The sequence below is a fragment of the Oryctolagus cuniculus genome, chromosome 7, assembly GCF_964237555.1.
Source record: "Oryctolagus cuniculus chromosome 7, mOryCun1.1, whole genome shotgun sequence".
Classification (NCBI taxonomy): Eukaryota; Metazoa; Chordata; class Mammalia; order Lagomorpha; family Leporidae; genus Oryctolagus; species Oryctolagus cuniculus.
The window spans coordinates 136,834,310-136,939,330 of record NC_091438.1 but is presented as its reverse complement, the minus strand read 5'-3'; the positions used below and the strand labels follow the sequence as shown (position 1 = coordinate 136,939,330).

The 105,021-nt window shown below is 47.7% G+C and overlaps 2 protein-coding genes across 3 annotated transcripts; both read right to left on the bottom strand.

Annotated features, from left to right (window-relative positions):
• Nucleotides 1–19,507: 19,507 nt before the first annotated feature.
• Nucleotides 19,508–25,043, bottom strand: C7H1orf216 (chromosome 7 C1orf216 homolog). Of its 2 annotated transcripts, XR_011390785.1 has the most exons (3): nt 24,793–24,924; nt 20,062–22,181; nt 19,508–19,942 (listed from the first exon to the last, which is right to left on the bottom strand). XR_011390785.1 is itself a non-coding variant. In XM_002720692.5 (2 exons), the coding sequence occupies exon 2, from the start codon at nt 22,174–22,176 to the stop codon at nt 21,502–21,504; it is 675 nt and encodes a 224-aa protein (XP_002720738.1). In that variant the 5' UTR covers nt 22,177–22,181; nt 24,793–25,043; the 3' UTR covers nt 19,508–21,501. The 2 variants fall into 2 exon arrangements, 1 of the variants encoding a protein (XP_002720738.1); XM_002720692.5 differs by having other exon boundaries at nt 19,508–22,181; nt 24,793–25,043.
• A 14,638-nt stretch (nt 25,044–39,681) lies between these two features.
• On the bottom strand, nt 39,682–77,103 carry CLSPN (claspin). Its single transcript, XM_002720690.5, has 25 exons — nt 76,945–77,103; nt 71,949–72,054; nt 71,004–71,446; nt 69,591–69,752; nt 68,865–68,942; nt 68,496–68,568; nt 66,278–66,386; nt 65,530–66,101; nt 60,297–60,488; nt 58,149–58,438; nt 56,372–56,550; nt 56,206–56,270; nt 54,516–54,712; nt 54,026–54,180; nt 53,199–53,425; nt 52,535–52,646; nt 50,533–50,611; nt 50,224–50,327; nt 45,431–45,595; nt 45,203–45,324; nt 44,828–44,955; nt 44,410–44,515; nt 42,726–42,808; nt 42,317–42,475; nt 39,682–42,014 (listed from the first exon to the last, which is right to left on the bottom strand). The coding sequence occupies exons 1-25, from the start codon at nt 76,966–76,968 to the stop codon at nt 41,904–41,906; spliced, it is 4,041 nt and encodes a 1,346-aa protein (XP_002720736.3). The 5' UTR covers nt 76,969–77,103; the 3' UTR covers nt 39,682–41,903.
• Between the last annotated feature and the right edge of the window lie 27,918 nt (nt 77,104–105,021).

Here is a 105,021-nt window from a genome sequence, read left to right as displayed (position 1 = left end):
TGGCTACCTGGGAAGGTGGTGTGACCTCGGGCCAGGTGGCTCTCTTCAGCTGAGGGCAAATGCAGGGAGGGACACAGCTAAGAGCCCTCAGCCACTAACCCTCCCAGGCACAGGGTGATGAGAGCCGCGGCCCTGAGAGGGAATCTGCTGAGGCACCCCAGCTTCTGCTACGTCATCCACCTGCTGAGCATCTCCACTCAGAAGTCCTCGGGCGTCTTAAACTTGTCCTGCCCCAGCCTGGACCAGACCCACTCCCTTCTGGGTTCTGCCACAGGACGACCAAGCTCCTAGGCTTGGCAACCCTGAGTCCGTTTTCCTTTACCACACATCCAAATAATATAGGTCATGACATAGGGTCCTCGCCTCTCTCTACACTGTCTTGAATTCACCCCCACCGTCACTGACCTGGGTCAGATCCTCAGCAGCTTGCCATGGCATTGAACTTCAATCACTTTCCAACAGGGTTAGTGGGAAGAGCTACTTAGTACAGAATGAGAGCTACATGAAAAGCTTATTGGGATACTGCTTAAAAAGTGAGAGATGCTCAGCATTAGCAGGGATTAGGAAGAAAGAAGGAAATTAAAATTGTTGGGGTGGGAGTTTAGCCTAGTGGTTAAGGCACCAGTGAAGATGCCCACATCTGAGTACCTGGAGTCAGCACCCAGCTCTGGCTCCTGATTCCAGCTTCCTGCTAACACAGACTCTGGGAAGCAGCAGTGATAGTTCAAGTTCTTGGGTCCCTGCCATCTGTGTGGGAGGCCTGGATTGAGTCCTGGCTCTTGGTTTTGGCCCCAGTTCAGCCCCAGCTGTTGCAGGCATTTAAGGAATTAAATAGTAGAGGGGAGCTCTCTGTCATCTCTCCTTCTCTGTCTCTCAAAAAATTTTTAAAATTTTTTTCTTTTAATTTTTAATTAGTTTTTAACAGATTTAATGTGATGTGCAGATAGAGTTCTATGAACATAATATTTCCTTCCTCCCACCCTCCCTCCTTCCCCCTCTCCTCCTCCCACTTCCTTCCTTCTCCCTTTCTTTCTCTTTTTTTTAGTTTTTGAGATAACATATTTACTTTTCTTTAAAGATTTATTTATTTACTTAAGAGGCATAGCTACAGACAGAGAGGGAGAGACATAGTGAGAGGTGTTCCATTCGCTGGTTCACTTCCCGAATGGCAGCAACAGCTGGAGCTGGGCCAATCCGAACCCAGGAGCCAGGAGCTTCCTCTGGGTCTCCCATGTGGGTGCAGGGGCCCAAGGACTTGGCCCATCTTCTACTGCCTTCCCAGGCCATAGCAGAGAGCTGGTTCGGAAGTGGAGCAGCCAGGACTCGAACCGGCACCCATGAGACACCAGCTCTACAGGTAGATGCTTAGCCTGGTATGCCACAGTGCCGACCCCAACATATTTAATTTTTAAAAATATTCTAGTGGCCAAAAAGTCTAAATAACAGCATGGGAAATTATTGCAATTCTAATTTTAAAGAGTAAGATTAATCAGGGCTGGTGCTGTGGTGTAACAGGTTAAGTTGCCACCTGTAGTGCTGGCAAACCATATAGGCACTGGTTCAAGTCTCAGCTGCTCCATCTCCAATCTAGTTCTCTGCTAACCTGCCTAGGAAAGCAGCGGAGAATGGTCCAAGGGCTTGGGCCCCTGCACCCACATGGGAGACCTGGAAGAAGCTCCTGGCTCCTGGCTTTGGCCTGGCTCAGCTCCAGCCATTGCAGCCACTTGGGAGTGAACCAGTGGATGGAAGACCTCTCTCTCTAACTCTGTCATTCAAATAAATAAATAAATATTTTATATATATAATATTATAGTGCTCATGCATTGTAATAGCAACTATGTAAAAAGCATGGGCAGGGAAAACAATTTGAATGAAAATACAAGCATGCTAAGAGTCATGTTAAAAAAAGAAAAGTCATCCTTGGAATCTGTAACCCCTCTCTGCCCATGGTAATTTCCGTCTTTATACCTTTATTCTCTAATATTAGCAATGTTTTCTTAGTATGTAAAGCGTGATGGGAATGTGGTTTCAAGATCCACTGCCTTTCATCCAATTACTAACCTAAGCCCTTCTTATAGGATAGTTATGGGGTCACTTCCAGCTATCAATAACTCCATAACTCCATTTATCAACTTGTAGTTGATAATCTTATTATAACATAACATGTAATTATAATACAATAACTAAAAATGCATCAGTACTTCATTCGTTTTTATGGCTAATATTCCATGGTACGGACAGACCACTTTTTGTTTATTCACTCATGGCCTGAAGCGCACGTGGGATGTTTCCACTTTGGGCAATTATAAATAATGCTGCTATGATATTTGCATGTAAGTTTTTGTGTAAACATGTGCTTTCAATTCTTTTTGGCTATATACAAAGACACTTCAAAAAATTCATGTAAAATGGAATTAAAAGATGAATTTGGAGCAGGCATTTGGCTTAGTGGATAAGACACTCATGTCCCATACAGAAGTGCCTGACTCCAGTTTCCTGTTAATGCAGCCCCTAGGAGGCAGTGTGATGGTCCAAGTAGTTAGGTTCCAGGGCTAGCATCCTTGCACAGTAGGTTAAGCTCCTGACTGCATCACATATGAGCACCAGTTCAAGTCCCAACTGCTCCACTTCCCATCCAGCTCCCTGCTAATGTTGCTGGGGCCCCTGTACACACACTGGAGACCCAGATGAAGCTCCAGGCTCCTGGCTTTGGCCTGGTCAGCACTGGCTGTTTGGGCCACTGGGAAGTGAACCAGTGGACAGAAGATTTCTCTCTGTCTCCCTCTCTCTCTCTAACTCTGACTTCAAATAAAATATATATTTATTTATTTATTTTAATTTTTAGTTTTTAAGAGATTCAATGTGATTTGTAAATACATTTCTAAGAACACAATGATATTCCCTTCCTCCTTCCACTAAAATAAATAAATATTTAAAAAAGAAGAAGGAAATAGTGGCTCAAGTGCTTGGGCCCCTGCCACCCACATGGGAGATCTGGATGGAGTTTCAGGCTCTTGGCTTCAGCCTAGCCCAGCCTTGGTTGTTATGGCCATTTGCAGAGTGAACCAGTAGGTAAAAGATATCTCTCTTTCTCTCTCTTTCTCCCTCTCTTTCCTTCTCTGCCTTTAACTCTGCCTTCAAAATAAGTAAATAACTATTTTAAGAAGTTATTTATATACATTAATAGAAGAGGGTTTTAAAATATTTATATCATGAAAAAAATTGTACATGAATTTCAATTTTTGTACCAAAACAAATTTGTATTTAGTTCCATTTTCCACTAGTATTTTTTTAAAGATGTATTTATTTATTTACTTGAAGTCAGAGTTATACAGAGAAAGAAGGAGAGGCAGAGAGAGAGAGAGAGAGAGAGAGAGAGAGAGATCATCCATTCACTGGTTCATTCTTACTGGCCGCGACAGCCAGAGCTGTGCCAATCCGAAGCCAGGAGCCAGGAGCTTCTTCCAGGTCACCCATGAGGGTGCAGGGTCATCTTCTACTGCCTTCCCAGGCCATAGCAGAGAGCTGGATCAGAAGTGGAGCAGCCAGGACCCGAACCGGCACCCATATGGGATGCCAGCACTGCAAGCAGCAGCTTTACCCACTATGCCACAGTGCCGGCCCCTCCACTAGTATTTTATTAATATTTACTTTATTTATTTATTTTTGACAGGCAGAGTGGACAGTGAGAGAGAGAGACAGAGAGAAAGGTCTTCCTTTGCCGTTGGTTCACCCTCCAATGGCCGCCGCGGCTGGCGCGCCGCGGCTGGCGCGCTGCGGCCGGCGCACCACGCTGATCCGATGGCAGGAGCCAGGAGCCAGGTGCTTTTCCTGGTCTCCCAAGGGGTGCAGGGTCCAAGCACTTGGGCCATCCTCCACTGCACTCCCTGGCCACAGCAGAGGGCTGGCCTGGAAGAGGGGCAACCGGGACAGAATCCGGCGCCCCGACCGGGACTAGAACCCGGTGTGCCGGCGCCGCTAGGCGGAGGATTAGCCTAGTGAGCCGCAGCGCCGGCCAATATTTACTTTATTTATTTGAAAGGTAGAATTACAGACGAGAGAAAAAGAGATTTTCCATCCACTAGTTCACTCCCCAGATGACCTTAACAACCAGGGCTTGGCCAGGCCAAAGCCAGGAACCTGGAACTCCATCCAGATCTCCGATGGGAGTGGCAGAGACTAAGCACTTGAGCCATCATCCGCTGCTTTTCTAGGTACATTAACAGGGAGCAGAATCGAAAATGGAGCAGCTGGGACTTGAACCGGGCTCATGTGGAATGCCCACATCACAGGCAGCTTAACCTGCTGAGCGATGATGCTGACCTCGCGAAGTTTTTGAAGTGTTCTCATACCTACTTAGGGGGGAAATTTTTGAAAAATTATTATTATTTTAAACCACACCCATATGGTGCCATCTAGAGGTAACCACTGTAAACATAGCAGTGTATTTCCTTGGGATGTTTTGTTTTATTCCTATGCTTTCTAAATATGGTTGAGGTCACAACATTTGCAATTTTGCTTCTGTCTTTTTCACCTAATGTGATAAAATGGGGATTCTGCCCCCTCTTTTCCTAAACATGGCTGGATGTAACATTTCCTGAGCTTTTTCCCCACCGCTGGATGGCTACTTCAAACTGTATTTAACACTGTAAATAATGCAAAACAACAATGCTTTAATATCACTCTCTTTTTAAAAATCTATGTTCCGTGTGTCCAGTAAGGCTCAGGTCTTTGGGGACAGAGACCCCATCTCTGCAGCACCTGTGGTGGTGCAGCAGGTTAAGCAGCTGCTTGGAATGGCCACGTCTCATACTGGAGTGCCAGTCAAGTCCCTGCGATTCCACCTCTGTTCTGGCTTCCTGCTAATGAAGAGCTTGGGTCCCTGCCACCCACATGGGAGACGAGGAGAGAGTTCCTGGCTCCCGGCTTTGGCCTGGCCCTACCCTGACTTGTTGTGGCATTTGGGGAGTGAAGCAACAAATAGATACCTCTCTCTCTACCTCCCACTCTGCCTTTCAAATAAATAAATCTTTTTTTTTAAAGGACCTTGTCTTCTGCTCCATAAATATGTTCAATTATTATGTGTCAATTTTTTTAAATAAAGGATATTATTAAGAACAACAAAGAATCTGTCTTCTCTCCCCTTGGCATGCCTCTTCACCTTTGCATCCTTCCAGACAGTGCTCCATATGGAGTGGATTTATTCAGCTATTATATGGGGTCAGCCGTTGTCCTAAATACTAGACACACAGCAATTAATGCTCACAATTTTGCTGGGAGGCCAGGATTATTGTCATCCCTTAAAATAGGCGAGCAAGCTGAGGTGAAGAAATTTGTTACAGATCACTAGTTAGTAAAAGGCAGGGGCAGGATTTTTTAAAATATTTATTTTATTTATTTGACAGGCAGAGTTGGGGGAGGGGAGAGAAATCTCCCATCCTCTGGTTCACTCCTCAAAAGGCTGAAACAGCTGGGCTGTACCAGGCCGAAGCCAGGAGCTCCTTCCACGTCTCCCATGTGGGTGCAGGGGCCCAAGCAGTTGGGCCATCCTCTGCTGCTTTCCCAGGAGCATCAGCATGGAGCTGGATTGGAAGTGGAGCAGCCAGGACTCGAACTGGCACCCACATGGGATGCCAGCACTGCAGGTAGTGGCTTAACCTGCTGTGCCACAGCACTGGCCCCAGCAGAATTTGAATATAAGTCTCCTTGCTCCAGAGCCTGAACCCACCAACTACCAACAACTCTGCTTCCCTCTCTTGACAGCTGGTGGCAAAGGGAATTAAAGATGAGAAGCAGTCATCAGGGCTTTGTGGTTGGGCCAGTCCCCTGTTTGAAACCTGGCATTAAACATCAATCTTTATTGAGAGTGGATCTGTGAGATGGGAGGGGAGAGTTAGGGAAGTGATTCTGATCTGGCTCACAGAATGGGAGTATCTAACTGTCCCCAGCCCACATGCTCCCCTATGCCTACAGCGCCCTAGAGTCTTCATTCAGATGCAGGCCTGGTCAGGAGACTTTGATCCTTAAACCTCTCTGTTGACTGGCCAGTTAACTCTAACTCCAATCCAACAGTTAAGATGCCATGACCTGGGAGCTGTGGCGCAGTGGGTAAAGCCACCACCTGCAGTGCCAGCATCCCATATGAGCACATGTTCAAGTCCCGGCTGCTCCACTTCCAATCCAGCTCTCTGTTGTGGCCTGGGAAAGCTGTAGAAGATGGCTTAGGTCCTTGGGCCTCTGCGCCCATGTGGGAGACCTGAAAGAAGCTCCTGGATCCTGCCTTCAGATTGGTGCAGCTCTGGTCGTTGTGGCCAATTGAGTAGTGAACCAGTGGATGGAAGACCTCTCTCTCTCTCTCTCTCTCCCCCTGCCTGTCCTTCTCTCTCTGTGTAACTCTTTCAAATAAATAAATAAATCTTTTAAAAAAATTTAAAAAGAAGGAAGAATTTTTCTGTTATGGAAAAATTCAGATGTATGAAAAAAAGAGGCTGGCGCCTGCGGCACCAGTACCCCGGGTTCTAGTCCCGGTTGGGGCACCGGATTCTGTCCCGGTTGCTCCTCTTCCAGTCCAGTTCTCTGCTATGGCCCGGGAGTGCAGTGGAGGATGGCCCAAGTCCTTGGGCCCTGCACCCCATGGGATACCAGAAGGAAGCACCTGGCTCCTGGCTTCAGATCGGCGTAGCGCCCTGGCTGTAGCAGCCATTTTGGGGGTGAACCAATGGAAAAGGAAGACCTTTCTCTCTGTCTCTCTCTCTCACTGTCTAACTCTGCCTGTCCAAAAAAAAAAAAAAAAAAGAATGTTTTAGTCACTGAACTTCAACAATTACTAACCCACAATCAATCTGATCTCACCTAACTCCCCAATTACTTCTCTCCTCCTGTATTTTTAAACAGTACAGGTTTTTTAAAATTATATATGCAGAGTTGCTGGTTTTTTTTAAAGAAGTATTTTATTTATTTGAAAGACAGAGCTATAGAGAGAGAGGAAGAGATAGAGAGAAAGGTCTTTCATCTGCTGGTTCACTCCCCAAATGGCCACAATGGGCAGATCTGAAGCCAGTAGCCTGGAGCTTCCTCCGGACCTTCCCATGCAGATGCAGGGGCCCAAGGAGTTGAACCATCTTGCACTGCTTTCCCAGGCCATCAGCAGGGAGCTAGCTCTGAAGTGGAGCAGCCAAGACTTGAATTTCTGAGCCACAGCACTGGCCCCCAAATGATTTCCAAACTATCATCATACAACGCATCTAGTTGTCCGCCTTACCGGGGAACAGTTAATTCTTTACTGAAATTGGTAATTCTGGAGAGCACCTGCCAGCCGTTTTGCTGCTTCCTCTGAGTGCCCTCAGAGTTCTACATTCCTGGGGCTCTGCAGTCTTGGCTGGAAGGGCAGCTGGGTGCTGGTGTGGTCCTCAGGCATTCACACGGGAAGGCAGATGTCCCTGTGTCGCATTATGATGGTATTGATTTTGACAGCTCAATCACGGTGTCCTAGAGTGGCTTTTTTAATTCTTGATGATCTAGGGCTTTTTCCTGCCCAACTGTGAGCTTGATGAGGGCAGGAGCCTGATGCTTCCACCATCTCTGAGTCCCCCAAAGACAGCAGAGTTAGACCTAGCACCCGGCACCAGCTGAGCCTTCCCCTCTGGTCAGAAAAGCCCTGGGCAGGACTGAGACCTCAGACGGGGAAATGAGGCTCAGAAAGGGGCAGGCTCCACAACAATGCGATTGCCCCAAATGTTTCTGCCTGAGCTGTTCCCTCCCTTCTAAGACTCTCCCCCAGGATGGCACTGGGAAAAGCCTCCTCCAAGTGCACAGCACCCCCGCCCCATAATGGTTTCAATAGAAACAGAGAAATTCCCAGAAAGGAGGAAAGCAAAGCGCTTTAGCTTGTCCAGAGCCTAAGGCCTAGGGGAGAGGGGTGGGAGGCCCTATTTGCATTTTTTCCATTAACAAGCTGGAGTTGAGCTAGCTTGCCTGGGGAGATCATTTGAGAGGGAAATCTTTGCATATTTTATTTATAAGCATGCTGCATTAGGCGTGGGTAAAAATGCAGACTGTGGCGATTAGGTGAGGCCTGCAGGGGGCGGGGGTGGGGTCCTTTCCCTTTTCCTTCCAACAGCTCACCCTCCTCCCCCAATCCTGGAAACCCGCCTCCTTAAAGGAACAACACCCGTGGGCTTCAGAGGCAGGTTGAGGCTCCAGGCTCAGTAACTCCTGACGCTCACTGGGAGGCAGCCCAACACAGAGGAGAAGTCCCAGAACTGCGGGACTGGAAGAAGGCTGGAAGGAGGTGGAACAGCAGAAAAGGGACCGGAGTCCAAAACAGACTCTAGCCTGGGGCTCTAAGTGTGTGCTGGGGGAGAGGAGGAGATACTACCCCTATAAATTAATTTGGTCGTCTCAATCATTGGGTAGGCAGTGCTATCACTGGGGTTTCATGTTTAGGGGACAGAGATGCTAACTGGGACCCTACACTGCGTAGGACAGTCCCACCCAACATATTACCCAAATGCCGAGGTCCCTCCCATTGAGCTAACTCTTGCTGCACATGGGCAGGCATGTGCACCTGCACCAGTCAGACCCTTCCTCTCAGTCTGGCCACACTGCTGCCATGACTCAACAGAGACCTGGTGGCTCAGGAGCTGAATCAGCAGGGTCCTGGTTCCGGCACAAGCTGTTGGGTTCCTGTGAGTCACTTAACCTCTCTGAGTCCCTATCTTCTCATCTATTAGATGAGCATATTGATGACTGCCTCTCAAAATGGTTGTGAGAAAGATAAGGGATAATACAAAGTCAGGGTTTCATAAACTGTAAAATTAGGAGCATCAGGGCCAGTGCTGCGGCGCAATGGGTTAAGCTGCTGTCTGCAGTGCCAGCATCCCCCAAGGGCACTGGTTTGGATCCCTGTTAATGCACCTGGGAAAGCAGCAGAAGATGGGCCAAGTACCTGGGCCCTCTCACTCATGTTGGAGATCAGGATGAAGCTACTGGCTCCTGGCTCCCAGCTCCTGCCTGACCCAGCCCCAGCTGTTGTGGCATTTTGGGGAGTGAACCAGCAGATGGAAAATCTCTCTCTCTCTCTCTCTCTCTGCCTCTCCCCTTCTCTCTATAACTCTTTCAAATGAATAAATAAATATTTTTGTTTGTTTTATTTGAAAGGCAGAGTTATGGGAGTGGGGCAGAGACACACGTAGAGAGAGCTTCCATCTGCAGGTTCATTCCCCAAATGGCCACAACAACCAGGGTTGGGCCAGTTAGAAGACAGCAGCCAGGAGCTTCCTCAGGTGTCTATGCACTTGAGCCATCTTCCACTGCCTTCCCGGGCCACAGCAGAGAGCTGGACTGGAAGAGGAACAACTGGGACAGAATCCGGTGCCCCGCCTAGGACTAGAACCCCGGGGTGCCGGTGCCACAGGTGGAGGATTAGCCAAGTGAGCCACGGCGCCGACCTTTTTTTTTTTTTTTTTAAAGATTTATTTTATTTATTTGACAGGCAGAGTTACAGAGAGAGGTAGAGACAGAGAGAGAGAGGTCTTCCATCCGCTGGTTTACTCCCCAGATGGCTGCAATGGCCGGAGCTGCGCTGATCCAAAGCCAGGAGCCAGAAGCTTCTTCTGGGTCTCCCACAGGGGTGCAGGGGCCAAAGGACTTGGGCCATCTTCTACTGCTTTCCCAGACTATATTAGAGAGCTGGATCAGAAGTGGAACAGCTGGGACTCGAACTGGCGCCCATATGGGATGCCAGTGCTGCAGGCATTGGCTTTACCTGCTATGCCACAGTGCCGGCCCCAGCATACCGAATCTAAAGCCAGTTTTCTAAGAGGGACAGTAAGAGGAAGGAAATACACTTTTGGGAATAGGGATGGGCAAGATTCAAAGTCAGATGGGAAGGTGGTGACGAATGGGGGTTAAACTGAGCATGGGCTAAGTGGGTGGGAGCAGCCAGCTCAGGACAGGATGGTCCTGGGACTGAGGTCAGGGTGGGGATCTGGGCATGAGGAAATGGAGACACCTGTAAAGCTGGTAGGAGGTGGAAGTGGGCCAGTGTGGATGTCAAGATGGGGAAACAGCCGGCGCCGCGGCTCACTAGGCTAATCCTCCGCCTTGCAGTGCCGGCACACTGGGTTCTAGTTCCAGTCGGGGCGCCGGATTCTGTCCCGGTTGCCCCTCTTCCAGGCCAGCTCTCTGCTGTGGCCAGGGAGTGCAGTGGAGGATGGCCCAAGTGCTTGGGCCCTGCACCCCATGGGAGACCAGGATAAGTACCTGGCTCCTGCCATCGGATCAGCGCGGTGCGCCGGCCACGGCGGCCATTGGAGGGTGAACCAACAGCAAAAGGAAGACCTTTCTCTCTGTCTCTCTCTCTCACTGTCCACTCTGCCTGTCAAAAAAAAAAAAAAAAAAAGGATATAATCATAAGCCCAGCTCACACACAATTGTTTCAGCTGTGCTGATAACATCCCTGTCCACGCTGCAGTTATTGGTTCATAAAGAATCCTTCAGGGCTGGTGCTAGCTGGTGTTATGGGCTGCCGGCAGTGCCAGCATCCCATTTGGGTGCTGGTTCAAGTCCTGGCTGCTCCACTTCTGATTCAGCTCCCTGCTAATGCACTGGGAAAGCAGCACTAGATGGCCCAAGTGCTTGGGCCCTTGCGCCCATGTGGGAGACCCAGATGAGGCTCCTGGCTCCTGGCTTCAGATTGGGCCAGCTCCAGCCATTGCAGCCATTTGGGGAGTGAAACAGTGGATGGAAGATCTCTCTGTGTCTCTCCCTTCCTCCCCGCCTCTCTCTGTAACTCTGTGTTTAAAGTAAACAAATAAATCTTCTTTTTTTTTTTAATACAGGCAGAGTGGACAGTGAGAGAGACAGGTCTTCCTTTTGCCGTTGGTTCACCCGCCAATGGCCGCTGCAGCCGGCACACCGCGCTGATCCGAAGGCAGGAGCCAGGTACTTATCCTGGTCTCCCATGGGGTACAGGGCCCAAGCACTTGGGCCACCCTCCATTGCACTCCCGGGCCACAGCAGAGAGCTGGTCTGGAAGAGGGGCAACTGGGACAGAATTGGCGCCCCGACCAGGACTAGAACCCGGTGTGCCGGTGCCGCAAGGCAGAGGATTAGCCTATTGAGCCACGGCGCCAGCTACAAATAAATCTTTAGGTAAGAAAAATACTCTGTCATTGAGACAGTCGCTGCTTCTGCAGCCTAGAGCCACACCTCCTCCCTGCCAGGCCCAATTCCTTCACTTCCCCCAGGCTGCTCCGGCCCTGGCCTGCTTGAACTCCTCCAGATCCATACCAGCTCCTCTGCAAACTCATTCCCACCTCCCTTATCTCTTCCCCCATTCCAAACACAATCAATCCCTCCTTGCTCTGGGTCCTCTCAGCACTGTGGTCCCCAAATATGATCCCCAAAACACTGAATCTGTGAGGACAGCCAAGGAAAGGGGGTTCCGTGCTGAAACAAGTTTGAGAAACGCTCTGCAGACACTCCCCCAGCACCCCCTTGGCACTCACAGCATCTCTGGGCAAGGGAAAGGCCACAGGCAGGATGCCCAGTCAGCATCGCTTAGCCCAGGGTTTCCCAAGCCTCTTTCCTCCTAGAAATCTTCAACAGCTCTAGGAACAGGCTTCAGAAAGTGCATCCAGCGCCCCGTGCACGGGCCTCTGTTCACAGGATCGCACTGATCTCATTATCCATGTCTAGGTCTCAGTCCCTCGCTAGACTGTGATACCCTGTGGGCTGGGACCATGTGAATCATGGGAGTTGGAGAGGGCTGGCACTCGAGGGACAGTAGCAAATACCGGGAGACGTGCAGAGCAGTGCCAACCATGATGGCAACAGTGACACAGACCGGCTTGCCGAATGCGGGGCTCTCCCCGTTCTGGGGAGGAGGTCCATCCCCCCCCCCCCAGAGTCTGGGGGAGAGACCAGGGGCCCAGCACCCCGAGGGATCCCTTGGGGCTGGAGTGAGGACTTCTTGGATCTGGGGTGGCCTCAGGGAGCCTAAGGAAGAGATGAGGAGCCCCACGACCTGTGGGACACCAGACCCTGAGGAAAAGGCCCCCTGGCAGAAATTGGCCACAAAAGTTAAAAAGGAGCAACTGCACAGCCTGGGTGTGTAACAGGGCCACAGCACTCAGATGCCCAGGGGCGGCAGGGGCCTGAAGACAGGGGCGGGGGATGCAGAGGCTTGGGGGTGGTCCGCAGGACCGGTGGCCCGGGCCTGGCCCTAGGAGCGCGCCCGGAGGCCCTAGGCTCACCGCGCCCCAGGTGGCGGAGCGGCCTGAGCTGGACTCTTCTGGTCTGGGAAGTGAGGAGCTTGCTGTGGGTCGCCTGGGCGGAGCCGGCCAGCGGGGATGCAGGTGCGGCTGGAGGCCGAGCTTTGGGGTTCCGAGGATCGCTGAGAACCGCAGCGCCATAGCGGAGATCCCGGGGAGCCGGACGTGGAGAAGCGAACCCCAGGGCGCCTCGAGGGGCGTTCCTCGCCCCAGGGCTGTCCCGCTACCGAACGTGGGGTCCCCTCCAGCCAACGATCTCGCCCCCCTCGCCCGCTCACGCCCGAGACCCCAGGGCCCGTCACCGTTCCGCCTTGCAGGCCACACCCCTCCCCCGGCGAAGGGCGCCGGGGTTAATCCCCCTCCCCCAGCTTAAGGCGCCGCGCCCCCTTTGTGAGCCCGGACGCTGGAGGCGAGAGCCCAGCAAACGGTTCGCGGCCTTGCGGGCAGCTGAAGCGAGGAGGGAGGAGGGGGCTGCGCCGCAGCTGTCCCGCCAGGCCCCGGGGACAAAGGGCCTGCTGGCGGCCGGCCCGAGCCATTTTCATGCTTGTTGGGATTAGGCTAGGACGCAGCGTTCGCCGTCGCGTGGATCAGCGGCCGGGCACGGGGCGGGCTCCGGGGAGGCCACCTTTTGTCTGCGCCTTTCGGGGGGCGGACCCCGCCCGGGCACCGCGGAAGGACGCCAGCTGACCGAGGCCTGGCGCTGCCCCTCGTGCCCCCTCCCCTGGGACTGCTGGAGTGCCACAGCCCGAGCTCGCTTTTTGTATGGGATGTGGGGGCCCCTGCCCAACCCCAATTTTCTCGCCCCTCACTCATGTGCCCAAATGAGGAAGGAGCCGTCAGGAGACTGAGGGGTTCTGGGCCAGGGGGCTTGGGAGGAGAACAGGATGGAGGAGGGGGAGAGGCAGTGGCCAGATCTGGGCCCGGATGAGGTTTGAATGGGGGCACCCACAGGCCTGGGGTGCAGAAGTCTGGTGTGATGGCCTGCAGCGTCCGGGGGACTGTAGGTGCACTCTTGTGTCAGAGCCGGGCCCAGGAGTGCCCATCCGTGGGTGTGTGTGGTGTGTCCAGTGGGGGGGGGCTGCTTGGGTGCCCGGTGGGTGCGGGCACCTATACCAGTGTGGGTTTGGACTCGGGTTCAGATCTCAGAACACCTCCATCTCGAGTTCTTCTCCTCTCACCGCCAGCGTCCCTGAACCCCCTGGTATTCAAGTCCCTTAGCCAGGCTTACAGCACAGCTGCCAGAGGCATCTCCTACCTCAGGCCTTCCAGCCTCTCCCCATCAGAAAGCAGCAGCTAAGTTCCTGTGTGCCAGGCTCAGTTCTGAGTCCTTTACCTGTGCCAACTCATCGAACTCTCCCCAGCCCTGTGAAAGAAGTATAAGACGCTTGCTCCCATTTTACAGTTGTTGAGAGAAGCGAGGCACAGCCAGTAGGTGGAGGATCCAAGCTACCCGGATCCTGCCAGCCCCAGAAATCACTATCCTCTGTTGCCTCAGCTTCTACTGGTTCTGCAGGCTCCTCTTCCTCCAGGAAGATCTTCACAGACCTCAGCCTTCTCCTGTCCCTGTCACCTGTTGGTGCTGAGGGGGACAGGTGGTCACAGGCTGCCACCAGGGGGCACCCATCTCTTCAGGGATAGCCACCCTCAGAGCCCTGCAAAGCCAGACCCTGGGCTGGGATATCTCTCAGAGAGAGATTTTCCATCTGCTGGAGCTGGGCCAGGAATTCCACCTGGTTCTCCTACATGGAGGACAGCGGCCCATGTACTGGGGCCATCCCCCGCTGCCTTCCCAGGCACATTAGCAGGAGCTGGATTGGGAGCAGAGCAGCCAGAACTCAAACCCTGGCTCCACAATGGCATGGCGGTGTCACAGGCAGTGACTTAACCTGCTTCGCCACGATGTCAGCCCCGACCCTGAGCTCTTGGCACCCTCCCTGAGCTCCCAGTTCTTTTCCTGCCTCCCTGCAGTCTGGGCTTTAACCCCATCCCCTCTGACCATACTTGATGGGGCTGAGCAAGTTGGGGTTCCTGGAGGGAAAGCTCTCTTCAACCAGGCCCTCCCTCGTTCCCCAACAGACCTCGCCTTGTCCACCTCCCTGTGGATCCTTCCATGCTTCAGGCCTGTGTTTGCCGCCTGTTTGGACATCTGCTGTGCGCAGAGGCCTGGAGTGGTTTGTGCATTAGACTTTCAGATATGAGTCTCATCTACTTGTGCAGAGCTGCCCCTTTGCCATTGGTTCACCCTCCAATGGCCGCCGCAGCCAGCGCGCTGCGGCCGGCGCACCGCGCTGATCCGAAACCAGGAGCCAGGTGCTTCTCCTGGTCTCCCATGTGGGTGCAGGGCCCAAGCAATTGGGCCATCCTCCACTGCACTCCCTGGCCACAGCAGAGAGCTGGCCTGGAAGAGGGGCAACCGGGACAGAATCGGCGCCCCAACCAGGACTAGAACCCGGTGTGCCGGCGCTGCAAGGTGGAGGATTAGCCTAGTGAGCTGCGGCGCCGGCCACCCCTTGGGATCTTATGCACTGGATCTTCTCAATGCCTGCGGGGCACCGGAAGATTGCAGGGTGAGGAAGGTGGAGTGTAGACCAGGTCTGCCTCATGCAAGAGGCCTAGCAGTAGCCGCAGCACATCCCACAATCGGGAACCAGCAGAACTGACGGGAACCGCAATGCTAGATGGCGTTGCCTCAGCCACCGGGGTCCTGCCTCAGTTGCCCTACCCCAAATCCTGATGTCCTGGCTGAGGCTCTGACTCTCTGCCCATGCCAGTCTCCTTCCAATCCCCTATCCCAGGGGCTGGGCTTAGCCTTGGACCCTCAGAGGCTAGCAGGGGTCCTGTGGACATCCAATGCAGCACACTGTTCCCTGGGTCGGCCTGCCTGCCTTCAGCTCAGTTCAGAGAGCTCTTTTATGGAAAGGAAAAATCAGGCAGCTTTATCTTTTTAAAGGTTCTTAAATTTTTGTTTGTTTACTTTCATTTTATTTGAAAGGCAAAGACACAGATCTTCCATCCACTAGTCTATTCTCCAAATGTCTACAACAGCCAGGTCTGGGTTGGGTGAAAGTCAGGAGCCAGAAATTCAATCCAGGTCTCTCACATCATTGAAAGGGACCCAAGTGCTCGATCTGTCACCTGCTACCTCCTGGGGTCTGCAGTATCAGGAAGCTGGAAGTGGACAGAGAGCCAGGACTCGAACCCACACTCTGATGTCAGAAGTGGGGCTCTCAGGCAGGGTCTTCATTGCCACACTAAATGCCTGCCCCAAAACTCTTTTTTTTAGATGCTTTTCAAATTTTAGATTCAGACTCCTTAACGAAAAATTAGATGAATTTTCTATGAAATAGTTAAATGTGCATCACAAAAGCACTGTAACAATAATAATCAGAAGTCTCATCATTATAGCTTACTCTGTCAGCACAGTTCTAAATATTTTACACATTATATATTCATTTAATCTTTGCAACAACCCTATGAGATGATAACTACCATCCCCATTTTTAAAAAGATTTCTTTTATTTATTTGAAAGATTTCTTTATTTATTCTACAGAGAGAGGAAGAAACAGAGAGAGATGTCTTCCATCCACTGGTTCACTCCCCAGATGGCCACAATGGCCAAAGATAAGTTGATCCAAAGCCAGGAGCCAGGAGCTTCTTCTTGGTCTCCCATGTAGGTGCAAAGGCCCAAGGACTTGGCCCATCCTTTGTTGCTTTCCCGGGCAAGTTAGCAAGGATTTAGATCGGGAGCGGAGCAGCCGGGACTTGAATTGGCACCCATATGGGATGCCGGCACTGCAGCTGGGGCTTTAAACCATTGCACCACGGCACCAGCCCCGACCATCACCATTTTAAGATGAGAAAATTGAAGCATAGAGAAGCTAACTGACTTGCCCAAGGTCACAGAAACAAGAAACGATGGAGCCAAGACTCTAATCGGGGTGGTTTGGCTGCAGTCTGTGCCGTAAGCAGCCGTCGTGCTCAGAAGAGCCCTCACAGTTTAGGAAAGGGGCTCCTTCAGAAGCGTTGCTTTCTCATGTTCTGAGAGCTTGGTGTTCCTTCATTGTTAGGAATCTCCGGGGGCCAGCGCTATGGGTTAAAGCCCCAGGTGCAGTGCCAGCATCCCATATGGGTGCCGGTTCAAGTCCGGGCTGCTGCACTTCCGAGCCAGCTCCCTACTAATGCACCTGGGAAATCAGTGGAGGATGGCCTGAGTCCTTGGGTCCCTGCATCAGTGTGGGAGTCTCAGAAGAAGCTCCTGGCTCCTGGCTTCCGATCAGCTCAGCTCCAGCACTTACAGCCATCTGGCAAGTGAAACCAGCAGGTGGAAGACCTCTCTCTCTGTGTAACTTTCTTTCAAATAAATAAATTAAAAAAAAAAATCTTCATAGGTAACTTAGCCACAGCCCTTTGCCAGAACATCCCGTAGTAAGTGATTCTAGTAAGTATCACATATGTTCTGGGTCACTGTTTCAGATTTCGTGAGGCTTAGAATAAATATGCCTGGGGCAGGCATTTGACCTAGCATTAGGACACCTGCATCCCATATCAGAGCGCTGGGGTTCGAGTCCCAGCACCAGGTTCTGATTCCAGCTTTCTGCTAATGGGGACCCTGAGAGGCAGCAGTGATGACTCAAGTAGTTGGGTTCCTGCTACTCATGTGAGAGACATGGATTGAATTCTGGCTCCTGGCTTTGGACCCCCAGCCATTGTGGGCATTTAGGAAGTGAGCTAGTGGATAAGATCTGCCTCTCAAACTAATTAATTACTTAAAAAAAAAAAAAAAGGAGCTTTACCTGCTAGTGCACCTGGGAAGACAGATGATGGCCAACTACTTAGGTCCCTTCCACCCAAGTGGGAGACCCAGATGGAGTTCTGGACTCCTGGCTTCAGCCTGGCCCAGCCCCAGCCATTGTAGCTATTTGAAGAGTGAACCAGCAGATGGATCTCTGTGTCTCCCTCTCTCTCTCTAATGCTGCCTTTCAAATACATATACATATACATATAATTATTTTTTTAAAGGGACTCAGGGCAGGTATTATAGCACAACAGGTTAAGCTGGCTCTTGGGACACCCGCATTTCATATCAGAGTGCAGATTTGAGTCCTGGCTGCTTTGCTTCTGATCCAACTTCTTGCTAATGCATCCTGGGAGGTGGCAGATGATGGCTCAAGTGCTCATGCTCCTGCCACCCATGTGGGAGACCCAGATGGAGTGTAGGCTCTGAGCTTAAACTTAGCCCAGGCTTGCATGTTATATGGCATTTGGGGGAGTGAACCAGTGGATAGGAAATCTCTCTTTCTGTTTGTCTCTCTCTGCCTTTCAAGTAGATGGAAGTAAATAAACTTTAAAAAAAAATACAAAGAAGCCCGTGTAAGAATTTTTAAAATTGGGTTGGCGCTGTGGCTCAGAGGGTTAAGCCACCACCTGCAATGCTGGCATCCCATGTGGGTGTGCCTGGGAAAAACAGAAGACGATCCAAGTGCTTGGGCCCCTGCTACCCACATGGTACATGCAGATGGAGTTCCAGGCTCCTGGCTTCAGCCTGGCCCAGTCCCAGCCATTGCAGTCATTTAGGGAGTGAACCAGCAGATGGAAGATTTCTCTGTTTCTCCTTCTGTAATTTTGCTTTTGAAATAAATAAATAAATCTTTTTTTTTTCTTTTTTTTTTTTTTTTTTGTTTTTTTGACAGGCAGAGTGGACAGTGAGAGAGAGAGACAGAGAGAAAGGTCTTCCTTTGCCGTTGGTTCACCCTCCAATGGCCGCCGCGGCCAGCGCGCTGCGGCCGGCGCACCGCGCTGATCCGATGGCAGGAGCCAGGAGCCAGGTGCTTTTCCTGGTCTCCCATGGGATGCAGGGCCCAAGCACCTGGGCCATCCTCCACTGCACTCCCTGGCCACAGCAGAGGGCTGGCCTGGAAGAGGGGCAACTGGGACAGAATCCGGCACCCCGACTGGGACTAGAACCCGGTGTGCCGGCGCCGCTAGGCGGAGGATTAGCCTAGTGAGCCGCGGCGCCGGCCAATAAATCTTTTTTAAAAAAGGAGTTTTTAAAATATACAATAAATACACTTTATTGGAAGGCTAAAAGAGAACTTAGATTGCTCTGAAATGTTTAAATTCTTATAAGTAGAATATAATCATTTGTAAGACAGTTAACCAGTAAAATGTACCTTTACTTAACCAACATGTGCCTTCAGTGGTGGGTAGCCCCTGCCTCCTGGTACCCATAGCCTTGCATAAGAGCCTCAAGGGACGGGCTGCTAGCCGTGGGACCCTGAGGGGTGGCACTTCTGTGACGAGGCTGCAGAACACTGGGACTTCTGTCCTACTAGCTGTCACTTGGCCCTTTCACGTGCTTTCAGGAAGCAAGGGGATATGCTGGAAGGGCCCACGCGGCCAGGCACTGCAGCACACGGCTGAGGGCGAACAACGGAGACCTTAGGCTGACACCTAGCCAGCAGCCCTGGGATAGACCGCGACCCTGCAGACCCAACAGCTGTGCTCCGGCGCCCAGCACATGTCACATGTGTGTGTGACATCACACATGTGGACTGTTTTAAGTGCTCCCTAAGTTTGAGGGTAAGTTGTTATGCAGCCGTAGATAATATACTTTCTTTATCAAAATAATGATTTTTTTTTTTTTTGAGAAGAGGCCAGACCAGCTATGGTGAAAGCTGGCTGGCCTCGGGGTCTGGGGGCTCCAAGCAAGGCTGGGGCCAGCAATGGCCTTGGACCTGGAAGATCTCAGACTTGGGAGCTGAGAGTTCTGCAAGCATGGGGGAAAATTAGAAATTATTAAACCATATGCACTAGCATAAAATAGGAGCGTAAAATAGGAGATACACTCTCTGGTTCCTACCTCAGTCTCCCCCAGTCCAGGACCCTTCAGGGCAGTGGGGACTCCAGGCTATGATTGAATAGCAGTGTTGTGTATGTGATGGTGGGAGGCCGGGTGGGCAGAGTCACACACCTTACAATCTATTCGGCCCCAAGGCGACTTAGGACAAGGACAACCTCATGCAGAGCTCTCTCAGGCAGGGCCAAGGCACCCTCATCAGACTGGGAAGCTGCTGAGACACCGCCATCAGATCGCCAGGCCCAGGAGGCTGAACTCCTCCCCAGTGTCTCTCCTGACCACCGCCCCCTACCTCCCAGCACAGGCCCCTGCCCAAAGGGAGGTCGGTGAAGAAGAGGACACCAGACAACAGAACAGAGAAACACACTTGTGAAGTTCCACTCTTGGCCCCAGTTTATTCATCCTGGGTTAGGCCAGGCAGCAGGTTCACACTCAGCATGCGGGAGCTACAGACACCAAGAGCCCAGGGTCCACATTTCACGCCCTCTCCCTGTACCTTTCCCCCACCCACTCCTCGGGATGGAACTCTTTTGAGATGGACAGCAAGATCCTCTATGCACGGCAGACATGGAGACTGAGGGCCAGTGGTGCCACGGCTGGTCCAACGGTGTAGCCTCACCCACAGCAACCTCAGATTCTCTCGGCTCCCAGGAGCAGAGCCGAGAGTTCAGCTACCTCAGTCGTTGGTCCTGCCCAAGACATGACCACTCAACAGCTCTCGGAGCCTCTGCTGGAGCCTGTCCCTGTTGAAAGGCCATCCAAGAGCTGCCCGAGGCTGGGCTGATGCTGCCTCCTGCCCACAGTCTCGCCCTGCAGAAAGGGACCAACCCAATTAACAGGCAAAACTGCGAAAGCCAGAGACGCACAGCAAGGCACAGGCACAGAGGGGGCAGGGAGAGGTTTTTCCCCGACTGCCTTGGAACACCCACCTATTTCTTGCAAGCTTGTGAGCGCACGTTCCTTCTCGGCAGAAACTTAAGTCAATGCTTCGGTCGGTTAGGGACCTGCTATGTTAGAATTTCCACTCTCCTGTTCCTCAAAGGGCTCTGCCACTGTCATTTCCCTATCACCATGTCCAGTGTGTCCAATGGCAGAGCCCAAGAGGAATAGTCCCCAACCTTCCCTGGCACCTCCTGCCATGAGCTGCACCTTCCCGCTCCCAATTTCCTTCCCTCAAGCCAATTCTCCACCAACTGCTCTGAAAAACTGTAGATAACATGCTATGGCAGGGGGCTGGTGTTGTGGCGTGGCGGGTCAAGCTGTTGCCTGCAATGCTAGCATCCCATACGGGCGCCGGTTCAAGTCCCAACTGCTCCACTTCTGATCCAGCTCCCTGCAAATGCACCTGGGAAAGCATCAGAAAAACGGCGCAAGTCCCTGGGGCCCTGCAGCCACATGGGAGACCCAGAAGAAGCTCCTGGCTCCAGACAGGTGACTTAGGACAAGGACAATCTCATGCAGGGCTCTCTCAGGCAGGGCCAAGACACCCTCATCAGACTGGGAAGCTGCTGAGAGACCACCATCAGATCGCCAGGCCCAGGAGGCTGAACTTGCCTTATGGCCATTTGGTGAATGATTCAGTGCACGGGAGACCTCTCTCTCTTTCTGTAACACTGCCTTTCAAATAAATAAATAAATATTGTTACAAAATGCTGTGGTAGGCCAGAACAGCCTCTAAACCCCTCACAGCAAAGCCAGCATCAAGGACAGTGAGCGAGAAGAGCAAGGTATAGGATAAGTGAGGGGAAGAGATGAAGAGAAATGGTCTGGAAAATTCTAGGAGAATGGATCAGCCACAGATAGATGACAGCAGGGTACATCCTTCAACTGACAGCAGGCCAGCCATTTTTCATTGGGGGACAGTGAGACCCAGAGGAAAACAAAGGCTGGTGTAGGCCACGGGTAACACAGGATGTGTGCAGATGAAATCAGTAGGCACCTGCTCACCAGTCTGTCTGCAAATACATATGCACCCCGACATATAGGCCTGCACACACAGGGGTTCACTCACACACACCTAGCACATGCCTACACATTCACACACACACACACACATCTTGTGCATAAACATCCTCACTTATGCACATACACACGCTGTTGGGTACCTGTCCACACTTGCATATACAAATTCACTCCATTACATACATGCTACATACATGTTCATTCTTACATACTCACATGTAACAGCACACTCAAGCTCATTCACACATACCTGCACACACCCGTTTTTATGTTAGCACATACACACTCATTCATTATGCTTACCCGCACTCAAGCTAGCAAATAATCATATACTTATTTGTGCACAGCCACACACATGCCTGCAAACATACACATATATACCCTCGCACACTTGTGGGGGCACAGCCTTAGCCCTGGTCCTGGGGCCTAGATGGTGCTGCCTTCTGCTGGAAACGCCGGATAAGCTCCTTGCGATTGTCTAAGATGGTATCGAAGCTGTCCTGCAGCCGGGCCTGCTGGTCAACCAGCTGGTGCTGCAGGCCCCGGATCCACTGGAGCAGTGCCAGGCGCCGGTACATCACCAGGTGCACATGGTGCTTCTCCTTCTCCCGCTCTTTATAGCGCTCCTGAGCCTGCAGCTGTTGCACAGCCTGGGCCACGGAGGGCAGAAGAGGATCCGGGGGGCCCAGGCCTCGAGGGGTCCCACAGGCAGACTCAGGACTGCTGCTGCGGCTGTCGATACTCAGGGAGCTGCTGGTATAGCCGTTGTCCTCCAGAGGGGAGCAGAGTGTGCTGGTGCCCCCCATCTTCTCAGGCTCAACCCCGGGAATCTCTGCTCCCTCCGGGGGGCTGCGGACGCCCTCCTCGGGGGCTCTGGGAGCCTGGTTGTTGGAGGGCTGCTCGGGGGAGCTCCTCCTCAGGACGGGCTCCACGGTGCCTGGCATCCCGTGCCAGTTCTCATTGGCGTCCCTGGGATTTGCCATGAAGTTGGAGTTGCTGTCTGGTTGGGGCTGGCATACTCCGGGGGGCGGGCCCCCCAGGAACGGGCCCCCCTCAGCTAGCCCTGGCTCCATGGCGAACATCTGGTCTGCAAAGGGGAAGCAGAAGAGTCACACAGGACAGAGCCACAGCAGCCTGGCCACAGGGCAGCAGGCACACGCCTGGCAGCTCCTTGTCATCCCCTCCCCTTGGCTGGGCTCGCACTGCCCCTGCTGGTCCCCACCTCCCTCACTGCTCCTTTGCAGTAGCCTGCACAGCGTGTTTTTCAGCGCTCCGAGGCAGGCTGCCTTTTCGTTCTACACGCTTCTCCCCAGATGACCCGGCTGTGGGCTGCAGCTTTGGGAATCATCATATGCTGGTAACTCTCCAATCTGTCTCCAGCCCAGATCCAACTGTTACCCAGCCCTGCAGCCACCCACAGGCCCCTGGAAATCTCCCAGTCCCAGCCAGCTCCCATCTTCGTGTCCTCAGCAAGACGGCTCTGCTCCCTGTTCAGCCACCCCAGCCAGAGCCCGGAAGCATCCTGGAATAAGCATTTTCCTTCCGTCCCTCATCTCTTATCAATCACCAAATTCAGACAATTCTTCCTCTTCAATTTCGTTTGGCTCAGGCCATTTTTTACCTGGACTAGTGCCACAGCCTTTTCACTAATCTCTCTTCCTGTGGCTAAACATGTAAATTTGGGGGCTCAACGTGGTTGCACAGCAGGTGAAGCTGTTGTGGCAATGCTGGCATCCCATATCAGAAAGCTGGTTCAAGTCCCAGCTGCTCTACTTCCAATCCAGTTTCCTGTTAATGCATCTGGGAAGGCCGTGGAAGATGGCCCAAGTACTTGGGCCCCTACCACTCACATAGGGACCAGGATGGAGTTCCTGGCTCCAGGCTTCAGCTTGGCCCAGCCCTGGCTGTTGCAGCCATTTGGAGAGTGAACTAGTAGACAGAAGATTGGTATTTCTCTCTTCTCTCTGTCACTGACTTTTTTTTTTTTTTTTTTTTTTGGACAGGCAGAGTGGACAGTGAGAGAGAGAGACAGAGAGAAAGGTCTTCCTTTTGCCGTTGGTTCACCCTCCAATGGCCGCCACGGCCGGCGCACCGCACTGATCTGATGGCAGGAGCCAGGTGCTTCTCCTGGTCTTCCATGGGGTGCAGGGCCCAAGCACCTGGGCCATCCTCCACTGCACTCCCTGGCCACAGCAGAGAGCTGGCCTGGAAGAGGGGCAACCGGGACAGAATCCGGCGCCCCGACCGGGACTAGAACCCGGTGTGCCGGCACCGCAGGCAGAGGATTAGCCTAGTGAGCCGCGGCGCCGGCCATGTCACTGCCTTTCAAATAAATAAATGAATTTTTTAAAAAAGATTTATTTAATTATTTGAAAGGCAGAGTTAGAGAGAGAGAGAGAGAGAGACACCTTCCATCCGCTGGTTCACTCCCCAGATGGCTGCAATGGCCGGAGCTGTGGCAATCTGAAGCCAGGAGCCAGGAGCTTCTTCCAGGTCACCCATGAGGGTGCAGGGGCCCAAGGCCTTGGGCCATCTTCCACTGCTTTCCCAGGCCACAGCAGAGAGCTGGATTGGAAGTGGAGCAGCCGGGTCTCAAACCAGCGCCCATATGGGATGCTGGCACTGCAGGCGGTGGCTTTACCCGCTATGCCACAATGCCAGCCCCATAAATAAATGAATTTTAAAATGCAAATTTAAAAATTGAGTGAGTACTGTTCCTGAACTCCTCTTAAAGATCTACATGGCCTAATGGCCCTGAGCACCCGCACCCTGCCTCCCATCACATCCGACTGCTCCAGGAGCTCAAGATCCACTATTGTTGCGCTCCACTATGGCTCTGGCCTGCAGTGCCTGCCTCTCCCTTCCCCTCTAAGCTCCTCCCTCTCCACCCGGCAAATGCTCTGAGGCCTGCCTGAGAATCCCCCCTCCATCTGCCCCGCCCTTAATAAATGTAAACACAGTTCCTCATGCCTTCCTCCAGCTCCCCCCATCACGCTCCTGGAGCAAGCACTGAGGTGCCACGCCCGATGCGCCATCCCTCTTCCCCCACCACCTGCATCCTGGCCCTAGTTTGCCCCATCCGGAGTTCCAGGAGGGAGTGCAAAGGGCATCCCTCTTCCTAGCAGGGCTTCCACCAAAATCCCGGTCTGAACTGAGAAGAGGTTTCTCCCGACCACGACCACACACTTACTCCCAGGACAGGGAAACCGGAGGGTCACTAAGGGGTACAAGGTAAGGGCAGCAGGCCCCAGGGGGACCCCTAAGGTGGCACAGGCTCTTCCCACAGTTGGGAGAGGGCAGAAGGCCTGGAAGGATCCAGTGGGAACGATTCCCGCGGTGACCTGCGGACCCCCAGGCCTCCCACCAAAGTGTGCACTTAGGTGCCTGGAGCCTCCCCCGAGTCTTTTTCCTAAGCAGGCTGGAATGGGCTGGTGGTGGCGCTGAGGATCCTGGGTTCTCAGCGATAGTAAAATGGGGATCAGACCCCGGCCCCACCCCCAGTTAATCCGCAATTTGCCAGGGCCGGGAGCAGCGGCGGCCGCCCTTCCTTCCTGGCGCTGCCGGAGACGTCCCCCGGGGAATAGGGCAGAGGCCGTCCCCGCAGAGCTCCGCGGAGGGGCCGCTGGGCGCGGGCTGCAGCCCCCAGCCCCCGGCCCCCGCGGCGGGGCCCCCAGTCCTCCCCCTCGGCCCGGACTCACGGCCTGGAGGCGCCCGCTCCGGCGCAGCTGGCTCTGGTTCCGGCGCGCCCCGCTCGGCCTGGGGGTGTCTCGCCCGGGCTTTCCCGCGGCCCGGGCCCGGACTGCGGCTGCTGGCGGCGTCTGCGCGGCGGGGCGGGGTTGGGGCGGCCCACGTGGGCCGGTTCGGTTCTGCGTGGGAGCCTTGCGCGGGGCCCCTGCGCCGCAGCCGCCTCCCCCGCGCCGGCTGCTCAAGGCCAGGCCTTCCAGGTCTGGCTGTCGCCTAACGGCGCTCGCTGGGCCCCTCCTTCCTCGAGGCTGTGGCACGCACCGCAGCCTCTGCCTGAAATGTTGTCTCCTGGCTAGGCTTCCCCACATTTCAGATCTGAGAAACCTTCTGTGATCCCCGAGACAAGACTGGTCCCCCGCTTTGTATCATCTCAGAGCACTTATGTTCCTTTGATCAAAATCTGGAATTTTATATTAATTGTGTGCACATCTGATTCATCATTAATGAAAGCTACTTTAAAAAATTATTTAGGGGCCTCAGCGGCCATTTGGGGAGTGAACCAACGGAAGGAAGACCTTTCTGTCTCTCACTATCATTCTGTCAAATAAATTAAAAAAAAATTTAAAAAGTGCACGCCCCATATAAAAAATTATTTATGTATTTGAAAGGCAGAGTTCCAGAGAGGGAGAGAAGAGATCCAGCCCCCAAATGGCCGTGGCCACAATGGTGGAGCCAGGAGCCTGAAACTCTATTTGGGTCTGCCACTTGAGTGGCAGGGGTCCAAGCCCTTGGGACGTCCTTTGCTGCTTTCCCAGGTACATTAGCAGGGAGCCTGATTTGAAGTGGAGCAGCAGGGACTCCGCCAGCCTTCCTATGGATCTTGGCATTGCAGGCCTGGGCTTACCCCACTGCGCCACAAAGCCAGACTGAAGGCTACTTTTTTTTTTTTTTTTTTTTTTTTTTTTTAATATGCTGTGGCGTATTGGGTAAAGCCACCGCCTGCAATGCCGGCATCCCATATAGGTGTTGGTTCGAGTCTCCGCTGCTCCACTTCTGATCTAGCTCTCTGCTATGACCTGGGAAAGCAGTAGAAGATAGCCCAAGTCCTGGGCCCCTGTACCCACGTGGGAGACCCGGAGGAAGCTCCTGGCTCCTGGCTTCAGATCTGTGCAGCTCTGGCCATTGCAGCAACTTGGGGAATGAAGCAGGAATGAAAGACACACACACACTCTCTCTCTCTCTCTGCCTCTCCTTCTCTCTCTGTGTAACTCTAACTTTCAAATAAATAAATAAATCTTTAAAAAAAAAATAGAAAGAGTCCCCTGGGACAGAGCTCAGGTTGCAGAGAATTCCTGCTAGGCACAGACGCCCTCCGTGGCGCCTGCACAGTGGGTTCCTGTGCAGTTGCCCATGTGCACAGATGTAACTGGATAAGAAAGTCCTCGGTCCCAAGCTGGAGTAGCTTGTCAGAGTTCCACTCACTGACCCTGATCCCTGTCACTCCCTTCCTCCTTGTAGTACGTGTGTAGAGAGCTCAGTTTGCAATTAGAGAACAGAGTCATTTCTGACCCTATGAAGCATCCTCTTCCGGTTCCCACGTGATTCTGACTCACCATTCTACAACCTGGAGACCCGATGGCACATCGCACCACACCAACAAACCTACATGCAAAAGCAGGGGAACTGGAGAGAAAAAATTATGATCACAACAACTGCGATTTTAAAACAGAATAGGGGATAGAAGGCAAAAGTCAAAGTTTGGGTAACAGCTAAGAGAATATAGGTGGTGACTTCAGCCCCATTCATACCCAGGCCCTAAGGCCATGTCTCCTCCCCTTTCCCTCCCCTTTCCCCTTCCCCTCCCTTTCCCCTTTCCCTCTCCTACTGCAAGATCCCCTTGCCGGGCTGGCACTATAGTGTAGTCGGTAAAGCCACTTCTGGTGCCAGCTTCCCATATGGGTGCCGGCTCGAGTCCCAGCTGCTCCACTTCCAATCCTGCTCTGTGCTATGGCCTGGGAAAGCAGTAGAAGATGGCATAGGTCCTTGGGTCCCTGCACCTGCGCGGGAGACCCGGAAGAAGCTCCTGGCTCCTGGCTTCGGATCCGCCCAGCTTGCACTGATTCAGCCATTTAGGGAATGAGCCAGCAGATGGAAGACCTTTTTCTCCCTCTCTTTCTCTGCCACTCCTTCTCTCTGTGTGTAACTCTTTCAAATAAATAAATAGAAGATCCCCTTGCCATCAGCCATCAGTTTTCTTCCTTATGAAGTGACCCAGACCCAAACTCCTCAAGGCTCTGAGCTCTTGGTCATGAAGTCATCCGATTGTTTGGTCTGCGCAGAATAGCCTCTCCCCACCTCTCCTTGGGCTCTGACCCCCCAGCTCTAACCACGTGAGTTAAACAAGAGCTTCATAAGTTCAAGAAGAAGCACGCAACAATGCTGGCCCCGTAAAATAAATAAATAAATCTTTTTTTTTTTTTTTTTAAAGAGTCCTCTCGGGATGCTGTCTGGTTTCAGCCCCGACTCCTACACTTCCAATCCAGTTTCTTGCCCTGGGAGGCAGCAGTTGATAGCTCAAGTACTTGGGTCCCTGCCACTCCCAAGAGAGACCCCAGTGGAATTCCTGGCTCTTGGCTTTTGCCTGGCCCAGCCCTGGCTGTTGTGGGCACTTGAGGAGTGAACCAGCAGATAGAAGACATCTCTCAGTCACTCTGAATTTCAAATAAAAAATACATATTCTTTTCTAAAAAGACAAATAATTATATGTTGATCATTGTCTTAAAGCCTGCAGGGGGGTGGGTATTTGGTCTGGTGGGCTGGGCTGCCTGAGATCACATTGGAATGCCTGGGTTTGGTACTGGTTCCAGCTTCTGACTCAAGTTTCCTGCTGATGTGTGCTGGGAGGCAGTGGTGATGGCTCTAGTAGTTGGGTCCCTGTCACTCACATGGGAGAACTGAATTTGGTTCCTGGCTCTTAGCTTTGGCCTGACCCAGCCTTGAGCCATTGTGAGCATTTGGGCAAGTGAACTGGCAGATGGGAGATCTCTCTCTCTCTCTCTCTCAAATTAAAAAAAAAAAAAAAATAGTTTAAAGCCTAGGCAAGCAGTATTCCAACCTGACATAGCTGAGTCATCAATTCCATTGTGTTCTGTAAATCTAGTTGCATCTAAATAACATAATACCTGATAAGTGAATTCCAAGATCTCCAGACTGTAACCTCTCTTTTCTAAATCAAGGACAGCGTTATGTGGGATACTCTACCACTGCATAATGAACACAGCCAACGCATGGGCAGTGGTCCTGGGCCACTCCATAATTTTCAGAAAGCAGGGAGCCTGGAGAAGAAAAGGCCCAGCAAGGTAGGGCTGTCTGCCTGAAGACAGAGAAGTAGATGCAGAGATGTCTGTTACTCATTCACCAGCCAGGACACCAGGGAACCAGTTTCCCCAAGTGAAGGGGTAACTATGGCTATACCACATATGCCAGAGACTTAACTGGAAGGGACACAGACATCACCAAGGATGGCCAAGCAGGACCAGCCTGCATCGGGCTCTGCACAGGCCAGGCCTCAAGAAGATCCAGCCATAGGCAGTAAACAAGAATCTGGCAGACAGGGGCCAGAGCCAAAAGAGGCTAGCAGTGAGGCCCAGAGCCAGGCCCAGGGTCTGGGGTGTCAGGCAAGGACTCACGAAAAAGGAAAAGAATTTCTACTCCAGGAAATCGGACAGGCAGGAGTTCCTCCTGGGTGGATGATTATGCTAACTCTCACAGGAAGAAAGGATGGGAGGATCGGCCGGCACCACGGCTCACTGGGCTAATCCTCTGCCTAGCGGTGCCGGCACACCGGGTTCTAGTCCCGGTCGGGGCGCCGGATTCTGTCCCGGTTGCCCCTCTTCCAGGCCAGCTCTCTGCTGTGGCCCAGGAGTGTAGTGGAGGATGGCCCAGGTGCTTGGGCCCTGCACCCCATGGGAGACCAGGAAAAGCACCTGGCTCCTGGCTCCTGCCATCGGATCAGCGCGGTGCGCCGGCCGCAGCGCGCCGGCCGCGGCGGCCATTGGAGGGTGAACCAACGGCAAAAGGAAGACCTGTCTCTCTGTCGCTCTCTGTCACTGTCCACTCTGCCTGTAAAAAAAAAAAAAAAAAAAAAAAAGGATGGGAGGATCAAGGGGTTTCTTTCTTTCTTTTTTTGTTTTTTAAAGATTTCTTTGAAAGGCAGAGTTACACAGAGAGGGAAAGACCGACAGAGACAGAGCTTCCATCTGCTGATTCACTCCTAGATGGGCTGGCTCAGGCCAAGTGAAAGCCAGGAGCCAGGAGCTTCATCTGGGTCTCCCACGTGGGGAAGGGCCCCAAGGACTTGGGCAGTCTTCTGCTGCTTTCCCAAGAGCATTAGCCGGGAGCTGGATCAGAAGTAGAGCGGCTGGTCCTGGTTTCAGTCTGGCCCAGAACTGGCTGTAGTGGGCATGTCGGGGGGTGAACCAGCGATGGAAGGTGTCTCTCTCTCTCTCTCTCTCTCTCTCTCTCTCTCTCTGTAACTCTGCCTTTCAAATATATAAATCTTAAAAAAAAAAAAAAAAAAAGTAGTGGAGCAGCCAGGACTCAAATCAGTATTCATATGGGATCTGGCATCACAGGTGGCAGCTTAACCCACTGGGCCACAGCACAGTCCCAGGATCATGTGGTTCAGCCTCAAAGCCCTTGCCCCTCGCCAGATTCTGTCCCGGTTGCTCCTCTTCCAGGCCAGCTCTCTGGTGTGGCCCAGGAGTGCAGTGGAGGATGGCCCAGGTCCTTCGGCCCTGCACCCCATGGGAGACCAGGAGGAAGCACCTGGCTCTGGCTTCGGATTGGCGCAGCATGCCGGCCGTGGCGGCCATTTGGGGGGTGAACCAACGGAAGGAAGACCTTTCTCTCTCTCTCTCTCTCACTGTCTAACTCTGCCTGTCAAAAAAAAAAAAAAAAAAAAAAGCCCTGGCCCCTTCCCCAAATCCATTCACTCACGTGTAGCACGCAGTTACAAACAGGATGCTTCCTCTGCGCCCAGTCCTGAGATGGGGATTCAGTGCAGAATCAAAATTACAGTTTTCTAAAGGGAGACAGAAGAGGGGGCTCTACAGTGTGACAAGCCCTGCAACAGAGCAAGGGGACAAAACTAACAGACACAAAAGAGGCTCCAGAGAGGGGTGTTTTTGCCAGGTCCCCAGAGCTGACCAGGAGCTCATCAGGAGAAAGCAGACACAGGAGAGAAGCTCTCACACTGCAGGTATTGCAAAGATGTTGTTTAAAGAAAAACAAATTATTCCAAGCCTGAAAAAAAAAAAAAAAGAATCAAGCTTTCAGAGTGAGTTCAAGGAACAGAGTAGGCCAGTGTGGCTGGAGTTTGGGGGGTAATGGAGGCAGGGAACAAGGCTGAAGGTGAAGTTGGCCCAGTTGTGAAAGACCTTGAGCACCATTCCAAGGGGCTTGGGCCTCACCCTGCGGGCAGCAGGGCAGTAACTGAGGAAGGCAGCAGGACCCACATCAGAACAGCACAGGTCCCGCGTTCTGAAGCACGTGGGGTGTACTCCACGGCCACCGGCTTTCTTCTCTTCCTGAGCTCCCAACACATCCCTGTCAACTGCTGCATGTGGCGTTGAGCATGTAGGCAAGTCAGATCATGCTAACCTTCAGGCTAAGTAAAGGTCATCTGCCTTGAAAACTGTCCAGTCACGTTACCGTGGTGAACCTTGTTAGAGCTGGATCAGAGGTCCCGTCTTTGCACAAGAATCTCAGAGGCGAGACAGAGAGTAGCACTAAGCGTGCCAGCACCTGACAGGCCAGGTGAGCAGCTCAGGAAAGAACCCAGAGCCCAGTCTGCATTCTGATTAGTTTCTATAGATACTGGCCCGCCTTTCCTCCTCCCAGCCTCCACCCTCCTCCCTTTCTGGGATATTGCTGGCCAGAGGGCTTTATGAGCATGAAACTCCTCCCAGGACTGTACCAGAACACTGTTCTTAGACCCAATAGACTCCCCTGGTGAAGGCTGGGGCGGGTGGGGGGAAAGTCCCCTAAGGTACCCCATGGAGAGGGCTGCCCCCCCCCCCCAAGAAGGTTGAACACAAGCAAGACTTTGGCTTTGCGAATGCTGGTTGGCTTCCCAGGCACGGGTCCCCATTTCTTTCCTTTTCTTTCTTTTTTTTTTTTTTTTTGACAGGCAGAGTGGACAGTGAGAGAGAGACAGAGAGAAAGGTCTTCCTTTGCCGTTGGTTCACCCTCCAATGGCCGCCACGGCCAGCGCGCTGTGGCAGGTGCACCGCGCTGATCCAATGGCAGGAGCCAGGTACTTCTCCTGGTCTCCCATGGGGTGCAGGGCCCAAGCATTTGGGCCATCCTCCACTGCACTCCCTGGCCACAGCAGAGAGCCGGCCTGGAAGAGGGCAACCAGGACAGAATCCGGCGCCCCGACAGGGACTAGAACCCGGTGTGCCGGCACCGCAAGGTGGAGGATTAGCCTAGTGAGCCGCGGCGCCGGCGGGTCTCCATTTCTTATCTCATTCAACGGTGCAGTGTTGCCAGTTGCGCTGTGCACCCCTTCTCACGCACATAGGCTAATGTCTTCCCTGCCACGCATGGTCCTCGGATGTTCTGGAGAGATGAGAAGGACGCTTACTCCCTAGAATCTGCTCATCTCAGGGAACAGGGGCCCAGGAAGCTGGTGACCTACTTGTTTTGTTCATCTGTTTTTCACGGCCTTTTTTTTTTTTTTCTTTCTTTTTCTTTTTTTGATAGGCAGAGTTAGAGAGAGAGAGGGACAGAGAGAAAGGTCTTCCTTCTGTTGGTTCACATCCCAAATGGCCGCTACAGCCGGCGTGCTGTGCCGATCTGAAGCCAGGAGCCAGGAACTTCTTCCGGGTCTCGGTCTCCCATGTGCCATCTTTGACTGCTTTCCCAGGCCATAGCAGAGAGCTGGATCAGAAGTGGAGCAGCCGGGACTCAAACCGGTGCCCACATGGGATGCCAGCCCTGCAGGCGGCAGCTTCACCTGCTACGCCACAACGCCGGCCCCGTGGACACAGTTTCAAACCCGCTCACCAATGTTCCTAGGAGATGGATCCTGCACCCACCCACCCCCACCACATACTGCAAGGTATAAAGAGGTAAGTGGCCTCTTTCACCAGGAGATGGGAAAAGCCAAGGTCCCCACGCTGTTGAACATCGCAGAGCCCAGGGAGGAAGCAGGCTAGATGGAGAAGCTGAACTGAAGGGGAAATGAGAGAAGGGGGCGCCTACTCCACCCCCTTCCTAGCAGCTGCCTCTGTGGGCTCCATAATCCCCAGGCCCTCTGGCCGCCCACCTCTCCTCCACCCACCATTCATCAGTAGGAGGGCACCGTATCAGCTCAGCCTTTCAGGGCCTGACAAGTCCTTTCTGGGTGCCCCCACATGGAACCACTTAACCCCCAGCACAAAGGGCTGAGCTGAATGGGCTTGGAGCCGGTGGCTCGTGCGCAGGAGGAAGCCTCAATAGGATTTGGGGAGCTGGGTGTATACACCGCCCTGCTCCAGCAGCCCTCAGTGAAGAAGCTGGAGTCAGGGCATGTGCCGAGGGGAGGAGCCCGGCAGCTGCAGCCCGCCCCTGAACAATGATTTATTCATTCTCCTGGTACCCACAGAGAACACCCGCTGCAGAACGCGGCCCCACAAATCGCCCCGGGCCTCAGCTGGGTCCCACTGCAGTCACAGAGGTCCAGAGACTCCTCCCACCCATTAGGGCCACAGGCTTGCCCTTCCTCACCCCTGCAAGGAAGTGGAGTACATAATGGGAGGCCTACAGGGGCCTGTGGGTCAGGCAGGCATCCTGCGTTGAAATGGCTGCACCCAATCTCCATGGCTTTGGTGCAGACTGCTACCACCCCCTAAAACAATGGAGCACACAGGATGGCCTGTCTCAGGGCCGCCCCAAGAGGACAGGGCCAAGAAGGGAGGAAGGAGCTGGGGAGCTTAGCCAAAAATAATGGTGGGAATCCAAGTAGACTAGATGAATTCGTGGCTACTAACGGAAGAGATCATTCTTGCCCCCGCCTCCTCTTTGTACCCACATCTGACTCCAATTCCTAGAAGAATCTTTGGCAAAACTTGGTGTGTAGGGGACTGAACGAGGACAGGTAAGCAGAGAGGCTAAAACCAGTAGATAAAAAACAGGGCCAGTGGGTGGGTGGTTTCAAGAAGCTAAAATGTGACAAGAATAAATTTGCTCGTGCCCTCCTACCTCCATACCTCATGTCACCAGGGCCAGATCTCACACACGCATGAACACACATACACACACAATCATAAATAAAAACTAAAAATCAATAACGTGAGCTGAACAGGGAGAGCCAGATTGAAATGACCATTCTCAGACTGGCTCCTGGGCCTCCTGGCCCCGAACTCGTAATTACCTTGTCACACAGAAAACAAATCTACTGTGGGCAGTAAGTGTGAGAGGTGGGAGATCCCAGGCAAGGAGGTTGCCCAGCTGCAGGGGTTGGGGGAAGACTGATGGGCCTTCAGTGCTGGTGGTGGGGGACTTTGAGACCGACAAAACTAAGGCCTAGACAGAGTCAGAAAGTTTCCTCCCCTTGGACGTGGGGGTGGTCACACCAAGGGAAATGATCCTGCTCCTAATGGCAGTCGGGAATGGGAGGAGGCCCAGGGAGCATTAGGAGGGCACCTTGCTATGATGCTGCTGCCCTCTGGTGGTCACAAAGAGACACCACAAACACAACACAATTGTGAAGGGAGTCTCTGGCTTTTCCTATGCTACAGCCTTAGCCAGTGGGGCTTGCACTCTCACAGGTTCCCAGGTTCAGGAAGTGGACTGAGCCAGTTCAGCATGCAGAGTGTTTATTTTATTTATTTATTTATTGACAGGCAGAGTGGACAGAGAGAGAGACAGAGACAGAGAGAAAGGTCTTCCTTTGCCGTTGGTTCACCCTCCAATGGCCGCCGCACCGTGCTGATCCAAAGGCAGGAGCCATGTGCTTCTCCTGGTCTCCCATGCGGGTGCAGGGCCCAAGCACTTGGGCCATCCGCCACTGCCTTTCCGGGCCACAGCAGAGAGCTGGACTGGAAGAGGAGCAACTGGAACAGAATCTGGCGCCCCGACCGGGACTAGAACCCGGTGTGCCGGCGCCGCAAGGCAGAGGATTAGCCTATTGAGCTGCGGCGCCGGCCTATGCAGAGTGTTTATTAAGCAGTGCCTGCCCTTGAAGGGCAGTGTTTAGCCTAGCATTTAAGACACCTGTTGGCCCATACCAGAGTGCCTGGTTTGGTACCCAGCTCCAGTTCCTGACTCTAGCTTCTTACCAATGCAAACCCCAGAAAGCTGGGCTGTGAGCCTCAACCAGCCCCACAGAAAACTCTGAAGTCAGAATGGCCTGGAATGAGCTGAGACGGCCAGGTCTTTATATGCCTGTTGTCACTGGATGTGGGCTGGGCTAGGAAGATGCCTGCTGTCACTGGATGTGGGCCGGGCTAGGAAGAGGGATGGCCTTGGGCAAGGTGCCCTCGGCAGCTGGGTCAACAAGGTCTTCCTCCAGGGCTCCACCCCACATGCCACAGAAAATGTACAGCAGGTTTAGATGACGCCTCAGGCTCCAGGCTCAGTGGACGGTCCACAGGACTGTTATTTGGGCTGTTACACACTCTGATCTTGGGAATGGTCAGGGGAGTCTTAGTGCTCAGATTTATTTATTTATTTATTTGAAAGGCAGAGTTACAGAGAGGCAGAGACAGAGAGAGAGGTCTTCCATCTGCTGGTTCACTCCCTAGATGGCTGCAATGGCCGGAGCTGCGCTGATGCGAAGCCAGGAGCCTCTTCCGGGTCTCCCACATGGGTGCAGGGGCCTAAGGACTTGGGCCATCTTTCACTGCTTTCCCAGGCCATTGCAGAGAGCTGGATTGGAAGAGGAGCAGCTGGGACTTGAACCGGCGCTCATATAGGATGTCAGCATTGCAGACCATGGCTTTAACACACTGCGCCACAGCACCAGCCCCCTAGTGCTCAGATTTGTGGAGTCTTTCATTCAACAAGCATTCACTGAGGTTTACCATGTGCTAGGCCTTGAGGCAGACACTTTGCAAATGTTTTCTTATTTAATCCTCACCACTGTGGAGCTGGGATTAACTCATGTTATTCAGATGAGATCAAATTATTAAGTGGCTTTCACAGTCCAGTGGTGCTTTAAAAATGACACTCAAAATGGGACAGTGCTGTTACAGCAGCCAAAGATTCTCCAGGCCAGAAAAGGTCTTGGCTGTGTGTGTGTGTGCGCACGTGCATATGTGAGAAAATGGGACGGCCTGCTGTTCTCAGCGAGAACATTTCCTCTGTCACAACCAAGAGTTGTGCCTCTCTTGTCTCCTGCTGCAACCCCTTCCTAATAATGCTGCTGCCTGGAGGGAACAGACACACAGGCTTAAAAGATTCCTGGTGGGAGGGGTCTGCATTTGGCGCAGCAGGTAAAACCGCAGCCCGTGATGCTACCATCCCATATGAGTGCTAGTTTGAGTCCCAGCTGCTCTACTTCAGAGCCAGTTCCCTGCTAATATGTCTGAGAAAGCAGCAGCAGATGACCCAAGTGCTTAGATCTCTGCCACCCACCTGGGAGACTAGGACGGCTTCAGTCTGACCCAGCCATGCCTGCTGCAGCCATCTGGGGAGTGAACCAGCAGAAAGAAGATCTCTCTCCCTCTGTAACTCTGCCTTTCAAATAAATAAAATACAATCTTAAAAATAAAATGAAATAAAAATTGTTGCTTATAGCTACGAGCAAGCCCCTGTTACCCAGAAGGGAGCTGGATTTGAGTGGAAAGATAACCCTCAACCGCCCCCCACCCCGGTTCTTTAGCCATCCAGTCGTCACAAAGTTATGAGAGGTTAAATTCTTCCCTAAGTGTTCTTATCTGCTGCAACAATTTCGGTACAATAATATTAAAGGGACAAGAGGAAGAAGTTTCTGTTGCAGGGGCCAGCATTGTGGCGTAGTGAGTAAAGCTGCCACCTGCGACACTAGCATCCTATAATGGGTGCTGGCATCCCAGGTGCTCCACTTGTGATCCAGCTCCCTGCTAATGTGCCTGGGAAAGCAGTGGAAGATGGCCCAAGTCCTTGGGCCCCTGCACCCTCATGGGAGACCCGGCAGAAGATCCTGGCTCCTGGTTTCAGACCAGACCAGCTCCGGCTATTGTGCCCATTTGGGGAGTGAATCAGCAGATGGAAGATCTCTCTCTTTGTTAACTCTGCCTTTCAAATAAATAAATAAATCTTTAAAAAAAAAAGCTTCTGTTACAGAAAATCTGTGTACCCAGCACCTCTCACTCACCTACTCACTCTACTGAAGTGGGTAAGAGCTAGAGAAAGCTGTCAGCCACTGTCTTACTTTAGCCGAGATGTTCTCATTGTTGGTCAATTAAAACTTGCAGCACACTCAGCCAGCAGCATTAAATTTAGATTTCTCATTTACAGTCCAATCATAAAGAACTTAAAGGAAAAAGAGGGAAGTGGGATGTCTGGAGGTCATGGAACAGTTTCTGTGTCTGACTGTAGACATTCACTCAACACTCCTAGCTCCCCTACTCTCTCTCTCACACACACACACACACACCCCTCCTGGGCCCCCAGAACCTAATTTTTCACATTTGGAAAACCCAGATGATTTTTGCCTGGGTCCATCTGGTTTTCCAAATAACCTGTCTTTTTGATAAATAACGTAAGTTAAATTAGACAAGACAAACGGAGGGGTAGTCAGTCAGTTTCTTCCCTTGCCTTGGCCTCTGAGAGAGACAAGGGCTGGAAAACCCAAACCACAGCTCCCTCCCAACCCTGCCCCAGCACTCTCCACCTTGCACCAGGCCCAGTGATTCTCCAGCCCGGAGCTGGGAGCTACCTCTGGCCCACTGACCATTAAGAAAACCACAGATTGTGGTTGCCTGGAGAACCCAGGTCTCCAGCCCCACAGCTCCCTCCAATCACCCGTAGGCTGTAGTTACTCCAACCCCTTTTCCCATTATGGATCCCACCACAGGGAAGAACCAAATCAATAAGCTGAAAATGAAAAATCTTTAAGGTGAGAGAAGAGAGGACAAAAAGAGATGGGAAGGACATGGGTAGCACAGGTGACGACGATGCAGCTACACAGGGACCGAGGGATGGGGCGCCTTGGTCTCTATAGGCGAATCCTGAGGTTGATACCAGCCATACACAAAGCAGTGCCTACCTCTCCGGTTCACAACAGCCCAGGCATACAAGCAGGCCTCCATTCCTATTGTTGTCACAGGCTCCAGCACACAGCTGCGACAGTTGGCTGCTGGGAGAGGACTGTGGGCTGGTGGACTGGAGCCGTGTGGAGACTCGGCCTCTGCTTCCCACTCAGCCAGAGCACAAGGAGGCATCAGCTCCACCCGTCCTTAGCAGTGGGTTCGCCTGTTAGTGCAACCTCTTAAAGAGGCACATCATCTCTCCTTCATTTCTACCTTTGATCCTAACCATAATCCTGTAAGCCAAACCACATCATTTCACGTGAGCCTCATCTTCCAGCAAGGAGAAAGTTCAGTGAGAATGACTCATCCAAGGTCATGCCCCTTGTAAGTTGCAGAGAGAGCAAGGACTCAAAGCAGCCACCTGTTCTATCACAACAGAAAGCTCTGTTAGAAATTCTGCTCTAAGCTTTTCACCATTAGATTTTATTTAAGGTTTATTTATTTAGTTGAAAGGCAGAGCTACAGAGAGGCAGAGAGAGAGAGAGAGAGAGAGAGAGAGAGAGAGAGAGAGAGAGAGAATCTTCTATCCGCTGATTCATTCCCCAGATGGCTGGAACTGAGCTGATCCAGAGCCAGGAGCCAGGAGCCTCCCCCAGGTCTCCCACATGGGTGCAGGGGCCCAAGGACTTGGGCCATCTTCTACTGCTTTCCCAGGCCACAGCAGAGAGCTGGATTGGAAGTGGAGCAGCTGGGACTCAAACCAGCATCCATATGGGATGCCAACACTGCAGGCAGCAGCTTTACCTGCTACGCCACAGCACCAGCCCCCACCATTAGCTCTTCCAGGTTTCCCATCACTCATGGCTCAGAAATACTGACTACTTCTATGTGCCAGCTATGTCCAAAGCATTTTTTAAAAATATTTATTTATTTATTTGAAAGGCAGATATAGAGAGAAAGAAAAGAGAATGAGATCTTCCATCCACTAGTTCACTCCTCAAATTGCAACAACAGTCAGGACTGGGCTGGGCCAGGCTAAAGTCAGGAGCCAGCAGCATCTTTGGGGTCTCCCACACGATACAGGGGCCCAAGCACTTAAGCCACCTTCCACTGCATTCCCAGGTACATTAGCAGGGAGCTGGATGGGAAGTGGAGCAGCCAGGACTCAAACTGGCACCCACATGGGAAGAGGCTTAACTTTCTATGCCAGTGCCAGCCCTCAAAGCATATATTTGAAAAACAAAATAGATATGGTCTGTTTTCAGAGCTTATGGTCTAATGGGGAAGGCAGACATTAACATTCAGGTGGCAAACTGATAAAAGACCTAAGAGTTAACAGAGGTTGACTAATTAAGAAATGGTGGTAACAGTCAAAGAAAGCATCTCTGAGGAAGTTAGTTTTAAGATATCTCAAAAATTAAATAATAGACAAAGAGGGAGGTTGGTGAGAGGATTCCAGGAAAATAGGATACTTTTCTTAAAAAAAGATTTATTTATTTTAAAGTCAGCATTACACAGAGAGAGGAGAGGTCTTCCATCCGAATGTTCACTCCCCAGATAGCCAAAATGGCCAGAGCTGCGCCGATCTGGAGCCAGGAGCTTCCTCTCGGTCTCCTATGTGGGCGCAGGAGCCCAAGGACTTGGGCCATCTTCTACTACTTTCCCAGGCTATAGCAGAGAGCTGGATTGGAAGAGGAGCAGCCAGGACTAGAACTGGCGCGTGCTTCAGGCCAGGTGTTAACCCGCTGCGCCATGGCCCCTGGAAGGATACTTTAAGAGGCCCTGAGTTGGGACCCAACCTGTGATACAGCAGGTTAAGCTGCCACCTGCAGTGCCAACACTGCATATGGGTGTTGGTTCGTTGTCCTGGCTGCTCCTCTTCTGATCCAGTTCCCTGCTAATGTGCTTGGACCCATGTGGTACAGATGAAGCTCCTGGCTTCAGAGCTCCAGCTGTTGTGGTCATTTGGTGAATGAACCAGTGGATGGAAGATCTTTGTCTCTCCTCCCCTCTCTGTAACTCTGCCTTTCAAACAAATAAATAAAAAGAAAAAAGAGGTTCTGAGGCCAAGTGTAATGAAATAGGAAAACAGATAGCAGGCTGGAGGCAGAGCTGTCAGCACCGCCTTGTAGGTCACAAGGAGTTTGATTTTATTCTGAGTACTATGGAAGATACTGCAAGGGAGTGGCATCCTCCCAATTATGTTAAACAAAGGTCTCCCTCTGGCTGCTGTGGAAGCAAAAACAAGAGCAGGGAGATCAAGTGGCTACTGCAGTACCCACGAAAGAAACTAGGGAATCTCGGAGCAGGACACTGGCTAAGGAGCTGAGAGACAGGTGTTTCAAGATACAATTTAGAACCACAAGTAACAGGACTTGGAGACTGTGATTATGGGAGTAGGCAAGGAGGTATCACGGACGCTTGGGTTTCCAGCGTGAGGGCCAGGGTGTGCGATGGCACCTTTCACTGAAATGGAAAACACAGGAGGAGGAAGAGCAGGTTTCTCAGGAAGGCATGAAGTTTGAGATATTTGTGAAACAAAGGGCCTTTAAGGAGTGGACAACGCCATACGATGGAACTCTGAAACCAGCAATTTCTTACACCTGTATATAACATTTGACATAACACATTACGACTCAGAAACAGGCACGAATCATTATTGTTATTCTGCAGATATAAACACCCTAAAGGGAATGGCATTATTTATTCAACCTTTACTGGGCACCATTACATTCCAGGCTGGATTGATCCAAGGAGGATCCACAAATGCTCTCCCATATCCTTAGTGCACAAGTCCCCGGACAAGAAGCCCTAAGAGTTCTTAGACATCCTTTAGGAACTCAAACCAAAAACAGCCTCTAAAAGTCTTCCAGCCTGATGGTTAGGAATTCTCAAAGTGCAGAGAAGTCTATAAAGCCGCAGTTGAGCTGAGGGACCCTTGTCTCCAAAACTGTGGTAAACGTGGCCTGACGGTTTGTAGAGCAGATCCTGATGTGGCCTATGCAGCTGCAGAGTAGGTAAGGGGCTTGTTTACATGAGGGCAACACCATGTGTCCCTACCTCAGTGTGTGGATTAAGGAGGAAGCAAAAGAAGCGAGAGTGTGCACTCCAGTCCCCAGGCCCACCAAGTATGTAATTTTCAAGCTAGTGGAGCTAAGTCCTACCAGGAGCCACAGCACCAGGCCCTGGGGTTCCCACTGTGTCGGCGGCTGCTGCTGGTGCTGCTGACTCGGTGCTTCTGAGTAAAGGACATGTGGGTCTGTTCAGAACTCTCCATTTCGGTCCAGTTACCAAGGTCAAAGTTTAGTTTGCCCAATGGCAGCTTTCATGGCAGTTTGAGAAGCAGTCCCGAGTTGAAGACTTAACTTTTCTTTCTCTAAAGAGTGCTTATTTCCTGGAGACTCCCACGGCAACCATGTGCTTCTCAGACTTCTCAGCACTGATCCTGGGCGGTCAATTCCAATCCTCTTCTTCACCTCTCCCCAAAAAGGCACGTGGAGAAGCAAAAAGGGAGACATTTCTAACCCTCTATGTAAACCCTGCTCCTCACCTACCGGAAACCAAATCAGCCAGTAAGTTAATCCCATCAATTTGCTGGGGCTGAGAGGCCACTCAGAGGACAACTGCAGTACAATCTCTCGCTCCAGGCCCAGACGGCTTCCCCGAGAGGAACACTTGCTGCCCTGAGATTCAGCACTCAACCTGGACAGCAAACGCTGCCTTCAAGCCATGGATATTTATTGAAAAAACTACATACTTATTAAAACATCTTTATACACATAATCCCCGTTACAAGATTACAAATATACAACCATGAGTTCTGTCAAAGTCCGCATCTTGCGTATCAGAAAAAAAATCGCAGAAAATCTACACCCTCATTTCCGTGGAATTCCTCATCCCCCAATGTCTTGACATCAAAAATCCAGCATCCACATGGAAAGTTTTCTGATGCTCAGTTCTGGGAAAGAAGAATTTGCCTAAAGTTCTGAGAGCTCCTTGGTAGTCAGGGAAAATGGGGAGCAATGGTAATGATCTTCAACAGTATTTTTATTAAACTCCATGGTGGTCTTCTCTCAAAATCAGTAATGAAATATTGACATGTCGTCTGATTGGTCAGGGCAACATGCTCAATCTAAGAGAACACAATAAATAATGGCTGTATTTCTTCTTATGAGCTGGAGGAGGGAAGGCTTTGAGCAAGTGTTTCAAAATTTAGTCCCAGGAAAGGTCTCTGCCCAACGGACCATCCCATGTGGACAGACACAAGGTGTGATCCTTTATGTTCATCCCCACACTCCAGAAAATTTGGGCCAAGGTCTTTCTGACTTGGTTCCCAGTTAAAGTCCTTGTTAAAAAGGTAGCAAGAGTTAACTACAAAGTTGCAGCTGCCTTGGGAAGAAGCATACAGGCAAATGGAAGGGGCCAGACTACTTAATAGCCCACCTGCTGGTTCCTAGTCTTTCATCTGAGAAGTTCCTCTGTCAAGAGTCCTGGTTCCGTGGTAGGGGTCTTATGGGTTTGGAGTCATTCTGGTTCTGACTTTCACTGCTTTCTATAACGCCACAGTTTTCCTTCTTCCTCCTCCTCCAAACAGCTCCATCACAAAGAGGTATTATTACCCCCGGGAGTTGTTAGGATAAAATGTCAAATGTTTAATGGAGGAAGAGAGACTTCACTTCACTCAAGTAATCCATCCATTGTGGAATTGAAATTGGTAGCCAATCCAGGAGCTACTGTTGGGAAAGGATCAGAGCTGTGCAGTAGAAAGAACTGGGATCTCTGTCGATAATCTCAACACACTGGGTGGGAAGGAAGGCGAGATCAGCAGTGAGAGCACAGATTCCAACCTTCAGTTCCAGAACCTTCTCAAAGCAGTCTCAACAAGGAAGCTGGCGCCCCCGACGCTGTTAGCTTTCCAAGTATTTGAAGATGCTCCGCTTTGGTCCTGAAGTGCTGTCATCTGTTTTGAGGCGTTTAGGTGAAGGCGATGTCATCAAAGCTGGACCCCTTTTCCTCACCTAGAGAGCAGACGGGGAGTCAGGGTCAGCTCAGGACCCTCATAGGAGTACTTACCTTCAACTGGTTCTTACGCAACTCACTTAAGTCATGGATGATAACAGGAAGACTACATGCAAACTTTTCAGGCAAGTTTCAAAGCTGATTACCTACAAGGTAATTATTCCCTTGCACCTCATGAGAGAGTGCAGGATTAGCACTGTAGCATAAACTGTTAAGCCAGAATCTTTGTTTTTTCAATCACATAAATAAATCAACGAATTTCACTTTGGGAAATCACCATAACAATTCTTAAACTGCCCACCTGAGGTTTAGAGGACTCCTTTGCCTCAGCTTTGACGGGAGAAAGTGTATGAAAAACAAAGTTTCTTGAATTTCGCGGGGCACTGGGGTTGAGGTCGGAGAGGGCAGCCAGTTTCTGAAGCACAGCTTTGGGCTGGTTTAGCAGGGACCCTGTCTTCCGCTGAGGAAAGAAGAGTCATCTGGTATCAAACACCAAGCGCTAAGGAAAGAATGAAGTCAGTCCCTCCTGCCTCCCCACAGGTATGGGGGCACGTGTTCTCACCTACTCAAGTCAGACACAGCTCCTTTGCCATCTCCTTCCATCTCCTTCAGCCTCCTCCCTCCTCTAATAACAGACTGGTTCTTTACCTTGATCTGGGCCCTTACAGCCTGTAGACCATGACAGCAGCCTAACAAGGTCCCCAACCAACCTGGTGAGCGCTTCCTGCTGTGATGGCTTCAAAAGGGTTTCTGAGAAGAGACTTTGATTCCTGAATAACCACAGGACGATTGGCTGGAAAGGAAAAAACAGACCTGTTCTGTGCAAAGCTGGGTAGAATTGCTTTTAAATCTAACGAAGCTAAGAAATCTTACAGTTAAACCAGTAAGCTAAAGCCATAGGGATTGAGTGTTTTATAATGGTGACTCTGAAGCTATAATAAATGGCTTCAAGCAGACAGACAACTTGGAGCCAGCGCTGTGGTGTGCTAGGTTAATCCTCCGCCTGTGGCACTGGCATCCCATATAGCGCCAGTTCTAGTCCTAGCTGCTCCTCTTCCAATCCAGCTCACTGCTGTGGCCTGGGAAAGCCGTAGAAGATGGCCCAAGTGCTTGGGCCCCTGCACCTGCATGGGAGACTTGGGGGAAGCACCTGGCTCCTGGCTTCAGATGGGCACAGCTCCAGCTGTTGAGGCCATTTGGAGAGTGAACCAATGGAAGGAAGACCTTTCTCTCTGTCTCCTCCTCTCACTGTCTGTAACTCTACCTCTCAAATAAATAAAAAACAAATCTCTAAAAAAAAAGAAAGAAAAGAAAAAAATGAAGACCGACAACTAAGAGCTGGTGTTGTGGTGCAGCAGGTTAAGCTGTTGCCTGCAAAACCAGTATCCAAAATGGGTGTGCTTGAGTTCTGGTTGCTCTAGTTCTGATTCAGCTTCCTGCTAATATACCTGGGAAAGCAGAGGAAGACGGCCCAAGCCCTTGGGTCCCTGCACCCACATGGGAGACCTGAAGGCATTCTGGGCTCCTGGCTTTGGCCTGGCCTAACCCTGGCCATTGCAGCCATTTGAGGAGTGAACCAGCAGATGGATGATCTCTCTCTGCCTTTCAGATAAATAAATCTTTAAAAAGAATACAACTAAAGTTGAACTTACTGATGAATCATTTACAGTAATAGTTTAAGAAAAACCAACAACAAGACTGGTAGGAGTGAGGTAAGAGCTTTATTTCTGAAGTTAAATATACCTGGGTTCAAATCCTGGTTTTAATACTTAAGATATATGGGACTGGCACTGTGGCGTAGTGGGTAAAGCTGCCGCCTGCAGTGCCGACATCCCATACAGGCACTGGTTCGAGTCCTGGCTACCCCACTTCTGATCCAGCTCCATGCTATGGCCTGAGAAAGCAATAGAAGATGGCCCAAGTCCTTGTACCCCTGCACCCACGTGGGAGACCCAGAAGAAGTTCCTGGCTCCAGGCTTCGGATCGGCACAGCTTTGGCCGTTGAGGCCAATTGGGGAGTGAACCAGCAGATGGAAGACCTCTGTCTCTCTCTGCCTCTCTTCCCTCCGTGTAACTCTAACTTTCGAATAAATAAATAAATCTTAAAAAAAAATACTTAAGATATATAATGCTGGTCAACTAAATAGAAAGGCCAGAACTTACTACTCTAAGCCTAAGAACATAAATAGCAAAAGAAGCTACATATATTCACCCATGTAACCTCTACTGTCCAGTAGTCTAAGATCTCAGCACACTTCTCTCCCCACTTCTGCGGGACAGTTATAGACACAAGCTAATGATTAAGTTGCACCCACCCCTAAAGGTTGGAGTCGCCTCTGAGTCTCCAGCACTAAAAATCCAGGGGCTGACCCCTGAACAGAACCAAGAGCTCACCATTCTTCTGCAGTGCTTTGGCTGTAACCTTCTTGGCTAGCATCATAAACTGACTGTCTTCTCCAATTTCTTCCTCTTCTTCAGTTGTAATTTTCCCCTGCTGTGCCTGAAAATAAAAATCATACAGCATTAACAGAAAAACCTACAGCTTTCCTATATAGTTAGCATAGACCTGGTTGTGGGCCTGGGATACCTGGTTAGTTTGTTGTCCTTTTACAACCTTTATTGCTTAAGACAAAAAAATTGATTTTGGACAAACAAACCTGAAGCGAATTTTACCCATGATAATCTTCTCAAAGCACAAAGAAATACTCAAGGAGTAAAAGGGACAGGCAACTATTAATACAAACAAGTGGCCAGGTCCTCTTGTTCTCACAAAGTAGGCGCAGCATAGGTGATCTTCTTGCAGACTTCTTACCTGGTCCCGAAGCCACTGCTCTCGTTCAATTCGCTCCTTCCTCCATCTGGCTTCTGTCTCGTCAAGCTGTTCTTCAATCTGATCATCATCAGAGTCTCTGTGGAACAGGTCCATCTGGGAAGCATCATCTAAAGCCAAGAGTTAAGTCTATTAGCATTCTGAAATTACCACAGGAGAGAATACTGGGACAGACACAAAACAAACCCTTATCATTCACTGTAGATTGACAACATTTTCCCGCCCAGTACAGAAAACAATGGCTACAGCCAGGACCTCCACAAAGCCTGTTATCATTTTGATTTCCATTTATCATCTTCAACTGGACAAATATGTGCATTAAAAGGTGTGTGCATCTAAAAGCAACAATCAAGATACCTATGTTTTTCCATCGGAATTTCCTCATTCGCCCAGGCCCGTCGCTATGCAGATCACCATCAGCGAGGTACCGCTCTTGGTATAAACGTAGCTGTCGCTTATCATCATCCAACATGGTTTTCCTAAAACGGGAGAAATCAGGTGTCCAAAACCAGGATGACTCCACGTGCCGTAAGGCCCACCTTAACATGTGCTCTACTACTTAGAAGGGTCTGCTGAGATACTGACATGTGTATTTTCTTGATTTGACTCTGCAGCTCCTCATCAGAAGGAAGTACTTCATCAATTACGTCCTCTTCATATTCATCAATTTCTTCCCCATCATACTCGTCTTCACTTCCCACGTCACTTCCTGACACCTCTGCCTCGTCCTCCAGGTATTTCTTTAATCTCCTAGGAAGCAATTTTAAAGATTAGAAAACATAACAATGAATATACACATATAATATGAACACAATGAGAAAAACAGAAGAGTTCTAATAACAATAATGCACTTAAATTTACAAATACATTTTAATAATATTTAAATCATTTTTTTTCAAAGGTAAGCTTTTGGTACAGTGGTTAAGACTCTGCTTGGAGAGTCTGCTTCACATATTATAGTGCCTAGGTTTAACTCCTGGCTCTGCTCCCAGTTCCAGCTTACTGCTAATGCACACTTTCAGGGCATCAGGTGACAGCTCAAGTGGTTGGTTTCTGCCACCCACATGGAAGACCTGGATTCATTCTAGGCTCCTGGTTTTGGCCTGGCTCAGCTCTAGATGTTATGGGCATTTGGGGAGTGAACTAGCAGGTGGGAGGTATCTTTCTCTTTTTTCCTCTCTCTCCTTCAAGTAAATAAATGAAATCATTTTTAAATATTTAAAAGTTGATCACTTAATACACACCATATGCCAATAATTGTGCTTTATAGGCATTACCACAGTATCTTAGGAGTAGGTACAATTATTCCCTTCATTGTACAGTTAAAGAAGCAGAGGCTCAGAGAGTAAGCAATTTGTCCAAGGTTACACAAGAAGGTAGCAGAACCCACATTCAATCTTGGCTGGATGATTCTAAAGCAAAAAAGTTTTAATCTCTTCTACATTTTTAGGAACACTTGCTGGAAAATTCAAACTCCTGTTTTGCATTCAAGCATACCAAATTTAGGAGACAGATTAAAGATGGCAACGTATAGAAAGATTATAACAGAATGGGATCTTCTTATAGCCCATCAAATCTTGCTCCCCACCTCCTACTCCCAAATTATTGGCAAGACTGTAGCTCAGAGCTCTTGGTAATCAAAACTACCACTAGGGGGCTGGTGTTGTGGTACAGCAGGTTAAATGGCCACTTGCAATGCCAGTGTCCTATACTGTAGCATCAGTAAGAATTTCAGCTGCTCCACTTCTGATCCAGCTCCCTGCTAATGGGCCTGGGAAGACAACGGATGATGGATGGGCCCCTGCCATCCATGTGGGAGACCAAGATGGAGTTCCTGGTCCTGGGTTAGGCCTGGCCCACATCTGACTATTGTGGTCATTTGGGGCATGAACCAGAGATGGAAGATATTTCTCTATCTGCCTTTCAAATAAATGAAATATATAAATTAACAATTTTTTTTAAAGAAACCACCAATTATTTTTTGTGACTTTAGCTCCTCTTGAAAACAAATTTGCTGTCACTCAAAGTTCAAAGTCCTTTATCTATTATCACAAACAGCAAAAGTTTGATAGTCTTATGAAAACTGATTTTTTAAAAAGGATTTATATATTTATTTGAAAGGTAGTCACAGAGAAACAGAGAGAAAGAGGGAGAGACAGAGAGAGAGAAAGAGAGAGAGAGAGATTTTCTATCCACTGGTTCACTCCCAGAAATGGCTGCAATGGTTGGAGCTGGGCTAGGCTGCAGCCAGAAGCCAGGAGTTTTTTCCAGGTCTCCCATATGGGCGTGAGGACCCAAGTACTTGGGCCATTCTCTGCCACTTTTCTCAGGCACATTAGCAGGGAGCTGGATCAAAAGTACAACAGCCAACAGGTTTTACACTTTACCCAACAGCGCTTGTCCCCTATCCACCTTTGAGCAGTTCAACTTTTAGCTGTCATTCTTCAAAAGACTTCATTTTAATCAAGAGCTATACAATTAAGCAAGGTATAAGAACCACTGCCTTACGGGGGCAGTTTGAGACTCAGCTGATCTACTTTCAATCCAGCTCTCTGCTATGGTCTGGGAAAGCAATGGAAGATGGCCCAAGTGCCTGGGCCTCTGCACCCACGTGGGAGACCTGGAAGAAGTTCCTGGCTCCTGGCTTCAGATCAGCCCAGCTCCAGCCATTGCAGCCATTTGGGTAGTGAACTAGAAGATGGAAGACCTCTCTATCTGTTTCTGCCTCTCTGTAACTCTGCCTTCCAAATAAATAAATCTTTTTCTTTCCCCCAAAGAAACTTTTTTAAATAAATAAATCTTAAAAGAAAAAAAAAAAACAAAAAACCAAGAACCACTGCCTTAGAAAAATGTATGGGATGCCCCAAAGTGGTATGATAGTTAACTTGATAGGTGACATATTAGAATCCCAAATGGATCTTAACAGAATGGAATGATGGACTAAAAACAACAATATAAATCTAATAGAGATCAATATAATGTTCTACATATAATTATGTCATTCACATATGATATAAAATGGTAAAACTGAGTACCTATTACAATTATCTTTATGAAACTTTTTAACATCATAAAAATGCTTTTAGACATGTAAAATGGGGGAAAAAGCAAGATGCAAAATTTTATATAAAAATTGCACGAATCTCCAGTATGTAAAAATAAATGCATTAAAAAACATCAAGAGGTTTACTTAGTGTAGGGTTAATCTTATGAATATAAAGTAAACTAAAAGTAGATCATTGTGAAAGTTAAGAGAGGAAGCAGGAGGAAGGGTAGGAAGTAGGAAGTATCACTATGTTACTGAATCTGTATATATGAAATATGTGAAGTTTGTTCTCACCTTAAAAACACACATCACGAGGAGGGTGGACATTTAGCCTAGGGGTTAAGACCCTGCTCTGATAACAGTCCTTGGGTTTGATACCCCGTTCTGGCTCTTGACTCTAGTTTCCTGCTACTGAAGATCCTGGGAGGCAACAGTGATGGCTCAAGTAACTGATTCCTGCCACCCTTGAGGGAGACAGATTGTGTGCCCAACTCCAGCTTCAGCCTTACCTAATCCCGACTGTTGTGGGCATTTGGGGAGTGAACCACCAGATGGGCTGTCTCTCTCTGTGTCTTTGTCTAACTCTCTCTCGCCCCCCCCTCCCTTTTTTTGGAAAAGATTTATTTATTTACTTGAAAGACAGAGTTATAGAGAGGTAGAGGTAGAGAAAGAGATAGAGGTCTTCCATGCACTGGTTTACTCCCCCAGTTTGCTGCAATGGCCGGAACTGCACTGATCCGAAGCCAGGAGTCAGGAGTTTCTTCCAGATCTCCCATGTGGGTGCAGGGGCCCAAGGACTTGGACCATCTTCTACTGCTTTCCCAGGCCATTGCAGAGAGCTGGATTTGAAGTAGAGCAGGCAGAACTTGAACCCGCGCCCATATGGGATGCCGGCACTACAGGTGGTAGATTTATCTGCTATGCCACAGTGCTGGCCCCTCTCTAACTCTCAAATAAAATTTTACATCTTAAGAGGAAATAACCACCATCAACAATTTCACATATATTCTAGATAGTGGATACAGATGACTTTTACTTTTATTTTCCTGTATTCTTTTTTTTTTTTTTTTTTTTTTTTTTTTTTTTTTTTTTGACAGGCAGAGTGGACAGTGAGAGAGAGAGAGACAGAGAGAAAGGTCTTCCTTTTGCCGTTGGTTCACCCTCCAATGGCTGCTGTGGCTGGTGCGCTGCGGCTGGCACACTGCGCTGATCCGAAGCCAGGAGCCAGGTGTTTCCTCCTGATCTCCCATGCAGGTGCAGGGTCCAAGTACTTGGGCCATCCTCCACTGCACTCCCTGGCCACAGCAGAAAGCTGGACTGGAAGAGGAGCAACCGGGACAGAATCCGGTGCCTCGACCGGGACAAGAACCCACTGTGCCAGCCGCAGGCAGAGGATTAGCCTATTGAGCCACGGTGCCGGCCATTTTCCTGTATTCTTTTAAAACTAAAATAAACATCTAAAACATTTAAAAAAATTTTAAAAAGTCATTTGCCCAAGACTAGGATGAGGAGACTAGAATGATGTTAATTCACAGGAAAAAAAAGCCAGGAATCCCAGTCACTATTAGATCACCAGGATCTAGAGTATGACTCAGCTCTGATGATCTCTGGTTATATTTTAAGTAGCTTGAACCCAGTACAAGGGAACAGTCAGACCACACTTGAGGATAGAGAATAACAAGGAAGTGAGGAGACTAGAAGCAATGCCAGTGCAGCTAACATTCTTTGATACCCATGTGGAAGGCCTGGATGGAGTTCTGGGCTCCTTGTTTTCAGGCTGGCTCAGCTCTGGCTGTTGTGGCCATTTGGGGAAACAATCAACAGTTGGAAGCTTTTTCTCTCTCTCATACTGACTTACAAATATATAAGGAAATATATATATATATATATTTTTTTTTTTTTTCCTTTAGTAGCAAGTTGAGGGTTGGCACTGTGGCTCAGTAGATTAAGCCATCAACCTACAGTGCCCACATCCCATATAGGTGCCAGTTCAAGTCCTGGCTGCTCCATTTCTGATCCAGCTCCCTGCTAATGCACCTGAGAAAGCAGCATTAGATGGCCAAAGCCCCTGGGCCCCTGCCACCTACTTGTGAGACCTGGAAGAAGCTCCTGGCTCCTGGTTTCAGATCAGACCAGCTCAGGCATTGAGGCCATTTGGGGAGTGAACCAGCTGATGGAAGATCTTTCTCCCTGTCTCTCCCTCTCTATCTGTAACTCTGCCTTTCAAATAAATTAATTAATTAAAAAAAAAAAAAGTAGCAAGCTATAACTAAATCATTTGGGAAACTTTCTTACAGTAAAAAAAACAAAACAAAACAAACATAATACCTACATTTGCCTTTTCAGCTTCTCAGATTGCTTCAAGAGTTCTTCTTCATCATCATCTTCATGGTCCTCCAGGGCCAGATCTTCGTCACCAGAGTCACTCTGTTCATCCTGCAAAATCACAGTATCTCACCTGACATTGAGTGGAATAAAATTGTCCTTAACGAAAACAGAACTTACAACTTCTGCCCAGGCATCTCAAATTTGCTTCTGATAAGATGCCAAACTTAGAAGTCTCAAGAACTCAACCAAGAAAAAAGCCCCTAAGGGTAGCAACTGAGTTCAGTAATGATCACTTTGTTCCCTTCAGACTCACCTCATCACTATCAAATTCATTATCATTTGGGACGAGCTGAAAGTCCCCTAATTCTTCCTCTTCACCTTCTTCTTCTTCCCTAAAATGCAAATAAATGAATCAATAAATAAGCAAGCCATAAGCAGTTGGCCAAGTGAAGAATCTGAAATACTTTATTAGCACTGATAGTCTCTTCAAGGAAACTGGGGCCGGTGCTATAGGGCAGCAAGTGGAGTTGTGGCTTGCCATGCGGGCATCCCATGCTGGAGTGCAGGCCTGAGTCCCGGCTACTCTGCTTCCAATCCAGCTTCCTTCGAATGTGCTTTGGGAAGGCAGCAAAAGATGGCCCAAGTACCTAGGCCTCTGCCACCCACATGGGAGACCAGGATGGGGTGCTTGGCTCATGGTTTTGGCTTGGCGCAGACCTGGCTATTGTGGCCATCTGGGGAGTGAACCAACAGACGGAAGATCTCTGTGTCTCTCTCTATGTCACTCTTTTTTTAAAAAAAGTTAATTTATTTATTTGAAAGTCACAGTGACACAAAGAGAGAAGAGGCAAAGAGGGAGAGATCTTCCATCTGCTGGTTCACTCCCCAATTGGCTGCAATGGCTGGAGCTGTGCTGATCCAAAGCCAGGAGCCAGAAGCTTCCTCCAGGTCTCCCACATGCGTGCAGGGGCTCAAGGACTTGGGTCATCTTCTACTGCTTTCCCAGGCCATAGAAAAGAGCAGGATGAGAAATGGAACAGCCAGAACTCGAACGAGCACCCATATAGGATGCTGGCACCGCAGGTGGTGGCTTTACCCTCTACACCGCAGCACCAACCTCTGTATTTTTTGTCACTCTTTCAAATACATAAATTAAAAACAACCCCACAACAAACAAGATATCATGCTTTTTATAAAAAAAAAATTTAACTGTGGTAAAATATACGTAACAAACAATTTAGCATCTAAACCACTCTTAAGTACGCAGCTCAGTAGTGTTGAATATATGTATTTGGTTATATAAGCAATCTTCAGAATTCTTCTCATCTTTCCAAACTGCAAGTCTTTTTTTTTTTTTTATGAGAATCATTAGTTAAATGCAGCTAAAAAATTTTTAAAGATTTATTTATCTATTTGAGAGGCAGAGTTACAGAGAGAGAGAGAGAGGGAGAGACAGAGAGAAAGGTCTTCCATCTGCTGGTTCACTCTCCAAATGGCTACAACTGCCAGAGATGGGCCGATCTGAAGCCAGGAGCTTTCTTAGGGTCTCCCACATGGGTGCAGGGGCCCAAGCATTTGGGCCATCCTCCACTGCTTTCTCAGGCCATTAGCAGGGAGCTGGATCACAAGTAGAGTAGCCGGGACTCGAATCAGCACCCACATGGAATGCTGGCACCACAGGCAGAGGTTAAACCTACTATACTACAACACAGGCCCCATTTCCTTCCTTTTTGTGGCTGAATAATATTTCATAGGATGTATATATCACATTGTTTATTCACTCATCTGTAAACAAACACTCAGGTAGCTTCCACATTTTGACTACTGGTCTGAACACAGGTATACAAATAGTTGTTTCAATCCCTGCTTTCATTTCTTTGGCTACATACTAAGAAGTGGGATTGCTGGGTCATATGGTAATTCTATTTCTAATTTTAGAAGAACCACCATACTGTTTGCCATAGCTGTTAAACAATTTTATAGTCTCACCAACAATACACAAGACTTCCAGTTTCTCCACATCCTCTCCAACATTTCTAACAAGTATAAGGCAATATCTCATTGTGGTTTTGATTTGCATTTCCTTAATAATTAGCGATGTCAAGCATATTTCATGTACTTATTCTTCCCTTTTTTTTGTTTTTCATCAAAGTATTTTAGTTTCCTTACTTTGCAAATATGAGGTCCAAATCCACTCCAAGACCCAGCCAAGATAGGGAACCTCTAAGATAGTTATTGCTAAGTCCAGAACCTGATACCAAGATTTTATCCAAAGGTCAAGCCTTCTCAAGTTCCCACTGATCTCTGAGACTCACCTGTCTGTCGGGAAAGAGCCTGAGCAAAGAGCAAGTGCTTCCTCCATTGGATCACCCATACTGCTCTCCTTTTCCTGCTTGTTGAACTCTGATGGAGCCAAGCTGGAGGGATCTACATCACAAGGAAAAGATTTGTCACCAAGGAATGACAGCTTTATCGTCTTTTCCCAGCCATCCAATGACATGCCAGCTCAATAGAATTCTAAGGTATGCTTAGCAAAAAGAGCTTTCTGTCCATTCATTCAACAAATCCTAACTTAGTGCTTAGCTTGCGCCAAACACCAGATACAGCAGTGAACAAAACAAAGATCCCAGGTCTCACAGAATCGAATTCTAGCAGGTGTGTGTGTCAGGGGAGGGGAGGATACAGGCGGAAAGAATATTTATATGAAATTTGTTACATACCAGACACTGTTCTAAGCCCTTGTACATAATATATCACGTGACCAAAACTAATAGTCTTGAGTTGATAATTTACCAATCTAAGGAAGTAAGGGCTCTAAATGTCAGGGAACTCAGCAGTGAATTCAGTTTACATGCAAGATTCCCTCACAGCCTTTCTTTCTGTAAACTTTTCACATGAGGGTAAGGGGCTTTTTCCCCCTGGAACACTGATTTAAGATATTTGGCTGTGGCGACCCTTCGTTCTCTGCTTCATATTTACCCTGAGAAGTGAATTTTCCTGAACAGAGATTCAGGAGTTCCTCCATGTTCTCTTTCTTGTCACTCTTTGTGGACAGATGTTTTTCAGTCTGAGTTGTAAACTTCCCAGTACACAAATCCAACAGCTCATCCATGTTGGCATCCATGGCATTCTCATCCATACTGGCCAATGGCAACCGAGGTTTCAAGGCTTGGTACTGATTCCTGTGGTTCCTAACATTTAAGAACCTACAAATACAATGAATAGAGTAGGAAATTCTCCAGAGAAGCAGAAAAGTCGTGGGTGAAAAACTCTGGATTTATTCCCAACACCAAAATTAGAAGCTGAAACTCAAATTGGAAAACAAAAGATTCAAACTTAGCCTCATGCTAATCTGAAGTGGTTGAGGGAAGTTATGCAAAAAAAAAAAAAGAATAAAACGATATTCAAAAGATCAGATGAAAAGAATGATTTTGACTTCACACAATACTAGAGTCTGGCTCTGTGTTACATCCTGTAATGTGCTGGGGCCTGTGAATCCTCAATCTTACTCGACAATTATAATGTAGTAGAGATGGATATGGGGAAATTTAACGCCGTCACAATACAAGATCAATGGAGTTCAAAGAAGTGATTAAGGGATCAGACAGTCAGCAAGAACTAGGTATATTTTATTTTCTGAAGACTTTGTTCAAACTTGTAGAATATAATACTAATGATCTGTACACCTTCTTTCTCTTTCTCAGAAGAGAAAGCACAGATGGAGTGACAGAAGCTCACTTTATTTTTAAACAAAATTAAGCAGTACCCAGCACCATTCCCACCCACAGAAACACAAAACTACCTACCCATCTGCATCCAACAGTTGGCTCTGAGTGTCATCTTCTAAACAGAACTGGAAGTCTCCTGCTCCTAGGAAAAGTGTCTTAGGCTCTGGGGAGGCGTTATACAGATCCTGGGAATCTTCAATGGGAAGTGAAGGCTCAGACAGCTTCCCTGAACTCTGGCACCAAAGCAAAAACAAACAATAACAAAACATTTTGCAAATGTCATTCAGTGTCATGAAAACAACAGAAGTTGCTGTTTGCAACACTGAAACTACTCCCAGGCAATTGCAGTCGAGGACAATGCATAGCCAAGAGAAGCACAAAGAAAAATACCACCCAGAAGTAGGAACACTGGATGAAGCTTGTTTTTAATACACAAAGAGGGTGGATTTTTCAAACTGAACACACATAAGCTCAGGAGCATGGTGGTAGGAGTGGGTTGGCTGGAACACACTTTATTTAGCAATGTGGGAAGCAAAGGAGGAGATTAGAAAAACTATTACCAACCTACCTTAGAAGCTGAGCTGACCAAACTAGACCGAAATAACCCAGGGGAAGGAGATCGGAATCCTCCTGCAGGAAAAAAGCTGGTTCCTCGGCCTGTTTGTCTGTTGCAAGGCTGATAGGATGGAATGGTGGAGCCAATCAGCTCAAAGCTGCTATTGTGGCTGCTCTCCTTTGTCAGCAATGAACATGAATCATCTTCCTCTAAAGAAAGAGAAATACCTTTCAAGTATGTGATTATAGAAAGAAGGTGGGTTTGTTTAGGAAAAAGTTGAGAATGAAACTGTGAAGTAAAATTCACAGGCAAACTCCTCATGTTGTATGTTCCAAAACATTAAAAGTAAATGATGGGGGTGGGTGTTGTGAAGTGGTTTAAGTCAATGCTTAGGACACCTGTACCCCCTATCAGAAGGCTAGGTCAAGTCCCAGCTGCTCTGCTTCTGATCCAGCTTCCTGCTATTGCGCTTGGAGGCAGCAGATGATGGATCAAGCACTTGGGTTCCTGCCACCCACATGGAAGACCCAGATGGAGTTCCTGGCTCCTGGTTTTGGCCTGGCCCAGCCCCAGCTGTTACAGGCATTTGGGGAGTGAACTAGCAGATGGAAGATATCTCTATGTCTCTCCCTCTTTCTCTGTCACTCTGCTCTCAATTTTTTTTTTTTTTTTTAAATTAAATGACTGTACTAAGATGGCATTATGGGGGTCAGTGTCATGGTGCAGCAGGTTAAGCTGCTGTTATGACACTGGCATCCTCTGAGTGCTGGTTTGAGTCTTGACTGCTCTGCATCTGATCCACCTCCCTGCTAACGCGCCTGGGAAAGCAGTGGAAGATGACTCAAGTACTTTGGTCATTGCCACCCACATGAGACCTGGATGGATTTCCTGGGTCCTGGCTTCTGCCTGACCCAGCCTTGACGATTGCGGCCATTTGGGGGGTGAATGAGTAGATAGAAGATCTCTGTGTCTTTCCCCCTCTCTTCTTGTTACTCTACATTTCAAACAAAATAAATCTTTTTAAAAAGTGGCATTATATAATCAGGGTTTATTACTTTGAGCTAAGTGATGTCTGGAAGTTCTTTTCTTTCTCGCACCCTGACTAATGCCATTGAGCACCCCTTTCATTATCCAATCAATTAGATATCTCCCTTGGAACTAGATATAGAAATAGTTCAGGGTTCACTCAATCAACATGTGCTCACCAAGGACCCACTATATTATGCCCAGGATCCACTACAAAAAAAAAGTGCATGTAAGTTGCTACATGTAAGATGGGGAAAAGTTACCAGATTACAAAAATGTAAACTTGGAGCCAGTGCTGTGGCACAGCGGGTTAAACAGTGGCTTGGGACACTTGCATCCCCTGTTGGAGTGCCTGGTTCCAGTCCCAGCTACTCTGTGCTTCCAATCCAGCTTCCTGTTCCTTAGGAGATAGTGGATGATGGCCCAAATTCTTAGGACTCTGCCACCCATGTGGGAGACCCAGATGGAGTTCCTAGCAACTGACTATTACAATCATCTGGGGAGTGAACCAGCAGATGGAAGCTCTCTCTCTTTGTATCTCCTTTTCTTTGTCACTCTGCCTTTCAAACAAATAAATACATACATCTTAAAAAAAATAAACCTACAGAATTGTAATCCTTAAACATCAAAGCTAGAAGATAAAGAAAAGTCTGGTTCTGTGGTAGTTACTGCTTACCTAGTTTGCTAGGCTGTTTGCTTGAGCTTTCATCTGTTTCTGATTTTTCTTCAGAAGGAAAGTAACTACAAAATAAGAAGGTAAATCATTTGAACATCTGTTCCTACTTCTTCCTAGAAGGACAAATCCAAGTAAATTTCCTATTTCCTTAGAGAGAATTGCTTACCCCATCTTTAAAGAGCTGTCCTTAAATAGGAGTAAGGTAGAATCTGATGAGAGGGGCTTGGGATCAGAGAGAAGGCCAACTGCTTTATCAATTTCACTACTGCCCTCATTATTTTCTTTATCCATTTCTTTCTCATCTTTGGTTTCTATTTCTTCATTACTAAGAAGAAATTCTTCAATCTTCATCAATCGTAACAGCCAAAAACAAAACAATCCAAGTCAAAAGATTTAAAAGCAAACCCACTGTTTAGTTAGAAACACTGCTGCATGGTTAAAGGTCACATCTTAAATCTGCAAAGGTAAGCCTGAAGGAACTCGGTCTATTACATACTTTCCCTAACACTTTTAGAGAGCTCTTTTATACTTATTTTCCCTTCTATCCTCCCCAAATTGTTAAAACATAATGAAAAAAGACTGGATTATCATTTGAGTGAGGCAATAACAGGTTAAAAATTACTCTAAGAGAGTAGGCTACGTCCTAACCTCAAACCCAACACAGATGTGATATGATGTCCAGTTATTGCTTTGTTTTTCCTTTTCACAGGGGCAAGTATTAACCAATTCCTTCAAGTGATCTCAACATAGAAACAAAATACCTAACAACCACATCACTTGCCTTCCCTAGGCAAAAAATAATACTAGCAAACAAGGGCAAAAGGTCCTTCTACCAATATCTTCCTCAAAAAGAATCAGATTAACTGAGGAAGGCCTCTGCTTGCCTGGGAATTTATTTCATATCTTAACCTGGCCAAAATTAAATTTAAAAAAAAATTCTGGCTGGTGCCACGGGTCACTAGGCTAATCCTCTGCCTGTGGCGCAAGCACACTGGGTTCTAGTCCTGGTTGGGGTGCCAGATTCTGTCCTGGTTGCTCCTCTTCCAGTCCATCTCTCTGCTGTGGCCTTCCCAAGGCAGTAGAGGATGGCCCAAGTGCTTGGGCCCTGCACCCACATGGGAGACCAAGAGGAAGCACCTGGCTCCTGGGCCGTGGCGGCCATTTGGGGGGTGAAACAATGGAAGGAAGACCTTTCTCTCTCTCACTGTCTAACTCTGCCTGTCAAAAAAAAAAAAAAAAAAAAATTCTGATGAACATGTGATGCTTGTAATTACCATTGCTTTTTAATCTGAATATACAGCTAAATAAGCAGTCCCTATTAATATAAAGCCATTTTCAATATTAGCATTATATTTAAATGCAATCTAACACGCAGAAGCCAGGACAATGGTTCTATGAACTGTGGGGATCCAACAGTGCTGACAGAAGTGAATATACTGGGGCCGGCCCTGTGGCACACTAGGTTAATCCTCCGCCTGCAGCGTGTCATCCCATATGGGCACCGGCTCTAATCCCAGCTGCTCTTCTTCCATTCCAGCTCTCTGCTGTGGCCTGGGAAAGCAGTAGAAGATGGCCCAAGTCCTTGGGTCCCTGCACCCACTTGGGAGACCAAGAAGAAGCTCCAGGTTCCTGGCTTTGGATCGGCACAGCTCCAGCTGTTGTCGCCATTTGGGGAGTGAACTAGCAGATGGAAGACCTTTCTCTCTGTCTCTTCCTGTCACTGTCTGTAACTCTACCTCTCAAATAAATAAATAAAATATTTTTAAGAAAAAAGAGAAACGAATGTACTAAGACTTAGACACATATGAGGCAGCTCCCTTTGTCCATGGCCCAACCAACAACTCCTATACAACTGAACATGCTGATTATACTCTTATTTCAGTTGGATCGCCTTTCTCCTATTCATCATGACTAAGTAACAAGATTACATAATTCCCAGAAACCTCCTCATTGCCTTCTTCCTCCTCTTCCTCTTCTTTCTCCTCCCCTTCCTCTTCTTTCTCCTCCTCTTCCTCTAATTCTTCCTCTTCTTTCTCTTTTTCTTCTCCTGCTTCTTCTGTCTCCTCTTCTCCATCTTCCTCAGACTCATCTGTCATTTCTTCCTCCTCCTCCTCGTCCTCAAACCCATCTTCATTATCTAATTTAAATAATGCTTGGCGCTTTTGGCGCTCTTCAAACCTTCGGAGTTTCATTGCCTCTTGAAGCTTAGCTTTCAACACCTGAAGCTTTTCACCTGTACAGACAGGAAGAGAAACAATCCAGGAGTAAAACTGGAAAAAGAGATGAACTGGGAGTTTTCAGAAAAATAAAGACATGTTAATAAGCAAATTAAAAATAAGCTTAACCTCGTTTCTAATGAAAGAGAAGCAAATCAAAATAACAAGATAGCATTTTTGACAAATTACTTTGATGATATTTATCAAAATTCGATTCAGTGATTCCACTTCCTCTATAAGGGATTCTGCGTCCAGATTATACCCATCTATATCTGGTTCTAGGCTACTAGAAAAAAACTGGAACAGGCCGGCGCCGCGGCTCACTAGGCTAATCCTCCGCCTAGCGGCGCCAGCACACCGGGTTCTAGTCCCGGTCGGGGCGCCGGATTCTGTCCCGGTTGCCCCTCTTCCAGGCCAGCTCTCTGCTGTGGCCAGGGAGTGCAGTGGAGGATGGCCCAGGTGCTTGGGCCCTGCACCCCATGGGAGACCAGGAAAAGCACCTGGCTCCTGGCTCCTGCCATCGGATCAGCGCGGTGCGCCGGCCGCAGCGCGCCAGCCGCGGCGGCCATTGGAGGGTGAACCAACGGCAAAGGAAGACCTTTCTCTCTGTCTCTCTCTCTCACTGTCACTCTGCCTGTCAAAAAAAAAAACAAAAAACAAAAAACAAACAAACAAAAAAAAACAAAAAAAACTGGAACAAACAGCATGTCCATCAATACAAGTATGGTTAAACAAACTGTGTTGCATTCATTCAGTAGAATAGTATGCAGCTGTTAAAAGGAAGCCTCAAAGGTAATGTATAACTGAGCTTTAGAACTGGGTGGTCTGGATCAGCTGCTGGCCCTACCGCTTATTATCTATGTAAACTTTTAAAAAAATTTATTTATTTGAAAGAGCTACACAAAAAGAGGGAGAGAGAGAAACAGATATTCCATCCATTGTTTCACTTCCCAAATGGTTGCAACTGCCAGGGCAGAGCTGGGCTACGGTGAAGCCAGGAGCCTGTAACTCCTTCTGGGTCTCCCACTTGGTTAGCAAAGGCCAAAGCACCTTGAGCCATCCTCCACCGCTTTTCCCAGGTACATCAGAAGGGAGCTGGTTCGGACACGGAGCATCAGGGACTCCAACCACTGTTCATATGGGATGCCAGCATCACAGGCAGCAGCTTAAGCCACTGTGCAACAACACTGGCCCCTCAAAGATAACTATTAGCAACTTCTTGGGGCCAAGGTTGTGGCACAGCAGGTTAAGCCACCACTTCTGATGTCGGCATCCCATATCAAAGCCCCAGTTCAAGTCTTAGCTCTGCCTCCGCTCTAGCTGCTAATGCACCTAGGAAAACAGTGGAAGATGGTCCAAGTACTTGGACCCTTGACAACACACATGGGAGACCCAGATAGAGTTCTGAGTTCCTAGCTTTGGCCTGCCCCAGCCCTGGCTGTTACAGCCGTTTGGAGAGTGAACAAGTGAATGGAAGATCTCTTTCTCTGCCACTCTGCTTTCAAATAAATAAAATGAACCTTTAAAAAAATGCATGTAAGGAAGAGAGTTTAAGGATAGATACACAAAATGGTTATAGAACTTGTCTCTGATAGAGGACTGAGGTTTTTTGTTTATTTTATATGAGGGGAGCTTCAAAAAGTCTGGAAAAATGAAATTTTAAGGTAAGATGACTTCTCCATGAACTTTTAGAAGCATCCTCATTTTCTATGGTATTGGCTGCTTTTTATAATAATATTGATAAAGTCATCTTACCCACCCCAGACATTGTGTAGCACACCAGAAGCGCTGCTATCCAATCTCTAACATCTCCAAGGGAAAAAATTCATTGAATTCTCACTTTAGGATCTTTAACAGCCATAAAGATTCAAATACCTGGTTTTGTGTAGCTTGCTCCATCCAGCTTCTCAGCTGCCAAGGTCACAGGTACCACATCTGCCTTTAGCTCTTCCTTTCCCTCCGTGCCCACATCTTTCACTATGATGTTCACATTCACCGTCTGACCAGCCCTGGGTTTGGCTGCAGGATTGGCATGTTTCCAGAAACGCTGCTTCAAAGCTTCCAGTTCTAAACCCAAACACCGACAGTCTGTCAGTTTGCCATGCTCAAACTCTTTACAATTCCAGTTAATTATAAGCTTGTAATTATAAACCATGTTTTTAGTTCAACAGTGTTGAGGAAAGAAACACAAACAGAAAAAAAAAAAAAAAAAAAAAAAAAAAAGAACCCCAAAATCCCTTTGCTACTAACGCCTGCATGAAAGGCATACAATTTAACCCAAATTAATGAACTGTGCAACTCTTCTTTCTCAATTTCAAAAATCAGACTTTAAGACAGAAATTTACAACCTAACTTTCTATATGTACAACTCTTTAAAAAAGATACCAGGGGCCAGCGCCGTGGCACAGTGGGTTAATCCTCCGCCTGCGGCACCAGCATCCCATATGGGCGCCGGTTCTAGTCCTGGTTGCTCCTCTTCCGATCCAGCTCTCTGCTGTGGACTGGGAAAGCACTAGAGGATTACCCAGGTCCTTGGGCCCCTGCACTCATGTGGGAGACCAGGAAGAGGCGCCTGGCTCCTGGCTTCAGATCTGTATGCTGCCATTTGGGAAGTGAACTAACGGAAGGAAGACCTTTCTCTCTGTCTCTCCCTCTCACTCTCTGTAACTCTAACTCTCAAATAAAATAAAGAAAATATTTTTTGAAAGAAGGTATTAATCCAACTTTAAAAAACCTACAATTTTCAACTATTTAATTAATTCTTCATGGGTTTCAGTTATGTTTTTTAATCCCTTCTTTTGAATATTTCATTATTGACAATCTTACTAATATGGGCAAGGTCAAATTTAAAAAAGGAAAAAGAAAATGACCTTCAACCCAGTGATCTAACTCCACAGTCTTGTGATGGAACTATTAACTAGTATAATTGGTACAATCAGAAAGAAAATGCAATTTATATGTAGCTCCTATATCACACACCCAACTTGTATACAAATAGAAACATACTGGGGGCAGTTAGTACAGTGGTCCAATGGCAATAGAGCCTTTTCCCTCTTTCTCACTGCTGTAGCTTAGAACTCTTCCATGATGAACTGTCTGAGATACTACAAGTATGGCTCATTTTTAAAAATGCACTCAAATCATACTTTAGAAGGTCATAGTATAAAAAGAGAACTGAAAGAAGTTTTACCCAGAATCCCTATATTATTAGAAGCAAAAACCCAACCCTACAGGATGGTATATTTTCATAAACAAAAGAGGCAGAATCTTTAAGTCTACCTCCTATTTTGTAGTGGAAGCAACAGGTGATGGCGGGGGAAGGGAACAGAAATCAGTGTCAACAGAATGAAAGACATGGTTGAGTAGGAAGATTACTCAGAACACAAAATAATAGCAAGGAAGAAGGTACCTTCATTTATAAACAGAGAAAACTAGATTCCTAGAGCCCTTCATATCCCAATCTACTGGAGCACACACTTTATTACATGACTCTAGCATCACCCTCCTCATTTTAAAATCCTTATTGAAGGTCATCTCCCTCTATCAGTCTTTTTCCAGCAACTCCCTTTTCCTAGCTAAGTGAAAAGTCTCTGCCTTAGTTCAAGTCTCTGCCAGTACCTTGGATCTAAAACAGTTCTCATTCCCACTGTTCTACCATTAAACAGAGGGAGTAAGGGCAGAGATGAATCCATATGCTATCACAAGGCACAAGAGCACTGATTCCAATACAGGTTGTTCCCTCTGAAATTCATGTTGAAATTTGTGAGAGAATTGAGAGGGGCATTTAAGGGGTGTTGGGATGGTAAAGAGGGATTAATGCCTTTCTCAAGGGAACTAATTCTCATGGCAGTGAATTCTCACTCTCTTGGGATTGCATCACCGTGAGAATGGGTTACTAGAGTGGCTGTTACAAAGCAAGGCTGCCTCTCATGCTTTGTCTCCGACATCTGCACATGCCTACTCGTTCTTCCACTTTCCATCATGAGGTGAGGCAGCAAGGGCTCTCACCAAAAACCAGCTTTGGCCACCCAATCGTCAGACTTGGTGTCCAGAGCATAAGGCTAAATAAACTTTCTTTTATAAATCATCTAGTCTCAGCTATTGTTATAACAATGTAAAATGGATTAAGATAAGAAGTAATATATTTCTGATACCATAAAATTTAAATCTATATGCATGTGTCATGGAAACCTTACCCTCTATGAGATAAAGAAATTGAGCTATTCCTTCCCACTGCTTTCACTGGGGCAGCCATTTGGGAAGCGAACCAGTGGACAGAGGATATCTCTCCCTCTCTCTCTCTGTAAATCTTCCAAATAAAATAAATAAATTTTTAAAAACAAAAAGAGGGAGGGCAGTGCTGTGGCTTAGAGGGTAAAGCCACCACCCACAGAGCTGGCATCCCATATGGGTGTCAGTTTGAGTCCTGGCTGCTCCACTTCCGATCCAGCTCTCTCCTATGGCCTGGGAAAGCAGTGATGTCCCAAGTCCCTGGGACCCTGCACCAACTTGGGAGACCCGAAAGAAGCTCCTGGCTCCTGGCTTTGGATCGGTGCAGCTCTGGCCGTTGCAGCCATCTTGGGAGTGAACCAGAGGATGGAAGACCTCTTTCTCTCTGTCTCTGCCTTTCTAATAAATAAATAAAATTTCTTTTTTTAAAGATTTATTTATTTATTTGAAAGAGAGTTTCACAGAGTTTCACAGGAGAGGCAGAGAGAGGTCTTGCATCTGCTGGTTCACTCTCCATTTGGCAGCAACGTCTGGAGCTGTGCCGATCTGAAGCCAGGAGCCAGGAGCTTCTTCCGGGTCTCTCACACAGGTGTAGGGGCCCAAGGACTTGAGCCATCTTCCACTGCTTTCCCAAGCCATAGCAGAGAGCTGGATTGGAAGTGGAACAGCCAAGACTTGAACTTGCCCCCTCATGGGATTCCAGCACTGCAGGCGGCGGCTTTACTTTCTACATCACAATGCCAGCCCCCAATAAATAAATCTTAAAAAAAAAAAAAAGTCCATTCAAAGTGATAATGCTTGATTTCAGTGTTGAAAGATCATTCCTGGGGCTGGCGCTGTGATGCAGCAAGTTAAAGCTGTGGTCTGCAGCACTGGCATCCCACATGGGCGCCGGTTCTAGTCCCAGCTGCTCCACTTCCAGTCCAGCTCTCTGCTATGGCCTGGGAAAGCAGTAGAAGATGGACCAAGTCCTTGGGCCCCTACACCCACATGGGTGACCCGGAAGAAACTCCTTGTTCTGGCTCCAGATCAGCTCAGTTCTGGCCGTTGCGGTCATTTAGGGAGTGAACTAACGGATAGAAGACCTCTCTTCTCTCTCTCTCTCTGGCTTTACCTTGCTCTGTAACTCTGTCTTTAAATAAATAAAAAAAAAAAAAAAAAAAAAGAAAGAAAGATCATTCCTTCATTCAATAAATACAAATGTCTACAATGTGTCATTACTGAGGAAGGACTAGTGATGTGTAGAGAACAACACAGGAGATTCCACATCACATAAGGGGTCTTCAAAAGGTCTGGGAAATGCACATAATGAAAAACATATGCATTGCCGGCACCGCGGCTCACTAGGCTAATCCTCTGCCTGTGGCACCGACACCCCGGGTTCTAGTCCCGGTTGGGGCGCCAGATTCTGTCCCGGTTGCCCCTCTTCCAGTCCAGCTCTTTGCTGTGGCCCAGGAAGGCAGTGGAGGATGGCCCAAGTGCTTGGGCCCTGCACCCGCATGGGAGACCAGGAGGAAGCGCCTGGCTCCTGCCTTCGGATTGGCACAGCATGCTGGCCATAGCAGCCATTTGGGGGGTGAATCAATGGAAGGAAGACTTTTCTCTCTGTCTCTCTCACTGTCTAATTTTGTCTGTCAAAAAACAAAACAAAACAAAACAAAACAAAAACATGCGCATGGATTTTAAAATTTTTTTGTGTCAAAAATAAACTTATCTTTTAATCCATTTTCTCATAAGCTTTTTGAAGTTCCCTTGTAGAAAGACATCTAATGTATAATCACATCCATCTCCTTTCAAGTCTTCCTTTAACAACCCACTAGAAGACACTTATCCCTGAACTCCTGTAGAACTTAATGGTAAATGTTTTCCCCTCTCCGCAGAAAAGAATATTTCCCCTTTTCTTCACATTTTTTAATTTTCTTGATTATCAATGACAAGTTCATCATGTCACTTACCACTCTCCCTTGCATTACTGTAACTTGCACATTTCTTACCACCGCTACAATGTACACATGGAAAGTATAGGATAAATATGATTTGTCTTAGTATGCTCTACAGTATTTTGCACACAGCAGACACATGAATATCAGTTGGATGAGTGAAAAAAATTCAGCATTACAGACAATTTAAGGGAACCAAAATGTTTAGCTATGAAAAACTGAACATTGTCTTTGTGAAGGTCTTAATAAGATTTAACAAGGATCATAGAAAAACTTAAAATTTCAGGGTGCAGGCCGGTGCCGTGGCTCACTAGGCTAATCCTCCGCCTTACGGCGCCGGCACACCGGGTTCTAGTCCCGGTTGGGGCGTCCGATTCTGTCCCAGTTGCCCCTCTTCCAGGCCAGCTCTCTGCTGTGGCCAGGGAGTGCAGTGGAGGATGGCCCAGGTGCTTGGGCCCTGCACCCCATGGGAGACCAGGAAAAGCACCTGGCTCCTGGCTCCTGCCATCGGATCAGCGCGGTGCACCGGCTGCAGCGCACCGGCCGTGGCGGCCATTGGAGGGTGAACCAACGGCAAAGGAGGACCTTTCTCTCTGTCTCTCTCTCTCACTGTCCACTCTGCCTGTCAAAAAAAAAAAAAAAAAAAAAAATTTCAGGGTGCAAAGTCAGAAATAAATTCCTAAATACCATAACACAACAGCAGTGTGCCTCTTCTGTACATTAACTATCAACAGGCTTCCATTAGAAACAAGGTTTAGATCATCCTGACACCCTGTCAAATTTATCTCAATGGAACCCCTCCCATCTCTGGCACAACTGGAGTAAGAGCACGTGTGGTTATTGGTTTCTCTTGTGTTCCCTGTCCTCCACCGTGGCAAGTAACTGAAAACTGCCAGGACAAATCACTCCAGGGAGGTGCCCCGCAATTTCAAGATTACCTCTGTTGGTTTCAGGTTCATCGAGTATCACAAAGGAATCTTCATCAGCACCCAGCTGTGGTTTAATGGAAACATCAACTCCCAGCTGCTTAAGTCTATCCAGAGTGAACCGTCTCGCTTTTTCAGGTGGCACAGCGGCTGTTGATTTAGTCTGCTGCCCGGGCTCTTGCACTTTCTCCTCTGCTTCTTCTGCTTTTTTCAGGTTGTCTTCTCTCTTCAGGGCATGAGGTTCAGATGTGATGGGACTTCCAGCCTGACATTCCGCACTGTCATTCCTACTGGATTCCTGTTGCGACACTACGCTGTCCCCAGGTAAAGGTCCAACATCACTCTGCTTCTGTTTCTCCTGAACTTCTGGCTCCTCACTTCTCACCAAATCGTTCCTAGAAGACTCATCTGATCTAGTAGTGATCTGAGGTTCCTTTGAAACCATGGGGAGTGCATTAATTTCCGTTTCCGATTCTATGCCTGTTGTTTGTTCAGAACCTTTGCATTGGCGGTCACAATCCATTTCAGTTGCATTTACAGTGTCTATGATTTCTTTGTGATGGCTAGACTGATATTTGGATGACCTAGAGCAGGGAAAAGGACATAGAGTTGAAAATTATCTTCATTGTGAAATATTCTCATTCCTTAGTTCATAATCTGTTTCAATGGAGTTAGGGATCTGAACTTTTTATTATGACACATCTTGCTATAAAACCAAGAGCTCACAAAAATTATAATCACAAAGAAAGAGGGTTCTTACTTCAGGAGTGTCATGGGATTTCCCTGGCAAGTGGGCCGGGGTTTACGTTTGAAAAAGTCATGAATGGTTTTATTCTCAGGCATGTGATATGGAAGATTCAGTGCAGACTCTATAAAAATGAAACAAAACAAGCAAATACATATACAGTATATTCTGAAATATCACTTCAAATAGTCACCAAATAGTATAACTGAAGACAACACCAAAAATAGAATAATCCTTCCTTCAACATAGGTTGGAGATGGGGCCTGTATTGTGGCTCATTAGGTGAAGCCACCACCAGCATCCTGTATGAGCACCATTTCAAGTCATGGCTACTCTACTCCTGCACTTCTGATCCAGCTCCCTGCTAATGCACCTGGGAAGTCAAGAAAGTGCTTGGGTCAGGGCTGGTGCTGTGGCGTAGCAGGTAAAGCCGCCATCTGCAGTACCAGCATCCCATATGGGCACTGGTTCGAGTCCCTGCTGCTCCACTTCTGATCCAGCTCTCTACTATGGCCTGGGAAAGCAGTAGAAGATGCCCCAAGTCTTTGGGCCCCTGCATCTTCTTGGGAGGCCTGGAAGAAGCTCCTGGGTCCTGACTTTGGATTGGTATAGGTCCAGCTGTTGCAGCCAACTGGGGACTGAATCAGTGGATGGAGGACCTCTCTCTGCTTCTATTTCTCTTTCTGTGTAATTCTGACTTGCAAATAAATAAATAAATAAATCTTAAAAAAAAAAAAAAAAAAGTGCTTGGGTCCCTGCCACCCATGTGGGACACCCAGATGGAATTCCTGACTCCTGGCTTCAACCTGGCCAAGATCTGGCTGTTGTGGCCATTTGGGGTGTGAACCAGCAGATGGAAGATTTCTGTCTCTGTCTCTGTTTCTCCCTCTCCTCTCTGTTCTGCCTTTCAAGTAAAATAAATAAATCTTAAAAGAGAGAGAGAGAGAGAGAGAAAACCTCCCAAAGGGATACTGATACAACCAGTCCATAAACCCTTTAAAAATTCTTGCAGGACTGGCACGCTGTGGCATAGTGGGTAAAGCTGCCGCCTGCAGTGCTGGCATTCCATATGGATGCCAGTTCGAGACCCAGCTGCTCCACTTCCATCCAGCTCTCTGCTATGGCCTGGGAAAGCAGTAGGTGATGGCCCAAGTCCTTGGGCCCCTGCACCCACGTGGAAGACCCAGAAGTTTCTGGCTCTTGGCTTTAGATTGGTTCAGCTCTGGCCATTGTGGCCATTTGGGGAACCAGCAGATGGAAGATCTCTCTCTGCCTCTGCCTCTCTATAGTTCTGCCTTTCAAATAAATAAATAAATAAATCTTTAAAAAAAAATCTTGCCTCCACTACAATTCTGAAGTTTTCTCAGTTTATACTAATGTTCCAAGGGCTTTAGAACAATGGCTATTTCCCAAGATCAAATCTAAACTTAAACTTGATATTATAATTTTTAGAGATTTATTTATTTATTTGAAAGGCAGAGTTACAGAGAGAGAGAGAAGGAGAGACAGAGATCTTCCATCCACTGGTTCACTCTCCAAGTGGCTGTACAGGCCTGGCCTGGGCCAGGCCAAAGCCAGGAGCCAGGAGCTACTTCCATGTCTTCCACATGGGTGCAGGGGCCCAAGCCTTTGGATCATCTTCCACTGCTTTCCTAGGTGCTTTAGCAGTGAGCCAAATCAGGAGTGGAGCAGCAGAGACATGAACCAGTGCCCATATGAGAATCCAGTATACCAGATGATGGCTTACCCTGCTGTGACACAGCGCCAGGCACATATATTATAATTTTTTAAAAGACTGATTATTTATTTACTTGATAGGCAGAGTGACAGAGAGAATGAAGGGGAGAGAGAGAGATCTTCCATCCACTGGCGCACTCCCCAAATGGCCATAACAGTCAGGACTGGGCCAGGCTGAAGCCAGGAGCTACAAAGCCCATCCAGATCTCCCACATGGATGCCAGGGTCCCAAGTACTTGGATCACCTTCTACTGCCTTTCCAGGAACATTAGCAGGGAGCTCGATCTGAAGCAGGTAGCCAGGACTCTGATATTTGATGCCTGCATTGCAGATAGCAGCTTAACATGCCACCACAATACTGGTAAGATATTTTAACTTGAATTCACATTAAGAATGTTAAAAAAAAAAAAAAAAAAAAAACCTCCAACATCCCAAGTTCAGCATACAAAGAAATATTGCGATTTGCCTCCGAGTTTACTGTGCCAGTTTGCATTACCTCGAATAAGGCGCTGAGTCTCACTGTGCAGTTTTTTCAATGCTTCTTTACTTAACTTGGCTGCCTTCCTTTCCTTAAAGACAAAAAGTGAGACTGCATTAAAAATATTATCCAGAAAGAGCTTCATCTCTCATAAGTTGTTCTCTCCATGAAAACAGGAGATGGGATATAAGCACAAATAAACTCAATATAAATATGAACTCAAGGAGCTCATTTATTTGTCTCAGAGAATTAATTCAATCCGATCAGTATTTATGTACCTACTATGTACAAAGCAGTATGACAAGTACCAGGAAAATATAGCAAAGTAAAATATTTGTTCCTAAGAAACACAATCTCCTGTGAAAGACACCAGTGTGACTATCTCACCTTCCTCATGCCGCCTTTTGATAACTCACTTTCTTCTTCAAATGAACAGACCCCATTTGCCAACGATGGTTCCTTTTTCTAAAAGAGATTGCAAATTGATTAGGACAAAAGCTATACTCACAAAGAAGCTGTCTTTGAAGATGACTTTTGTACTCCAACATCACATTAACAATAAGTCAATAATTTAATAGAAAATTTTAAACACAGCATCCTACTACACTTAAAAAGCAGATGATCTTACTCAAATGGAGCTTGAACCCTCATTTCTTACATCTCCACTTACATCCTTCCCTAAAGAGGGAACAATGGCTCAAAAGGAGCTAAAGAAAAATCTTAGGAAGAGAGGCTTCCACTCAGGACAACGTTGTGATGATGCCTCTCTTTGATACACCCCCAAGATCCTACTGAGTTCATTTCTCAGGGGCCACAGAATTGTAAAAGTTACATCTCTGCCCCAATATTTATCTGCTTCTTATCACAACACAAAGTATCTTACTTTCCACCGCCCATCATTCCTAGAAGAGCAATAACAAAGTACTAGTCTCCAAGCAAGTTAACATGTCTATCACTTGTACTGCAAGTTTCCAAAATTAACAGCTGAAAAACTTAAATCAATCTGTACACATTTTTCTTCAGTTAAACAAAATTAAGGTTGCAACAGTAAATCCAAAAAAATCAAGATCAGAAGCAGCTGGTTAGCTCCTATTGCAATCACGCTTCACTTGCCTTGTGCTTTTTCACTTTGTTTTTCACAGCTGCCCTTATTGATTCTAATGATTCTTCATCCTCCACTGGAGAGTTATTCTCTTCCTCCAATCCAGTTTCAAAAAGGTCTTTATTTGCAAGTACACAGCCACTGTCATTAAATGGCTGTTCCACATCATCTTCCTGGATAATACGTAAAGACAAAAGCGTAAGCGAATCATGTCACAATCCAATGCTTCACAACATATATGGCAAATTGGATCAGCCCATGTTTCAGACAAGTCTAGGGCAGCTAGAACATTCTCAGTGGTTCCTAACTCATAGTTAGCCTTTGAAGTCCAAGCTGTGATTTTATGCAACTGTCCAAAATTAACAGTAAATTTTTTAAAAAGTCAATTAAATACTTATTAAGCAATAGCATATAAAACTTGTGGGTGTTTTTTTCAGTTAGCAAGTAAGACTTCTGACTGATGGATACACTAAAAGATTATTTCAAAAGTTCATTTTCATCAGGTCAGAAGCAGTGAAAAATTAATTCACATCCTCACACAGAAAATAAGAACCCAGGGTTGGTGCTGTGGTGTAGCGGTAAAGCCACCACCTGCAGTGCCAGCATCCCATAGGGGCGCCGATTCGAGTCTCGGCTGCTCCACTTCCAATCCAGCTCTCTGCTATGTCCTGGGAAAGCAGCAAAAGATGGCCCAAGTGCTTGGGTTCCTGCATCCGCACGGGAGACCTGGTAGAAGCTCCTGGCTCCTGGCTTCAGATCAGAGCAGCTCCAGTCCACTTGCAACCATTTCGGGAGTGAACCAGAAGATGGAAGACCTCTCTCTGTCTCTCTGTAACTCTGCCTTTCAAATAAATAAATAAATCTTCAAAAAAAAAAGAAAAAAGAAAAGAAAAGAAACCCATTTGGAAGTGTCCTCTACATATCCAAAATGAAAACTAAGCCCAGGGAGGTATTGTGGTACGGTGGGTTAAGCTACTGCTACAGACATCCACATCGCATATCAGAATGCCTGGTCTGAGTCCCCATTACTCTGCTTCGGATCCAGCTTTCTCTGTCTGGGTAGGCATCAGGCGATGTCTCAAGTACTTGAGTCCCTGACTCCACATGAAAAGCTCAGATGTAGTTTCTGGACCCTTGCTTTGGCCTGGCCTAGCCCCAACTTATGTGGCCATCTGGGGGAGGGGACCAGAGAATGGAATATATTTCTGTCTCTCCCTCTGTCACCTTGCCTTTTGAACAAGTAAATAAATAAATAAATCTTAAAAAAAGAAAAAATAAGACCAATACGTTTTAAATCACACTCAATGCAAAATGGCCTATGCAAAGCTCTATTCAGGATGCAGAAAACACATCAAGAGTGAAAGCAACTTTTACTAAAATGTTAATCTACTTGAGAAATAGCAAATCATCCTTTAAGCATGTACCTCATGTTTTGTCTCCTTCTTTTTCAGCCGCCTAATTTTTTCCATCTTTCTCTCCTCTTTCTCAAGCCTTCTCTTTGACTTTACTTTTGCTTTTCCTCCAGTTCCTTCTTTATCACGTATCGATTTTCTAGAAACCTTGCTGTCAGCCATGAAGTCCACAGAGTTTCCAGACTGGAGATTCAGCTCTAAGCAAGGTGTCCCTTGAAGATTTTCCTGAGACAAAGACTCCTCTATGTCACTGTCCTCACTGTCTGCCAGAGTTTTGTAAGTCCTTTTGATTTTTCCATTTTTCCCAGTATATACATTCTCTTTATTTTCCTCTTCAGCACTGTCATAGGTAGCTTTCTCTGGAGAAGCATTTTTATTCTCTAGTTCAGAATCACTGTCCTGCAGCACTTTCCTGCTTTTCAATTTCTTACTCACAAACATCTCTTCATCTGAATCTGGAGGAAACATAAAATTTTCAAAGGTTTACAATCATTTGGCCTTCCTCCTAGCTTCATACTCCTGGAAAATATACCCAATTATACAAGCGTTACGTCACCTTGTGAAATTATGTAACTACCATTAAGAACTGATTGTAGCAAAGAAAATCTAAAAATACATTTTGAAAACATTTTCCCTGGTAAAATGTGTCTTACTGAGAAAAGCAATTATATATATTTACAATGTGTAAAGTTGTTCTAATCCCTCTGGCAGGTGTTAAAAATCCTTTTATTATAGGATGAATGCATTTAACCAGGCCATGTGGTGGCTGTTAGACATTTTACATTTTATACATTCAGTAATAGAATAGAAATGGATATTATCAAAAAGATATAAGTACTTGCTTTTATACTAAACAAAAGCCAAGCTAAAAACAAAGAGATTAAAGAAATTAGTTCAATTAACTTACAACCCAGGCCTCTTCTACTTCTAAAAACAAAAGTAATGCATATTACAAACCTCTTTCACTGAAGGTGCCAGTGGTTTCACAGCTACCCTGTCCACTGTCTACAGGACTGCCTGCTTCTTGTGGAAGGAGTTTTGAGTCACTGATTTCCAGGTGTACCTAGAAAATGAGAATATGAGCTAACAGAAAGCTCCAAGTATTGATACACAAAACATCATGGGATCATCAAGCTGAAAGAAGGAATGAACCAATACAATGGATCAATGAAGAGATGATATTTAGAATTACTGAAACAAAAACCAAAAATGTTTTGTGAGGACACTGTAAAAAGTTCTGGGGAAATCCAATTTTAAAAAGTTTATTTTGGGGCTGGTGCCGTGGCTCACTAGACTAATCCTCCACCTAGCGGCACCGGCACACCGGGTTCTAGTCCCGGTCAGGGCACCGGATTCTGTCCCGGTTGCCCCTCTTCCAGGCCAGCTCTCTGCTGTGGCCCGGGAAGGCAGTGGAGGATGGCCCAAGTGCTTGGGCCCTGCACCCCATGGGACCCAGGAGAAGCACCTGGCTCCTGCCTTCGGATCAGCGTGGTGCGCTGGCCGCAGCTCCCCAGCCGTGGCAGCCACTGGAGGGTGAACCACCGGCAATGGAAGTCCTTTCTCTCTGTCTCTCTCTCTCTCACTATCTACTCTGCCTGTCAAAAAAAAAAAGTTTATTTTGGCACAAAAAATTTTGAAAACCATGAACTTTTGAGCTTCTCAGACACTTTCGTAGGACCTAATATAACCAACTCTTTCAGTAACAGTAAATAAATAAAAGAATCAAGCATTTATCATGGCATCCTCAGTGTACCTAAATGATTGATAAAGGTAAGTTTTTTTTTTCTTTTTTTCAGTTACTTTTTCATTCTCAGGGTCACAGCAAATGTATGACAATCACTACAACACAATTCTCATGTTAATGTGATATTAATATAAAAGAACAGATTCAATGTAGCTCATAGATACAATTCTAGAAATATGCAATTCTAGAACTGTAATGATACTACCTTTCTCCCTTTCTTTTTAAATTTTTGATATAACTTCTTTTTATTTTGTTATAAGATTTATTTATTTGAAAGTCAGAGTTACACAGAAAGAGGAGAGGCAGATAGAGAGAAGTCTTCCATCCGATGGTTCACTCCCCAGATAGCCCCAACGGCCAGAGCTGTGCCGATCTGAAGCCAGGAGCCAGGAGCCAGGAGCTTCTTCTGGGTCTCCCATGTTGGTGCAGGGGCCCAAGGACTTGGGACATCACTGCTTTCCCAGGCCATAGGAGAGAGCTGGGTCAGAAGTGGAGCAGCCAGGACTCAAACCGACACCCATATGGGATGCCAGCTCTGTGGGTGGTGGCTTTACCCTCTAAGCCACAGTACTGCCCTCTCACACAGGTGCAGGGGCCCAAGGACTTGGGCCATCTTCTACTGCTTTCCCAGGCCATAGCAGAGAGCTGGATTGGAAGAGGAGCAGCTGGGACTAGAACTGGTGCCCATATGGGATGCTGGCACTTCAGGCCAGGGCGTTAACCCACTGCGCCATAGCGCCGGCCCCTGATATAACATATTTTTAATTTACCTTATAATCAAAGGCTTACTGCTTGACTAAAGAGTTCAACAAGTAAAAAGTAAAATGACCACAGTTCAGCAGGAATATAGGCAACGATTATAAACAATATTCAAACAAAAAGATGTCCATTTCACTCACATACAGTAAATTTTAAAAAACAATCACAGATCATTAAAACAATAATAGTATATCTATTTTCTATCACAAATAGAAAATGTGATTTTTTTTTTTTTGGGTCTGGCTTATTTCACTTAGCACAATGATCTCCAGTTGCTTCCACTTTGTTGCAAACATCAGAATTTCATTCTTCCTTATGGCTGAGAGGAAGTTTTTCTTAAGAGAAATATCCTAGTTAATCAAGGAAGAAATCATGGACTTAGGCTATCACAGTTTTTAGCAACCTTCAATTAAATAACAGAGCTAGGCAATGACATTAATGTCTGCTGATTTTACCAAAAAAGGAACAACACATTGTATACAGCCTAATAGAAGTACCCAACACCATCTATACAGCATTTGTGTCAGAATACTCACATCTGAATCTGATCAAGTCTGTAGATCCAAAAGAGAGAGCAGAGGAGCGTGTTCAAAAATACCAGACATACAATCTGGATGTGGGAAACTCGGGGCTGTGTTGTGGCACAGTGAGCAAAGCCACAGCCTGGGATGCCAACATCCCATATGGGCTCCAGTTCGAATCCTGGCTGCTTCAGTTCTGATCCTGCTCCCCTGCTAATGGCCTGGAAAAAGCAGCAGAGGGTGGCCCAAGTGCCTGGGCCCTGGCACCCATGTGAGAGACCCAGAAGAAGCTCCTGGCTTTGGCCTGGTTCAGCTCTGACCATTGTGGCCCTTGTGGGGTGAACCAGCAGATGGAAGACTTCTCTGTTTCTCTCCCCTCCCTGCAACTCTTTCAATTAAACAATATACAACATAAAAGATGGATATACATATATACCAAGAATTGCAATTGTAGACTGAATCCTTATTCAAATAAAAATCTGAAATATGCATGAGTCAAAGAAATCTGAATACTGACTAGATATTTTGCATAATAATATGGTCGGTTATCCTTTTGTGGAAAGCTCTTTGTCTTCTAGGAATGTGCACTGAAATATCTGTAGATTAAATATGTCATGGGGGTGTTTGGTGTAATACTTAATACACTGCTTGGGACACCTGCATCCCATATTCAATGCCTGGTTCAAATCCTGGCTCAGCTTCCAATTCCAGTTTCCTGCTGATGTGTAGTCCAGGATGTAGTAAATGATAGCTCAAATAGGTCAGTCTCTGACACTCATGGGGGAGACCTACACTGAGTTTCCCAGTTCCCAGCTTCAGCCTGGTCTAGCCCCAGCTGCTGCACGCATTTGGGGAATCAGTGGATTGGAGCTCTCTCTCAAAAAATAAAAACAACTAAAATTTTAAATAAATATGTTGGGATTTTCTTCCAAATAATCCAATGAGGGAAAAGAAGGTAGGGTATAAATTGATCAAGATCGGCCATGATTAGACAATAATCAAAATTAGGTGAAGGGATTATTACATACACCTCATTTGTATAGATGACATTTTCTAAATGAAACATTTTTAAATGTCACAAGTAAAAAAATCTAGGTGTTAGTGACTTGAACAGTTAGTGACCAAATTGACCCAAGATGCCAGGTCTCCTATCTCCTCAGTGTTCTCAGGGATCTGAGTTAACTTATTCATAAGGGAGGAGGGGGGCTGGCACTGTGGTTAAGCCACCACCTATGACACCTGCATCCTATATGGGCACGGTTCGCATCCCAGCTGCTCCACTTCCGATCCTGCCCCCTGACAATACACCTGGGAAAGCAGCAGCAGATGGCCCAAGTGCTTGAACGATTGCCACGCACATGGGAAACCTGGATGAAGCTCCTGGCTTCCGCCTGGCCCAGAGCTGGCTGTTGCAGCCATTTGGGGAATGAACCTGCAAATGGAAGTTCTCTCTCTGCCTCTCCCTCTCTGTAACTCTGACTTTCAAATAAATAAGTAAATCTTTTAAGAATGATAATAATAAGCAAGGAGGCCCCAGTATTGCAGTAAGGGAGGTTAAGCCACAGCTTGGAATGACCATATCCCATATCTGACTGTCAGTTTGAGTCCCAATACAGCTTCCTGCTAATGTACCTGGGAAAGCAGCAGAAGATGGCCTAAGTACTTGGGTCCCTGCTACCCATGTGGGAGACCCAAATGCCATTCCTGGCTCTTGGGTCCAGACTGAGCTATCCCTATCCAGCCTGGCCTATCCCTGGCATTTGGGGAGTGAACCAGCAGATGGAAGCTCTCTCCCCACCCTGCCTCCTGAATAATCTTTTTTTAAAAATATGAGAGAAATTACAAACAAATGTAATGTAAAAGGGTATAAGGCCTTACTCTAGTGGTTTATCAAATTAGTTCGTTGATTTCAATGTCTAGCTCAATTATTAAAAAAATATATAACACGGGTTGACGGTTATCATGTATGTGCTGATGGTCCCCTCAACAAACCAAAGCAGTAAGACTGTTAAGTTCTGTCTGTGGATGTGGACACTGACTTCAGGTAAGCACACAGCTCAATCCATGGGCATGCATTTAATCTCAGTTCTATTCTCGGCCATTTGCAACAGGACCAGCCATGTCCAACACTGGAGCCAGAAGAGACAGAGGGGTTTCAAGAACTCCCTGATCAATTAGTATCTTTAAAAAAAATCAAATCGGCCAACTATGACTCATGTCAGCCTCCTGCTGCGAAGTTTTCCGGGAACCAGAGACAGGATTAGGGTAAAGTGGGTGAGGCAGGATTGGATCTTGTCCTTATTTAAAATGTCCCTATTCTGTTCAATACCAAGTCATGAAACTTTTCGCAAAATTTTGTTTTTTAAATACTGCATTAAAATGTGGGTTGCACTGGGTGACTACTTTTTTTTTTTTTTTTTTTTTTTTTTGCGTCCTTTTAAATTTTGCTTCCAAGGCGAGAGCGTCTTGCGCTCCCGGGACCCAGTCGGAGAACACAAGGCGGCCTTCCTGGCCCAATTTCGAACTTCCTAACACCCCGCGCTCCATTTACCAAGAATCCCGCCCCGCATCCCCGCCGCGCGTTCGCCTGGGCCTCCTCTCATTGGGGGCGTAGTAAGAGGAGGAGCTAACGTGACAGGAAACGCGCCAAAGGGGAAGGCGGGCGGCAGGGACAGAGCCAGGCGGCAAGGACCGACCACCGGGACCACCGGGACCACCGGCCCGAAGCTCGGGACGCCTCGCGCCAGGACCCCCGGGAGAGGTCGCGAGCCCCTCTCAGCGGAGGCGCGCGCGGCAGCTGGCGCCCGCGCGGTGCACGCCGGGAGCTGTAGTCCTCTCAGCCCCGGGGCACCGGCTCTACCCCTGCCCCAGTCCACCCCACGGCGCCCGGCCTCCGCAGCCCATGTAGGAGGCCTGTGCTTAAACCCACCTCAGAGCCTTCCTCGCCCGTCATGGTTCCGGCCTCCGCAGCGGTCCGCACCAGACGAAGCAGTGCCGGGTTCCTGCAACCTCTGGCGCAGCGCCTCTCCCGCCGTCTCCAGCCTGGAAGCGGCGTTTGAGCTTTCGCGCCCAGCCGGGGTGGAGGACCCGCCCTCGATGATTTGCACCAATCCGAAGCAGACCTTCCATTCTAGGCCCCGCCCACTCCCGTCCCACCAATCACGAAGCTCTTGCGGCCGGCTCCAGGATGACGGTCAGTGTTGGCTTGGCGGGTCCCCGACTGCTCTTGTCAGCTGGGCTTGGGGCGGAGGCTGTGAGTGCTGGGGCGGGGTGCCAGGCGGCAGGGCCCACCGTCCTTACCAGGAGGCACCTGGCGAACAGTGCTTTGACTCTGGGCGCCGCCACAGCTCGGCGACTCACGTCACGCCCAAATTTAAGAGTGAGCTGGTCCCCTCGCCCCCTGCAGGATGTCCTGTGCGTGAATCTTTTCAGATAGAGTCCTGGGCCTCCATAGGGGTTTCTCCACTGACCGCAGCCTTGCAGCTGCTGGCGACCCTGTCTGGCCCTTCTTGTACCTGACACCATTGAATAAAAAACGTTTCTCCAGGGGCCGGCACAATGGGTGGTTCACTCGCATCCCACTCTGGAGTGCCTGGGGATGGACTCCCACCTCCAGCCCCCTGCTAGTGCACTGCGGGGGGGTGGGCAGAAGAGGATGGACCAAGTGCTTGGGCCTCTGCCACCCACCTGAAAGACCCGGATGGAGGTCTTGGCTCCTGGCTGATGTGGGCATTTGGGGAATGAACCAGCAGATGAAAGATTTTCTCTCTCTCTCTTTGTTGCGCTTTCAAAAGAAAAGAAAAGAAAAAAACAACAAAAACACGTTTTGCCAACTGCTTAGATACCAAAGAACATTAATGGGTAATCTTTATAAATTTTATTTGGGGCTAATTTGAACGTGCAGACGGGACCCGCCTCAGACCTAGAGGGCTTTCTACTTTTTTTTTTTTTTTAGTAAATATTTTATTTATTTTTATTTGGGAGGTAGAGTTACAGAGAGAGGGAGAGACAGAGAGACAAACATCCTCTGGTTCACTCACCAAATGGCCACAAAGGCTGGAGCTGGGCTAATCTGAATCCAGGAGTCAGGAGCTTCCTTCGGGTTTTCTTATGTGGGTACAGGGGCCCAACCACTTGGGCCATCTTCTACTGCTTTCCCAGGCCACAGCACAGAGCTGGATTGGAAGTTGAGCGGCCAGGACTCGAACCGGCACCCATATGGGATGCCGGTGCTGCCAGTGGAAGCTTAGCCCACTGCCACAGCGCTGACCCCAGGGCTTTCTACTTTTGAACAAGACTAGAAAAGGAGTAAAAGCTCTGGAGTCCACCTTCCCTAGGCCCTTCTAGTGCATTTTGCCACTGTGCTGCTTATTATCTTTTTGCCTCTCTGGGTTGATTCTCCTTTCTTTGCCCTGGTCTGTGTCCAGGCAAGGCTCACCCTCCGAGACTATTACCCCAGCTCCCTTGTCCTCTGGCATCTGGCTGAGTCAGGGCCCCTTGCAGGAGAGGAGGGGCACCCGGAGAGAAGGGGCAGAGCACTTACTGCCTCACTTAACTCCACAGTTGTAACCTCTGATAAGGAGACCAGCTCAGTCCAGTGTTCCCAGGCCTTTCCTGATTTTAGCACTGAAAATCCCACAGCCCAGGGCCCTCCTTGGTCATTGACATACCAGGCTGGTTGGTGCCCCTAGGCACTGCACTGGTTTCCTCTTCCAAGCGTCTGTCTTTAGCTGGGTTCAGTTAAAAGCCCTTTGCTCAGCTTTACTTCTTCACCTCCTTTCCACCTCTCAACCTACTTCTGCCCCCACCCACAAGACCCCATCACCCATCCTCTTCCTTGCATGTCTCAATCCATCTGCCTTTTCATCACTTTACTATCTTCTCAAATGTATTTCTTTTATTTATTTGAGAGACAGAGACAGAGAAATTTCCCATCCCTGGTTCACTCCCTAAATGCCCACAATAGCAAGCTAGGCTTGGCTGAAGCTGGGAGCCTGGAACTCAATCCAGGTTTCCCGTGTAGTAACAGAGACCCAACAACTTGTCACCTTCTGCCTCCCCGGGTGCACACAGGCAGGAAGCTGGAATCACGAGCAGAGCTGGTACTTGATTCCAGACACTCTGATGTGAGATGCGGATGTCTTGGCCAGGATATGGGCATCAACTACTGTTCCAAATGCCTGTACACCTCGCCCACCCCAGAATGTGTATTTCTAACGAGTTACCAGGTGATATTAGGGCTGCTGATCCACAGACCATACTTTGAGAACCAAAGACTTAGAACAATCCTGGCTCAGAGTGGGGAAATGGATAAACATCCGTTTACAACTCTATGATTCTTCTTGAACTGCCTCTAAAAGTGAATAAATGAAATAATATTCCTTATATTAGTATTTTCTAATGTCTTTTGAGAGCACCTCTTCACTTACTGGAGAAACTAAGAGAGAAATCTCCCATTTGGATGATGGGTAGACAGGAGTGAAGAAGGCAAAAGAAACCTTTATTTATTTTTTATTGTGGTAAAATATACATGAGATAAAATGTGCCGCATTAATCATTATCACCTTATACAGTGTGTATGTACTATACTATGTACATTCACTTTGTTGTGCCATAAATCTCCAGAACTCTCTCCACTTGCAAAACTGGAACTCTAGACCATGATAAAATTCCTTATTTCTCCCATTCCCACAAAACATTTTGTTCTACACATTAGCTTGCACCCAGCTAAAGTGAGTCATCTTTGGAATTAGCACTTTGTATTCTCAATTTTGATGATTGGCACCACCATCCCTCACTCACCAGCTCAGAAGCTGGGCAGTGACTCTTCACTTGATCATAGCGAAAAGGCCAAGGACCAATGGGCACTTACTCTTGACTCCTTGTCCCTTTCCCCCAAGGTTACTCATCCAACAACCTCTGTTGATGAAATCAAAAGGTAACTGGCATTGTGGTGTAGTGGGTTAAGCTACCACCTGCAATTCTGGCATCCTATATGAGAGCCAGTTGAAATCCTGGCTGCTCCACTTCTGATCCAGCTCCCTGCTAGTGCACCTGAACCAGTGGATGGAAGAGTCTCTCTTGCCTGCTCGCTCGCTTTTCTACCCCACCCTCATAACTCTGCCTTTCAAATTAATAAATAAATCTTTTTTGAAAGATGAAGTTGATAGATGGCAACAAGAGAAACATCTAGAATGTTCATTTTATAGGAATTAGCCTGAACCCGTTCCATGCACGGCTTTGTGGTCTTAGATAAGCCATTTAGTATCTCAGAGCCTTGTTATCCTGGTGACTAGAAAACACTGGATCCAATCATGCTTCTCAAATGGATTTAATTGTAGAGAATCTGGGAGTTTGGTACTGCACAGGAACAGTTTTGCAAGTCCTGGTACTTTTCATCTGGTCATATCAGTTAGGAAACATTTTCACTTATAGGATCTCTAATTATACCACAAAGAATCAATATGAAAAAAGCACTATGATATTATATGGCCATGAGAAAAACGAATCATGGAACATAACATGCCTAGCTCATTCCAGTGTTCTGCTTACATTTGCTCCTTTACAGACCAACCAAAGAAGATATCAGAGGCTTAGGGAAGTTTGGAGGGAGATGTTTGGCTAAATTATATCTTCTACTCCTTTCTTTACAACTTGAGAAAGGCTACCCTGTAATGTATTGTGTACTAATTAGTACAAAGGAGTAGTTCTTTGGAATAAAGTTTGAGACCTTACTTTTCTCATCTGAAAATATTCATCCTTTGAGAAGCACTGCCACCAAGTGGCAGGTCCTGGTCATGTCATCTCACCCATTCCCTTTAGCCACCAGGGAAAGAGGTCATTTTAAGATTAGTTACTTAAACTTTCCTTTGGTGGGGTGAAACAGCTGCCTCTTCCAGCATCTGATTTCAAGAATAATTTCACACTGTCACTCAGAAAAAATTTCAAAGCTTCGCTTGGAGAGTGCCCTGTTTGAAGATCAGAGCTGTTTTTCTTGCTCAATGCACTATCCCCTGATCTTCAAAAATGACACAGGATTGGGACCAGCATTGTGGCACAGCAGGTCAAACTGCTGCCTCCGACACAGGCATCCCATCTGGGCGCTGGTTCGTGTCCCGGCTGCTCCATTTCTGATCCAGCTTCCTGCTAATGTACATGGGAAAGCAGCAAACGATGGCCCAAATACTTGGGCCTCTTCCACCCACATGGGAGACCCAGAAAAATCTGGCTTCATCCTGATCCAGGCCCAACCACTGGGGCCATTTGGGGAGTGAACCAGAGGAATGGAACCTCTCTCTGACTCTCCCTCTCTCTGTATAACTCTGTCCTTCAAATAAATAAAATAAATCTTTTTGAAAAAATGACACAGGACCTAAAACATAGTGAGTACTTGGCCGGCGCTGTGGCTCACTAGGCTAATCCTCCACCTAGCGGCGCCGGCACACCAGGTTCTAGTCCCGGTCGGGGCGACGGATTCTGTCCTGGTTGCCCCTCTTCCAGGCCAGCTCTCTGCTATGGCCCAGGAGTGCAGTGGAGGATGGCCCAAGTGCTTGGGCCCTGCACCCCATGGGAGACCAGGAGAAGCACCTGGCTCCTGCCTTCAGATCAGTGTGGTGCGCCGGCCGCGGCGGCCATTGGAGGGTGAACCAACAGCAAAAGGAAGACCTTTCTCTCTGTCTCTCTCTCTCACTGTCCACTCTGCCTGTTAAAAAAAAAAAATTTAAAAAAAAACACACATAGTGAATACTTAGTAAGTAACTGTTGAATGACGCATTAAAATACTATGATCTAAAATTTAAAAGCAACCAGAGCCTTCACCCAAGGCATAGCAGCATATATATAACATAACTACTTTGTGTACAGAAGCTCCTTTATCACAACTTTGGGGAACTTCAAATACCTACATGAAAATATTCATCCACTTCTCCCCAAACCTCAAGCACCTATTTTAAGCCTATGCTAGACACAGAGAATATCCTGATCAATGAAAGGCAGGCTTGTTCTCAGAAAGCTTCCCATTGCCAGCTGGAGACAGGCACACAGACAAGTATGTGCAGCATGTGGTGTGTCCAGGAAGCTATGGGATAAGGGGAGAGAAGCTGATTGTGGCCGGGGGTGGGGGAGGATGGGGGAGGGTAGAGAGTGGGGGTTGGAGGGGAATGATTCATGAATGAATTTCAATCAGGCTGGCACAGGGAGAAAATGGCATTCCAGGTATGTGTAGGGGCTTGATAAGGCAGGTTGTGCTTGGGGAACTGAAAGTAGGTCAGAGTACAGGGTGAGAGGTGCGGGGAGTGGCCACAAAGAAGGCTGGAAGTTGAATAAGGAGCAAAAGGCCTTGAATGTTACATTCAGAGTTTAGCTGGGACGAACGGGCAGCTGGGGAGAGAGGGGGGTTGTTAAACAGGAGGGTGATATGGTCAGATAGACGCCTGAGAAAGATTATCCTAGCAGTGTGTGAAGGATGAATTGGAAAGGGATTAGGCTGGACACAAGAAGACCAGTTGTCTGAGTGGGAGATTATGGGAAGCTGAATTAGGTCAATGGCAGCAACACTGGAGAGGAGGGAATGGATTGAAAAGAAGAGGCAACATTGACAAGGCTTGTTGGATGATGAACTGTGACGGGCAAAGGAGAGTAGGCTCAGTGTGATGCCAGTGCCTTCCACGTCTGTGGACCACTGAGTGATGGATTGTGATGCTATTCCACACAACTGAGAATACAAGTCATTACTTCCAGTTATGGATTCATTTTAGCTCAGCACAGAATAAAGGGTTTTTCCCTTCATAGCTCACCCCTGTCCATCCAGTGTCCAAACAGGAGCCCTCTTAGTTTTTCTGGTATAAAACCAGGTATTCCCCAGACCCAGGCAGGCATCTCCATTCCATTCCCCAGCTGCCTATTCTTGCAGTACTCAAAAGCTTCACTCAGCAGTTTATTTTGTATTCCATTCACATATTTTCCCTTCAATGCCCTTTTCCTTCCTGGCTGCCTACCAGGAAAAATTTATAAGGGAAATAAGTCCCTCTGCTCTGCTGTATTCAATTTTTCCTCAAGCTTTCTACTTTGCTTTTTATAGCGACCCAAGTGTTTTTTTTTTTTTTTCCTTTTTGACAGGCAGAGTGGACAGTGAGAGAGAGAGAGAGAGAGAGAGAGAAAGGTCTTCCTTTTGCTGTTGGTTCACCCTCCAATGGCCGCTGCAGCCAGCGTGCTGTGGCCGGCGCATCGCGCTGATCCGAAGCCAGGAGCCAGGTGCTTCTCCTGGTCTCCCATGCGGGTGCAGGGCCCAAGCACTTGGGCCATCCTCCACTGCACTCCCGGGCCACAGCTGAGAGCTGGCCTGGAAGAGGGGCAACCCGGACAGAATCCGGAGCCCCAACCAGGCTAGAACCTGGTGTGCCGGCACCGCAAGGCGGAGGATTAGCCTATTGAGCCACGGCCCCGGCCCCCAAGTGTTTTCATGTCCCTTCCCTGTCCAAAGTCCATTAGAAACTTAATGAGTTGGTGATTCAAGTAGTGTTTATTTAGACGTTAGCATCTATAGAACTTGGCCAAGTACTTCAATCAAATATATCTCAACTGGTTTATGAAAACTCTACCCATGTATACATGTCTGGGGGAAAGAATCCTACCATAGAAACACAGTCTACTCTGTCCCTATTTTGTATTAAATTTCAGCACCTGCTTATGGATTTGCTAATGCCCAAGCCCCTTCAGTTTTGACAGATAAGTCAACTATTTCTAAAAGGGCTGGGAAACCTGTCAACTGGAAGTAGATCATAACAAGCCTTGAACTTTATTTATTTTTTTAAAGACTCATTTATTTGAAAGAATTACAAAGAGAGGTAGTGACAGAGAGAGAGGTCTTCTATCTGCTTGTTCACTCCCCAGATGGACACAACAGCTGAAGCTGAGCCAATCTGAAGCCAGGAACCAGGAGCTTCCTCCGGGTCTCCCACGTGGATGCAGGGGCCCAAGGACTTGGGCTATCCTCTACTGCTTTCCCAGGCCATTGCAGAGAGCTGGATTGGAAGTGGAGTAGCTGGGACTCAAACCAGTGCCCATATGGAACGCCAGCGCTCCAGGCTAGGGCTTTAACCGGCTGCGCCATGGTGCCAGCCCCAAACCTTGAACTTTAGACTTCACCCCACAAACCTTTATTGGGCATTGTAGTAGATTATTAGAGCAGTTGTGGCTGTTTGTGTCCTCTCCCTTTTCCAATATGATTTTGCTGCACCTCCTACTTAATCCTTAATTTCTGGGTTACGCCTGTTACTTGCATTGATCAACAGAATGTAGTGAAAGAAACGTTGTATAGCTTCTTATTTATTTATTTGAAAAGCAGAGAGGCAGAATGAGAGAATGAAAGAAGAGAGAGAGACAACAATCTCCCACCCACTGGATTATTCCCCAAATGTCTGCAAGAGTTGAGCCAGAGAAGCCAGGAACCCAGAACTCCACTGGGATCTCCCACATGGGTAGCATGTTCTTAATACCTGAGCTACCATTTGCTGTTACCAAGGGCGTGCAGTAGTAGGAAGCTGGATCAGAAGTGAAACAATCCATTCTCAAACCAGGCACTCTGATACAGGATGCAGGCATCCCAAGTGGCATCAACCACTGCGCCAGAGGCCTACTCCAACCCTGCATAGCTTCTACAGCTATCCTTAAAGGACTTGGTCACTTTTACGCCTATAATCTTAGAACATTGCTGCCACTATTTAAGAAGCAAAGTTATGGCCGGTGCCGCGACTCACTAGGCTAATCTTCTGCCTTGCGGCGCCGGCACACCGGGTTCTAGTCCCAGTCAGGGCACCGGATTCTGTCCCGGTTGCCTCTCTTCCAGGCCAGCTCTCTGCTGTGGCCAGGGAGTGCAGTGCAGGATGGCCCAAGTGCTTGGGCCCTGCACCCCATGGGAGACCAGGAGAAGCACCTGGCTCCTGGCTTTGGATCAGCGTGGTGTGCCAGCTGCAGCGGCCATTGGAGGGTGAACCAACGGCAAAAGGAAGACCTTTCTCTCTGTCTCTCTCTCACTGTCCACTCTGCCTGTCAAAAAAAAAAAAAAAAAAAAAGAAGCAAAGTTATTCTGTTGGATCAGCCACATAGAAAAGAATCTAGACATGTTAGCCAACAGCTAATTGCCACAGGTCACCACTTTGAACCATCCAGTCCCCTTGAGCCTCCAGATGAATGCAACTGAATGAGTGACCAAAAGTGAGACCAGCTAAGCCCAGTCAAATTTAACAAATCTGTGGGCAAACAAATGATCATTGTTTTAAGCTACTACATTTTCTTGTGGTTTATTATGTGGGAAAAGATAAAACAAGCTCCCAGCTCAGGTGTTGTGGTGCAGTGGGTTAAGCCAACACCGGGACACCTGCATCCCACATCAGAGTGCCTGGTCTGAGTCCTGGCTACTCCACTTCAGACCCAGCTTCCTGCTGGAGACAGTTCCAGGCTCCTGGCTTCAGCCTGACCCAGCCCTGGATGTTGCAGGCATTTGGGGAGTAAATTGGCTCTGTGGCACGGTAGGTTAAACCTCCGTCTGTGGTGCCAGCATCCCATATGGGTCCCAGTTTGAGTCCCAGCTGCTCCACTTCCAATCCAGCTCCCTGCTGTTGTCCTGGGGAAGCAGTGGAAGATGGCCCAAGTGCTTGGGACCCTACACCTGTGTGGAAGACCTGGAAGAAGCTCCTGACTTCAGATCGGCCCAGCTCTGGCCATTGCAACCATTTAGAGAGTGAACCAGTGGATGGAAGACCTCTCTGTCTCTCCCGCTCTCTGTCTGAACACTGCCTCTTAAATAAATAAATAAATAAATCTTTAAAAAAAAAATCTATCCCTCTACTTTCAGCTTGATGAAAAAAAATAAACACTTAAAAAACAAGCTCCCATCACAAATTGGCATAGAGGATACAGTTTTATTTTATTTTATTTTATTTTATTTTATTTTACTTAATATATATAGAGAAGCAGGAACTCAGTCATTTGTGCCATGACCATTACTTCCCAGGATCCGCATTAGCAGCAGCTGGAGTCAGAAGATGAAGCCAGCAATCCAACTCATGTACTTTGATGTGGGATGTGGACATATTTAATTTTTTTTAGATTTCTTTATTTTGAAAGGCAGAGTACAGAGAGAGAGAGGGAGAAGCAGAAAGAGAAATCTTCCATCCGCTGATTCACTCCCCAAATGGCCACAGTGGCCAACGCCAGCAGCCAGGAGCAGCTTCCAGGTCTCTCACAAGAGTGCAGGGGCCCAAGGACTTGGGCCATCCTCTGCTGCTTTCCCAGGTGCATTAATAGGGAGCGGGATCAGAAATGGAGCAGCTGGGACTCAAACTGGCACCCAAAAGGGATGCCAGCATTGCAGGCAGCAGCTTTACCCATTAAGCCACAACTCCAGCCCCGTGATGTGGATGTCTTAACCACTAGACTAAACACATACTCTAGGGATACAGTTTTGAAAAAAGTTGCTATTCATATGAGGATTACATTATTGTCGCAAAAAAGCATACAACAGGCAAATAAATGTCAGGTAGAATTGAAAGCTTTGAAGAAAATAAAGAATAATCATAGGTTATAGGGTGACAGGTGTAGGTGTAGTTAGGGGCTAAAGAGAATAGCTGGTACATTAGAAAAATTAAACCTTGGAAGAAAATATGGAAATATTCTAAGTTCCTGCTTAGCAAAGAGGTGTTCATGACTGATGGCTCTCTATCAACTGTCGGAAAGTTTTTCCATGATCCTAACCCAGATTCTTCCAACTGGGTTAAAATCCATTTATAGAATCATAGAAGGTCACTCTGGAAGAAACTTTAGACATCAGCTTGTCCTGTCGACACATAAATGAACTGAATCCTAGGGGAAGAATTACACTGTGTCTAATTTACTTGAATACTATAATATGGCATAATATTAAATGTGATTTATGTAAATAACATAAGTATGGGTTATAGCATTTTAATATTTTACATATTAAACTATTTAACACTAGAAAGTTTAACATGCATATGTATTAATTAGTTTTAGTTAAACCTGGGGGCCTTTAGTTAAAATTTAAAGTGCCCTGATAAGATATATACTCTGAGAGTGATTAGTAAGTATCTGAGAAATGCCAGGTAATGGTCTATAGTCCAGTAGCAATTTTACTACAAGAACTTCAACTGTCTGGGCTGGCGCTGTGGTGTGGTAGACTAAGCTTCTACCTACGGTGCAAGCGTGCCATATGGGCGCCAGTTTTAGTTCTGGCTGCTCCTCTTCCAATCCAGCTCTCAGCAATGCCTGGGAAAGCAGTAGAAGATAGCCCAAGCACTTGGGCCCTTGCACCCGTGTGGGAGACCCGGAAGAAACTCCTGGCTCCTGGTTTCGGATCAGCCCACGTCCAGCCATTGCCGCCAACCAAGGAGTGAACTAGTGGAGGGAAGACCTTTCTCTCTGTCTCTCCCTCTCACTGTCTGTAACTCTACTTCTCAAATAAATAAGTAAATAAATAAAATCTTTTTTTTAAAAAGAACTTCAACTGTATCTATCTTTAGCTGAAGATAAAGGCTAGAACCTATTCAGTACTTCTCTCCCCATTAGTGGAGAGCCTTGTCACTTGATTCTGACTAGAAGGCTAACTACATTCTGTTGTAGAATATTGTCTTGCATATCTAAAATAAACCTTTCACGCAAGGCATTTGACAAAGTACATAAGTGGATGGAGAGCTGGGGCTTTGCTGACCTTACAAGTTGTATGACTGGTTTTGCCTGCTTGTTAACAAATATTTGAACAAGTGGTGGATTTCAGTCTGAGACTTGCTTTCATTGTAATAAAACACAACTTAGTAGTAAGGCTTGGGGGACGAACATGCAGCCCATCTTTTGTTGTTGGAGGGTATTGATACCTGCTGTCCGCTCCTGCAATAACAACAAAAGCAATAAACCTATTCAATAATTAGTAAATAAATAGAATTAGTAAATAAATATATGTTAATAAAACTAATTTATGGGGCTAGTGTTGTGGCATGGAGGGTTAAGCCTCTGCCTGCGATGCTGACATCCTTTATGGGCACCAGTTGGCATCCTGGCTGTTCCACTTCCAATCCAGCTCCCTGCTAATGCACCTGGGAAACCAGCAGAAGATGGCCCTAGTGCTTGGGCCCCTGCGCTCATGTGGAAGATCTGGATGTGGTGTCTGGCTCCTGGCTTTGGCCTGGTCCAGCCATGGCCATTGAGGATAAAGATCTCTATCTCGCTTCTCTCTCTCTCTAAGTCTGACTTGCTTTCTGGTGTTTTTTTGTTTTGTTTTGTTTTGTTTTGTGTTTTTTTTCTTTTTTTTTAGATTTTATTTATTGAAAGGCAGAGTTACAGAGAAAGGAGAAAGATAGAGAGAGAGAGAGAGAGAGAGAGATCTTCCATCTGCTGGTTCACTCCCCAAAATGGCCACAATGGCCAAGGCTGGGCCAGGCCAAAGCCAGGAGCCTGGAGCTTCTTCTGGTTCTCCTACATGGTTGCAGGGACCTAAGGACCTGATTCATCTTCCATTGCTTTCCTAGGCACATTAGCAGGGAGCTGGATCAGAAGTGGAGCAGCCAGGACTCGAACCAGCTCCCATATAGGATGCTAGTGCTGCAGGTGGCAGCTTTACCTGTTCACTATAGCACTGGCCTCTTTACCTTTGTTTTTAAAGGATTTTTTTCTTCTAGCATTTTAAAGGCTGAGTGACAGAGACACAGAAAGAGTTCTACACACTCATTCACTCCCCAAATACCCACAACTGTGAGGATCCCAAAATTCCACTCAGGTCTTCTACATGGGAGGCAGGGACCCAAATACTTGAGTCATTGTCAGCTGCCTCCCAGGGTGCAAAGTAGAAAGAAGCTAGATTAGGAGTACAGCTGGCACCACAGCTCCCGGTGCTGCTGCTCACTAAGCTAATCCTCTGCCTGTGTGGCACTGGCACCCCGGGCTCTAGTCCCAGTTGGGGCACCAGATTCTGTCCTGGTTGCTTCTCTTCCAGTCCAGCTCTCTGCTGTGGCCCGGGAAGGCAGTGGAGGATGGCCCAAGTGCTTGGGTCCTGCACTCTCATGGGAGACCAGGAGGAAGCATCCAGCTCCTGGCTTCTGATTGGCCAGCTCTAGTGGCCATTAGGGGCGTGAACCAACAGGAGGAAGACCTTTCCTCTCTGTCTCTCTTTCTCTCTCTCTCACTGTCTAACCCTGCCTGTCAAAAGAGAGAGAGAGAGAGAGAGAGAGAGAGAGAGAGAGAGAGAAAAGAAAAGAAAAGAAAAGAAAAGAAAAGAAAAGAAAAGAAAAGAAAAGAAAAGAAAAGAAAAGAAAAGAAAAGAAAAGAAAAGAAAAGAAAAAAAGGTGGAGTAGCTGGGACTCAAACCAGCTACTCCAATAGAGGATGTAGGTGTCCCAAATGGTGACTTAACCCTCTGTGCCAAATGCCCACTCCTCTTCAAGCACTTTAAAGGTGCTAACCATGGTCTCCTGGTCTTTGTTTCTGGTAACTTGTCCTTCCTTTGTTCTCCTGGATAAGAAGCATCTTTTTTCCTCTGGCTACTTTTTTACTTTAAAGATTTATTTATTTTATTTGAAAGGCAGACTTACAGAGAGGCAGAGGCAAAGAGAGAGGTCTTCCATCCACTGGTTTACTCCTCAAATGGCTGCAATGGCCAGAGCTGGGCAGATCCGAAGCCAGGAGCCAGGAGCATCTTCTGGGTCTCCCAAGTGACTACAGGGGCCCAAGGACTTGGACCATCTTCTGCTGCTTTCCCAGGCTATAACAGAGAGCTGGATAGGAAGTGGAGCAGCAGGGACTTGAACCAGCACCCATATGGAGTTCCAGCACTGCAGGCAGCGGCTTTACTTGCTATGCCACAGCGCCGACCCCTCCTCTGGTTACTTTTTTTTTTTTTTTTTTTTTTTTTTTTGGACAGGCAGAGTGGACAGTGAGAGAGAGAGACAGAGAGAAAGGTCTTCCTTTGCCGTTGGTTCACCCTCCAATGACCGGCGCGGCCGGCGCGCTGCGGCCAGCGCACCGCGCTGATCCGATGGCAGGAGCCAGGAGCCAGGTGCTTCTCCTGGTCTCCCATGGGGTGCAGGGCCCAAGCACCTGGGCCATCCTCCACTGCACTCCCTGGCCACAGCAGAGAGCTGGCCTGGAAGAGGGGCAACCGGGACAGAATCCGGCGCCCCGACTGGGACTAGAACCCGGTGTACTGGCGCCGCAAGGCGGAGGATTAGCCTAGTGAGCCGCGGCGCCGGCCACCTCTGGTTACTTTTAAAATATTATCTTTAGGCGGCGCCGGCCACCTCTGGTTACTTTTAAAATATTATCTTTAGGCGGCGCCGGCCACCTCTGGTTACTTTTAAAATATTATCTTTAGGCCGGCGCCGCGGCTCACTAGGCTAATCCTCCACCTTGCGGCGCTGGCACACCGGGTTCTAGTCCCGGTCAGGGCGCCAGATTCTGTCCCGGTTGCCCCTCTTCCAGGCCAGCTCTCTGCTGTGGCCAGGGAGTGCAGTGGAGGATGGCCCAAGTACTTGGGCCCTGCACCCCATGGGAGACCAGGATAAGTACCTGGCTCCTGCCATTGGATCAGCGCAGTGTGCCGGCCGCAGCACGCCGGCCGCGGCGGCCATTGGAGGGTGAACCAACGGCAAAGGAAGACCTTTCTCTCTGTCTCTCTCTCTCACTGTCCACTCTGCCTGTCAAAAAAAAAATATTATCTTTATCTTTGGTTTTGAGTAGTTTGACTGTGATTGTGTCTGGGTGTGGTTTTATATGTAATTATCCTGCTTAGGATTCGTTGAGCTTCTTAGCTCTGTGCATTCTAACTTTCATCAATTTTAGAAAATCTCAGCCACTGTTTCTTCAAATCCTTCTTTTGCTGATTTTGTCTCCCCTCTCCATCTGGGACTCCAATTACACATATGTTAGAATATTTGATATTGTCTCAGTTCTTAGACACACTGTTCCGTATTCTCACTCTTTTTTGCTCTGTGTATTTTAGCTTGAATAATTTATACTGACCTGTCTTCAAGCATATTGTCTCTCTGCTGTGTTCAGTCTGCTGCTAAGTCATTGAAAAACATCTTTCATTTCATATATCTTGTTTTCATTCTGTCACCTCCATGTGGTTCTTTTTTTTATAGTTTCCACCTCCTTGCTGAAATTCCCCATATGTCCATGCATTTTATCCACCTTTTCCACTAACACCATTACATATTTATCAGAGCTATTTTAAGGTCCTTATCTCATCATTTAAAATCTGAGCTGTCACTTCATCCGATTCTCATGCTGTTTCCTCTCTCCGAAGCTTTTTTTTGGTTCTTTATGTGTCTCACAATATTTTTTTATTATATGCCAGATATTTTGTGTAAAAGAATTATAGACACTAATAAAATGTAGAAAAAGGTAAGCCCTCTTTTGTCAAATCGCTAGTGTGTGGGAAAATAGTTGATGTCACCTGTAGCTGGGCTGGGTCTGAGTTTTGTTGCAGCTTTAGTTACATTCAGTTCAGCAATGACTTTAAGTGGTTTGTGGGAGGATCACAGCTCTCCCTTCTGCGGAGCTTGGACTCTGAGCATCAGCAATGTTCTAGTAAAGTCTTCATGCCTTCAGATGGATTGCCAGTATTCTGAATTGCAGAAAATCTACTTCACAACTTAACTGCTAGATGTGGGTCACTTGAGATTTAATGTTCATCCTTGATTTTCTTTTCTTTTTTTAAGAAAGATTTATTTGTTTGAAAAGCAGAATGTCAGAAAGAGGAGAGAGGGGAGGGAAGAGAGAGACAGAGAGACAAAGACAAAGATCTTTCATCTGCTGGTTCACTCCCCAAATGTCCACACTAGACAGGATTAGGCCAGGCAAGAGCCAGGAAGTCCATCCAGGTCTTTCACATGTGTGCTGCCTCCCGGAGTGTGTGTTAGTAGGAAACTGGCATTGGAAACAAAGCCTTGACTCAAACCCAGGTGGTGCGATATGGGATGTAAACATTACAACTGGCAGCTAAACTGCTAGGCCAGAAGCCCACTGTGATGGTTAATTTATAATCGTTTATTCTCTAAATTGTTGGAATAACGCTCCCTTTTAATAAGCATTACAAAAATATTTTCAATTATTATAGCACCAATTTTGGCAGGTTCAGAAACACTAGCAGATGTGGACAATGACATAAATTAAAATTTGTGACCTGAGTCACCCTTACCCACTCTATATTCACACTCTCAGCCTAAAGTTTCCAAATATTTCCCTGTGTAATTTAGCTATTCCTTTACTTTTCTTTTGTTTTTTAAGATTTATTTATTTATTTGAAAGTCAGTTAAATAGAGCAGGAGAGGCAGATAGAGAGAGAGATCTTCCATCTGCTGGTGCACTCCCCAAATGGCTGCAAGGGTCAGAGCTGCATTGATCCGAAGCCAGGAGCCAGGAGCTTCCTCCAGGTCTACCACACAGGTGCAGAGGCCCAAGCACTTTGAGTCATCTTCTACTGCTTTCCCAGGCCACAGCAGAGAGCTGGATTGGAAGTGGAACAGCCGGGACTAGGACCGGTGCCCATATGGGATGCTGGCACTGCATAGCCACAGTGCTGGCCCTGGTTATTCCTTTTCTTGATCACCATTGCTATAAGGACTAAATACAGTTAGGCATGTATTCCTATTATGTAGATCTTGTGGATGTAGATGGCTTGAGAATAGGAGATGACTCTGCCACCAGGTAGCTGGAAAATAGGTGGATGGAAAAGGCAGAAATACTTCTGATCCAGTTCTAGCCTCTGGGGAAAAAAGCGAAATAAAATAAGGGCTACTCTGGAATATCAGAGGCACCAAGAATTCCAAAGACTGTGGATTCTACAGGGATGCACTAACATCTTGCCTGAAATTCTGGTCCCAGAACTTAGAAATTTGCTGTACATTCAGTGATCTCAAAATACGGGTGTTAAGGAGGAAACGTGGTGGTTTGAGCACATATGTTTATCTCCTCTCCTTCCTGGTGTCTCACAAAAATAAGAGCAAGTGGATAAAACCAGAATAAACCCACAAGGATAAAGAGAGTGGGAAGAGCCAACAGAGAATGAGAAGATAGAAAGCTAAGTGGAAAAATGAGCTGTGCTAAGAAAGCTGTACACCAAGTTTCTGCAGGGGCGGTGCTAATGAGAAGCAAACCATTTCCTGCCATGGAGCTCCAGCTGAGCTCAAGTAGTAGAGGACCCAGAAACCCAAGAAGAAAGACCCAGGGAGAAGAATAGGTTGAAGACAAGAGGATTGATTGGGCCGGTGCCGCGGCTCACTAGGCTAATCCTCCGCCTTGCGGCGCCGGCACACCGGGTTCTAGTCCCAGTGGGGGCGCCGGATTCTGTCCCGGTTGCCCCTCTTCCAGGCCAGCTCTCTGCTGTGGCCCGGGAGTGCAGTGGAGGATGGCCCAAGTGCTTGGGCCCTGCACCTGCATGGGAGACCAGGAGAAACACCTGGCTCCTGCCATGGGATCAGCGCGGTGCGCTGGCCGCGGTGGCCATTGGAGGGTGAACCAACGGCAAAAGGAAGACCTTTCTCTCTGTCTCTCTCTCTCTCACTATCCACTCTGCCTGTCAAAAAAAAAAAAAAAAAAAAAAAAGAATTAGAGCAGCTGGGTCTCGAACCGGCGCCCATATAGATGCTGGCGCCTCAGGCCAGGGCATTAACCCACTGTACCACAGCGCTGGCCCCTGTATTTAACTTTTTAAAAATGCTTCATTCTACAATGTAAATGGATAACCTAGGATCACCAGATATTCAAAAAAGGTGCCCAAAAGGAAAAACAGAGATGGTCCCCTGAGAGTAAGTCTGGGGAATCAGAATCAGTGCAGGAAGCAGAAAAAAACCTCAAAACCCATAGCTGAGATCCTTATAAATGAAAGATATTACATCCATAGATAAGTAAGTACATGAAACTTTAAAAGCCCTTGAATGTTAAAGAATGTGATGGCCGACATTTTTCAGATTCAAAGTGTTGGAACACAGAGTTGAGAAAATTTCCCAGAGAGTAAACAAAAACATATAGAAAATAAAATAAAGGCCGGCGCCGCGGCTCACTAGGCTAATCCTCCGCCTTGCGGCGCCGGCACACCAGGTTCTAGTCCCGGTCGGGGTGCCGGATTCTGTCCCGGTTGCCCCTCTTCCAGGACAGCTCTCTGCTGTGGCCAGGGAGTGCACCCCATGGGAGACCAGGAGAAGTTCCTGGCTCCTGCCATTGGATCAGCGCGGTGCGCCGGCCACAGCGCGCCGGCCGCAGCAGCCATTGGAGGGTGAACCAATGGCAAAGGAAGACCTTTCTCTCTGTCTCTCTCTCTCTCACTGTCCACTCTGCCTGTCAAAAAAATAAATAAATAAAGATCAGTCTACCAAGTTTAATGATCAATTAATAAATCCAGAAAGAGGAAAAAGAAAAAACATGAGGAAAAATTATCAAACAAGTAATATAAGGAAAATCCGAGAATTTTTAGAATGAAAGGGTTCACTATGTGTGTGAGGACTTAAAAAGAAAAATCCACAGCCAGGTATACCATTTTGAAATTCCAGAATATCAGGCATAAAGAGAAGGTTCTATAAAAAGTTCCAGAGAGGAAAATGGGTCACATACAAAGGATCATGAATCAGAGTGGTATCAGTGTTGTCAGCAATAACACCGGCAAGGAGAGGAACAATGCCTTCGATATTCTGAGGAAAAATTTTTTCATCCTCTTGAAGGGTGGAGTGACTGGGCTGGCATGGTGGCTCAGCCGGCTAAGCCAGCGTCCGCAACACCAGAATCCCTGTATGAGCTCCAGGTTGGAGTCCCAGCTGCTTCACTTCTGATCCAGCTCCCTGCTAATGCATCTGGGAAAATGGAGGCTCAGTACTTGGACCCTGTAAGTGGGAGACCCTGATGGAGTTCCAAGCTCCTGGCTTCAGCATAGCCCAGCCCTGCATTGCATCCTGGGAGGCAGCGAGTGATGACTCAATTAGTTAGGTCCCTGTCACACACATGGGAGACGCAGACTGAACACCCAGCCCCTGGCTTTTGCTTGGCTCAGGCCCAGCTATTGCAGGCACTTGAGGAGTGAACCAGTGAATGGGAGTTCTCGCCCGCTTGCTCGCTCACTCTCTTTCTTGCTCACTCTGTCTCCCAATGTCTCTCTGCCTTTCAAATTAATGTAATAAATTTAATCAATTTTTCAGAGAGCCACCTCTGTTCAACATCACACTAGATATTCTAGCCAGGGTATTTAAGCAAGAAAAAGCATCCATATTGGAAAGAAAGAAGTGAAATAATCTCTGTCTATAGATGAAGTGATTTCTTTCTTTCTTTTCTTTTCTTTTTTTTTTTTTTTTTTTTTTGACAGGCAGAGTGGACAGTGAGAGAGAGAGACAGAGAGAAAGGTCTTCCTTTTGCCTTTGGTTCACCCTCCAATGGCTGCCGCGGCCGGTGTGCTGTGGCCGGTGCACTGCACTCGGCACACCGCGCTAATCCGAAGCCAGGAGCCAGGTGCTTCTCCTGGCCTCCCATGCGGGTGAAGGGCCCAAGCACTTGGGCTATCCTCCACTGCACTCCCGGGCCACAGCAGAGAGCTGGACTGGAAGAGGAGCAACCGGGACAAAATCTGGCGCCCCGACCAGGACTAGAACCCAATGTGCTGGCGCCGCAGGCAGAGGATTAGCCTATTGAGCCGCGGCCAGCCATGAAGTGATTTCATATACAGAAAATCCTAAATAATCCACACCAAAAAAGCCTGTTAGAGACAATAGATGAGTTTAATAAGTTTGCAGATACAAGAGTAATTTTTTTAAAAAAATCAATGAGCAGAAGCCAGTGTTGCGGTCTAATTCATTAAATTGCTGCCTTGAACACTGACATCCTGTATGGGCACAGTCTGAGTTGTGGGTGCTCTGTTTCAATCCAGGTCCTGCTAATGTGCTGGGAAAGCAGAAGATGGCCTAAGTCCTTGGACCGCTGCCACCCACGTGGGAGACCTGGATGAAGCTCCTGGCTCCTGGTTTCAGCCTGGTCCAGCCCTGACTACTGTGGTCATTTGGGAAGTGAACCAGAGGATGAAAGATTTGTTTCTGTATCTCCCTCTCTCTCTCTCTCTCTCTGTGTGTGTGTGTGTGTGTGTGTGTGTGTGTAACTCTGCCTTTCAAATAAATACAATAGATCTTTTGATTTAAAAAAAAATGAACAATCTGAAAATGAAATTAAGAAAACTATTTCTTTCCTGGGACTACCGCTGTAGCGCAGTAGGTTAATCCTCCACCTGTGGCACCAGCATCCCATATGGGCGCCAGTTCTAGTCCCAGCTGCTCCACTTCTGATCCAGCTTTCTGTTATGGCCTGGGAAAGCAATAGAAGATGGTCCAGGTGCTTGGGACACTGCACCCATGTGGGAGGCCTGAAGGAAACTCCTGGCTCCTGGCTTCGGATTGGCCCAGCTTTGACTACTGCGGCCATTTAGGGAGTAAACCAGTAGATGGAAGACCTCTCTCTCTATCTCTCCCTCTCACTGTCTGTAATTCTACCTCTCAAATAAATAAATTAAATATTTTTTTAAAAACAAAAAAAAATTATTTTCAACAGCATCAAAATGAATAAAGTACCCAGGAATAAATTTAACCAAAGAAGTAGGGGGATTTTTTTTTTTTGTACACTAAAAATCATAAAACATTGTTGGAAAAAATAAAGAAGACCTAAGTAAATGGAAAGATACTCTGTTCATAGATTGAAATACCTAACCTTATTCAAATGGCAGTGCTCCCTAAATTTATCCACAGATTCAGTACAATCTATTAAAATTCAACTGCCTTTTTCTTTCAGTTATGTGCAAGCCAGTCCTAAAATTCACATAGAAATGGAAGGAACCCAGAATAGCCAAAACTATCTTGATAAAGAGGAATAAAGGTAGAGGACTTACATTTCCTAATTTGAAAATTTACTGAAAAGCTACAGTATTCAAGACAGTGTGGGGACCAGCGCTGTGGCGTAGTGGATGAGTGCTGGCTTCCCATATGGGTGCCGGTTCGTGTCCCAGCTGCTACACTTCCAATGCAGCTCTCTGCTATGGCCTGGGAAAGTAGTAGAGGACGGCCCAAGCTCCTGGCTCCTGGCTTCAGATCGATGCAGCTCCGGCCGTTGCAGCCATCTGAGGAATGAACCTGCAGATGAGAGACCTCTCTCTCTCTCTCTCTCTCTCTCTCTCTCTGCTTCTCCTTCTCTCTCTGTATAACTCTGACTTTCAAGTACATAAATAAATATTAAAAAAAAAAGTGTGGGGGCTGGTGCTGTGGCACAGCGGGTTAAAGCCCTGGCCTGAAGTGCCGGCATCCCATTTGGGCACCGGTTCGAGTTCCAGTTGCTCCACTTCCAGTCCATCTCTCTGCTATGGCCTGGGAAAGCAGTAGAAGATAGCCTAAGTCCTTGGCCCCTGCACCCACATGGAGACCCAGAAGAAACTCCTGGCTCCTGGCTTCAGATCTGCTCAGCTCCAGCCGTTGCGGCCATCTGGGAAGTGAACCATCAGATGAAAGACCTCTCTCTGTGTCTCTACCTCTCTCTGTAACTCTGTCTTTCAAATACATAAATAAAATAAATCTAAAAAAAAAAGTGTGACACTGGCCTATGAGCAGACACAAGATTGATAGAATAGAATAAAGAGTTCAGAAATAAGCTCTTACATAGTCAATCAATTTTTGACAAATGTACCAAATCATTCATTCGGAAAAAAATAGTCTTTTCAACAAATGGTGCTTAGACAACTGGGTATTCACCCTGGGAGACGGGTGAAGACTCAGCTAATTAGGTTTCTATCATCCTCATAGGAGACTAGACTTCAGTCCCGACTTTTGTCTCCAATTCCAACCCAGTCCTGGCCACTGCAGACATGTTGAGAGTGAACCAGTGCACAGGAGCACTCTTGCTCTCTTCTCTCTCTCTCTTCTCTCTCTCTCTCTCTTTCTCTCTCTCTCAAATAAAGAAATGGACAGAGAATCTAAATAGATATTTCTCTTTTTTGTAAAAAAAAAAAAGGATTTATTGATTTATTTATTTGAAAGAGCTACAGAGATCTTCTATCCACTAGTTCACTCTCCAAATAGCCACAACAGCCAAGGCTGGGTCTGGCCAAAGGCAGGAGCTTCATCTGAGTCCCTGATATGGGTGCAGGGGCCCAAGCACTTGAATCATCTTCCACTGCTTTCCAGGCACATTAGCAGGGAAGTGGATTGAAAGTGGAGCAGCTGGGACTTGAACAACCAGTGCCCATATGGGATGCCGGCAATGCAGTCAGTGGCTTAACCTGTTGCATCACAGCACCATCCCCTAAACATATTTCTCCAAAGAAGATATACAAATGGTCAATAAGCACATAAATAGATGTTCAACCTCATTAGTTCTTTTTCTTAAAATTTTATTTGTTTATTTGAGAGGCAGAGTTACAGAAAGAGGGAGAGGGAGAGAGGGAAAGAGAGAGAGAAAAAAAGTCTTCCATCCACTGTTTCACTGCCTAAATGGCCACAATGGCCAGAGCTGGGCTGATCCGAAGCCAGGAGCCAGGAGTTTCTTCCAGATCTCCCATGTGGGTGCAGGGGCCCAGAGACTTGGGCCATCTTCTACTGCTTTCCCAGGCCACAGCAGAGAGCTGAATTGGAAGAAGAGCAGCCAGGACTTGAACTAGCACCCATATAGGATGCCAGTGGCACAGACGGAGGATTAACGTACTGTGCCACAGCGCCAGCCTCTAGCCTTGTTAGTTCTTAGAGAAATGCAAACCAAAACCACAAAGAAATATCCTTTCAGACCCACAAGGATGCCAATAAATATATATATATTTAAATACTATGGCTCAGCAGGATAAAGTTGTGGCTTGCAGCGCCAGCATTCCATATGGGCACCAGTTTGTGTCCTGGCTTCTCCACTCTGATCAAGCTCCCTGCTGATTGCCCTGGGAGAGCATCAGAAGATGGCCTAGGTACTTGGGAAACCCAGGAGAAGCTCCTGGCTTCTGGCTTTGGCCTGGCCTACCATGGCTATTCCAACCATTTAGAGAATGAAACAGCAGATGGAAGATCTCTCTCTGTCTCTCCTTCTCTCTCTGCATTTCAGATGAATGAATAAATATTTTTTAAAAAAATATGAAATTAACAAGTATTGGTGAGAATGTAGAGAAATTAGAATTCTCATACTTCGTTGGTAGAAGTGGAAAACAATTTGGATGCTTCTCTAAAAGTTAAACTATGTGACCCAGCAGGTCCTCTCACCCAAAACACCTGAAAATTAATGTCTGCACAAAAACTTGTACATGAATGTTCATGGCAGTGTTATTATAGCCCAAACTGGAAGCATCCCAAATGCCTACCAACTGATGACTGGATAACGTATAATACATCCATACAAAGGAATCTTTTTTTTAAAGATTTTTTATTTATTTATTTGACAGGTAGAGTTACAGACAGTGAGAGAGAGAGAGAGAGAGAGAGAGGTCTTCTTTCAGTTGGTTCACCCCCCAAATGGCCGCTGTGGCTGGCGCTGCACTGATCCGAAGCCAGGAGCCAGGTGCTTCTCCTGGTCTCCCATGGGTGCAGGGCCCAAGCACTTGGGCCATCCTCCACTGCCCTCCCGGGCCACAGCAGAGAGCTGGACTGGAAGAGGAGCAACCGGAACTAGAGCCCGGTGCCCATATGGGATGCCAGTGCCACAGGTGGAGGATTAGCCAAGTGAGCCACGGCGCTGGGCCCCATACAATGGAATCTTAGCCATAAAAAACCTGTGGATTACTGATCCATGCTGCAATATAAATGAACCTTGAAAATATTATGCTAAGTGAAAGAAACCAAAGACAAAAACCCGTGTATTGTATGGTCCTATTTATGTGAAAAGGCAAATCATTGAGACAGAAAGTGGATGAGTGGTTGGCAGTTGGGAGTAGTAGTGGCAGTGACTAGGAAAGGGTATGGATTTCTTTTATGGGTGATGAACATGTTATAGAATTCAATAGTGGCTGGCACCGCGGCTCAATAGGTTAATCCTCCGCCTGCGGCGCCGGCACACCGAGTTCTAGTCCCAGTTGGGGCGCCAGATTCTGTCCCGGTTGCCCCTCTTCCAGGTCAGCTCTCTGCTATGGCCCGGGAGTGCAGTGGAGGATGGCCCAAGTGCTTGGGCCCTGCACCCCATGGGAGACAGGAGAAGCACCTGGCTCCTGTCTTTGGATCAGCGCGGTGTGCCGGCTGCAGCAGCCACTGGAGGGTGAACCAACGGCAAAAGGAAGACCTTTTTCTCTGTCTCTCTCTCTCTCTCACTGTCCACTCTGCTTGTCAAAAAAAAAAAAAATTCAGTAGTGGTGAGGGTTGCATCTTGTGATACACTAAAAGCCACTGAATGACACACTTTTAAACAGTGAACATGAATTTCATCTCTGCAAAAATGCCAAAGAGCAAGGCTGCTGGGTAGAGTAGGAACAGTTGGCATAACTTTCATTCAGATGCCCGAAGTGCTCATCTGTGAGCTGGTCTAGTGCAGTAGTGTTCAGTGCATGTCGCTGCTTCCCTCAGCCAGACTGGCTGCACTTCAGCTTCCTCTTGGGAGTTTCATCTGGACGAGGGGTTCCTCGGTGAAAGCCCCAGCCCTGGGGATCAGCTGCAAAGATGCACCTCCTCAACTTCCAAGTTCCAGACCTGGAGGAAAGCTGATGTGAAGAGAGGCTAGGGAGTCAGGACAAACACAGAGACCAATGGCCCAGGCAAGATTTTCAATGCAACAAACAGAACTGATGGCAGAGTCCTACCTCCTGGCACAGTATCCTCTAGGGAGGCTCGCCTGGCATGGTCTGGCATTGGGGGAGCATAGACTCATGCAAGAAGTTCGGTTTCATTAATAAACCTTGGCAGAGCCTGTTCTTTGTACCTGCTCTCACCCCCAGGTGGGTGAGCCAAGTCCCTCTCCTCAGGTGGCTTGGGCACAGGGCGTGTAAACATACACATCCTTAAGGGCTTTGCTCTCCTCTCTTGGGCTGAGCTGAGGTCCTGAGCTCGCTGTCTCTCCAGGGACACCAAGACAGCAGCATGAGAGCCAGAGAGTCATGGGAATTAGTATCTATCAGGCACTCGCTGGCTTATGTTGTGCCAGACACACAAGAGCATGCACATCTAAGGTTTAACTTTCTCAAGATGTCCCAGAGCAAGTGAAAAGGTACTTAGAGCTAGTGCATTGTGGAAGTAGGATTTGAACCCAGGATCATCCCACTGGAAAATCTGTGCACTGTAGAAGCTGGCACTTCACCCAGGGGTTTTCACCTGGGCTCTTCCACTGGATCACTTATTTAAAAAAATATTTATTTTATTTATTTGAGAGAGAGGGAGAGAGAAAGAGAAAGGGGGGAGAGAGAGAGAGAGCGAGCGAGAGAGCGAGCTTTTATCCATTGGTTACTCCCCAAATGGCCGCAATGGCTGGAGCTGAGCAGATCTGAAGCCAGGAGCCAGGAGCTTCTTTTGGGTCTCCCATGAGGGTGCAGGGGCCCAAGGACTTAGGCCATCCTCTGCTGCTTTCCCAGGAGTATTATCAGAGAGCTGGATCAGAAGTGGAGCAGCCAGGTCTCGAACCACTGCCCATATGGGATATAAGTGCTGCAGGTGGTGGCTTTAACCTGCTGCACCACAGTTCTGGCCCCTCAATCATTTCTAATTTCCATGATTTACACATTCACTTCCTCATTCATTCATTCTATAACTTTCTACAAATAGGTTGGTAGGCAACAGAAACACAAACATGAATACCTGAATAAGGCATGTGTCCTGCCCTCAAGGGCTTATGGTACAGTGGGAGCCAGATCTGATCTGAGACATAAGACCAGTGGCTGAGTTAATCACACCAGCAATCGAGGCCCTGTGGGAATGTGGCCAGATGGCAAATGGTTTATCTACAAAAATGAGGTTTCAAGGGTTGGTGCAATGGGGGCTCATGTGCTGCCAATCTTCTACCCATCCCCTCCGTGCCCTGGAGGTGTTGGGGGTATGGGAGAATGAGCAGCTATGGTCGGAAGAGCTGAAGGGGAAGTGGTGTTCTGGGGCATGGCTGTTTCTCAGCCACAGCAGGAAGTGAAGGGAGGGCTTCCAGGCTCACTGGAGTCTGTTGACAACAGAACTCTGGTTCTGGAGGGCTCAGTAGGGAGGTTTTTCCGGTGGCAGGGGGCAATGTGTGCCTGAGAGGGAGTGAGATTTGGAATAAGAATGTGGATGATCAGAAGGGTCAAGAATTAGCTTGGAGATGAGAGAGTGAGACACTGCGCCCCAACAGAACTGTGGGTTAAATATCTTCAGATTCAGGTTTCTGCAGCTAGTGATAACATTATTCTCAGCCCAGGCAAGTCTCTGTTCAAGGCACCAAATAAAATATAGAGAAAATTTATTAGGAAGCAGGAGGTTGGGAAAGTCAGCTTCAGATAGGGCTATTGGAAACACTACCCTTCCTTCCTTCCTTCCTTCCTTCCTTCCTTCCTTCCTTCCTTCCTTCCTTCCTTCCTTCCTTCCTTTCTTTCTTTCTTTCTTTCTTTCTTTCTTTCTGACAGGCAGAGTTAGACAGTGTGAGAGAGAGAGAGAGAAAGAGAGAGAGGTCTTCCTTTTCCATTGGTTCACCCCCCAAATGGCTGCTACGGCCAGTGCGCTGCACCAATCCGAAGCCAGGAGCCAGGTGCTTCCTCCTGGTCTCCCATGCAGGAGCAGGGCCCAAGGACCTGGGCCATCCTCCACTGCCTTCCCAGGCCACAGCAGAGAGCTGGCCTGGAAGAGGGGCAACTGGGACAGAATCCAGCACCCCAACCGGGACTAGAACCCAGTGTGCTGGTGCCGCAGGTGGAGGATTAGCCTAGTGAGCCCGGGCGCCGGCCCCTTTTTCTTTTTTAAAGGAGTTGTTTTACTTACTTGAAAGGTAGAGTTACAGAGAGAGTGGGGAGAGACAGAGAAGAAGAATTCTTCCATTCACTGATTTACTCCCCAAATGACTACAACAGCTGGGGCTGGGCTAGGCTGAAGCCAGGAGCCAGGAACTCCTGCCACATGAGTGTCAGGGAGCCAGGGAATTGAGCCATCTTCAGCTGCTTTCCAGTTGGATCAGAAGTGGAGCATCTAGGACCTGAACCAGCACTCTGATATGAGATGCCAGCACTGCAAGTGGTGGCTTAAACCTCTGTGCCACAACACCAGCCCCTGAAACACTAGCATTTCTTAAACTGTGGGAAGAACTTAGTTTTGGGTGGAAAAGAGTTGGCTACCAGGTTGAACTCAAACTTGACCCTAGGGGTGAGCACTTGCCTAGCAGTTAGGGTCTTTGTTTAGGATACTTAGTTCACCCGAATGCCATATCAGAGTGCTTGAGTTCTGCTCCCAACTCGAAGCTTCCTGCTAATGTGCACCATGGATGGCAGCAGGTGATGGCTCAAGTACTTGGGTCCCTGCTACCCATATGGGAGACCTGGATTGAGTTCCTGACTCCCAGCTTCAGCCTGGCTCAGCCCTGGCAGGCACAGGCATTTAAAAAGTAAGCAAATGGATGGGAGTTCTCTGTTAGTAAGTACATTATAAAAATACAAAGAAGTCGACCTCTAGTTGATCTTTCTTTTATATCTTTTTATATCTTGTATATCAATCTTCATTAGTGAATACTTTCTTTATGGTTTCTATCCTCTATTTTTTTAGTTAGTATCTCATTTAACAGAGATATAGGTAGCATGATACTAAAGAATGTGGAATATGGTTTCAGTAGACAAGATTCTAGTCACTAGAATAAAAGTCCCAGTTCCATAGCCAATCAAAGATGGAGTCAGCCAGCACTTGCATGCAGGGTTTAGAACCCAGACTTTTCCATGCTTCACGGCAGCAGCATCTCGCGCAGAGCCTGACCTAAATAGCTTTCCTAGGGTTCAGTTACCCCATCTGTACAAATGATTTCTGTACCTTAATAAAATCTGCTTTATAGGTGGTTGAGATGATTAAATGACATTAAATTAAACCTCTGATACAGTACTTGGCCATGGTGTAACCCCAACATTCTTAATTAACACATACAAAAATTACCTGACTCCATGGCTACCCATGGCAGGTGCTCAACTAAATATCTCACTATATGGCACAGGTGGAATTCTGCCCCCCCCCCAACAACTTACGTATTGAAGTCCTGGCTCCTGCATCTTTTTTTCTAAATTTTTAAAAAAGATTTATTTATTTTATTTGAAAGGCAGAGTTACAGAGAGGCAGAGGCAGAGAGAGAGAAAGAGAGATTTTCCATCTGCTGGTTTACTCCCCGATTGGCTGCAACAGCCAGAGCTGCGCCAATCTGAAGCCAGGAGCCAGGAGCTTCTTCTGAGTCTCCCACATGGATACAGGGACCCAAGGACTTCCACTACTTTTCCAGGGCATAACAGAGAGCTGGATCAGAAGTGGAGCAGCCGGGACTTGAACCAGTGCCCATATGGGATGCTGGCATCACAGCCAACGGCTTTACCTGCTACTCCACAGCACCACCCCCCAAATATTTATTTATTTATTTGAGAGGCAGAGTTACAGAGAGAGAGAGAAGATGTCTTTCATCTGCTGGTTCACTCCCCAAATTGCTGCATTGGTTGGAGCTGGGCCGATCCGAAGCCAGGAGCCAGGAGCTTCTTCCAAGTCTCCCATGCAGGTGCAGGGGCCCAAGCACTTGGGCTATCTTCTACTGCTTTCCCAGGCCATCAACAGGGAGCTGGATTGGAAGTGGAGCAGTTGGGACTTGAACCAGTGCCCATAAGGGATACCACCACCACAGGGTGAGGATTAACCTACTAAGCCACATGCCGACCCCAAACTCATGCATCTTTGATAATGACTTTATTTAGAAATAGGGTCTTGAAGGGGTAGCTTTGTTACAATGAAGTTATCAGGGTAGGCCTTAATCCAAATGTGGACAGGACAGTACAGAGGGAAGACCATGTGAAGACACAGGGAGAAGATAGCCTCCTACAAGTGAAAGGAGAGCA

What these genes read in the sequence shown, in the direction of transcription:
- C7H1orf216 (XM_002720692.5), bottom strand. Translation starts at nt 22,176, where the DNA reads ATGTTCGCCATGGAGCCAGGGCTAGCTGAGGGGGGCCCGTTCCTGGGG.
- CLSPN (XM_002720690.5), bottom strand. Translation starts at nt 76,968, where the DNA reads ATGACGGGCGAGGAAGGCTCTGAG. An exon ending in CAAAAGGCGGCATGAGGAAG is followed by an intron (nt 68,569 to 68,864) that starts GTGAGATAGTCA and finishes TTTGTCTTTAAG; the next exon opens with GAAAGGAAGGCAGCCAAGTT. An exon ending in GAGAAGCTGAAAAGGCAAAT is followed by an intron (nt 45,596 to 50,223) that starts GTAGGTATTATG and finishes ATTGCTTCCTAG; the next exon opens with GAGATTAAAGAAATACCTGG.